We start from the raw sequence: 121,896 nt of genomic DNA on the forward strand, positions 1-121,896 counted from the left end.
TTCAAACTCTGACTCATAACTTTCTTTCATTCCAAAGCAAGATACTGAGGCCAGCACGTTGTTGAATGGATTTTTAATTTTCAGGTATTAAACCCCATTCACCAATAAGCAAAACAGAACACTCCAGGCTATTTTTAAGATTAGTAGTCTTTTTTTTTTTTTTGGTGAGGAAGATTGTCACTGAGCTAACAACTGTGCCAATCTTCCTCTATTTTGTTTTTATGTGGGATGCCGCCACAGCGTGGCTTGACTCATGGTGCTAGGTCTGCACCTGGGATCTGGGCCTGTGAATCCTGGGCAGCTGAAGCAGAGTGTGTAAATGTAACCACTACGTGACCGAGCTTTACTCTTATTGAAACAGATTAGTACAATACTAGTCATTTGCATTGAAAGATATGATTTCCTCAGGAATATTTTTAAAATTGTTTTTAGCATCAACTATTGGGTTAAATTTATAATTTGTTTTCACTGTGCTATTTTAGATTTGGCCTTAGGAAACCTTTGGAACATCACTCTCAAAAAACATTCTCTTGAAGCCAGCAATCAATCACAATTTCAGAGTGCTTGATTACCAAAAAGACCAAGAAAGAATAACCTATCATCACTCTTCATGTTAGCACGTGTCACGGCTGACAGCGGTTGCTGCCTATGCTATGAGGGTGATTGAAAAGATAGATTTGGTAACAACGTTTTTCTCCATGTTTTGGACATGGAAAAACGTCTTTGATTTGTGGCTATAGACCTTATTTGATGGACCTTGTATTGCTTTCAATGAAAAAGGAGGAGTAGTTAGTAATCATCAATGTGATTTTAATCCCCAGTGTTTTTATTTATCCCAGAGATCAATATCTCTCCAGGAGCACTCCTTTCAATAAAAAACACCGTGGAGAAGCTCTGTCCATCATCCTAACCACATCCATCTCTCAAGCCAGTGATCAAATAACTTCAGCATGTATGAGTTTGTTTGGGGTGTCCTTAAAGTAGGCTAATTCTGTTCCAGTTGAATGTCCTTGATTATATGGTTCTCAGACAGAGGAGATTATAAAACACCAGAAACTATTCAAATGTCTTTGTGTTAATTAAATTGCCAGAAATTTTATCATGAGGCTGTAATGATCCCAAGGCCTTGGCAGGATTAGCTCCTTTACAAGGGGTACCACGCGGCTGCAATCAGACTGCAGGCTAGAGCCCCCTGGGATCTGGGCAAAGCAACCCTTTGGTGCTAAGTGGATGGATGAAGGTTTTGCAAGGAGATTTTTTAAATGTGTGCAGTATATCAGACCTTGAAGCCACTCAAATCAGGACAAGGTTTTCTGTCTTATTTATTTCCAAGTCCAGAATGGTTAGAACTTTGGAGTGTGACTTCTCTCTTCACCTTCATAGCCTGCTAGAGCTCAGTTCATGAGCAATATTTAGGGATTTTCTCTTGTTTCTTATCGTTGTACTTTCTTTTCGACCGTTGGAACTTGATAGGAAATGTCTCATGCATTCTCTCTCGTGTGAACTTTGAAAAACACTCTGGGATAGTATTTTGCCCCTAGCTTGGCTTTGAATGTGGGAACCCTATGATACGATGTGATAATGAACAATGTGAAATTGTTGGTGGAGTGATAGTCTCCAGATCCATTGAAAACTCCTGCATGTTCTGAATGAGGCTGGATGGGTTGCTATGCAAGTGTCTCCCTGGAGGTTTGTTTATTTTTTTTCCCCTGAAGGTTTTACTCTCAGTCAGTTGTCTCTTCCAATAAGTTATCCAAAATAAGAAAGAGGAATTTTTCTTGATATTGCAAGGAGCCTTCTTTCTTAGACAGCTGAAACTTTTAACACTGGAAATTTGAAGTCAGGTAAAACTTTCACGTTTCTTTTGAAATCTGACCCCGCTCAGTTTACTAAGAGATTTGCCACGATTTGATGAACCTTTCTATGAACCTCAGGAAATTTCATGCTAGGACTGAAACCGAAAACGAAGCCCATCTCACTAGAGGTCAGATTTCCTCTGACCAGCTAGCCAGGCTCTCCTCTCAGGTCATAGTAGTCATTTTCTGCCTCAAGATGAAGGAGAAAGATTAACAGTCTTTACACTACCAAGTAAAATATTTCCAAGGAAAAGGGAGTCCCATCAAATATTTTCTAAAGAAGTTGACATCACAATATCACAATACATGTAATTTTCCTCTGGACTCATTATTTGACCAGTGGCTTTGTTATAACGCAGATAGTTCTCTGTGAAAATGAAAGCACAGATGGGGATTAAAATTATGACTGTCTAATAATGATAATGACAACAAGATGGACAGTGATAGTTTCAGAGGGAAAAGAAGGAAGAAGTAAAGAGCTTCATGAAATGTTTCTTGGATTAATAAATTTATCAGTGTTTTCACTGACCCAATGGAGCCCTTGATTCAAAGATGGAATTCAAAGGCAAATACACAGCTTATAAAACTGTACAAACTTAGCACATCTCGATAGGCAATTTTGTATAATTCTCTTGAATGAAGTCTTTATGTGCCTAAATAAATGATACCTGCTTCTTAAATGATGTCTAAATCAGGCTTTCTCAACCTCAGCACTATGGACATTTTGGGCTAGATAATTCTTTGTGGTGGGGGCTCTGTCTTGTGCCTGTTTATCGGAAGTCCTGCTCTCTATCCAGTAGACACCAAAAGCATCTCCCCTGCCAAGTCATGGCAATCAAGGCACGTCTCTAGACATGGCCGCATGTCCCCGGTGGGGTGAAATCGTCCCTGGTTGAAAACCATTTACTTAAGTCTTATGTGCTCTATGTCTCCAAATGCCTTCCAATTCAGCCATTTACATGTCAGTTTGTTTCTTTCCATGAGTTCAAACTCCAAGGAACGTCTAGGAACAGTCAGAGAATCTGTGAGTTGGAAGGGCCCTTAGAAAAAAGAGAGGATTATAATAACAGCAGCAGCAATAAAATAAATTCTGAAGTGCAAACCTATGAATGAAGAAATAAAGAATGTCCTAAAAAGAAAACAAAAAGATCAACTCCTTTTTTTTGTTTATTTTGAAAAAGTCAACATGTGAAATGGTTGCTGGCTTGTTCTGCAAAAGACTAGAGTTGTGTTCTCCAATACAGTAGACATGAGCCACAGTGACTATTTAAGTTTAAATTTAAATTCAGTAAAATTAAATAAATTAAAAAATTCAGTTTCTCAAATTGCTAGTGCTCAAAGCCATTTGTGACTAGTGGCTACCATATTGAACAGTGCAGATACAGCAGATAGAGAACATTTTCAGCACAGAAACAGTTCTACTGGACAATGCTGCTTAGACAGCATAGGCAGTGAGTGGAAGTTACTGTGAGATAAGTTTCCATTCAATATTAGAAAAAAATGTTAAATTAGAGCTTTACAACACTTATCCTCTCAAAAGACATGAACAAGATTTGAGCAGATGGCAAGAAAGAATTTTTGCTGGGTACACTGCTACCCTGGATGAACAATCCTCTAAGTCATACTCAAAAGGGCCTATGTATAAATTTTTATAATTTTTTATATAATAAAATTTTCATAATTTCTAAACTCAACCCCATGGAATCAGAAGAAACATTCATATTTCAGAATCAAGACATTACAAATGTTAGACAACTTCTAGACCAAAGCAATAATTACAGAATGAAGACTGCTAATTTTTTCTCTGTGGTGAGGTTTGTTCACATCTTATCTGCCTTCAATTTTTTTTTAAGTTTATATGATTACGTCAACATTTTCAAATGAATTCCAGCCACTTAAAATGTGAAACAATCCAAAATCAAGATTTAGTCCTATATTGTAAGGAGGGAAGGACTAGGCTTAGAAGGCTCAGAACACGAGAGGGTGATCAGAGTGGAGTCAAATGCCAGCCATCCAGCAGGGAAGATACCACTCTCGTGTGCAGCAAAACAGCTTCCAGTCAAAGGAAGGAGCACTCTGGAAGCATTGGAAATTCACGCGATAATTGAGGATAAGTTATCCTCAAAAAAATCCAGAAAATTACATTTACTCCTATCTATGACCATTTTTTTTCCAAAGTAAAAAGTCCACTCATAAATACACACACACAATTTACAAATCCAATTCACTGAATTTCAAAGAATCCACTAGTCCTTCTTGAGAACTTTGTTTTATGATCTTTATTTATTGTGCCTTGCACTATTGCTAAGACAAAAGGAAGACACAATCCCACACCCTAGGAAGCTTAAGAGTCTAGATGGATTCAAGCGACACACAAATACAAAGAGAGAATGATTGTAGGTCATACTGAGCACAGGACAGTTAGTGTAACACAGTAAACAGATCGTTATAGCTAGAGCAGTCAATGAAGACTCCGAGGAGAGCAACAAGACGAGTGAGATTTAGATCAACAGATGAACGAGTTTAAAGTAAACTCTGCACAGAGAGCAGAAAAGGCAAAAGCAAAGCGATATCCTGGTGAAGGCAAAAAAAGAAATCTGCACATCAGAACTCGAGGTATGACGGGAAATGATTGAATAGCAGAGCAGGGTCCCGTTGTGGGTGGGCTTGAGAGCCAGGGAGAGAATCATGGACCTGACGTGTTGGGAAACTGGGAAATAGGAAGTCTTTATGCGCTTTACACAATCAAGTGGCACAATGAAATAGTGCCTTAAGGAAGATCAGTGGGCATAGGTTAGAACGAACTGGGCGAGGTGAGCTGGGAGGAGTGCAGGAGAGGAATTGCCACACCGGTCTAGTCAGAAGCGTTGTCACAAGGATGAGTGCTGGGGTATGGCTGAGGGCACAGCAAAGTCTGAGGAGGAACATTCTAGCAATGAAGAGTGTTAAACATTGGTATGGATTATGGTAAGGAGCTTGACATCTCTATCGGATAAATTCACAGACAGGCTTCCCTACAAAGAGAATAGTAAGCTGCTAGTTTCTCAAAGAATCTTTCAGCCCTATGGTCCTCTGATCCTCAGCAAACGAGAATCACAGAGGAATTAGGTTATTTCTTTTCTTGATCTTTATTCTGCTGTTCCTTGCTGAGCTGCTAAAGTGCTGGAGCAGACTACATACTCTCTCTGTGCCTGTTTTAGTGCCTATAAAACATAAATTGGTTAGTTACTCATCTCACAGTGATGTTGCAAGGCTTGTGAAATGTTGGACTCTAGGAAACCTTGGGCATTTGGAGGAAAAACAAGTGTGACAAATAGGAGACAGAAACCACCTAAAATTAGATATAGACTTTTACCTTTGAAAACTGCATATTTCTTACCCTGCAGGTACCCAGACTCCATCATGGACAAATATATTCACACACACAAACTCTGAACAGTATAGAATGTTAAAGTCCACAAATCTTCTAAAGTTCCAGAAGCTCAATGATGAGTTATGAATGTGAAAGCTTTAAAAAAAATAGTCTCTTCAAGCTAAGGGATTTTTCCAGGCATTTAATACTCTAGAAAGAAATATGTGAAATAAATGTGAAGATAAAATGAAGGATATTCATGAGCAGTTGTTAGGGAGTGAAAAGAAGTAAATCATTCTCTTATAAACAACACCACTGAAAATCAATTACCATCTTCTGATCGTCAAGCGCATCACTCCCAACCAAGGAGACGACTACTGTGCGATACTAAAAGTCACACAGGAAATCCCTTATTCATGGTTGGAATAAGCTAATGTCAAAAATAGGAAAAAAACATCTTGAGGAACAGCTAGTTCAACCCCTTCACTTTAAATAGGCGAAGAATCTGATGCTCAGAAGGGTTAAGTGTCAAGCCCAAGGTCATGCGGCTAATCTGTGGGAGCCAGGATTTGGACTCTCGGTCCAGGGACACACTCTTCACTTTTTGTGGATCACAATTGGTCTTGGTGCCATATAAAGAGTAACCATGGATGTATTATGCCTGAGATTAACTGGTTTTCTTTTTCTCTCTTGGATTTCCAATCTTGCCAGAAGATCAAAATTGAAGAACGGCAGCAAAGGAATAGAAAAATGCAAGTAAAAAAGAGATTTGGAACATTCCAATCACAGATTTCCTTTGAGGGGCCTTGGGTTGTCTCCACTAGTCATCCTTGTTCCACACATCTAGTCTTAGAGGCCAGCATGAAGGCAAGGGAGGAGTTACTTTATAACTTGTATTGTAGATAAAACACTTGCTAGAGAAAAGATAAAGGAGCTTAAGGGGAAAGTTTCCATTTTTGATGTATTAGAAAATATGAAAGATTGCTACTGAAAAAGTAAAAATAAAAACCAAAAAGTGAGCTGAAAGGATTGAACCTAACCTCAAGATTTTGGAGAACAAAATAATGTAACAAACAGAAGAAACACTACGTCATGGAATCCACGTGTGTGGCATGAGGAAGTTTCCAAAGCTCATAAGGTGAATCAAGATCTTCTAAAGAAATAGGTTGCTGGCTTCACAGAATGTTGAGGATGAGTCACATGTTCAAGATCCCCTTGAAATGAGATGAGGCATGTTCATTGTCTAGTAGTGATTAAGAACTCTCAGAAAAGGGATTTAGAGTCGTTCACGTATTGATTTGATGTGACAATAATGTAGAAGAAGTACAATAATGTGTAACATCTGATGGAGAGCTTGCTTATGTTTCCGGAACCCACCAACCCTTACCAATTTTGCTTATTCACATGAACCAAATAATAAGGGAGACAAATAATAAGGCAAAAAATATACAGAGAGAAACAGAGTCTGTATCTGTGATTTTTGACTCCAGAGGGAGAAAGATAAAAATGGGGAGACACATGTACTATTTACAGATTTTCTTCAAATTGAGTCTTATGGCTTAGTAAAATATTTAGATGATATTGAAAACTACTTGCTTTTTCAGAAACATATCACCCAGTATGTAAAAATAGGCAAACGGGTGAAGGTGTTTATTGAATGACAATAGAAAAAAACCATCATGGCATAGTTAAAGTAGCCCTGGGATAGATATAAAAAATTTAGATTTTAGTCATCCATTTCTTCCTCTGTAAGGAAGAGATAATTATATTTCTTCAGGCTTTCTCAAGAGTTGTTGGAACACTCAAATGCAGATATAAAAGCAATTTTGTGATATGTAAAGTATTAAGCAAATGCAATTTTGCATAGCTATTTGTAGACTTGATGACCTGATCTAAAAAATATTAACCTGAAATTTGTAAAAGAGAGACAATTGGGGCCAACTCTGTGGCTGAGTAGTTAAAGCTCAGCACGCTCCACTTTAGCAGCCCAAGGTTCATGGGTTCGGATCCTGGGTGTGGACCTGCTCCACTCATCAGGCATGCTGTGGTGGTGTCCCACATACAAAGTGGAGGAAGACTGGCACAGATGTTAGCTCAGGGACAATCTTCCTCAATCAAAAAAAGAGGAGGATTGGAAACGGATGTTAGCTCAGGGCGAATCTTCCTCAGAACAAAAAAAGAGAGATAATTGTTCAGGTAAATTGATAAAGCTGGGAATAGCCAAAAGCATCAGGTATATATGAAAAGCATTAATTCAAGAGAAAAGTAGCGGGGAATAACACCAAGGTAATATTAAGAGTCTCAGATAATTATATTCTAATGTACAGAGAAGGCTAGAGTCAAGCAAGCTTGAAATTTTTACAGAAAAGAATACAGAAGCCCAATGTGTTAATGAGATTTGAAATAGAGAAATGAACCTTGTGTTTACCAAAAGCACATCAATTGGAAGTGGTTAAAGTCTAGGACAATAGAAAAAGGGTTAAGCAGTTACATAAACTTCGATGAACTAGCAGAGCAAACTAGAGAAGAGGCCATCTGGGTGAGAATTAAAAGAGAGAAAGAGAGAGAGAATGCAACAGAATGGGGGCACTTTTGATCTAAGATGACAACTGGTCCCTGTTAGCTTCAATAATCCCAGTTTATGTCTGTTTTCCAACAGTAATTGCTAATAGCACGTCTTCCACTCTCAAAAGTGTCCTGGTTTGAATAAAAAAACATATGGTGCTCCTAGTGGAAGGTAAATATAGACTGCAAACTTAGATTACATTTACAAATGCACAGCATGACAATTAAAAACAGAAAAGAGACTCATTGTATTTGAGCCGCTCATACAGTACTGAGTTCAAACCTGGTTCCTATACATTAAAAAAAAAGACTAACAAACTAGAGTAACGTAGGCTAGTCAAGGGTTATTTACCATATCATATCATAAGAGAATCAATTTAAGAACTAAAATAAGAGGACTTAAGTCTGACATGATACTGTCTTCATTCTGTCAACAGGTATGTCATGAAACAGTGATGATTCAGCTTCATCTTTAACATTGAAATAGGAAGATGTGGGATTTATGGGTAGAATTGATTGCAAGGCAGCTTTTGGTGGATTGTAAGCAAGTTCTTTCTAATAGTTAGAACTATTCTTAAAACGAATGAGCTGTTTTGATAGCTAATGAGTACCCTGTACCTTGCTGAGTTCAATCAGAGGCTGGATATCTGCCAGTCATGGATGATACGGAAGGAAATCTTGTTTTCCTGGGAGTTTGGACTCTAGGTCTCTTAAGACTCTACGTATCCATCGCTTACGTCTTCAGCAAATGAATCGTGTGCCTCTTCTTTGAGCTCCCTGTATCTCACTCAGCAAAGGCACATGGCCAATATCCACTTAGAGCTATAGATCCGTAAACAAATAATATCTGTTGTTTATAAATGTGTAGGTAATTAATATTTATTAAGCCCCCACTTTATACCAGAGTTTTTCACATGTAATACTATATTTAATCCCCATAATAATCCCACAAAAAAGTCAGTTATCCTTTCCTGAGAGAGAAAGAAAAAGAAGTTTAGGAAGCTTTTGACGGGCCCAAACTTACTCAGTTAAAACTGGTAGAACTGGGATACTAATAAATACTCTGTCAAAACAATATATTCAAGCTCATTTTTATTTTGTGCTCCTAATGCACCAGCAGTGTGCCCTCCTGGCGGGAGTGCTGAAATACTCTCGTTTCCCCTCTTTCTGTATTTTCCATAAAATCAGTACAGCCTATCTCTTTGCTGCAGAAACTTAGATACCAAATGATACCAGAGGAATGTGCTGTAGAGTGTCTTTCTCTCTGCCTCTGTGTATGTGACCTCTTTTGGTGATACACTTCCCTTCTCTCTCTTACGGCTAAAATTAAACCAGTGGAAAATGTTTGCCTCAAAGTACATGTCCTCTTAATGAAACACAACTGTGCTTAAAGGTCAATAGATTAACAAGGGAACACAGATAGATAGTGTTCCTTATCGGGTAGGCAGAGGGTTGGTGCCAGCATAGACGTTTTTGGAAATAAGGGAAATTGGAGTTTTTTGGGGTAATATAGATAGGACAGGAGTATCAGGAGAGATGAGAGGAAAGTGAGGAGATAGATAGATGAAGCAAAGGGTGTGTTTGAAAGTCACATTCAGACTAATAGCAATCCAGGGACCAGCAACGATGTGGTTAAGAGATCATTTGCCCTAGAATCACTGAAAAATAATAAATAATATCAAACTTCAGAATTGTGCAGGATTTTATGCTTTATGGAACATGTTCACTTGCTTTAGCTCACTGGATTGTCATGCCATTTGTGGAAGGTAGACATCATCACCCCCTACTTTACCAAAGAGGGAACTGGGCTCCGGAGATATAAATTGGGAGCCGTCTGGTGATGTTGCTTTTCTACTGTATTCATTTCATAAGTACATTATTTGCTCCTTTGAAGAGCATTTTGTCTGTCTGATAAAAAATTGCATGTAAAAATAGTGTTTTGACTCTTTATATAAATTCTGAGCCAAAAGATGTTAATAAAAGGACCTAGGTGCCATTTCTATTTTTAATAGCATATAAGTTTGATTTTGAGTTGATGTTTCTTTTCTCCATGTATGATTACTTGGAATGAATAATTCCATTTGGTGCTTCCAGATTAAGATCATATGGACTCTATAACAAAAGCAAATTTGAAAGGAGTTGGAGGATTATCTTCTGGTCAAGGCTCTTGACCCACTCATTCCAAGGTGATCTTTCTCTAGGCTGCCAAACCAATCTTTATTCGTTTTAATTTTTGCTATTGAACCAGGTCATCTGAAGTATTTTCCATACCAGGGATCAATGAAAATCTCAGTTTCCTTGTCAAGATCAGTTTTAGGGAGCAAAAAGACAGTTTCACTACTTTTACAACCAGGAGATCATTTGTCTGCTGGCAATGTGATTCGTTGAATTGAACCATTTGATTTCCAGCAATATTTTTTTCAAGATTTTCTTTTATCCTTAAAACATCCTATAAATTCCGATATAAATAGGATTATAAACAGGATAAAGTTGACAGTAATTTCTATGTGTTCCTCTGCAAACGAAAAAGAAAATAGAATCATTGGCTTGCACATTGACTAAGAGGCATGGATGGCATCAAGCTTTGAGAGAGTTCAGTGTCCTTTCAAAATGAGATGAGTGGAGTCAAATTAGAAGGATTTTTGGTGTAATGTGATTTTTCTGAGTTTATTCTGTCACATGCAGCACCTTCTCATGACCTTCACATGGAGTCATGTAAGAATCAGCAGTACTTACCCAGACTGACCTACATTGTTCGTACTGGAGCACTGAAAGTATTGATTTGCTTTCCAAGAGCTTCCAGGGGACACTGGAGCTGGAGACGAGAGATGGAGCTTTATCTTGGCATAATCTTATAATGGCCTTTCCACATGCATGAATGTATTACAAGCAGACACAAAACACTCACTCTTATATTGTATTGATCCAGAGATGATAGAGGAGACAGCAAATTGCCCACCAAAATATATTCTCCCCTTTTTCTATAAAATTAGCCCATGCCTGCATTGCTGCAGTTTCCCAGCCTTCCTTGCAGTTAAATACGGGCATGAGATACATTTCTCACAAATGGATTGTTAGGGGATGTGATGTCTGCCATTTCCAGGTCTGAATTTTAAAACATTGCATGTGACTTTTCCATGCTCTCTTTTTCCTCCCTGCTGGCTGGCACCCAGGACGAGGTGGAGGCTTGGATCTGATTGTGTGGGCGTGGAAAATGCCCAGACAATCTGCAGTTATGCCCCATCAGCCTAAATTGGTCACGTTTTACTTGAAAGCAAGACAGACTTTTATCTTCTTTAAGACATCGAATTTAGGGCCATGCTGGCATGGTAGCATAATCTCTACCCTAGTTAAAACAGAGGCTGTCTGGAAGCTCATCAGCTGTCTAACAACTTTATGAAGGAAAACAGTCCAAGTTACATAAAGGAGAAGGTTAGGAACAGCAATAATGTCACCTTATTGTCAGAATTCAAAGCTAGTATATAAAGAGGCACCATGATTCTTTGCATAATTTGTCTTTCTTTCCTTTCTGTCCACTAGAACTATGCCCATTTTGAAACACAGACCTGATGGCTTATTGCATCCTCCACTTCTGAGTGTGTAGTGACCAACCTCTCTTAGGCTATATGCTGTGTTTTGCTGGTTGCTAGAAATAGCACAGTGACCCAGTTTTCAATGGAGACATTAACTAAATTGAAGGCGATGGCATAGAACATTATTTTCTAATGAGATTTCCTTAAAATGAGTATCTGCCAGGTATCTTTTCAGCAGAAGCAGAGGGATGTCCTTGAGTCAGAAAAGTGCTGAGGTAGTGTTACTTACGTATAAGACCTGACAAATCAGTTCTTGTGTTCTAAACTGCATCAGAAAAGCCAACTGAGCAAACAATTTTCAGCCCCCTACTATGTCTTGGGCACTATACTAGGGGTGTGTAGATGAATAAAATACAAACTCTGTCTTAGAGAATTTACGTATATTATCACTTATCCGCAGAAGAGCCACGTGTCAATCACGGGTGCCCAACTCTGACATCCGCACCTGATCCCTGCCTGCCCTGTTCCACATTTTGGTTTTCCACAGCATTTCTGATCTTTAACACATTGTATAATTTACCTGACACATTTATTGTTTGTCTCCCCCTACTCTACCCTCAGAAGGGCAGAACTCTGTGTTTTCCACTGAGATATCTCAAAAATTAAAACAGTGCTTGGCACATAATAAGTACTCAATAAATATTTGTGAAATGACTGTCTCCCAAAAGGGTGACAGACACAAACCACTAGTGTCACATGGTATAGATACAGGATTTATTTGGATGGGGAGGAAATGCAGGAGGAGAAGTAGCAGAGTGCAAGTTCGTATCTGAACTCCATGGCCCTGCTGCTCAGATCAGTCATAAATGGGCCTTATCTGTGTCCCGTGGCTGACGTTCCAGCAGAGAGTCCTCGGTTCCATAATGCATTTAGCAGCAATGGTTGGAGAAGTGGCATGTTAGAATGTAGTGCCTTTTGGTCCTATGACTTCTATCCCATTTTCTGGTAAGTCTAACTCAAACCTGCTGAGCTAACCCTCAGCCAAACTACCAAAAGTGGGGAGAACGTGAACCTCCAGAGCACCCCAATTTTCCCCTCACTGATGAACGTGCAAATACGGAATAAATTAAAGAATGAACTTGGTCTCTATCATCTGCTGACACTTGGGCAGTGGTTTTTAGCATACTACAGGGTCTGTTTGGGTGAAACAGAGAAAGAGTTAAGAATATTAATTACAGTGTCTATTTCCTGGCCTCGTGGTAATAAAAGATCGGCTCTCATTTCTGCCATCATGGACTATGGTTGTTTTTTGGGAAAAAGTTCCATTTCACTGCCAATATATTGAGTGCCCCATACTTAGTGCTTCTCTGAAAGAACTACCAAAATGTGGGTGCTGATGGTGGTGCTTCATTTCATTTAATTTATAGTCTTCGATGATCTGCCAATATAACAACTAAGGTAGCAGGGACCTTATTTGAAGAAATTACAATGTTAGATCAAAGAAAAATGGTGACTTATGTAAAAATAAGATCAAAAGGAATGCATTTAGTTTTGATGTCCAGAACTCAAGGAATAAAATATATGCTGAAGCCCACTAATAATTTTCAGTGAATTTAGTACCAGCATTGGGTATACAGGTCAAAAGTTGTTTCCACTCTTTTTATTAAAATCAAATCTTAATTTTACCTTTTCTCTCTTTTTTGAGTTTACCATTTCAATCCCCACCGTTAAATTTTCCATTATTACTGTATCAGGGAGGGCAAAGTGGCTATATTACAACAAAGTCTGGAGATAGGTCTCATACTCACAGAGGTAGGAGAGTATAATTTGTGTGAGGAAGGAAGAATTTTTTTTTTGAAAAATAACTCAATGAATCTACTTTGGTCTGAAAAATAAGCCCCCTCCCCGAGACACAATTTGGAAGAAGATTGTAAAACAAAAAGATAATCAAGGAATAAAATTAAGTTCCTGTTGGCATCATGGAGAGAGAACAAGGGGCCCATGAACAATAAGAAGATGTGAGAAGGGGCTATGGAAAGAGATGAGGACCAGCAACATGATGGAGGGGTGTGACCAGGGAGAAAGACACCAGGATGAGAGATTCTCAGTGTGTTTCTACTACGTTAATGTCTCACATCAAATTTGAAATTAATTCTGCTTTGTTGATTAAATAGCTTCATTAACCACAAACCTTTAGTAAAAAATATTCTCTACATCAATAGCAGTAAAATTATTTTCTGTTCTGTGCTATAATTATGCTTCGCTATCTTGAAACCTTCAGAAAAGACTCTCCTATATCCTGCATCTTGGGTATGTGAAGAAACGCAAGAACAGGAGGGGTAAGTGAAGAGAGCAGATGCTGAGAGGTATTAACAAAGTGTGAAACAAACTACAGAGTGGTCTGAGCAGAAGAACACAGAAACAAGTGAGATTTCCCACAGAGATATGCCCCGTCTTGTTGGCTATGAAGCAGGGGGTAAGCCCTGCAGGTTTGAAGGCAGACATGGGTTTTCTGAGTTACACTTGGGCATCTCATCTGCCTTGAGCACTGGGGCGTACTCACCAATGTCCCCAACCAATCAATACCCAAGGGCTGAGCCGGAAGTGCATCCTAACCACAGTCACAAAGCAGTAGCTGAACGGGCTTTGGAGTGCTGCCACACAGCAACTGGAGATGGTGGCAGCGGCTCCCTTCCAGGCCAGTATTGGGATATTGCTTTAGGAGGTGTTTCCTGAAGACCTTGTCTACCTCTTGTAACTCCAGTCTTTCCAGTGATTCCATGAGCAATCCTTCTTACATAACTAGGTACAGTGGATTCTGCTGTTTCCAGCTAGGAAACCTAACAAATACAACAGCCTAAGGTTGAACTGTTTTTTTTCCAATTTTGGTAAAATACACATAGCATACACTTTACCATCTTAGCCATTTTTAAGTGCACAGTTCAGTGGTATTTAATATGTTCATAATGCTGTGCAAGCATCACCACTATCCATCTCCATAACTCTTTCATCTTGCAAAACTGAAACTCTATATCCATTAAACAATAACTCCCCTTATCCTCTCTCCCCAGCTCCTGGCAATCACCACTCTGCTTTTTGTCTCTATGATTTTCACTACTCAAAGTAACTCATATAGATGGACTCATATGGTATTTATCTTTTTGTGACTGACTTATTTCACTGGGCATAGTGTCTTCAAGTTTCACCCATGTTGTAGCAAATGTCAGAATTTTCTTCCTTATTATGGCTTAATAATATTCCATTGTATGTATATACCACATTTTTCTTATCCACCCATCTATCAATGGACATTTGAGTTGCTTCCTTGTTTTAGCTATTGTGAATGATGCTGCTGTGAATACAGATATACAAATATCTCTTAGAGCCCCTGCTTTCAATTTGTTTGAGTATATACCCAGAAGTGGAATTGCTGGATCACGTGGTAATTCTAACCTTAAACTTTTTGCATGAGATAAATCTGTTTGAGTATGGCCTCATCATTAGACCTCTGATATAGATGAAAGGCCTGGATATATGGCTTCTATTATAAACAGATATTGTGGAAATATTAGAATAAGTCCTGTCCCAGGCTTCTTTTCCTCCACCAAGTTCACCATATTTACATAATCCACTTTTAAAAACATGATAAAATATGACCTCCTTTAAGCCTTTTTAACTACATCTGCTACTACCTACATTTTCTTATCCCTCTGCTTCTATTAGTTATAGCATTTCTAAAATTGCAAATTCAGTTCCATAAGCATAATTCCCACAGTTGTGAGCATCAGTTCAATGTTTAAGAGGATTCACTGCTCACCATGACTCCATTTCTCTTGACTTCTAAACTCATATTTTGGTTGGCTGAAGACTTTCCTCTCATAGTTTTTACAAGAATGTTTATGGAAACAATATTTCTTGATTTCTTGTAAGTTTGAAAATATCTTTCCTTAGTTTTGATTATTGCACAGTAGTATAGCTGGACATAAATGTGATGATGTTCATTTTCACTGAAACTTTGTAGACATGTTGCACCGTTGCCAGCACTGGATGTGATTCTGGAGAAGTTTGATCCAGACTTAGCGTTTTTCCTCCTTAAATATCAGACTCTATTTTTCCTTCCCATGCTCAAGGCTCACAGGAGTGTTCTGATATGGTTCCATCCAATAAATTTTCCCACGAAAGGCTTGTGGTTGATCAATCAGCATTTGTTTTGCCTGGGACATGTTCCATTCTCAATTATTAGAATATCTTCTATTATTCTAGGAAATTTTTCTTTGAATGTATTGGTGGAAATTTTATCTTTTTATTGGATATTAGTTTTACATCTGCTGGTGCTTTAGAGTTTTTCATATTTTCCTTCTAATTCTTTAAAACTTCCTTTTTTCTATGTAATTTTGTTCATTTTTCACCAAATCTCTGCTATCTCTGATTGTGTTTTTAGCTATAATTTTATCTGCTTTCAAAATACACTTTTTTTCTAAGGTGGTTCTATTTTTCTCTTCCATTTTTGTTTTGGTGGTAGCTATAATTGTGATTTTTATGTTTACAGCTTGAATAAATAATATATGAATAGTGTTCAAAATTTAGGCAGAGTAAGGTCTATACCCAGTACCCAAATCTAGTCACCCTTCCTACAGACAATGAATTCTCTTCTGTATCTTCTCAGATATACCAGCAATAAAAATATTTATTATTTTCCATTCTTATGAAAAGAGTGGCACACCCTATACATATTAGTCTACATTTTGATTTTTTTTGTATTTTAAATATATCTTGGAGACCTTTCCATATTAATATATAAAGAGCTTCTTTTCTTTTTTCTTCCTTTTTTCCCCTTTTTTCTTTCTTCTTTGGTTCTTTCTTTTCTTTTACAGTTGTGCAGCATTCTTTTGTGTTATAATTTATTCAGGCTCCTGTAGACAGATATTAGAATTGTTTTTATTCTTTTGTTATTGTAAACAACCTTGTACTGAAAAACTTTGAAGATATGTTATTTCACATAAGTTGCACGTATATTTGTTGAACAGAGATTTCTATACCTAAGAATAAATTCAAGAAATATTCAAGGTCTCTATAAAGAAAACTTTAACACACTCCTGAGTCGTATAAGGACTTAAACAAAGAGAACCTCATAATATTTTTGGATAGCAAAAGTCAATATAATATATGTATCGATTTTCTTTAAGTCAATGTATTAACACAATAGCAAACAAAATGCCAACATGATTTTGAGGGATCTAGAGCAATAAAGAATTCAGGAACAACTTGAATCTTGAGTTCATATGGAAAAAATAAAGATGCAGAGAAATTCTGAATGAGAAGAATAACATACAGTTACATAAATCAAAAGAGTGTGGTAATGGCAAACAAATGGGTGGCTAGATCAATGGATCAGAAACAGCTGTCCAGAAACAGTTCAATGCACATCAACATCACCTTAAATCAGTGGAGAAAGGATGCACTACTGAATAATTGTTTTCAAAAGAAAGGATAGCCATATGGAAAGAAATTATAATAACGTTGGAGTGGCAAGAACTTTTAAGTAAGATATAAATTTCAGTAATCATAAAAAGATAAAGATTGAAAGATTATTCTGCATTAACAATCTGCTTAGAAAAAAATCACCATTACAATGTTAGCATGGTACGTTACTGGTGCGAGTGTGAATTAGGACAGGTCTTACTGATCACAACCTGGCAATATTTACACAAATTACTAAAGCAAAAACCTTTTAGTGCAGCAATTATGCCTTCAAGAAAGTACCCAACACATGTACGTGCACGTGCTAGTACAGCGTGTTATGAAATGTTTGTTCTTTGCCAATCTCATAGCTCATAGCTGGTATGCGTGCTTACTCGCATTTCTCTTATGTGAGTTGAGTACCTAGTCAGATGCTTAACAGCCATTGTTATTGCCTTTTTCTTGAACTCTTGCTTATGTCCTTAACTCGTTTTTATTGGGTGATCGGTCTTTTACTTTCTGTATATATTATAGAGATTACAAATGACAAAGTTTTTCTACAAGTTTCTTGCTCATCTTTTATTTTGATTAATGGTGATTTTTTTCTAAGCAGATTTCTTTGGATATAGAGCTTCTGCTTTTGTTTCTCACTCTTTTTATCATTTTTCAATTGATTTTTGAGAAATAGTAGGAGATAATTTATGGTTTCCTTCTCTCACATTCTAACAAATATCAGAAGCCTTTCCCCCCCCTAATATTCTAAAGCATCAGATCTCAATTTTCCTTTTTTTTGTCTCTGGATCCCTTTGTGATCTTAAAAATTATTGAGAACTCCAACGAGCTTTTATGTGTGTTATATGCTATGTACACCACAGCATAAATTAAAACAGAATGTAAAAAAATTTTAATTTATTAACTTGTTTTAAAATAGCTCTAACAAACACATTACCTGTTAATATATTTTGATAAAAATAACCATGCTTTTAAAAACAAAAAATAGTGAGAAAAGTAGCATTGTTTTACATTTCTAAAAATACCTTATGTGTCTTGCATAATAGAAGAAAGCTGGATTCTCGTCTACTTCAGCATTCTGTCTGTTGTAATATGAAGCACTAGAAAACTCCAACAACCATTTATGAGAGAATGAGTGAAAAAAGTAAATAATAGTATTATTATGAAAATAGTTTTGACATTCATGGACTCCCGAAATGGTCTTGAGGAGCCCCAAGGATCCCCAAACCACGCTTATAACTGTTGTTCAAACCTATATGTATTGCACCATATACTTCTTTCCTGGCCTATAAAAATCCCTTCTCAGTCTTCGGGGGGCCTGTATCTCCCCGTCTGATTCTTCACCTCATGTTCTCTTCATTTCCTTGGACACATCAAAAAGCAGGAGAAACACCCCCCAGGAGTGAAATTCTCCTTGTGTGATCAATCCTGCTAGCAGAAGACATTTTTTCATCTGTGCAACCACTATGTCAAAAATAATCTTGGCATAACAGGACCCTGAGGTACCTCAGGGAATCTCCCAAGGGGGAGAGGCATCTTTCACACGGTTGGGCTTAAGCCCTCACGGGCTCCTGGGATAATACGCCAGACTGTCTGATATGTTTCTCAAACACATTATCTGCTCTAATGTTTTGAGTCTTTTCCACCACAATCTACTGCTCTCCATCTTGGAAGCCTCCACTCTCCCCAGAAGAAAAGGAAGCAAACAGCTTCTTCCAAACATTTCTTCTTTCCAGGGCCATTTTGTTCATTTTACCTCTTTCAGGGTGTAAATACATTTGATCCAAAATGCTCTAGGTTCTCAGGCCTTGACAACATCTTTTCAGAAAGCTGTGGTGAGTGAGGGAAGAGAGACTACAGGTGCTGCTATTTCCACTTGGCTATGAGAATGCAAGCTCATAGTTACTGGTGCTGTGTCTCAGCACCTAGGACAGAACCTTGCACACAGCAGGCCTGCATTGAATGTTTGTTGAATGACTAAGGGAATTAATGATGGTCTCCCGGCACCAAAATTGGACCTATCCTTCCAACAAAATAGCACAGCTTCCTGGCTTTTCTCTCTACCTTTCCCCATATTAGTCCAATATGCTCTTCTCCCCTGCTAATTGTTACCAAAAACAATCTGATGATGATTCATATAGAATATAGATTTCTGTAGAGGAAAGAAGGTACTTTTATAGAGTTTCATGGAGGTAATACCTCCACTCTATGAAAATAAAGTCTAATGCTGAGGATAACAGTCACTGCAAATGGCAAAGATAATCTGATCAGGGAAGTTATTTCTTTTTTTTGTTTTTGTTTTTGTTTTTGTTTTTTTTTGGAGGAAGATTAGCCCTCAGCTAACTACTGCCAGTCCTCCTCTTTTTGCTGAGGAAGCCTGGCTCTGAGCTAACATCCGTGCCCATCTTCCTCTAGTTTATACGTGGGATACCTACCACAGCATGGCTGCCAAGCAGTGCCATGTCCGCACCCGGGATCCGAACCAGCGAACCCCGGGCCGCCGAGAAGCGGAACGTGCGAACTTAACCGCTGCGCCACCGGGCCGGCCCCAGGGAAGTTATTTCTTATACCTCATAAATCATGATAAAGAAAAATTATCTAGTCCACCTCTGGATAAAACTAACATAGCTAAATCCTATGCCTGGGGAATCCGATAGTGTCTCCTTTTCAGTCCCATTTTCCACCTCACTCTTTTGTGTGATGCATGTCAATAATTCTGCAGTGACATTTCTTTTTAAACAGTCTCTCTCCCTATTTTAACTTCCCTATTAGGACATATGTGCCAGGTTAAGAGCCAGCTGTTGATCTTCTCTATGCCAGGCCTGGTGTATATAAAGAACTGATTTTCATAACTAAGAGATTTTTTTGTCTTGTCATGGAATATTTTGTATGCCATATAGCCCAAAGTCTACCGGGATTATCTTTTGGTCTATCTATTTACAAGAACGAAATAAACAATGGTAACTTAAGTTTATACTTAGCACACATGGGCACACACATGCTTGATTTTGATAACTATTATGTTTAAATTTGGAAGCAATGAAATATAGTGGAAGTAGTAAGGGGACATTGAGTCAGAGGCCCGAGTTTCATCTTGGGTCTATGTTTTACCAGCTCTGCGAACTTAGGCAATTTATTCAGCAACACTGATTCTCAATTTCTTCATTTGTAAAGTAGACGTAATAATATCACTATCCCACAGTAAAATTGAAAGGTTCAAAGGATATAAAAAAATGTGAATATGCCGTATAAACCATAAAGCAACTTATAGATGTGAGTTGGTGTTATCTATCCCGTACCACAGCACAGCCATTGTTGACCTTATTTCTGCTGTACCACTGGAGATGGATGATGCTCTTACACACAGTATACGCCCACATTCCAGCTTCAAAATTAGGCAGATCCGCATTAGAATCCTTGCTCAGCCATTTATTTAGTGTCTTTAAGTTTTTATTTCCTATGTAAAGCATGAAGAAAATAATAATACTTAATTCATAAGTTTTGGTGGGAAATAAATGAAATAATGCATATAAAACATAACGAAGGGGCTGGCCCCGTGGCCAAGTGGTTAAGTTCGCCCGCTCTGCTGCAGGAGGCCCAGTGTTTCGTCGGTTCGAATCCTGGGCGCGGACATGGCACTGCTCGTCAGACCACGCTGAGGCAGCGTCCCACATGCCACAACTAGAGGAACCCACAACGAAGAATACACAACTATGTACCAGGGGGCTTTGGGGAGAAAAAGGAAAAAATAAAATCTTTAAAAAAAAAAACATAACGATTGGTGCATAATAATGAGCAATACATAATATATTACTACCTTAATTCTAAACACACTACCTGTAATTCCACCTATTCTCTCTTACTCACAAAAAGACACATAACAAAAACGTAGGACTAAAGATTTTTTGATATACAATTGAATCAACCCTGATTTGTTCTTTATTTGGTTAGTCCCAAATTTGACACTTTATTCCTTAAAAATATTACTTCCAATGCAGCTCTTGATCAACTTTTATAAACCAATTTTATACACTGATTGTGAGCAATCAGTGGTCCCCTAGTCCCTGACTGATAAAAGAGCTTTGGAATTATTGAAGTTTTACCTGTAGACTAAATAAACAAGAATAAAACTATCATTAAATGGGAGTTCACCACATATTTTGATACCTAACATGGTTTAACATTAAAATGAGAAAAGGCATGGAAGAAATACTTTTCAGAAAATTTCCAAATGACTGGAACCATAACCAATTAATTTACATCATCAAAATCCTAACACAGCTGTAGGCAGAGGGAATACTTAATCAGTCTTGCTTGATGCTGGTTTGATGGAATAATGTGAGGTGAAAACAAAATTAGGAACCTGAAAATTAGAGGTGATATATGCTGACCTAGATTTCTGTCTCTGGTAAACTTTATGCTTCTCTGAAATTTTGAATTCTTGATTGAAACGGCCTCCACTAACATTCCTCCTGGTTAGAATTATGATTATGTTGTCAAGGTCCTACTAATGGGTCAGTGGACAGATGCTTACTTAGCTGAATACTCATTTTCATGAGGAGAGATTATGATACATACAAGATAGGCAGAAGCCAGTCTGAAGATGCCATAGATGATTGTAGAGTCAGCTACATTTTACTACATCTGCACTAAACATATTTGGGTGAATGTAGTTAAAAGTAAAAAGAAGAAGGTCAAGAAGAAAAGTGTGAAAGGAGAATTTTTTATATGCCTAAATAACTAGTTTAGTTAAATTTTTCTTTCTTTATTTAAAGTCAACTGTATGCCATTGAGTTAGATTAAAACAAATAATCTCTCTCTGTATATATATCTATATCTACTTATACATTATATACTTATGTATATAGTGAGAGAGGTCACATTGGGGATTTGAAGCACGCAGGAGTTTGTGGGACTGAACAAGTGATAAGATCAGCCCAAGAGAAGTTGGAGGAGACTGTGTGGGAAAGAAATAGAACAGACGGACAAAGCTGAGTCAAAAACCTGACTAAGTTATAAACCTACATGAGCTGGCTCTTATTTACAGTGAATTTCTGACGCCTAACCTAGCAGTTGCTTTCAAGAATCAAAAACTTTTGAATGGTGGCCAGAATTAGATCCTACTTTGAATCAAAAGAACTGAATTCTATCTATCTCAGTCAGAAACTTTTCATTTTGCCAAATAACAGCAGATTGAAATGTCGTCAAAACATGACTTTCTCACCATCAGCCCACTTGACACAGAGATTCTCTCCTTTAAGACTCACCACAACTTTGTGAAGTAGGGATTAATATCATCCCCATAATATACAAGAAGAAGCCAAAGAACAAAGTGCCTACAACCACACATTTCACAGCTTCAGAGATGAAGTTTGAACCCAAAGAAGCCCATGAGCACACCTGTACTCTTAACCAAGAAGAAAGTACTCAACAACAGGCTCCTTGGTAGATATACACATATTCATGTCACTACAGTTGCCTGAGAAAGATTTGGAACTCTTTTTGGAATTATAGTCACAGTACTTTACTAGATATATGTCCATATTTAATCTTTATGTATATCTATCTATCATTTATCTAAAAGAAAGTCTCATTACTTTCTTGCTACAAAGAAGTAAAAGTCCCTTTTTCTCCTCCTTTCCTTCTTCCCTATCTCAGTTTGATTCACTTACCTCCATAATAAACAAAGAGTCTAATGACAAAAGGTAGGAAGAAAAGTTAATTCAGCATAAAGAGAGAAATTGTGGGGTTAAGTCACAGCTGGAAGTTGGAAGGTCAGAGCTTGGCCTCTCACCTGCTGTACGTGCTGTTGCAGCATGGATGTGATTGGTTGGGTATAATGAACAGGAGTATCTGGGAGACCACACTAAATCAAGGACTAATACTCTACAGCATCATGTGATGAAATGCTGATGTGCACAGAAAAGAAAAAATCAATCCAGAGCTAGGAGGAAGTTAAATGTTAGAACCTCTCTATCATGAGCAGGAATGAACTGGTTCTTCCAGGGATGGGGGACAAGATCCAAGCAAAGGCATGGAGGCCTGAATTAGTACGACGTGGTCACAAGACCCTGAGGAGAAACCATGTATTAGAATATCCTGAGTGTTTCTTTGGAAGTGGAAGGTAAGGCTAGGAGGGGAAGATAAATTATAAAATGCTAGTTAGAACTGAATTATTCAATGTCAAATATTCCAATGCAAGTATTTTACATTTTATTTTGTAAGCATATCTAGACAATAAATGACACTTTGCACAAGTTGAATTAGTGTGGGGAGAAACTAGAGTGGAGAGGCAATTACAAAATACTCACATATTGAAGACATGAGATAACAAAGATCTTGAACACAGTGGTTGCAATGGGTATAGGGAGAGCAAGACAGATGTGAAATTTTAAAAGAATCTTCAGCATTTTGTCACAGATGACACATGGGCACTGAAGAAGTGTAAGGATTCAAAAATAACGTCAAAACTGAGAACTTGAATATCTGATAAATTTTAATAGTGCCTTTGGTGAACCCTAGGAAAGAGGAAAGAGGTTGTCAATTTTGACAAGAAAGGAGGAAATTCATGTGAAATTGTCCAATGTATAATTGGAAATATAACAATATGCCTGAGTGAGAGGTCACAGATTGAGGTTCATCTTTGGGAGATAGTCTCATAAAGGTAAATAGTATATTTGTGTAAATGATGAGGCCTTCAAGAATAGTTGAGAATTTTGCTTCTGACCATGATGGATGAACAGGGAGCAGATTTACATGCCTATCTTAAACAACTAAAAAACATGAAACAAGAATTTTGAAACACTCAACAGCACACATTTCAAGACTATGATTCCTGAAAGAAAGGAAAGAGATGGGGTGAGTCCTACAATTGCCCCTCACATTTCTTCCTGCAGTTCAAACAGGCCACAGTGGCTGGAATCTATAGGGCAGACTATCAGAGAGGAAGGACACAGAGAGACTGCTCCAGGAACTGCAGAGAGAGCCCCTCAAGGATCTGTCTGAGTACTGATCTGAACATTTGAGGGCAGAAATTACCAAAGGCCGAAGAAAATCTACAGGAAATCAGTAGATAAATGACTCACAGAGATCAGACAAAACTGGGAAGGGTTCACATTCCTACCAGCCAGTATAGAAAGGCACAGAGGACTGGGTAGAGTTCTTGGAAGTTAGTAGTGGCCTTAGACTATTAGAATATTGGTCTTAGACTAAAGGCTGTTCTAGATTTCACCCCACTCACCTCCCAGAAAGTTTCAAATACAGCCTAAAACTATCTGCTTCCAAATAAATGTGCCCCAGGAAAAGTCCAAAACAAACAAACATTCAGCATTCATCAACATATCCACAATATTTTATATCCAATAAAAAATTGCCAGATCTGGGGGCCGGCCCAGTGGTGCAGCCACTAAGAGCACACATTCTGCTTCAGCGGCCCAGGGTTCGCCTATTCAGATCCCAGGTGTGGACATGGCACCGCTTGGCACACCATGATGTGGTAGGCATCACACATATAAAGTAGAGGAAGATGGGCACGGATGTTAGCTCAGGGCCAGTCTTCCTCAGCAAAAAGAGGAGGATTGACAGCAGATGTTAGCTCAGGGCTAATCTTCCCCAAAGAAAAAAAAATTGCCAGATCTGAAAAAAAGTAGGAAAATAATGACTCATAGCCAATAGAAAAAAAAAATTGATAGAAACAGACACAGATATGACACAGATAATAAAATTAATAGACCAGGAATTTAAAATAACTCATATATATATATATTCCATATATTAAAGAAGGTAGAGGAAAGCATGAAAGCGATAAGGTGAAAAATGGAAGAGATTTAAAAAAATAAACCCCTTGTGCATGTGTTGGGGTAGGAAGTATATGGGAAAGCTCTGTCCCTTCTGTTCAATGCTGCTGTGAAACTAAACTACTCTAAAATATAGTCTATGAAAAACAAAAAATCAAAATAAACTCAAAACTTCCAGAGATGAGAAATATAATATTTGAAATAAAAAAGACATAGGATAGAATTAGCAGTATATTAAATACTGTAGAAGAAATGATTAGTAACTCAAAGATGTAGTGATAGAAACTATCTAAAACGAATGAAAGAATGGAAAAGAATTTAAAAAAACAGAGCTTAGCAATTTATGGGACAAAATCAAGTAAGTGAACACATACATTTGGAGTACCAGAAGGATAGGAGGAGATACTGAAAAATATTTTAAGAACTAGTGGCCAAGAAATTTTCAGATTTGATGAAAACTATATACAAGTCCACAAAAGTCAATGAACACCAAGAAGAAGAAATATAAAGAAAGCCACACTAAGTGATTTATAATCAAATTGCTGATAAGCAGTGATAAAGAGAAAAATCCCAAAAGCAGCCATAGAAGGAAAGATGCATTATTAACAGAGGAACAAACATCCTGAATACAGCCAGCTTTTTATCAAAAACAGCCTTAGCACTCACAACCATAACATACAGCTATGTACAGGGGGGCTTTGTGGAGAAGAACAAGGAAAAAACAAGAAGACTGGCAACAGATGTTAGCTCAGGTGCCAATCGGTAAAAAAACAAAACAAAAACAAAAAACCAGCATTAGCCTGGAGACAATGACTTTTTAATAACACTAAAATTCTCAAAGGGAAAAAAAAATCTGTTGGCCTAAAATTCTATACCCAGCAAAAATACTTTTCAAAAGTAAAAATGAAATGCTTTTTCAGATGAACAAAAGTTGAGAGAATTAATGCCAAAGACTTGCAGTAAAGATGATTAAAGAAGCTTCTCCAATCAGTCTGTGGTGGAAAAGAAAATCGCAAAAAATTATTAATCCAATAGAAGGAAGCAAAAAAAAAAGGACGAATCACAAGTAAAACAAACAGCAAGATGATTTTAATCATGTTAATAAGTACATTAAATGAAAATGCTCTAAATGCTCCAGCTAAAAAACAAATACGTCAGATAAGATAAAAAAGCAACACTCAAATATATGCTGTCTATAATAAACCTACTTTAAATATAAAGTCACAGAGAATTTAAAATTAATAGCATAGGAAAAGATACATAATACAAACACTAATCGAAGGAAAATGGAAGGACTATATTAATGTCAGATAAATATTTCAGAACAAAGAAATAACCAAGCGTAAAAAGAGATATTTCATGATAAAGAGAACATGACAATCCTAAGTTCTGAGTTGTTTCTATATAAAATAAAAAATTTTGTTGAATTTAAAGAAGAAATAGAAAAATCCACAAATATAGTTCAAGATATGAACATTCTGATCTTGGTAATTAATAGAAGTAGACAAAAACTCAGTAATGATAGAAAAGATGAGAACAACATTACGAAACCAGACAACTTGGAAGAATTTTATAGAACATGCTGTCCAACAGGAGAATGCATATTCTTTTCAAGTGTAAATTGAACATTCACCATTATAGATTATATTTTGGACCATAAAGCAAGTCTCAATAAAGTTAAGAAAATTGAAATTATACAAAGTACTTCTCTGACTACAATAGAATTATACAAGAAACCAATAATAGAAAGTCATCTGAAAAATTTTCCAAATGTTTGGCAACTAAAAAAAATTTCTAAATAGCCAATGAGTTAAAGAGATATAGGAGAAATGAAAGCACATATTGATCAGAATGAAAAGGAAAATTGCAACATATCAACATTTAGTGGGATTTAGATAAAGCAATGATGAGAAGAAAGTTATAGCATTGAAAGCTTATATTAGAAGTCTCAAATAAGTGTTATTAGTTTACACCTTAAGAAATTAGAAAAAGAATAAATTCCTCCAAAAGTAAGCAGAAGGAAGGGAATGAAGAAGATCAGAGAAAAGAAGAAAAAATAACAGGAAAACAATAGAAAAATATCAATAAAATGAAATGAAACCAAAAACTGGTTCTTTGAAAATATCAATTTAAATTAATAGACATCTAGCAAGGCAATTCAGGAAACAAAGTAGAAGGCACAAGCAATCATTACCCTGAAAGAAGGAAGGGACAGCAGTACAGAGCCAACAAACATGAAAATGGTAATAAAAAATCATTATGAACAGTTTCAAGCCAACCAATTTGACACAGTTGAAAAAGACAAAGTTCTTAAGACACAAAACTACCAAAGCTCACTCAAGGAAGAAGATAATAATAAATAACCTATTTTAACAGCCATGTTATTTTTTAAAGAAATTAAGTTCCTAGATCATGACCTTCCAAAAAATAAAATGCTGGGCTCAAGTGGTTTGACTGTTGATTGTATCAAACATTTAAGGAAGAATTAATACCAATCACGCACAAACTCTTCCAGAAAATAGAATGGGGAGCAGTTTCATTTTATAAAGCCAGTATTATTCTGATAGCAATATGATAATAAGATATTAAGAAGAAAACTTCAGACCAATATCCCTAGTGAACATACATGAAAAATCTTTGACAAAATTTCAGCAAATCGAATCCAAGAACTTATTAAAAGAATGATAAAATTATATAATCATCTCAATGGATGCAGAAAAAAGCATTTGATGAAATTCAACACCCTTTTGTGATTTTTATTCAACCTAATAAAAGGCCTCTATGAAAAACCTGCAGCTAAGTCATAACCAATGGCAAAAAGATGCATGCTTTCCTCCTAATACCAGGAACAAGGCAAAGATGTCTGTTATCACCACTTCTCTTCAATATTCAGTATTGAAAGTCCCAGCCAATGCAACAAGGTAAGAAAATGAAATAAAGGACCTACATATTGGAAAGAAAGATATAAGGCTGTCTTTATTCACAACTGACGTGATTGTTAGTATAGAAAGTTCTAAAGAATAGATTAAAAAAAGCTCCTAGAACTAACAAGAAAATTTAGAAATATTGCATGATACAAAATGAACAAAGAAAAAATTAATTGTATTTATATATATACTAATAACCAGTAATTAGAAATTAAAATTTTAAAAAATACTATCTATAATAGCATCCCAAATCATGAATACTTAGGAATAAATTTCCCAAAATACATACAAGACCTGTACACTGAATCTCGTAATTGCTGAGAGAAAATAAAGAAGTCTAAATAAATGAAGAGGTATAACGTGTTCATGGGTTGAAAACTCAAGATTGTTAAGATATCAATTCTCCCCAAATGGTCCTGTAGAATCAATGCAGGCTGTGTTGTAAAAATTGATGTCAATTCTAAAATTTATATGAAAGAACAAAGTTGGAGAACTCACAGTACCTGACTGCAAGTTTTACTATAAAGCTACAAGAATCAGGAGAGCGATATAAAAATAGACATAAAATGGATAATAAACCTAAATTTAAAAGCTAATACTAACTATAAAACTCTTAGAAAAAATATAGAAGAAAATCTTTGTGACCTTGGGATTGGCAAAATTTCATACAAGATACAAAAAGCCTGAAGCATAAAAAGAAAACAAATTGGCAAAGAAGACGTCATCAATGTTATAAAACATTTTTCTCCTCCAAAGATACTGCAAAGAAAAGAAAAAAATAAGCCACAGAAAATATTTTCAAAACATATACTTCATATATGAGAACTTATATCCAGTATATATAAAGAACTTATACAACTCAGTAATAAGGCAAACAATCCAATTAGAGAATGAACAAAAGATAGGAACAGACACTTCTCCCCTTCATCCCCCAAAAAACAAATTAAAAATAAATACATGAACTGATGCTCAACACTAGTAACTATTAGGAAAAATGCAAACTAAAGTCTCCATGCGACACCACTATAAACCCAGGAGCATGTCTAAAATTAACGACTGACCATACCTGAAGTTGGCAAGGATGTAGAAAAACTAAAACTCATACATTGCTAGTGTGAGTGCAAAAAGGCACACCCACTTTGAAAAAGATTTTGGCAGTTTCTTATGATGAAAATATATACTTATAATATGTACCAACAGTAGCTCTCACAGCTATATACCCAAGAGAAATTAAAATATATTTCTGAGCTGTTCAGAAGAGCTTTATTCATAGAAGGTCAAAACTGCAAATACCACAGCGTCCATCAGTGAGTGAATGGATAAACAAATTTGGTATACCATACAATGGAATGCTATTTATCAACAAATTACTACCCGGCAACAAATTACTGATACATCCACAACGTGGACGAATATCTATAACATTATGCTAAATTAAAAGAGTCACACCTAAAACACTAAATCCTGTATGATTCAATTTATATGACATTCTGTAGCAGGTGAAACCCTAGAAACTGAAAACTGATTAGTGTTTGGCACTTGCTAGGTTTGTGGGGAAGAGATTGAGCATAAATACACAGAAGGAAACTTTTGGAGCGATGGAAATATTCTGTATCATGATTGTGGTGACGGCTATATACACGTAAGTGTGTATTGTACATTTAAAATTGTATTGCATATAAATTATGTCTCAATGAAGCAGAGAGATAGAGAGAGTAATAGATGCCCAAGGACCCTGTCTTGAAGAAAGTCCACAGTTAAATGTGCAAAGGAGAAAAGTGACAATAGCTCACCAAAGGAAAAAGAGCGATCAGAGACGCAGAAAGAAAAAGAAAAATGCCACTTGAGCCAAAGATGAGATAATCTGAATACTGGTTCTTAAGATGTACCACACCAACCACTAATGGGTACTTTAGAAATTTTTGGTTGACAGTAATAGTGGAGGATATTTTTACACTGTGTGTGGTGGTGAAAGTGGGGGGAGGAATGCTAGACACCTTGCAATGTATGAGACGGTCCCACAGAATGAGGAATTGTCTTCACCAAACAAACTTTTAAATGACTCATGGAAATTCATATATGTAAAACAATGTCTAAAACTATTTCAGTCTAGGACCTAACTTATCTCATACAAACACAAAGGTTTTCCATGTTTTTAAATACTCTGAATTCTCTAGAAATATAACTACTACATTGTTCTTTATTTTTTTTAAAGATTTTATTTTTTTCCCTTTTTCTCCCCAAAGACCCCAGTACATAGTTGTATATTCTTCCTTGTGGGTCCTTCTAGTTGTGGCACGTGGGACGCTGCCTCAGCATGGTTTGATGAGCAGTGCCATGTCCGCACCCAGGATTCGAACCAACTAAACACTGGGCGGCCTGCAGCGGAGCGTGAGAACTTAACTACTTGGCCACGGGGCCAGCCCGTTCTATTTTGATTTCTTTGAAGTCTTTATCAAATCTTGTTCATCAGTTCATACATTCCTATTTTTGAGGGCAGTGCTGCTCATGGTATTTGAATTACATTTGTATCAATCTGCATCTGTATCTGTTCTATTAATGGTGATTCCATATATTGATGCATATTGTTTCATTAGAAATGTTTCCTTTAATTCTCATGTATATACAGTTAAGGCATTAAACAGAACTATTAAAATTCTGTGAGTAAAGTTATATTGTCAACGCATTTCATTACAGAATGATAGGGCAGCATCACAAGTATTTGTGCTAAAAGGAATTGAGGGTCTGATAAGATTGCGAATGATTATTCTAGAAGAAGGGATTGTTAGAAGAATTGAATTTCAAAAAGGCATCAAGAAGAGTAAAGACTTAGGATGTTGCCACAAGAAGTTTTGTTGAGTTAAAATTTAATCAAAATTTTAAAGAATGAGCAGGCAGTGAAAGATAGAGGCAGAGGACGTATATAATATACACTTAAAAGTTTGGGCAGTAAAAGAGAGGAGATTGACAGATTTCTTAGAGTATGCAACAGAACCAAATGAAGAATTATCAAGTTGAGTGAACTTGTGTATCCTTGAAAGTGAAGGGGAAGATACCCATGGAACGTGGAGAAGTCAGGATGAAAAAAGCCAGAGAAAGTGTCAGAAGATCCTGAGCACAGCGACCGTCCTGAGTTAATGAGGATGGGAGAAGCTGTTCAGGTGGAAGATTTAGCTGTGAGCTGATAAGCAGGGCAGACTGTCCAGGAATAGACAGAGATGGCCCACTCCAGGAGAAGATGAGATCTGAGCACCGATGCCTCCAAACTTCTTTAGTCACTGTCAGTGGTGCCTGATATCCCACAATTATAAATGTGTTCCTTCGACATGTGGATTCTTTCTCCTATTAAAAAAAAAAAAAAACTTATGTATTAAGAGAAATAGCATATTAAGCCTTAAAGATTTTTACAATTCCATGTTTATTCGGGCTCTTCTCTCAGTTCACATTTTGTTGGAAGAACACATCAGTGGTTTGGGACCTGGGTTTCTGAGACAGAATGGGGGAAACCTTGAAAGCTTAAGAAGGACACAAGCCCTAAAGTCAATCCTCAGTGACCCTACTCAGTTCGAGAAAGCCAGTGAGGGCGGCTCTTCTGGCATTGGGCCGGGCAGTAAGGGCGCTCAGAGCGGGAGTTAGTAGCTATTACTGAGGTGAAATGAGGGATCACAGGTCAGGTGATGTCAATATTCTCATTAAGATATAAAGTGAGATCATCTACCAGTTGCATTGAGGACATGAAAAGAGAGAAGGCCTGGAACAGCCCCTGGGAGTCTCAAAAAGAGAGGACCAGCAGTGTCCTTGAGCAGACGTGACTGCTCACTTGTAACTGGAGTCCCTGACTCTGCAGATGCTGGAGCTGCATAGGTCTCTGACTTCCTTGAGGTTTCTTTTATAAGCAAAAAGAAAAGCATCCAGTAGGGGTATGATAATTTGCTAGGTCTTAGGAGTAAACGTTGAACATCAGCATGGAGGAAGAAAGGCAGCAGAGGCTAGCAGGGAGAACTTTGGGCTGGGCTTCAAGACAAATGTGTCTCGTGTCTACCACTAGTAACCCATTTGACTTTAGACAAGCCAGCAGTATGATCTCCTCTAGAAGTAAAGTTTTATTACCGATTTGACGTGAGGTCTGTCCAAAGAAGGAAATCTAAATACAGAGAAAGGAGCTGGTAATTCAGTTGAAACAGAAACAGACAAGAGCATGGAAGTTTCAGCTGGGATAGATGGAGAATTCACTTAGCCAGGGGGAAAGGGAGAGAGCCCAGGTTGGTCTCTCCTTCAGAGCATCTCGCTTTCATTCCCTTGCCCCACAGGTTGGAGATGCACGGGAGCTTGAATTCCTGCTCTGCCTCTTATCAACTATGTGACTCTGGGTAATTAATTCTCTCTCTGGGCTTCCATTTCCTTGTCTATTAAATAGGTATGATAATAATACAACTATAGGCACACTCTATGTTACATGATGTGGAGCTTGTAAGATACCTAAAAGGGCTTAGTACTCCAAACATAATTGTTCCCTTTCTCTATTCTGTTTTGAAAAAACAATTATTCATAGTTCGCTTTTTCTGAATTGCTATAGCACTTCTTGTTTACGCTCCTTTATTTAGTCCTTTAACAAAATGCTCCTTTGCCTTCGTTCCCGAGAGCATGTGTTTATGGGTACGTCTGTCTATCTGATCTCCTTAATGTGACTGCAAGATTTTGGAGAGTGGAAAGATACGTGTTCAACTCCCTGTGTGTCCCTTTCAGCTTCCAGAATGTGCTACAGCATTCAGCAAATACTTGTTAAATAAATGAGGTTGTGAGTCCTAGATAGAAACTTCTTTGTGCTCAGTATCAATTACACAGCTTAGAAAGAAGCAGGTGTAGAATAATTTAGCTAGGGTTTGGGTGTTTTTGTTTGTTTCCAGTTGGTCTGTGACTATACATAGATTCGATCATAATGAAGCTGACAAAGGAGAGATGACATTTTGGAAACAGAAAAGGAATTTTGGATATTACAGCCCGACATTTGTCACCTCCCCAGCTGACAGCAGCACACGTTCGTTCCTTCCCTTTGGCTAAATTTGGATCAAATGCTGGCTGAGTGCACTGAGCAGCCAGAACTGCATTGTACCTCTATTTTGTGACATACGAGCTCCCTGCTTTAATCTCCCCTCACTGTATAAAAGAGGATCTGAGGCCGTGAAACTTCAATCCGGTGATTCATGCAGCTGCACACAATAGATCCCACCTCTCTTCTCGCTGCTGCACAATCTCAGCTAAACAACGTCTTAGAAAGCTTCAGTGCATGCAGTCAGCCTGTCACAGATTCCCCTCCTCCACACACACACTCCTTTTCTTCCACTGAGCAAAAGAGTCCGAATGCCCAGCACCTGCCTTTTTACTGACATTTCCACAAAGGTAAAGGAATGAACCTTTTGTCAATGCCAACCAAACGATCTATTTTGAAACAATGAGATGAGAAGCCTGGGCCCCTCTCCTTGCAACTGGATTACAGTGAAGAGGCTTAAAATAAAGGACACTTGATTTTATTGATTTAATGAGGGATGGAGGCTTTTCCAGAGCATCCCTCGCAGCCAAGGAACAAGTCTCGTTGGCAGGTACCTTCACTGAGGCACTTCTTTTCCACTTGTTTGGTTTTGCACAGAGCTTGTTTATGGGTTTGGCTGTTAGGATGACCCACAGCGCTCCTTCCTGTGCTGCAGGAAGCAGTCAAATGCCTGCAGTAAAGATTTTGCTGTCTGTCTCTAGACAGGGAGCCAGGGAGGGGAGATGCAGTACTGCAGGATAAAGAGCTGCAGGAAGAGGTGACAGGGAGAGCACATCTCTGAAAAAAGAAGAGTCAAATCAAACAGACTGGAAAAGAAATAGCACTTCTAGCTGCAAAAGAGATTCTGTGCAAAACCTATTATTTCTCAGCAGAATCTATTTCAGCTAGGTTTCTAAACCCCTCTCCAACCGCACCGTTGGCTTTCTCACCCCCATCTTTTCCCCTCCCCCTCCATTACCCAAGTTTGAACAGAGACGAGACTGAGGGGGTTCAGGCAGGACGTTTTATTGCAGACAGGTCCAGACACAGCTAGATAATCTTTTTGCTTTTGTTCTGTTCTTCTTCGGGGTTTCTTGTGATATTATTATTGACATGTTTACATGGAAGTTTTTGCATTATGTGTTTCTTCTTTTATATTTGTCCTAGTTTTTCATATAGTCTGACTTCATTGTCCACTGCCAGGCAAAAGGGACATTGCCAGTCACCTGCTGACCAAATTTAAGCAGTGATCTACTTTCAATACTGAAATGGACAGCGTGGTTGTTAATAGCCATGTGTATAGCCAGGATTCCTGTTAATGTGAGCACATGTCTCTATGCCCTGTGTACATTTATTTCGATGTATTTATGCAGTCCACCCATAGATTAAACACCCCCAATTCCCTCTGGTGTTACTGTCTTCTGATTGCTAGCTTAAAGAGAAACAGTTTCTAAGAGCATATGGTTTCCCAAACACAGCCCTTCTCCCTCCCTTTCAGTTTACACAGAATGAGCAGCACCCCTCCCCCCACCATTTTCTGCTCCCTGCAGTGAGCGAGCCTGAAACCAGGGGGCAAAATCATTAGTTCTCAATTACCTTAAGCCATGCAAGATAACCTCTCTCAAGGGCTGTTGGTAAAACGTGCACATGGTTCCATCGTCCAGACAGTTATGAAATATAGGTGTAAAGCTCAGCCTCTGCAGAACAGCAATGCATCTCAAATGAAGTGCTTTTATTAAAGAAATAGAATCACCAGGATAACTAATTCCATCAATACTACGTAGTTAATTAAACCCATTATAGTCACTATTCCCACGGAGTGGAGGTCAAATAAAGCACCCACCTTCTTGATTCCACTCTGCTAACAGAAGAAAGAGAAATTAAACAAAACACAACACAGACCTCTTCACAGCTCTTAAAAAAATGCTTAATAACTACCTAGTATGTCATCCAAGAAGGTCTTCAAGCATAAGCCATACCCAAAGGCCTCTGGGTTGTTCAAAAGACCACCTTGTAACTTACCTGTACTTCAATTAAGTGATCACCATCTGTTTGCTTGATTGGTGCAACAAGGTAATGACAAGTAAAAGTGAAAAATGGAATGAACAGCCACCGTGTTTTTATTAATATCTTGCAGATAAACATGATGGAGGGCAATGCTTATGCTTCAGTTTAATTTGGCTTCATGACTGATGACAGAGACGGAGCCCACGTACACGTCTCGACCTTAGCCAGGAGCTGCAAGAGTAGCACACTAAAGTTAGGTATTAAAGCCCATTAATCGGCCAAAGGCATAGATTACATATCCTGCAGTATCAACGACAACCAAACCTTCCTGCACTGACAATCAAATATAAAGGACGATTCAGATATGGACACAGAAAAGGAGAGAATTCAAGAACTATTGCATAGTGACATCATTTTCCAGAGGAAGATGTGGACAAAAAGACACACATCTACACACACACGCACACACAGATCTCTCAAGTACTAATCTCTGGAAAATAAAACAGGGATATTTTGATCCTCCTTGTCTGAAAATTCACCAGGTCATTATATCACTGTCACACCTTCTTCTCAAAGCACTTCATTGTACATAGAGAGGATTTGCATTTACTTCTCCTGATTAACAAAGAAAACTTTGTATAAAAGGGCTGTGCACAGAGATGTGCAAATGTGGCCAGCCTGACCCCCTGCAGGAGCAGGCAGACAAGCAGTAGGGAGAAGAGGTGGACGAGGAAGGAGAAAGAATGCTTTGATCGCCGCGCAGCACACACAATGGAGCAGGGGCACCCCCACAAGTTCTGACCCTGAGCGGGCTGAAGTTTGGCATGGAGTCACGAGCGGGAAGCAATCTAATGAGGAGTGTTTCATGTGGTGGTGAGCCACAGAAGGCTACAAAACCCCCACTCTTGCAGGATGTTCCCTTTATGGTTGTTGTGACTGCTGTCAAAGTTATTGCTATTGTTGTTGATGTTGCTTTCCAGCTCAGGAAATTATAATATTGTTACACTGCAAGATAGGCCTGGTTATTTTTCAGTGAGTACATGCTCATAAAATATAGACTATAAGCAAAAGGCAGCACAAACAATCACACCAGCCCTGTGAAAACACAGGGTCAGGTGCCAAGTCCTTTATTTGTCCGGTAGTTTAAGCTGACACATGAGGCGTTTAGTTTAGATGTAAAGCCATCTTTTACTCACCATCCACACCCCTCGCCCCAACCCAAAAGCTCCTCCTCAGACTTCTTTGCTCGTCTTGTGCAGCCACCAAGCACCATGCACCATGCTTCCAGTCAACCAGACACAGACTCTGGGGAGAGGGTCTCTTTTTTCTTTACTTCATCTCCTTTGCCTCTTTTATCAAATCAGCTGGCAAGTCCAAGAAATCTCTTGCCATCATCTCCTTCCCTCCAAATCCCCTTTCTATCAGCACCCTCCTCACAGCTCCTGCTCCACCCTCCCTGCCTCCAGTCACATCCCCTCAGTCCTGTTACACAGCTCAGCATGTCAGTCATGCCAAAGTATTGTTCTCATCTCTTTATTCTTTGGTTTGAAAGCATACATTGATCACCCAGCAATGTCCTAGAGAATAATTTACGAATTCTCACTTTGGAATTAAGATTGATTCCATTCTGTCTCTATTCCCTGTGCAGATTTTCCCTCAGGACTTCCTTACTTGTGACCTATGCCCCCTCCCTGATCAGGTCACATGCCTTAGAGATACAGCCCTTTGCTCCGTACATGTGCTTCACCTCCAGCCCATCCACCTGGCCTCCCTCTTGAACTCCTACACATCCTTCAGTGTTCATCTTGATGCCTTCTCTGGGAAGCATCTCCTGATGTGCCTAACCTACAGATGACCTTATCACTCAGATTTCCCAGAACATGGGTTTTTAATATGTATTTTATGAGCATTACCATAATCTACCTATAAGTATTGATTATTCATTTCTTCAGATTTTAAACTCTCTGGAAAAATTCAGAGACCATATCTTTCTGATCTCTGTAAGAGCTTAATGAAGTATCTGTCTACTGGAATTGAATTAAAAGTTCATTTTAGTAGATTATGGAATACTCTCAAAAACAAGCTAGGTGTTCATCTACTTGGAAAAGTTTTGTACTATCATAGCTCTTCCACTTCCATCATTTTATGATCTAGAGAAAATGAGCTTCATTATTATAGTTAATTCATGAGAGGAATGGGGTGGACAAACCAACCCCATAAGGTCTCCAAAAATCACTTTGACCCAATGAAACATTTTGTAATTTTGTTTGAATATTTGTATTGATAAGTTGTGTTATTGTAAATTCCATGATTTGTACCTTGATGCCCAACCAGACATAAAAGACCACCTTGTGACTACAAAATTTTTAATGCTCTCCACCTGCCCTGTTCTGTGCCTCCATAACTTTCATGCTGGACTAGATTTACAGCCTGGAATTATTTTACTTACTTTCAGAAACCAAGGCGATTGATGGAGGATGTTAATTATATGAAAGGCAGAACAGTGGAGAGAAAAGATATATGCATTAGGACTCGAGATTTGAGTTCTAGTTCTGGTGCTGCCTACTCGCAAGCTGGATGAATCACTTCACACCTACCAGTTGCCGGAAGGTTCTCCCCATACACACACACACACACACACACAAAGCCACACTGCTGGACTTTCTGAACTTTAAAGAAGGAAATAGAAGAATAGCCTTAAAATTATTAAAGGAAGCAAATTGAAAGTAATTAACACATTCACAATTTTAAACTGTATAATATTTTAATTTCATATTATTTTGTAGGAAAATAAAATTTTCTGTTGCTTTGATGTTATAATGCAAACATGATTAATTCAGAGAAAAGAGATGAAGTAATATTAGAAATAAAGAACTGTAATACAAACTTGGAACAACACAAAACAAAAAACAATATAAAATGTAATACAAACTCAGAACAACAACCAAGTCACCACTACCACTTGTAATTAACTACAGAAGCACATGCAGTAACAACAAAACAAACGAAAGGCTGCCGTTCTGGGTGGACACGTGATCACAGCAATGCAAAGGCAAGGGATTTTTAAACCAACATGAAAAATCATTAGTGTTTTAACATTTTACTGCTTATGAAATTTCTCCGGTTTAATGATTGAGAAAAGTAATTATTTGGGTTGAAAATGATTTCATTGTTTGAAAATTGACTTCTCCACCCATTGAATAAATTAGGTATAAGCTACTGAAATACCAAAAAATTCTGAGTCAAGGTGCTGAGAATTTTGACTCTGCCCCAGGCTGGAAGGAGCCTCGGCTAGTTCAGGGCTCACCAGAGAACAATGGATACAGAGGGTGAGCTGCTGGAACCTCATCTTCATCCAAGAAGAACTACTAGAAGGGAAGAAAAATATAGAGTTAGGCCCTGTGTGGAAGGGAGGAAGGAAAGAAAAAAAGAGAAAAGGAAGTGGGCCTGGTGGTGCAGCAGTTAAGTTTGCACACTCTGCTTCTGCAACCGAAGGTTCCCCAGTTCGGATGCCAGGTGCAGACATGGCAACGCTTGGCAAGCCATGCTGTGGCAGGCATCCCACATATAAAATAGAGGAAGACGGGCACAGATGTTAGCTCAGGGCCAGTCTTCCTCAGCAAAAAGAGGAGGCTTGGTGGCCAATCTTCCTCAGCAAAATGATTAGCTCAGGCTTAATCTTCCTCAAAAAAACAAAAAAAAAACGAGAAAAGAGAGAGAGAGGAAAGGAAAGAGGAAAAGCAGGAAGGAGGGAAGAAGGTAGGAAAGAAGGACGGAAATAATGTGGGGTAGAAAGAGAGAAAAAAGAAAGAAGGAGGAAGGAAGGAGCAAGAGAAGAGAAGATAAAGGAAAATTTCTGAAAGAAAGCTGAGAGGTTGACAAGTCTGGAGAACATAAGTGACTCCCCTAAATTTCTCTCAGAGTGTTCACAAAATTTCTCTCCTTTCCTCCATACACGGATTCTTGGCATCTCACTCAAATTTCAGCTTCACCAGGAAAACGGCAGTGCAGGGAAGAGGAACAACCATGAACAAGAAGGAACAGCAACCCCAACGGTATTTCCATACACTTAGCATCACTGCTGCTACACATACATATTTCCTTCCAATGGCTTCCCATTTTCTGCAAGATATATATTCACAGGCTCTCCAAAGACTAAGCACAGCTTAACTCTGAAACCTTATTTTCTGCCACATCTCCACTCCCACGCTATTCTGTAGAAATACCAGGAGACTTGCGATTTCCTGTGGACGTTCGTCAAAGAACAAAGGAGAGAGAGTCGTTTCAAGGAAGGGATGCAGTGTCGACTCAGAGGTGTTGGAGAGCACGCTCTGTCCTCTGTGCAGCCCCCTGGCCTCCTGGGAGAGGTGGCCTCCCTCACTAGAAATCCTCTGATTCCAGCTTTCCTCTCCTTGAGCACCACCTCACTCTACAGAGTTTCTCTTTTACATTTGTGCCTTCTCTACTTAACAGGAAGTCCTGAGAGCTAGGATATTTGATCATTTCTGAGACAGGAAATCTTCACAATGTGTCTGATACATATTAACAGGAATAATAGTTAATGTGTGCATCACGCATTCAGAAGAATTCTGCTATCGTGAAAACTGTACCGAACTATAATAAAATTTCCCTACATTTGCAAAACACTTGATTGCTTAAAATGCACATTCACAAATATCATCATATTTTATCATTAGGTCTGTGAAGATATTTCTGTCCCCAATTCCAAGTTGTGAAAGGTGTTAATAGACCATATTCACTAACTAGATATACTAAATAGAATAATTAGTTGCCGAATTTTAGAAAAGTTACTTCTCTGAGCCTCAGTCTTTCTACTTGTAAAATATTTGACGTGAGTCTCTGTAAAGTCCTCCTCTCTCTCTGCTGCTGTTTATTTGATTTCAGAATGTAAGAATCGTCTAGACAGGACCATCTCTTAACCTAATTTAATTCTAAAAATGTTGGGAGGATGAACTCTAAGAGGTCTCTGTGCCTGACACTGAGGCTGCTCTGAAAACACGTCAGAAGAAGAAGAGACGATTTAAAGAACAGAGACAAGGAACAGAGCCCTCCTGCAGCAAACAGCCAAGCGGAAAAATACAAACAGCCAAAACTGCACTGTGTTAATGAACTGGAAGAGGAAGCCGACGAACTCACAGGATGGAGAACCAGTCCAGTTTGAAACAGTTGCTGGCTCTTTCTGTAAATCCTACAGATGCAACACCAAAAAGTGAGGCTTTCAGATTTTAGGAAGGATAAGGGAACCAAGCAGTTGTAAAAAGTAATCAAGAATAAAGAAGACTTGAGGATGAATAACTTGCCTTATAGCTACCTGGGAATCTTTTTACCCAATAAACAGGGAGGGCACATTTTCTCTCCAGGTACACATGGATTATCCAGAAACTCTACCATGCAGGAGGCCACAAAACAGCTTCAACAAACCCCAGAGAATTCATATCGCATAGCCTTTTTGATCTGACCACAATGCAATACAATTAGTAATTAATAAGTGATAGCTTTCAAAACTCCATGTTACTGGAAACTGTTGAATATATTATTAAAAACATGCTGTGGCTAAAGAGAAAAACATAAGAAAAATTGTGAAATATTTACAGTTAGATAACAATGAAAAGATGTAGACCAAATTCTGGAAGTAAAGTAGTACTGAGAGAAAATTTTTAATTTTTAAATACATTTATCAGAAACCAAGAAAGCTTTAAATAAATGAGTTAAGTGATTGCTGAATGCACCAGTAAAAGAGTGACCAAAGAAACCAAGAAAACCAGAAGGAAACAATAAAGCTAACAGCAGGAAATCCAGGTAAAGATGAGGATGAATGTGTGCCCTTTAATCCACCCCCTCCACAAACCCCAAAACACAATGGTGGAGGGATCTTTGAAGGATAAATCTATAAGGACAGAAAGAACAGAGGATAAAAGACTAGCACCAAAACTTTGGATGATGAAAAACAAAAGAATGAGTATTAAATGACTTTGTGAACTGAGGAAGAGAATCCTAAACTGGTAGCAGAGAACTCTTCGTTTGTCTCAAGAAAGCTCCCTAATGCTTAGATATTGTCAGCACCACGCACCTCTGAAAGTGGGGGTAAATGTGGAACGGAGCCAAAACAGAAGAGGACTGATTAAAACTCTTTATGAATCAGATGTCCAGATACTCTCCTACATTCTGTGTAAGTACTCAACTCTACAAAACAGAAGAACTAAAAAGTCTCTAGAGATAGCAAAACTAAGATTCCCCGACTTTAGGGGACACCAAGTCCAGTGGGAAAATTAAATGGCATACTAAAAATAGTGGAATTAAGCGCAAGTTTACATACTGAATCTGAGAATTCCATTCCTCTTTCTGATTCCGTTACCAGGATGCTAATGGCCAACCTTATGATATTGAGGCTAGAAATTAAAAGATTATTCTCCAGGAAAACTGATACAGAAAGAGGAGAGGCCTTAAGATACTGGTTTTACAGGTTTCTCAACAGGCTAGCCAGTTCAGCTGACAGGGTCCAACTGTGAGCACAGAGCTTCCCATCAACTTCTCCAAGCTCCACTGTTAGATATGACCCAGCCCTGGGGATGGGAGAGACAAGAAGCAAGTCAGGGGAAAATGAGACTTTGCAAGGAGAAGAAAACTAAACAAGAAACAAATAAAGCTATTATTATTTTTAAAGAGATAAGAGAACATATCACATCCTTGAATCAAGAACAAGATGCTGTTACAAAGGAACAATCAGAAAACATGATAGAGATAATGGCTATTAAAATTATAGCAGTCAACATAAAAAATGCAACAGAAGATCTGAAATAATACTGTTGACAAATCTAAAGGACAGTAGAGCAAACAGACTAAGGGATGGAGAATAGGAGAGAAATTATTTAAAAAATAGACAATTGCTAAATATTAGCTAAAATCTATAAAAAACCCATGGGTATCTAAAACAGTATCTAGAGAAGCAGCAAAGCCATCGCATCTTAAGCAGCAAACACCAGCGGAAGAGAAGGTGGAGGGCAAGAAGAGCCCATATGGACACGGATGGGTCCTTCATAAAGGCGGCAGCACCTATTTAGTCAGGAAAGAGATGCACACATACACGTAAAATATTGTACATTTTTCATTCACATACATATAATTAATAACAAATGTGGATTGGAAAGACAGATTAGGTTGAATCGCATGAAATTGCTGATAGTCAACCATTTTTGACCTACCAGAATGTCATTTCTTAAAGTTCAACCTAATACAATAAATGACTAAGGATTATCTATAAAAGGAAGAGAATAGATATAGAAGAATGGATTAAAGAACATAATAAAATGAAAGAAAGTTCTTTTCTCAATGTGTGAGAAGCTATAATTGCACAAATAATAACTCAGTTCTATGCACCAACAGGTGATGGTGGTGGAAGGTATGCAGACAAACTTACAAAATCATAACAGATGGAAAAATTACCAAGATGGAGTCCAAAGTTGTCATGCTAAGAAAATGATCAAAAATGGAAAAGAAAGAAGACAGGTGATACAAGAAATGTTAAAGCTGCCTTGGGAGAGAAAGAAATATTTAAAAGATGGGTAGTCACAGCTGTGAGAAAGGGTAAAATTAGCTAAATATGGTTACAGAGACCAACAACAAAATCAAGGCCTAAGACTTAGAGGACAAAATGAAAGTTAAATAAAAGAATTGTTAATAACACTTCAGGAGGCTTCCTAACCAGAAGAAAAAGACAGACTTCTACACTTTCCGCAGTGGGCTAGTAGTAACAGTGACAGTGCCTCTGCCCCTGCCTCCCTCACCACCGTCACGCTCAGCACTGTGTCTGACATGCTCAGTTCACAAGATGTGCTGAATGAAATCTACTGGGAGGGAGCAATCACAAATGATTTCATTTTTCCCCTTGAAAGGGATTTTCCTTTGGATTGCACAATTTCTTGAACTCCAGATTTAGAAAAAGACATAGGCTTCACATATTTTTCTGGATAAGGGTGATTATTCTTGTCCTCTTCAACAGACACTTATGACAGTGAATTAAGCCTGTAAATTATATATATTAGACTTGACCATGACATGATACATCTTCTACTTATAATTTAGGTGATCTTATATAATGTGCTAGACAGTAATGTTATCATTATTTACAGAACCTTGAATGCAGCAGTAATCATTAATCTAAATGTCTGTGCATTATTTTTAACAGAGAAGCACAGTGATCTATTCCAGGTTAATGCACAGTGAGCAGGACAGAAGGATTAAACTGAGAGAGAATAGTAGCTGCAATGCTGATCTCTGAGCGCTCTCCTCCCCCGACCCCTCCCTGGACCACTCTTCCCCTACTTTGGGATCCATCAAGCCAACTTCCTCACATTTCCATTTACAGTTAATCCTTCACAGTTTTCATGAATAAAGTAAAAGGTGTGGTAAATTACCAAGGACATTAATTATACAAGCAACATAAAATGTTTGCACATCATACTCAATAATCTCTCAAATAAAGACTAACTTGTTGTGCTTGCACTCACCCATACCAAAACTCAAGTTCTTTTACAGTTTTAATAGGCTTTAACATTTAATTTGCTTAAATTATTACTTTGTTGATATAAATAGGATGTTTACGTACTCTAGCCTAGCAATAATTGAAAGAGGAAGCCTCTGGAGACAAAATACTCAACTATGTTCCACACCAGGAATCCATGAATCATAACATAATAATTGAGGCAAGTGTCTTCCATCAATTTCAGAGTTGCTGTCCATTTGCAGCACGAGACCAAAATGAAAAAGCTAGTTGCTACCAGTTCCTCCTGAGTCATTTTAGTATATCAACTGGGTTATCTTGATTGAACTCCCAGAGTATCTGACCTCCCTCAATTTTAATACGTGTTCAAAACCACTCTCCAGCCATGACAGAAAATGCAGGTGCTCCATAAATGCCTGTTGACTGAAAGAAATGAGTCTAACAATTTAAATTCTTCACACCGTTTTTGCTCTCCTTAACCACACAGATTCTTGCTCACCCTTCCTTATCTTTAAGAAGAAGAATAATGATGCCCCAAAATATTGTGAATTCTCTGAATATATTTTAGGAATATATATATATGTATATATATTCAGGCTTTGTTAATTACTAGTTGTATGATCTTTGGCAGTATACTTAATTTCTCCAAACCTCAGTTTCCTGGCCTATAAAATAGAGATAATAACAATTACTTTATGAGGTCGTAGTGAAATTCAAAGGAAAGAGTAGATGTAGAAGTAACTTGTTCATTTTAAAGTCCTATACAAATGAAATTAGTGTTTGTATGTACCACCTACTATGGGCCCAAGACTAATCTCTAAGTTTAGAGAGAATGTAAGAGGAATACAACGTATGGTCTCTTTCCATAACAAACTTAATACCCATTTGGAATCAGGAAATAATTAGAAAAATAGATGAGACTATATAAAACTAAGCTGTATCGTCCAGGTTATTGTGCAGTAACAGTTCTAAGAAAGGAGAGTTTTAAATGGCCTGGAAATTATGACCATTTTCTTTCCAAATGGAACAGGCTAAGCTTTGCCTGAACAAAGAAGCAGAGATATCTAACAGCTGCTTACCACTCTCAGTTTCTTAAAATATCAGAGGAGTATGAGGTTTAGGCAGCTCGGAGGGCTGAGTCATCTTCCTCCTAACTTGGTATTTGTTCAGGACGTGGCTCTAACCCCGATGACAACAGCATTCCTGACCTCTGAGCTGCTCAAGATGCTAAGGCAGTTCTGAAGGCGACATGGACACCTCACCCAGATTCCCATGCACTTACTCTCCCAGTTGTGTTTCTGCTGCCTCCTGGTTTTCTCACACGGCTGTTCTAAATGAGAGAGGTCTTGACAGCTGAAGAAGAACTGAGAGCAAATGAGAAATAGCCTAGATTTTCTTCTCATAACAACGCTCAAGGCTCACAGCTGGGGCAGTTACAGAAAGGGCTGGAGCGGGAGCCTATACCGTGTACCTTTGCAGTTTGCGTAGCTTCAAGTTCAATCACTTCAAGTTCTCTGAGGACCTGTTTTGACCAAAGCTCTGGAAGCATTGGATATGTACAATTTAGAAAGAGAGATAAAAGATAAAAATCGTCTTTTTAGAGAGACCATGTCACGTATACTTTACGTTCTCATCTAACCCAGCAGTATCTGTAAATGAAGCTTTTATCGTTATTTTTCCAGACAAGGAGGCTAAGGCCCAGAGAGGTTCAATAGTTGCCTGAAATCACACAATTTATAACCTGCAGAGAGGAAATTCAAACCCAGAAAATCCTGCCTCTAAAACCTGGGCTCTTTATATTTGAATTGTCAGAGGGAGAAATATGAACAGGTACAGAGAAGCATTTTTTTTTAAAAAAAGGAAGAGGGTTCAGGGAGTAAAATATTTCCACTATTCTAGATGACGGGGTATTTTCACAAGAGGGGCATAGTGAAGAGTAAGCTAAAAAGCGATGAGGCCATATGAAGGAGAACTGTGTTAGGGTCATCACTTTGCACTCAATTCTGTTGACAACGGGGAGCTACCTTTGGTTGTCCAAATACGGGAGTGCTAGTAGTAAACCCCAGTACAAGCAAAAAGGGGGCATCATGTACGTAGAGAACTTTAAATCTGTAATAAAACCTAGTCATTCTGATTTTAATCATCACCTCGTGCCTACAATTCTAAATAATGAAGTGATAGAATACTCCTCCTCGAAAAAAATCTTTTGTAAATTTAACTTTTAAACAATTGCTGCCACTAGTGTTGAGTTTTAAAAATACATTATAAGGTTTCAATTATCACATTTTTATTATTTACTATCCTTTACTAAACATTACGTTCTCTGTGGAAGTTAATTCGGCAAACGCCCTGTTAACGCAGTTTGCCCCGCCACAGCCGCACTTGCCACAGACAGTGCAGAGTGACCTGGGAACCTTCAAGCTCAGCCTGGGCAGACACAGCTATGATTATAAGTCAAAGAATCAGAACTTGAGTTACTTCGCTTCTGTCATTCTATGGGATCACTTGGAATTTTTAATTTTTGTCTAAATGCAAAATGCTAGTGTAGTATTTCTATTTGAAAAGCACAAATTTTAGTTCATGCATAAAATATGCTATGAACTTGAGTAATCTTTAAAATCAAAATCATTCCTTTTATTTGTTGTTTCAAAACAAAAGACTAAAAACTTACGTTGCTTCCCAATTACAACATGAAAATAATTTCATCACATGATGGGGGGGTGGAGAGGTAGGTGCTATAAAAAACGATCCAGTCAAGGTGTCAAATATGCTAGGAATGCCACTGGGAGTCACTGAATGTTTTTAATGGGAGGAGTCACAAAAGAAAGGTCAAGGTGAATCATAAAAGACATCATCATTCTACCTGTATGTGGCTGCATGTAAGTCCAGCTACAAATATGTTGTAACCAGAGGAGGAAAATTTAGGGTACACGTTGTCAAAACAATAAAGCATTGTCAAGGAGAGTACTCTGGCATGGGGTCTGGATGGCTGCTGCATTTCCAGGGTGCAGTATCAATCCACCCCAGCCGGGCCGTCGGCGAAAGCAGACAGTTCTCATTTTTAACTGCCAGCAGAGCACTGTATTTCAAGAAGTCACAGGAAATAATGCGATTTGGAGGGTTTTGTCACCCAATATCTTGGGAAATGTCAGCTGAGGAAAATAAGTCTTCAGAGCGTTTTGCTCAGGATGCACGGCTGTCATGACTTATACTGTTTCCAGTATTCCGTGCACCGCCCTGTGGGAGGACCGCGCATCCCTGTCCTGCGGAGGATCGTGCATCCCCATCCCGGGGAGGATCGTGCATCCCCGTCCTGTGGAGGATCGTGCATCCCCGTCCTGGGGAGGACCGTGCATCCCCGTCCTGGGGAGGACCGCGCATCCCCATCCTGCGGAGGATCGCGCATCCCCATCCTGTGGGAGGACCGCGCATCCCCGTCCTGCAGAGGATCGTGCATCCCCATCCTGCGGAGGATCGTGCATCCCCGTCCTGTGGAGGATCGTGCATCCCCGTCCTGGGGAGGACCGTGCATCCCCGTCCTGTGGAGGATCGTGCATCCCCGTCCTGGGGAGGACCGTGCATCCCCGTCCTGCAGAGGATCGTGCATCCCCATCCTGTGGGAGGACCGTGCATCCCCATCCTGGGGAGGACCGTGCATCCCCGTCCTGCAGAGGATCGTGCATCCCCATCCCTGGGAGGACCGTGCATCCCAGTCCTGCGGAGGACCGTACATTCCCATCCTGTGGGAGGACCGCGCATCCCCGTCCTGTGGGAGGACCGCGCATCCCCGTCCTGCGGAGGACCGTGCATCCCCGTCCTGGGGAGGACCGTGCATCCCCATCCTGCGGAGGACCGTGCATCCCCGTCCTGTGGGAGGACCGCGCATCCCCGTCCTGCGGAGGATCGTGCATCCCCGTCCTGGGGAGGACCGCGCATCCCCATCCTGCGGAGGACCGTGCATCCCCATCCTGGGGAGGACCGTGCATCCCCATCCCTGGGAGGACCGTGCATCCCAGTCCTGCGGAGGACCGTGCATCCCCGTCCTGCGGAGGACCGTGCATCCCCGTCCTGTGGGAGGACTGCGCATCCCCGTCCTGCGGAGGACCGTGCATCCCCATCCTGGGGAGGACCGTGCATCCCCATCCCTGGGAGGACCGCGCATCCCCGTCCTGCGGAGGACCGTACATTCCCATCCTGTGGGAGGACCGCGCATCCCCGTCCTGTGGGAGGACCACGCATCCCCGTCCTGTGGGAGGACCGCGCATCCCCGTCCTGCGGGAGGACCGTGCATCCCCGTCCTGGGGAGGACCGGCCTGGCTGGAGGGCTGCCTGGCCTCGGCGGTGGAACATCCGTGGCCAGCGTTCCGGGCAGACGTGTGCAGAGTCAGCGGGGACTCTGCCAGGCTCCTTGCCCCTGTCTCCGCCGCCCTGCACGCACGGCGCCCCCGCGGCCCGGGTTCCCGATGGCTACGAGGAGCAGGACCCCTCCGTCAACCCACGGGGAACGGACAGCGCGGACGAGAAAGAAACGCTGGAGCTGCAAGCCACTAAGAGTTTCTGGGTACTTGTCATCACAGCACAAACTAGCCCACGTCACCGAGAGCAGTCCTTCCCGGGGCAGACACGCTGGAACCCATCCCGCGTCCAGCCGGACGAGGGGAGATGACACCTGCGGGGCTTGGAGCGCGGATAGCGGAGAATTGCACATCCTGGGCAGCGCTTCGCGTGAAGACCGCCCGCATGGAAGAACGCTGTAGACCCGGCTCGTGAAACCCACCCTGGTCCACGCTTGGGGGCGGTGCCTGCGTGGGGCAGTGCGCGGGTCACCGACGACCTCTTCCGAGCTTGAGGGCTCCGTCCGCGTTGGGAAGGGCCGTGTTTCTGAGCCGAGCTGTCTGCGCGTGCGCAAGCCTTGGAGGGACCCCCCCCCCGTTTTATTTAGTCTTAATTTTGACTCTCTTTTATGCATCTTATCGTGTTTTACTTTCTTTTTCCGTAACAACTTTTAATTGGTGTATTTTACTTAATCTTATTAATCTCTTCAAGTCCTTTAAAGAACAAGATGGGAGTATAAATAGATAAATAAATATTACAGAACAAGATCGTTACCATGTTATTGATTTTTTCTAACCGTGTAAGTGTCATGAATCTGTGTCACGTCACCAAAATTACTCCTAATAAACATCAAAATTTTAGTCCTACTTATTCAGTAATTGGCTTATTAGCAGAGGGCCCCTTGGACCTGAGCTGTGAGCAGCGCACGGCCAAGGCAAAGTGACAAGGGTCTCCCCGAGGAGAACGGGTCTGCTGACGGTATTCGCTTATACGTTTTTTCTTTCCAGAAAGCCCCTGTTCAAGATGGACAATGTAACTCCTTTAATGAATGAATAAATTAGTCTAAAACTTTTACTTAATCGAGCTCCTCTTCTTACCCTGTAAAACGTAGGCCCTGTTAAACTGCGTAAAGAAATGGAAGGCACATCCCTAGACTTCTGGAAGTCTCCATAGTCTAGCTGAGGAGTTCGATTCAGGGAGTAAAGCCACAAACAAAAACAACTCAGGATAGACAGAAGTACTCTGGGCCAGCCGATACCTAGGGGCTGGAGGAACTCGGAACAAAAGGATGGTAGTGTAAGAATAAAATTAATTTGAGGCGGCTTTCTGGAGGAGGAAGACGTTGGGCCAGGTCTATTCATCACTACTCCTTCAAAGCTTCTCTTATCACACTTTCCTCCCCTACTCCTTTAAAAATTAAAAAAAAAATCTCACAATTAAAATGTCTGGCCCAGGAGACTGAGAGCTTACCCTCCGCCCGCAGAAGGGGCTGTCTAAAAGTGGGCCCCAGGACCCCTAAGGCTGCATTCTGGTCTGGGTGCAGATCGGCATTTGTTGACAGAACCTTTCCCAGCACCAAGTATGTTGGGGTCACTGGGAAAGAAGAAACTTATGAATAAATTTGAAAGGGGGTCTGAAAATTTAGATGAATGCCAGAGGAATCCTTTGTGAATAAAATTAAGCAGTCATTGCCATGAGGACAAATGTTTTAACTGGCTCTGCTCCGCAGCCACGGCCCAAGGCTTCCTCGAGGAGGCAGAGGCACGGGTTTGTGTTAAACGGCTTAATTTTCGTAATCAACTATTTCATTGTGAGTTTTTAATTTCATTCCCATGCCTCTTTTTTTTCATTTTGCCATAATACAGCTCTAAGTACCGTGGCAAACATCTGACAGTCTGCTCAGCAGGTGCTGGGCTCTGCCGAGCTTGCGTGGCACTACCTTTTATTAATTGGGTTTCAAAATGTGTTCGTGTGTGAACAGAAGCTAAGATGGGACTATTGTACCTGTCAACATGAAGCTGGGCGAAAGAAAATATTTGGAATGTGTTTTAAAATAACTCATTGTGAGCTTGATCGGATGCGAATTTAAAAGCAGAAATGTTCTTTAATGTTGAAACAAATAATCATGCAATCGAAACAGCAATAAAATTAAAGAAATGATAAGGTTTGTTCAAGTAGTTGATAGCAATGGAACATTTTCTTTGTGCCTAATAGATTACACATTGACGAGACTTTTCTGAACAAGCATTTTAATAAAAACTCTAGAGGCCTGGGGAGGTGGTGACTACTTTGAAAACCAACAGCTAAGGCTCTCTCAATACGTCTGATGTTTCCAAGTTAATTTTTCTCTCACTTTGGAAGGTAATTTTCCTTATCGAGAAAAACTTGTAATCTGAAATTCCAAATTCCAGTCTAAGAGAAGCTCTGCCCAGCACTGGCCCTCTGAGGACCACGTCTCTCTGTTGGTGAAGCAGAAGTAGCTTTGTGGCTCTTTTCTCCCTTTTTCATATATGTATTTCGAATTCAATGAACTTTACTGACACACATTCTGAAACTCCCACTGAGGGCAAAGGATAAAAGGGAGATGAAGAGAGGGCAGTAAAAGCTGATAAAAAAAAAAACCTCAGGGGTGTGCCAGGCCCTCTCCTGTCATTATCCCTGTCATTTCCATCCTTAACTTTGCTCGTCTTTGAAGTAGTGAATGTTATCTGCATCCTCCCTGGGCTCAGGGTCTACCTAGTCAGGTCTCCTCCACAGGGCTGCGTCCTGAAATTTAAGTGTGGGGAAAATAGAGGTGAAGCAACAACAATCATAAGATGAAAACCTAAACAACTAAAAATATATATATTCATGTTTGTTTCTGCTTAAAGAAATATACTGTCGTAAAAAGTCTTGAAGAGTTGTGCCAATGGACAAAGTAAAAACTGAAAATGCTGAAATTCTACTCCCAGAGATAGCCACTGTGGATTCCCTACTGGACTTTTTTACATGCATTTTCACACACACACACACACACACACACACTTTTTAAAAATAAAAATGAAGCCATGTCAAACAGTCTGCTTCAGCTCGCTTTTGTACACTTGGTAATATATCAGAACAATGCTCTTTCCCCACCCCTGCTCCCAGACTATGCTTTTTTTGGTGAGGAAGTTTGGCCCTAAGCTAACATCTGTTGCCAATCTTCCTCTTTTTTTTTTTTGCTCCCCTCCCCAATCCCCCAGTACATAGTTGTATATTCTAGTTGTAAGTCCTGCTAGTTCTTCTATCTGTGACGCCTGCCACAGCGTGGCTTGATGAGCAGTGTATAGGTCTGTGCCCAGGATCCAAACCAGTGAACCCCTGGGCCACCGATCTGGAGAGCACGAACTTCACTGCTATGCTGCCAGACCAGCCCCTCAAGGACAATGTTTTCCTTTGATGTATAGAACTGCCACAATCTTGTACTATCTGTCCAGTATTTCACTCAATGAATGGAAAATAATTTTTTAACCAATTCCTATTGACAACGTTTACAATGTTTCTGCTGTATCAATATCGCAATCACTTGGGTAAATACCTCTGGAGGAGATAGGTTTCTAAAAACAAGACTAAGAAGTTAAAAGTTAAAAACTTGCTACATATTTCCAATTTACCTCCAAAAATGTTGCAGTAATTTACATTCCTATGGACAGTGTTTGAGAAAATATGCCTTTACACATATTTTCAAGCTTTGCTAATCTGAAAGATAAAATTTATCTTGCTTTTGTTTAAATTTGTATTGTTAGCTACACTGAGGTTATTTACACCATTTACTTGGAATCTTCACAATGCTGAGTCATCTCACTAAGGGGCATGCCACGGCTGTGTGTATATCAGGTCTTCTTTCTGTCTTTCAGTCAAGTTATATTATTTTCCTGATAGATATCTTACAAATTTCTTATTAAATTTCTATGCATTATATATTTCTATTGCTGTTGAACTGGGATTTTTTCCACTATATTTCCCAGTGAGTTTACTAATACAAATGAAGCTCATTGATATCTGAATTTGTGTTTTATTTCTAGCCACTTTCCTAAATTCTATTAGTTTTAGTAAAGTTTCAGTTGGTGTCAAGTTGTTGTTTTTGGTTTTGTTCTTGGGTAGACTACCATAATATTATAAGTAATACATTCTGCCTTTTATTTTCCAATGCGTATGCATTAATGCTAATGGCCGTTCTTGCCTTACTTCAGAATTCAATAAGAAAGCCTGTAGTTTTTCACCTTTTACAATAGTGTTGTATAATTTGCTTGGGGCCTTAGACCACTTTGAGAATCTAATAAAAGTTACAGACCCTCTTTCTCCTCCCTGGAAATACATGTGCTGCATAAACAAGCAAATTTTTCATGTATTTTTATTTGAGGCATACACCCTGTGAAGCTGATGAATACACTCACACAAAAACACCCCCTGGACAGGCTCAACTGACATCACTGAAGTTGCTTCAGCAGACTGGCCAAAGGGACAACTTCCAAGTAGGCGAAGGGTGTGAACTTCATGCAACAAGCGTTTGGTGAGCATTCTCATTAGGGGTTTGAGTTACCAACGGAAGGGTTAGCTTTCCAGTGCAATTAAAAACAGACACTCCGCAAGGCACGGGCTCTACATTCCCCTGGGACTACTCCCCGTCAGTCCAGAAGGAGAGACAGATAAGTAAACACCACAACATGAGAAGTGATGTTCGAGATGCGTGCATTCTGGAGGAGAGCACACCTGGACACTATTTTCATCAACTGCAGGAAGTTTTACACAGAATGTGCCTTCTGGAGTGAGATTTTAAAGGGGGTATCAAAAGGGCAAAGACATTCCAATGAGAGAAACAACAAAGAGGGAAATATTTTGGCCTGATATATTTGTAGAACGATGGGTAGTCCCCTGTGCTTGGAACACAGAAAGAGTGCAAAGATTTTCATTGCACTGTTTGAAATGACTCTGTTTTTATGGTAACCTCAGCCAAAATAACATAGTGTTACAAATCTTGCAAAATAAAGATTCCTCAGAAACCTCACACAAATTGCATAACTCTTGAACTATTTTGTTTCAGGGTAGAAACCTCATAGATATTCTCAGTCCTACCATTGGCTTACCAATTTAGTCCTTTTGTTCCTTTCTTAGTTAATTGATCCAGAATATTGTGGCCTGCTGAGAATGCCTGAGGGCTTTCTTTGTCTGGTACCAATTTCAGAGACTTCTGGCTGAATGCATAGTGGAAGTTGTTAGCAGTTGCTGGAAATCTAGTGTGAAAAAGCTGGCTTTGGGGAGGTTAACCCAGAAATACCAATTTTCTACTTTACATCCATACATAGAAAACAATATATCTCTTGGGAATATTCACTTACCTCCTACTCATCTCAATTAAGTTCTTTATACATGTTTGTCCATGAGTGGCAGGCCTCTTTTCCCACTGTTGCTGTCAATTCACTCTCTTTCCTCTCCTGATGCTGTCTATATTATAATTTTCTCAGTGGTTTTTCCCCTCGTCACTGTTCTCAGTGATCTTCAGCGCTAGTCACCAGACCAGAATTTGCAAACTGAAAATCCGTTCTTCCAATCTTGCCCAAAGATGGTATTTTGCTTGTCCTTCACTCTCAGCTGAATCAGAATATGGGGGTGAGGGCGTTCCAGAAGGGGAGAGAGGTTGTGGCAGGCATCAGTATTCCTTAAAAGCTCCTCAGATAATTCTCATGAACAACAAGGATGGAGGACCCCTGGAACCCACGGTGTCCCTCATTAACCCGTCAGTATAGCCCTCCCTACTCTCGTCTCCCCACCTCTGCCGCCCATCCCCACACAGGCTCTAATTAACAGAATCTCGCTTCTCTGGGAAACAATCAAAAGCCACGTTTTACTATGGAAATGACCACTATTACATCAAATTTTCTTAGAATTTGAATACCTATTAATTTTCACAGTTGAGACACTGAATCTATACATGTAAAGGGAAAATATCTTTAATAAAAATGTAGTTGCCTAGGTTTTTTCCCCACCTCTGTCTTCCCAGTGTAAAACCACTGAGTTCTCTTTATGCCTCACCCATTGGTCATTTGTCTTGTTCCTTTAATTTTTGAATTCAAGTGACTGGGAACATATTTATATAGTATGATTACAATCGCACTGATTCTCACAGCAATTTTGGTGTTCGAAGCATATTAAGGAAAGAAAAAAGCAACTACAATGCTGAGGAGCTCCTAAAAAATTCCTCAGTCTTTTAGAAAATGCTTAAATGTAAAATATCACCTAAAGTATTCCATCACGTGAAAGCTAAGTTATTCTGTTGTAGACACAAATTGCACTTGTTTGGGTTTTCTTTCTCTTATTATTTCCTTAGCTTTATTTGCACCCTTTAAATCGATGCTGCTTGGTAAACTCTTCATTAGTATTTGTCAAATTATTGTTAGATTCAGCTACCTTCTGTTATTATTATAGTCACATCCTCAAAGTGTATTTGCAACGCATTCTTCATGGGTGACCCTAAAATGAGCTGTTATTAAGCATATGATTTGAGCATATACAATAGAAATCATTTTCAGAAAATTCCAAATAGCTTGAGACGCCTGTGGAGAATTCTGAGAGATATCACCCAAAAGCCATCATACACTTGTTCTTTTCCTCTCAAGACTGGATCCTCTTGGTTCTAACTCCTTGACCCCTCTTTCTCCAAGCGCCACGCAGCAGGCATCCACCACGCTCGTGGTGCGTATGTGACTACAGGAACACATTGAGTTGTGTTGGCTCCACCAAGTTCTCCCTTTCTCTCAGCCTATTACTAACTTCATTGGATAAATTCCAATTGAGTGACATTGCTTTAAGGGCAAGATGTTTTCCCAAGCCAAAATGTCATATTTAGGCTTTAAAGCATTTTAAAATAATTTAAAATAATGGTAAGTCAAAAACAATTTTCCTAATCTTAATTGATATCATGCCCATAAATAGCAATAATTTATTTCTATGCAAAAGCTCTTCAACCTTGTACTAAGAACTGAAAAACCTGAATTCTATTTTTGGCTCTAGCACTGATTGCCTGCTATAAGTCTTTCAGTTTCCACATTTATGAAACCAGCAAGCTAGAGAAAAATAAGCTGTTGTGTGCTTAGGCACAAGGACCTCAGGAATCAATGAGTTAATAATTTACACACAGCACATTTTCCTTAGAGGGGAACAGCTTTCATAACACACCACGAGTATAAAGTTGAAATAACTAAGGATGATAAACGTAGCCAACTCCAGTTATTTTGTGATGTGTATGGTATTTTAACTTTACAAATTCTGCCCTAACATATGGTAGCATTTAGCCAATACTCCTAATAATATTTATAAGTATATGGAGAATTAGCTCACAAATACAGTTCAGGAAGTTTATTTTGATGATTTGTTTTTCATGTTCTGTGAAATGAATTGCTTTTTGAGCTCAGAAAAAGTGCCTTAAGGGGGCACTTCTTTAATACTTAAAGTGAAGTTGATCCCGTTGAATGTTTTAATAAGACACAAGGAATTGGCATCTCTCCTGGGAGTCAACTCGCTAACTTTCTGCCCCATTAGCCAAACTGTTGCACGATACACAGAAAGATGGCAAAAAGCAGAGCAAATCGTCTCTGTATTTACTGTTGTTGCTTTTTAGCCAGGGGAAAGATATAAACAAGCCACTGTGTGTGAGGATGAAGCAGGAACTGGGGCCTGACTCCATCGCTGGCCCTGCACTGTTCTCACAGAGCATTGCAGCATGAAGGCCATTTTCACCAAGAGCATTTAATTTGATCCTGTGACCCCCCCTTGACTTGTTAGTGATTTTTTTTAGGAAAAAAAAGTAAAGGAAGAAAAATTACTGTTGTCAGTCAAGCCGAAGGCAATCAGATCACAAGGTTAACATGAGCTGCCCGACACATCACCACATATATACCCCCAAATCTCACTCAGTTTCCTCCTCCACAACCTACTCCTCACATCCCACCCATGCTACCCACCAGCACACACACACGGACACGCAAACACACGAAACAGATGGAACCATACAACTATTGCAACAGCGCTGGAACAAGTTCACGACTTAGAACAAATGTAGAAAACTTTAAAGAGGAAAGACTTTGACAAAATAAATTTTTAAAAAAGAATACAAATTCACATATACTTTTCTAGGGCAATTTTCCAAGTAGTAACTTTGCAAAATTTCTATTTGAAAAAATAAACAGTGTATTTCATACGTTACTTTCCAACTTTAGTAACTATGTGAACATGTTCTCAATTTCAAAATGCAATTAAACTTCAAGTTTACTTGTGACCTACTAAAGAAGGTTCCTGGATCAGAAGTAAAAAAGTAGAAATTCTTATTAAGAAGTCTTTAATATGGCTTATACAACAGAATATCCTAGGATTTTAGGATGCTGAGCTCTTTCTTAATGAAAAGGCTAGTTATATTAAGTGTGAATGTTAGAAACATACATTAAATGCTTCATTTGCTCCTTAAGGGGGAAACATGTTAAATCAAGCAATAAATATTTTTTTAAAGACTCAGTAAGAGATTTCATGGAATCCTCTCACATTTTCAAAGATTTCGAGATTTTTAATTGCCTCTATATGGCAATAAGTTGTCCATCTCTAATTTTCATTTAGCTTGTTTTTTTCTCTGCCAATGATTTTTGGCTTAATGCTCCCTTTTAGAATGTGTAAACAGAAACATAAGCAGATGATTTTTATTGGATCCACTCAAACTAAAAATAGCTAAGTTAGTATTAAAACAAAACATATACACCACAATGTTTATGTCAGCCTTTTGAGCATTCATTTTCCTGACATCAAAACATTTTCATCATACTACAGCCACTTGCAAATATGTGCTAGAATGTATATTTTGCATGTCTATAGGAGCCCTTATTATCATCAGTATGTTCATTCTACATTCACCAGCATCTTAAAGCACCTGGAACTTTAGTGGCAGAGTTACACAGACATCACAGAATTTCCCTACAAAGCGAATCTAGTGTCATCTGAAAACAAATAATTCTTGGCCCTCAATTACATAAGCAAATAAGGCCTCTGGGCAACAGAAATAGTTTTCCTGACATCCAGGAGGTAAAACCCCTTCACTTCATAATACATTTTTCTCCTGTTTTCACAAAATTTTAAGAATGTTAACTATGCACTTTCTAGACCATGGTAGATTAGAAGCTATAAATGGAAAAAAGATAGAACTGAGTAATTGAGCAAGCACTCCAACAATGACAAGGACAAATAACTAAAAGAAAAACTACTGGGGTCAGACCTGTGGTGCAGCAGTTAAGTTCACACGTTCCAATTTAGTGGCCCTGGGTTTGCTGGTTCGGATCCCGGGTGCAGACCTATGCAACGCTTGGTGTCCCACGTATAAAGTAGAGGAAGATGGGCACAAATGTTAGCTCACGGCCAGTCTTCCTCAGCAAAAAGAGGAAGATTGGCAGCAGATGTTAGCTCAGGGCTAAACTTCCTCGAAATAAATAAATAAATAAAAGAAAAACTACTAAAAGCAGACAAATAAAATATAGTAATTTGAGAAAATCTAGAGATTTATTAAAAGGCAAAACTTGTCTATACTTTTAATGGGCCCTAAGTGCATTGGTACACATATTTATATTATACCTCGGTCATAAAAGTAGTTATGTTTAATATGCTCTCTAATATGTTTGAGTGTAGTTTCAAATATAATTATAAATGTCTCCAATAAAAATAATCAGATTTTTTTTAAGTTTTGAAGTTAAAAACGTGTGAGTTTTGAATATTTAGGAAATTTATTTTTGCAGAACACCTCTTTTTCCGGCAAACACAGGACTAAGTGAGACACTTGGTATTGATATAATTTTAAAGTTCAAATGATTCTTTTACTGAAGTAAAAAGGCATCAGGACTTCAGATAGAGCGGAACGAGCCCTTGGCCACACTGAAAATACTTTGCTGGTCACTAGGTGAACGCAACCAGTAAGGCAGGATTTTGTTGACTGTCCTGGTTTTATTGTTTTTCAGCCAATTAGCAATGTTTACAGAGAGAGGACAATAGCTGAGTGGCAAATCACAAAGATATGGGGGTTAAGTCAGACCACGGTGCCTTGCTGCTGACTTCATTTCCGGGTTTGGCTAGACCCTGCATTTTTCTGGTCCCTGGAGATTCTTTATTTAAAAAAGAAATGATTCTTTTCAGATGATCCACTCTACATAAACACACACATGCCAATATGAAAGTATAAACTATGCCTGGTCTTATGTTTTTAAAAGGGGCAGGAAAGGAGGAGTTTGGGCAAGATGGTAGTTTTTAGGTTAGGCATTTTAGGAAGCATGCAAAACTGGTTAAATATGAGTTTTCTTGAACATAGCAACAGAAAATAATTTAGTTAGCTGATGAACCAGTCCATGGTAAACATTCACTAGCTAACTGTTTCATTTGGCCATGTTCTATCAGATGAACCACCCAAATTCCTGGTTACCATTATCCCACGCTGTTATAGTGCCTATGTTTTATCCCATCATGCTTTGCGGCATGATGGTAAACTAATATCACAAAATTCCAATAACACAATAACACCTGATGACTATTGCTCAAACAAGGGGAATTCTCAGTGCAGATTGGATCCCACTGGCAGAGCTGCTAACTTATATCTGATCCAGATGTCTCAAGTCATTTATAGCGAATTCTCTAGTCTAGCCAATTAGTCTTAACATTGAAGCAATTGAGTTACCTGCTGACAGGCTGAATCAACAGATAATTTATGACCTGAACTTCTGTAATTATTTTAATAGCCTTTTCATACCCTTTCCATTCTATTTACCATAACAGGAGCATTTAAAATGAGAACTCTTCACTAAAGGAAAGTAATACGAAGTTCTTGAAGAAATATTTTATTAAAGGAATCAAAGAACTGCCTTTTAAGAGGATCCATCTTAGAAAAGCTCCTCTATTTCTCCTTTTAACTTGTCAGTTTTGAAATATATTGGACTCTTTTTCACCATTTTGAGTTATTATTCTCTCTTAAATTCCAACTTGTTTATTGCTTATACTAAGACCTTCAAACACTTCAAGGATCAACTTGCTCTTCTTTATCTTGCTATTGTTAACAATGGAAGCTCAAACAGGACCCGTTCGTTTAAGTCTCATTTCTCCTCACTGATCAGGCCGAGGATTCCGGACTTCAAGAGGCCAGTTGGCCACGGAGATGGTGTCAGCCTGTCTTCACTGTGTTTACTCGCTTTCTGCTCCACACTGCATCCTGGAAAAGGTGTCCCCGACACCCCCAGCACTGATAACAGGGCAAATGTCATGGCCGTCAGAGGCGGGCTAAGGAAGAACATAGAACAATGCAAGTTTCATGAAGAAAAATGAATAAATAAATCATTTTAATCCACTTAGGTGACTAAAGAAACTATGACTCAATATTGACCTGCTATACTTTACAACATACCATAGAGAATACCAAAGAAAGTATCGCCTGGGGAGAGGCATGCTCAAACCTTCCCATCTGCAGCTGCTATCAATTATTCTGCCCTGATGTGACCAGAAAGCTCAGTTTCCAATAGAGAAATATGAGTTGTAAAAGAATCCTTATTGGCCACCCCTGCATACCCCGGCCTCTTCATTCTGTTTTGCTTTTCAAATATTTGAAATGTCCACAAACTTTGTATCCTAGCCCACTGGGAAGCTAGAAAAGCAAACTTAGCCAGTTTCAGGGCAGAGGAGAGGTTTTGTGGCTTTCAGAGAATCTCCATTGGATTACAAAAGCTCATAAAAGGGCACCTTCTCCCTAAGTGTTACATAAACCGAGTTCTGTCTGTACTTGTGATTTATGCTCTTATTGAGGATCTTGTGTCTTCCTTCTCTCCATTCTAGAAGATGAGTGAAGGACAAAAAGCCTATTTGGAATGGTTAACCTGATCATTTTTTAAAAGATGTGTGCAAATCACTGGGGCTGGGATCCCATTTGTCAACCAAATTGTCAGGAAACAATTTATTACTGACAAGAACAAAGTGTGCAGCTGGATATCCCAAACAACGGCATGCTAAATGAGCCAGAGACTTATAAATATCTTCTCGAGGACTGCATTTCCTATAGTCTAAAATTATTCTAGAAGCAGCGTGGTATAATGGGAAAAAGAATTGTACTGGGCATCAGGACGTCGGAGCTTTCTTTTGCCTGTTCTGGTGACTAGCTTTGCTGTTAAGTTATGCCACCTCCTGATTTTTGTAAAAAAAAAAAAGGAAGAAAGAGAGAAACTAAGAAAGAAATAAAGTTTATACTAGATGACTTCTGAATTCCTTTCAAGCTCCAAAATTCTATACTGACAACACTAATATCTTATACAGGGAACACTGCCACCTAAATGCTACACAGATTAACCTAGGCTCGTTCAAAAGATAAGAAAACAGAATTTGAAAGATGGAAAAGAAGGTCTGTTGTAAAACAGACTTTTGATTTCTGTGTGAATTGTAGAATCAATTATATAATTGTTTTTCCGGCACAGTTAGTACAGTAAATTCAAGAGAGGGAATGTTAATAACAAATCAGAAAGAGACAAAGTAATTAGGAATTGGAACTTCACTTTAAAAACAAACTCTTAAAAAGAAGCAGTGAATAAATGACCCCCTCTCCTTTAGAACCCCAGGCTTTTATTTTGTTACACTCCACCTTGTTTTATAAGTCCCTTATAAATCTGGTTTTTTTGCTGGACTCTTCGTTCCTGGATGGCAGGGCCAGCTTTTACCCTTGTTTACATCTTTCACAGGGCTGTGCCCAGAAAGGCACTCAATAAATATTTGTTGAACTGAATTCTATTTTCAACATATTGGACGAGTGTGGCAAATATTACATGGAGTAATTAAACTCAACTGAGGTTTCTGTAAATTTAAATTTTAGTTGAATCCTCAGCCTCTTTGACTTATAAGTGACTCGGGACACTATGATTCTGTGTAGAACCTGTGAAATATCTAACTAACTGGAGAAGACTTCCTACCTTGAAAGAAAGAAAAATATCAAATCGTAAGTATGTAATCTTATCCTTATCTATTACAGTTTCTCTATCGCTCATTCCTCTATTAATCCAGTTTCCATATATTTAATGGGTGTCAGATCCTCTGGTCATACAGCTGTGGTTCCCACTTTCAACAGCATGTTTCTAGTCTATGGAGAGAGAAGGTCAGTTGCAATACCGTGGGATAATTGTGGTGATATTGATATGGATACAATACTTTGATAGCATGGAAAAGTGATGCCTGAATGAATGTCGAGGATCTGAGTTGAAAGCAGTAACTCAACAACTTTATTTGAAGTTTTTCAGAAGAAACCATGGCTAAGTTGAATAATGAAAGGTAATTCTGAATCATTCAGCACAAAGGCCTAAGACTTAGACAAAGACAGTAGCATTTTATATTTATTTAAGGAATTTTATGTAGCCTTTATTATATGCCAGGCATTTTTCCAAGCACTTTATAAACAGTAACTCCTTGAAGACTCATAACAACCATAAGAGGGAACTAGTATCATCCTTCTTTTACAGATAAGGAAACCAAGTCATAGAGAGGATAAATCCCTTCACCAGGTCAAATAGCTAGTAGGTGGTAGAGGTGGGATTTGAACCCAGGCATTTATCTTTTACCTTCTTGGTTACGTGCTGCTGCTCCAAGGCTGCACAGCTGGAGAGCCGGCTGCCCCCACTCACCTCTTCCTCATGTGTGCTCTGCCTCGACACGCGATGCACTCGAGTTTGTCCTGACTGCTTTATCTGCGTCCCTGCGTGCTATCTGTCTTCCCCATCATGCTGCCAGTGTCACATGGGGCTCCCACTGTGGAATATGAGCAGAAGAGTCATGTAGTCGAGTGCTCCGGTTGAAGCAGAGGGAAAGGAGGTTGTCTTGGTTATAATATCTATGGTGTACCTGATATTTCAATGGACTTTTTGGCCCAGGCACATTCGAAGTGGGGAGATAGTCTAAGAAGCAAAAGTGTTTCAAAGTAAGTGGCTAAGATCTACTTCAGATGACTCTTAAATGCCTCAACCACATCAAAGTGAAAAAGGGTCTTCAGCTGGAGATCGGAAGAGAATTTTTAGAGAGGAGACAACTTATCTGAAAAGGACTTTGCTGAGTCACAATCATGCCGTTGCTGGTCCAGGAGAGCAGGTGATAGCCCTAACCTCAAACCTAGTCAGAGAACTTCAAGACAGGACTCAAGGAAGAATTTTCTAGAGAGAGTAGTGGGAGGGGCTGGCCCCTGGAGTCTCGCTTAAGCAAAGCAACTTCACTACGACTCCTCCAACAACTTACTGTTTGTCCTCTGCACTTTAGATGGTATCTGACTCCCACTTGGAAATCTAGAGGACAAGAGATGAGCCAACGAATCTTTTCCACGGGGATGTGAAGGAAGTGGGCTGTGCTGAGATGAGGCAGCAGGCCCAGAGTCCTGGAACAAAGAATATGTGAGTGTGGGTCTAGGACCTGGAGGAGGCCACGCATGAGAAGCCAGCACAGAGCTGAGCGGGCAGAGAGCTGTTGTAAGTCCTGTAAGAGGGGTGTCTAGATGATGACTCACACCTTGGTGGACGCTGACGCTTCTGGTGGATGCACAGGGTCTGAAGGATGAGTAAGTGATCACCCTAAGCAGGGCAGCATTTGCCCTTCTCAAGGGGAAGTGTGGTTGAAAGACTTTCATTGATTTGAGGGGTGGGGGTAGAGATGAGGGTTTTCTAAGAGCCCATGAGAGGGCCCGTGGTAGAATGACCTGGCTTTGCCCACCTGCCAAGTCCAGAGAGGGGGAGCTGGATCACCAGGGGATTGTCGAGTGAATGAGGACTTTCCTGCGCCTTTTTCTCACTCCCTTCCATCATGCCCTGTTTGGAAGGGATTCAGAACCCCAAAGTTAGCCAAATGAGGACAGAGGAACAGAGGAACAGAAATCCTGCAAGAAAAGAGTGGAGAAGCCAGCCTTACACTCCTTCCCTAATAACAGGGAGGGCTTTGATATGGGACGTCTTCATGATTCCAATGTGACAGTGTTTGGTGACATAAAGTAAAAGTCTTCATTATCTAAATGTAACAGAAGATTTCACGGAGGCTGCCAATCACTGTAAAGAGAAGAGCTTGCCCCAGTGAATCAATTTAAAGGGACAGTGAGGGTCAAAAATAAAGATGCTCGACAATTACCTCAACTGTCACAACTGACATTCAGCAGAAACAACAGATACACCCAAAGTATGCTGACCCAACCCAGGCAGGAGCCTGAGTCGCAGCTCAACAGAGCTTCAAGAGGTCCGGTGACCCCCATGCTTCCCAGAGAAGCCCGGAGCCCACTCTAGGTCACCCACAAGCATGTTTAACTCCATGGTTTTCCTGTGGCAGTTTACCCCATGCAACCTGCAGCCTCACAGACTCAGCAGTCTCTCCCAGTCCCAAGCTCAGGGCCTGACGAAGCAGGATGCTCACACTGCAGCCTGGCCCAAGCTCAAGAAGCAGGACTGAAGCCACCCACTGCTGGGTTCCCAATCCCTCGTCATGCCGGCACCTGCAGTCGTCTTCTGCCACGTTTCCTGCTTTGCTCCTGCAGCGCAACTGCTAGTACTACTCACAGGTCCCTCAACACAAGGTGAGTTTCGGTTCCTCTACACCTCATCTTCCTTCGCCCCCAGATATTTACACTGCTGCCCCCACGTCTAGCACCCTCTCTGATCCATTCCTGCCCTTTCTCTGGAAGCCAAGTGTGTGATTAAGAGCATGTCTCTGGAGAAAGATGTGGGTCTAAATTGGACTTCCTCTATGGAGTAACTTTTGACCTTGGATGACGTACTTAGTCATTCTAGCCCCGACTTCCTCATCTATAAAATGAGGATAATAATATTATTTACTTCGTAAAATTGTGGTGAGGATTAAATGACATAATGAAGAAAAAGTATTTAGCCTATGGCCTGGCACATATTAAGTATCAAAAAACATTTGTTGAAAAACTGAATAAATGGGCAAATAGACCCTGACACATCCGGTTTCCTGGTTGTGGAAAGCCACTCCCTCCACCACAAGTCTGGCAAACTCCTACTGACCCTGCTAAACCTGGACTAACTAGAGTCATTCCAGAGAATGAGTAACCTCTCACTATACTGATGTCTCAGGTCTCCAGGATATACCGTTGGGTGAGAAAAGAAAAGTGCTTAATAGCGCGTATTTGTACCTTTTGTGAAAAAAAGTTGTCATGTTAACCTTTACCTAGAAAGAAGAGGAAATAATACATAATGACTATTTGTGTGTATTTTTGCTAAGTGGAAACCCTGAAAAAATAAACCCGAAGCTACTAGTAGTGATGTTTGAATTCAGCCTCATGAACAGTGAGGACTTTGTGCATATAGGTGATGTCGGTTTTTAGGCACTTGGATCAATTTTTGTTTACGACTCTTATTCCATATGAACCAAAACACTAGTGACTCAGTTAAATTAATTCTGAAAACTCATTTTCCAGGCAAGAGGGGAGTAGAAAGAGAAGGAAAAGAGAACTTGCCTTGTGCCAGCTACCAAGTCAAGCACTTTACGTGCATTAGCTCATGCGACCTTCACAGCCCTGCTAGGTGCAGGTCGAGAGCCAGACAGCTCCTGAGAAGTAGAGCTGGAATCCAAACTCCCCTCGGAGTCCAGGCCCTGCACGCTTTAGCCGCAGAGTGGGGTGTCTGTTTATTGCCCATTTTGGTAACTGACGTGGAATTGGTAAGCCTGGCTTACTCCTACTTCATCATTGAACTTGCTAATAAAGACATCCAACAGTGCTGGCTGAGTACTGACTCTTGCTGCACACTAATAGAGACTAATAGAGGCATAAATTATTTTATGGCACTTATGCAGCTCTTCAGCCAGTTATGAATTCCCATAAACGGAGTCTCCTCTGACTTTATTTCCACATATTTCTACATGTTTAACCTAACATTCCATTAAATTCCACTTTGAAGACTGAAGACTATAAAAATGCAATGAGTTTATTTTGGCATGAATTGTTTTTAATAAGTCAGTGCTGATTTCTAATTATCACTGCTTTCTATTCCCGATACTTATAAGTCATGAAAGCAAGCTGATAAGCTTAGCATAATTTTCTAGAAAGTTTTTGGGAAATTATATTAAAGTCACTAGTTTTTCTTTATTTTCGGGAGGCTACTAAAAGAAATGGACAATATTATCCTATATCTATATTTTTCCAGGATAGAGGGAAACATTTTCAGTTTTCCATAGTTTTCCATATTGGACACATTTTGTGACCAAATTTACAAAGATTTCATGTTCTAAACATGCACTTTCTGAGCTTAGATTCTCAACTGATGACTTACAGAATACAGCTGTTTCCTCGCCACCACTTTCCGAAGTGAGGGTTTCAGTTCCACCATAATGGTGACGTTTGCCCGCTCCTTTCCAAAGCGAAGATCCCTGATAGAGAGGATGGAAATAGAACCAGCAGTTCTGCCTTCTCTGTGACATTGTGAAAGTAGCATTATCTGTGCAATGACTGGGTCTCCATACTCTTCTTTCTCTGAATATTGCTAAAAGCAATTTTTCTATTTTTGTATTAAATAGTATTTTTCACAAGCCTCCAATCATTCTCGACTTAGGCTTGTTAACAGTTTTGAGCTACTTTTGTTGTTGTTGTTGTTGGTCAGTGATAATGTGTCCCTCCTCCCATCTTATTTACACACCCTTTTGAACTCTGGCATCAGAGTTGGGTGAAGTCACACCAGTTAAAATATTTCTGTAAGCCAATGTTATTCCAGTGTTAAATTTAAGTGACATGGTCTGATCAGGAGAAGAATTTAGGGTTTGAAAATATTACCAAAACATCATAACATTAGCACATCCTTCACTGCTTTCCTTCCTGCTGTTTTTCATTCCCTGTAATTCATGAATGATGACATTGAGAACTAATCTTCCACACAGAGCCTATCACCACAAACGTTACAGTGGGAAGAGGGTATCTCTGTTTCCATAACCTAGACGCTCGCTCATCAGATGCACACAGACTGGGGCACTTTTGTAATTGCCAATTGGAAAGTTGGTATTCTTTTTTCAGGGGTGGACTAATTTGTTTTGGAAATCAGATTGGGAGAGTCAAACTATAGAGGAGAAGCAAATGATTTGCAGGGCTGGAGAGATTATTTGTTCCCCTGGGACAATTTTCACTTGCCTGTCCTGTGTCTTCCTGTGCATTTGGGACTCAGTTAATCTTTCCTCTCGTGTGCAGAATCAAGGTGTAAATTTCCGTATAAATTGAGATCGGTAGGAACTCAGTAGCTTTAAACCCAGAAAGTCATCATTTTACTCATTTAATCTCTTTCAGGTCACTTTACTTTTCGAAAAGAAAAAAAGAAGAGTTTCAAAAGGGCGTATTTCCTAGGCCAGATCTAAATAAAAAATTACTTTATTATTATTATTAAAAGACAGTTCTCTTTGCTCTCCTTTACTTTATCCAAGCAGCCACAATTTCTTTCTCAGCAAGGACATCATCAACTCTGCTTTGACTTATCTTACAACCAAGCAAGTATTTACAAAAGGATTAAGAGTGTTCAAGACATTGCAAGAAGCAGGGCAGCCCCCTGACACAGGCACTGACTTTGACACCCAGTTTTCTGGACTGTGCCATTGTAACTACTGCCTTTTTCCTAAACTCTTTCCCATGTCCATGCACAGATGGAGAGGGAAGTACAGTCCATGGTCATTTCCATTTCACCCTCACTACAAAGTTTGCCTTCTTTCTTTTAGTCTCAGATTTAAACAGAAGATTCCCAAGGAGTACAAAGCTCATTAGCAGAGAAAATATCTGCTTATTTCACATGAGAAGAAATTGACAGCAGTTAATGTCTAAGGGAGGAAACTGCTCTTGGACAGTGCTACAGCCAGACCACTGTGGGAAAGAGTCATAAATAGAACTCCTCTTTTTTATGTGTGTATATATCTTTACAATGTGTTGTCTTTTCCTGACTAAGCAGCTTGCTGAATATCAATAATGTGAAGGAAAGAAAAAGAAATCTATTCAAGGGTGGCAAGTATCTTGTAGCAAATTTATATGATCAATGCCCAACACTGGGCAGTTCCTGGCTGTCAGTGTGTTTGTGAAATTAATTTCTTTTTAGATCCGTTTTCTTTCTACAGACAAGAAACGAGAGGGCATTGACAAGGCTTTCTAAAACTAAGACATTACGGAAATAAGATTACCTTTTGTCATGTAAACTCAAAAATAAGCAAAACAGGTCAGAACAGAGAGACTTGAATTCCCCAACGGCTCACAGCCTTGTGAATCTGGTTCCAGCTCTCTCCTAAACTATACAATTTTGAAGAATTCACATAACTTCTTTGAGACTTACTTTTCCCATCTATAAAATTAAGAGGTTAGCCTTAACTATCTCAGAGCTCCTTCCCAATTCAAACATACCACTCGTCCTAAACAACTCCCATAAATGCCTTGACTAGCATGGTCCAGAGCTAACTTTTATGAGAAGTCTGTCCTTTTGAGGGGAATGGATGTAGAAAGCCAGGAATTGCAGGAAGCCATACATTTCAGAGCCCTGTACTTCCCACCTCACGGGCTCGATAATCTGTCCTATTGTTCGAATTACATGCCTTCCCTCCTTTGTTAGAATTTGGTTCTTTTTATGAATTAATTAAAGAGCTGAAAGTGGTAAAGTGACCCATCCTAAGTCACACAAATTACCTAGGAATGAAGTCTATGTTTTTGTTTTGTTTCCTTTCCCAGGTTTCTCTCAGTGTAAAAAGTGGCCTTATTGAATGGTGTCGTATTTATCACCGTCACAAGACTGTTGGGGTCCTGCTGGGCACATAGCAAGTTACCAGACCCCACGGGAATTTGTATGGCTCACAAAAGGCATGACTCCTACACATGCACTTTCAATCTAAAATAATCCCATCTGTTTGACCTTTTGAGTGTAGTACATAAACATCTCTTTGTCCTTCAGTAAGCAAATAATACCACCATAGCTCAATTTGAATGGTATTTACAGATGAAGAAACAGAGATTCAAAAGAAGTTAATTAATTGGTCCAAGACCATATGGCTAGAAATTAGTAAGACTGGAACTAGAATACAGGGTCTTCTTTCTTCTTGTTCAATTTATCTTAATCTAAACCATTTCACTTCTGAGCTGCGTGGTACAGAAAAAAAAATTCAAATCCTGCACAACTGAAAATCCTTTCCCTCACACATTAAAAATGACCTTCCCAAGTCTCAGAGATCATAGCAAGCCATTTTAGACCTAGCACGGTAACTCTTCAACCTGTCCTGGGTGAAACAGTGAACTTTAGTTATTAACTGAGCATCTCCTGTGGCTTGTCAAGATCCTGGAATCTCTGAGAGCCACAAGGAAAGATAAGCCATGAGCCCGGCCCTACCATTTGGAAAGGCAAGGCAAATGACCTCTCAGAAAGATACCTTGTAGTCTAAGGTAGTAAATGAATGGAAAGTGGCAATCTTTTATGTTCATTTATTCACATATTTAGTATTGTCTATATTTAAGTTACTGAGTGTACAAGAGACTGCTGCACATCTTTTAACAGTGTTAAATAATCCTCAAGAGAAAACTAAAGAAATAACCAAACCAATTTTTGACAAAGGAGCATTATATAAAGGTTCACTGGCCTTTGTATGCACCTGTGTGCATCTGTTCCCTCCTCTCATTCTTGCTGTTCCTACGCATCTTGCTTTCCTGTCCGAGATACTAACATAGTGGCAGAATTGCCCAGAGAGCCATAGAACATTATCGATGAGAAGGACCTTATTGGACACTTAGCCCACACTTCTGCTCTTCCTCCATATAGAATTATTTCCTTCACCTCCTTCACATGTCATTGAGCCCCTGTTTGCCTACTTCCATTGGAAGGACGTTATTGTTTCCTGAGCTACCTCATTCCACTCAAGAGACTAAGTGTAACTATTAAAACATTTTCTTCATGTAACAGGTTTCTGTGCTTGAAAATTTGAGCTATGGTAATTCAGATTCGCTTGTCAGGCCAGTGGAAGTAGTGAAGCCAGGCTAACCAATGTGACAGTGATTCAAAATTTGACCCAAAGGCAATAGCTGGTGTCAGATGGTATGACCATCTTGAATAGACCACATTGTCAGTCTTCCATATTTCCGTCTAGCCCCAGTGGGCTCAATAGACTGAGTCTTTTGAAGCAGTAAGTACACTGAAGAAAAGAAAAATAAAACAAATCTCTGCATAAGACATTAGGATCACAGGGTAGCATGGACTAAATCCAGCTTGCACGGAGGGTAAGATACAAGTTGATTATGGGAAGTATATCAGGACTGGGATTTTTTCTGGAGAATGGACAGGACCAGACTACAGCTGGGATGGAAAAGAAGGATGTATGATCCTCAAGCTCCTTTAGGTTTTTGACCAACCAGTGGCTTCCACAGTAGATATTGCCATAGTGAATCAGAACCAGACAGGAGAAGTACGGTGGAGAGTAAGTAGTGGAACCCAGAGAGTAGCTGAGAAGCCTCTTCCAGAGGTGATATTCTTTTCAGAGGATTCTCAGAACTACCTGAGAGGAATTTGAGAAGACCAGATATCCTCAAAGCAGGGGGAAACTGAAGTAGAACAAATGTTTCACTAATGCCACTGTGGTCCTATTTTTCAATGAGGCTGAATGAAAATAACAACAGTAGCCACACAAAGACAAGCATTTATGACAACTATACTAGGCCTTTTTATGTGTTCTCACCCTTAATGCCGATCATAACACTATGAAGTTGGTATTAGTGTTGTTAGTTTACAGCTGAGCAAACTAAGTCTCGGAGGGCCCAAGTAACATGCCCCAAATTCATGGCTGTTGAGATGTAAACCAGGATTTGAAAATAGGTCTGACTCTTCACTACATCATGCTGTGTCCTGAAGTAACGTGGAAAAACATGGGTTATATAAATATTAAATCAAAATCTGCCTCCCTAAATTTTCCACCCACTCATCTGAGTTCTGTCTTTTGAAAAAGTACTGTCTTTGTGAGCTACTCCTTCTACTATATGACAGCTCCTCAGAGGTTGGAAAATACCTATCAAGGACACCACTGAATCTTTGTCATGTTGAGCCCAGGTAGTGCCCTGTCTAGTCTGTTCATCAACATGGTCTTCCTCCACTGGGAAGTCTAGTTTGTCAATATCCCCAGTACTCTAGATGTTCTCTGATTTCCCCTAAAAACAATTCCCACTATACCATGGGGCTCTCCTGAGCTCTCAGGACTCCTGCATGCTACAGCAGCTCCCCATTTTCCCAAAGTTTGACAAGAGACATCATCTCAGCATCACTCTCAAGAGCCACTGAGATAGTGAACAAGGTACCCCATAGCTCACTGCACCATGTGAATTAATTCCCTGGACCCCAGCTTCCTGCCATCCTAATGTAAATGCTATGATAAAATATTAAACTGTATGTATAATTGATGATTACTTCATAGTAACTCAGGGTCTTGCTTGTTTGAGTAAAATTCATTATTTACAGTTTTCTACTAGAAACGATTTCTCTTTGTTGATATCTCTCCCTAATTGTTTGAACCATATGACACATTTTCCTAGGCAATATTGAAATAATTTTTATATTCCTCTTAGTTTAGAGTTAGCCTCTAAATTTCTGATAGATAGTATTATAAATATCCTTTTTGCATAATGAAAAATGTCTGCAGCTATATTACCCAGGGATATTTATAGACAGACATAGTCAGCCCAAGTCATGCCCTATGCATCCTAGGAACAAGCCCATGTTATAGACGCCACACAGCTGAACTCCAATACCATTTGTTTACGGCTTTAAGAGGCTATGGTCTATGTTTATGGACTAAAGGGTATGTGTAAGTAGAATACGTTTTTCTATAGAATAAAAAATTTTTAACATAATCTAAAATTTTAACATCATTTACACTGAAGAGCAATATACAGGTTGTAAAGTTATGCTTAGCATCCCTGCCTGTGTGGTGAAAAAAGAAAGGAAGGTCTGTTGACATAATCTAGAACATTTGCCAAGTCATCCACTCAATGAAGAGAAAAGTGCACGAGAGGATCCTCTTTGTTCCTCTCTGCAAGACTGTAGAAACCCCTGCACAGAGAAGAGGTGGACGGGAAGCCCATTTCCCCCCATCCAGGAGTGCACGCAATTCTCAGATTTGAAAAAGGAGACTCACGCTTCCTAATCTGAGTAGAGTTCTTTTCTACCAGCTATAAGCCATCTGAAGAGTGGACCTTAATTTATGTGGTAGATAGCTCAATGAATAGTAAAGACTAACAGCCACACAATCCCACCAAAAAGAAACGTGTATTTTAAGGAAGACATGACATTTTCTTACCCTTGTTCAGCTATAAATCAGCTGGGAGATTAGTCATGACAAAAAAGTAAAAAAGTTTCTTGATAATTTCTTATATTTGTGTGTTTAGAAGATGTATCTATTAACTAGTTTATTGTTTTACTGATTAAAAAAATTATGAAATAAAACTCCATAATTTAATCACATGAAATAGTACATTTGAGCCATTTGACATCTTATTTTCCCAGTATCTTTTGATTTCCAGTGAAAGAAGCATCCCCTCAAGCATTGATAGCATGCTACCCTTTATTTAACAAGCGCAGTGAACCACCTGACATCCATTGCTGTGTTTTTTAGTTTTTAAATATGCACTGTTAATTAGCTTTTTACATTACAACTATTCATAAAATCTTTAAGGGAAAATACCATTTCTCATACTACTTTCTGTCTTTCCAAAGCACCTAAAATAATGCCTTCAATAATTATTCATCCATTTGTCCATCCAACACTCTACCTGTTCACCACGTGCCAGTGGCTGGTGATGCCCTGTCCTCAAACAGCTCTCAGAAAATAATCCCCGAAAGAGACAGAAGGGGCCCCAGCGGGCATTGCTAGGAGCAGGAGAGGGGAGGACTGATGGGAGTGGAGGAAATCTATGGAAAGGAGGTGATGCTTGACTCCTCTCGACAAATGAATAGGAATTTGCCAGTGGAAATCAGATAGGCAATTGATGCAAAGGGGGTTTTACACACAGCAGGCGCTTAATAGGTAATTGCCTACTTGTTTTGGAAAAAGTGGTATAGTTTGAAGTTAGTGACCTCTCAACCCTAAGATTCTGTGTATCTCTGACTTTTTTAAGCCATGAGAGGCCTATTTGTTAAGTCAATGCTTCAGCCTTTCTTTTCATCTAGGAAAACAGAACAGAAAAACAGGACTGCTTTTTAAGAACAGGAAAAGGAAAAAGAAAACTTACTCAGGCTTCATGTCCATATGTACCTTCCAAAAGTAATATACACTAATTTTGGCATCTTTGGAAAATGAAGAAAAATGAAAAGGAGAAAATAATCACACATCCCACCACTGAGAGTCGACCATTGTTAATACAATGGTGCATTTCTTTCCAGTCTTTTTTTTTATTTTGCAAAGCTTTTGGTTTATTATTTTGTTTGACATAATTGCAATCCTATTCATTAACGGTGCATATTTAAAAACTAAAACCCACAGTACTAGCCATCACATGGCACAATGTGCTGACTTGTTAAATAAATGTACCACATCATTAATGCTTTAGGAGTCGCTTCTTTCATTGGAAACCAAAAGTAAGCTTTTATATTAACATTATAACAAAGCATCATCATAACTATCGGTCTTATTGGTTCCATTTCCCATGGAGATTGCCTAAGATGCACATCATTTAATAAAGCGTACTGTTGTTAGACATTTAGGTAATTTCCAAGATTTCAGTGTTCTAAATAATTCTGCAATAAGCATGTTTGTATACAATGATCTTTTCCCTTATATTTTGGATTCTTTTTTAGGATCAAGTCAGAATTAGAGTAAATGGATCAAATGGTCTGAAGTTTTTAAGGCTCTTAATACGTATTGGCAAATGGCTTTTCAAAAAGATTATACCAATTTTCACCTTATCAGCCAGAAGAGTGTCTTTTGACTGCTACCAGCACTGAATAGCATCATTTAAATCTTTGATTTGATAGTTTTTAAAAAGTGACTCACAATTGCATCTATTCCATTACTAGTGGAGTTAAATATTTTCCCCTTTGTCACTTGTTCACGTATTTTGATGATCTAAGGCTGAGTCGACAAGGGGTCAAAATCGATAGCTCAGGTTATCTATGTATACAACTGCATCGGGGTTCTGCTAATTGCCACATCACTCTGTGTGAAAACTAAAACTAAAATAGTCTCTTTGACCACAAATTTACAATAAGAATACTTCCCAGAGCTCACGTCACATTCCAAAAGCTCTCCAGGCCGGTGCCCCAGGCTTGGGCCCATTTGCACTAAAACCTCTCATAGTTTGCTACATTTCCATAAAAGTCATCTCTTTGTGCTTATTTTTTAATAGATGTATTTCCTGCTAGACTCCATTCTCCACAAAGCCCAGAACTTGGCAGTCTTTTTTGCTCCTGTGTCCCCAGTACACATCGCACAGCCTGGGAGACAGCACCAACTTCCTCTATTGGTCAGACTTGGCGTGACGTGGAAGAAGCCTGGAACGGGGCAGAGGAACATCTCCAGAGAGGCTAACCTCCTGAGTTCCACTCCCCTGCAGTCATACCCCACACTAACTTCTGTGAAGTGGTCACTGCTTCGGAGAACTTTTGTCCTTCCTTAAAGAGGTATTTTGACATACTAAATGCTTGCCTCTATTTATCTGTACGTTTAACGTGACCTTCCTAATCATCAGGCACAGAGCAATCGTCCCTGGGCTGCTGATCAGGACATGAGATAATTAGCAAAGAGAAAGTCCTCCTGCCAGTGTGTGCTATGAATAGAAAACTTTCATTTGACTTCCTGAGTCTTGTCCAATTGTGATAGATCATAGTTTGTATCCTAACTTCCTGAAAATTCATAGACAATACATGGTTTCATCTCAGATTTATGTAGGATATACTGGTTGGGGAAAATGCATTGGTTGTAGCAAAGGAGTCTTTTTCGAGCTTCAGTAAACGCTGTCTCTGTCTGTGCTTTTCTGCTGGGTTGCCCATGAAATTACTTCTTGGGAAGATCTATTCTAGTTGGATCATATGTCTCAACGATTCAACTAACATTTAGTCAGCTTTTGTGCATGCCTTTCACAATGCTAATTGTTCTCACATACTGTTCTATTCAATTTGTACAAAAACCATATTAGGCAAATATTATTTTTCCCATTTATTTTAGATGTGGTTAAATGATTTACCCAACTTCATCCAACCAGATAGTATCCAGGACCGAACACAAACCTAGATCCTCCAGTCCTCAGTCCAGTGACTGCTTTTGTGTAACTGGGAACGACTTGTCCTCATGCACCTTAGTGTGGAGAGTCCTCCCCACTGCTCAGCATTGCCTGCTGTGGAACATTGACCATGCAGCTCGTTACACAGAAATTATTGAACTGCTTGCCTGTCTCCCCTGCAGGCTGTAAGTCCATCGAGGGCAGAAATCATGTTCTATTTGATGTTGTATCGCCAAAGCCCAGCAGGCTGTGTATGCGTAGAATTAGTGAGTGTTTGATAACATTTTTAATTACTGCATAATTAAATGAGTAAACCGCTAAGTAAATGATGGAGATGGTAATATTTGGGTTATGTGCTGCTTTTTTTTGAACACAAAAAGTCTAAGAACAACTAATAGTTCACTTTTTTTCATCTGTATATAATTTATTTTAAAAGGAATGTTTATTAATTAAAACACAATTCCAACCTTTGTTATCCTAACTCAGCCTTTGCTAATTCCAGTCTCCAACAAGTTGTAGAAAATTGCTTACAAGGACTCCACTGTTGTTTTTACTTTTTCTTTTTTGTTGCTTTATGTCAGCTATCACCAAAACCAACTGATTCATCTATATATAGAACAGAGTGCAGGCAACAGAATTACTCAACATTCCTCCCTCTTTCTTTCCCTCTACCCCTGTTCTTAAATTGGAAAGGAATTCTAAAACTTCACTGACCCTTCAAATACTCAACTAGATTTCCCTGGATAATATCCCATCCAAGTGACTTGCCAGCACCTACTAAAATGCCTCCAGTGACATGGAACTCTCTTCCTCCTAATGGAGTTTGTTCCCTATTTAGATTCTTTAAACTAGAAACTGGGAAGAAATGTAACATGTTAATCGGCAAAGTGTGAATTGGCACAAACTTTAGCAATGTAAATCATGAGCCTTTAAAATGTGCATACATTTTGACCAGGTAATCATAAAACTCTATCTAAAGAAAATTACCAATATATATACACCATGAAGCAGGGTGTTCTTTGCCATGTTAGTTATAATAATAAAAAAGAATGAAAACTGAAAATCATCTGATTGCTAAACTATCCAAAATGGTTGTAATAAATGATGGTTCATGTGTATAACAATACAATGAAATCATTTTAAAATTATGCTTTATATAGTATTTCGTGAAATGAAATATTCATGGTATATTGATAAGTGGAAAAACTAAGTTATAGAATAGTATAACAATATCTGTATAACAGAAATAATTTTTTAAAGTTATATTTGCAGGCACAAAAAAAGTCTGGAAACTTATAGAAAATGTTAATAGTTCTTTCTTAGCACTGGGATTATGAGTAGTATATTTTATTTATACTTTACTGTTTCCTTACAGACTTTCAGAGAATAAATTGTTACTTCTGTAATCAGAGGAAAAGTAAGTTTAGTGTAGGTCCTTCTTTAATTGAACTGAAATTTCTCTCTTTTTTTTAAATAATGTCAGCGCATTTTACTTGAGGATATACAAAAGAAAAAAATCTTTCCCACTCATAAAAGTTCTTTAAACATTTGAAGCCACCACAAGGCCCCTCTCCCTGCCCCTCACTTTCTTTTTCCAGTTGAACATCTATGATGTCTCCACATTGGAAACACCATACATTCCATATATTCTCTGAACAGCAGCTAGAGTGATCCTATGAAACAGAGCAGTCATTTCCCTGTTCAAAACAATCCTGCAGCTTCCCATCACACTTGGAACAAGGGCAATGGCCATATCAGGGCCCACTGACTCTCTCTCCAATCCTACCTCCTGCTACTGTTAATTTCTCCCTCCACTTTAGCCTCAAAGTTTTCTTGCTCCCATGTTCTCACCTGTCTTAGTCTATTTGTGCTGCTATAACAAAACGCCATAGACTGAAGGGCTTATAAACAACAGAAATGTATTTCTCATAGTTCTGGAGACTGGAAATCTAAAACCAAGACACACTCGGTGTCTGCTGAGAGCCTGCTTCCTAGTTCATAGACAGACACCTTCTCACTGTGTTGTCACATGTTGGAAGGTGCAAGGGAGCTCCCCAGGGTCTCTTTATAAGGGCACTAAACCCTTTTGTGAAGGCTCCACCCTCATGACACAATCACCTCCCAAAGGCCCCACCTCCTAATACCATCACACTGGGGATTAGGTTTCAACATATAAATTTGGGGGGGACACAAACATTTAGTCCATAGTACCATCTCAGGACATTTTCATTTGCTCTTCTCTTTGCCTGTAATACCCTGCCCCAGATATTCCATGGCTCATTCTGTCAGTCCACTTGGGTGTCTATTCAGTGCCACCGCCTCAGAATGGTCTTCCCTGAACACTCTCCCAAAACCAGCACCCCTATCGCTCCATCCCCTCACTGTATCTATTGCTTTTCCTATCACTTATCACTACGTAATAGTGTCTTGTTGATTTGTCTGCTTGTTCATGGTCTGCCACCACAACCAGAAAGTATACTACACAAAGGTCAGGACTTTTCCAGTTTTTTCTCACTACTATAATCCCCGTTGTCTAGAGAAGACACAGCTTAGGAGTTCAATACATATGGTTAAATTAAGGAAAGAAGTGGTTTCAGTTTCCCCACCCAGCAGCTACAATTCTAAGCCCTCCCATCTGAAATCAAAGTGATACTCAGGAAAGACCACCATGTTCCAGGTACGGTCTGGATGTGAGAGAAGCGTGCCCCTCCTCTCCTCTTTCTTTCCCCATGCAGCTCTCTAATATGCCTCCTAAATTCAAATGACATCCCAGGCAGCCACATCACACTTCTCACTCACACGGAGCATCTAATGAGCACACTGCTGTGAAGCAGGTATGAACCACAGCTCCAATTAATATTTATTCGCTTTAGCAGTGAATGAAGGGATCTGAAACTACATATATTATTTTAAGGGGAAATTTACACAGAGAGGTTTTTTTCCTTTTGGAAAATTATGTGAAAGACATTCTCTCCGAGGTCAAAAACACTTAAAAAGAAAGGGTGAGAAAGAAAGAGTAGAATTGAATAATACCTGAAGCTTGTAGAAGCTTCAAGTCCTGGCCCCACTGACAGATTAAACAATGAACTACTTGTTTGTGCACCGTCTTGGCAAAAACACACAGTTGGGGAAGGCATGACTCAGAGAACAGGGAACAGGACATGCAATAGTTATTCAGGCTGATCCACCCCAAGCAGGCAGACGAGTACGCAAGTTGCTAGTACTTTGTCAATAATATGGAACAAACAGGTACATGAGGACAAGGCCACTATATAAAAGAAAATAGGCATTTATTACTTGACAAGCTGAAATAAGTTTTCTCCTCCGTATTGAGTTATTATAAGGGTCCCTGAGTGAGTTGTCATAGAAGGGGAAAACCCCAGGGATGATATCTGTGGCTCTGTTTTTCATATGATCTGAAAATGTCTCCTTTTAGGAAAAGTGAATCAGACACCAAAGTAATGTGATCCTGAAAACAAATTCGTTTTGCAATAACTTGTGAGATTACACCATAAAAAAATGGAACTGTTAACCACTATTACTAATGAGATTCTTTGTGGAGAAGTTTTGTTTTGATCAGAATGGGGGATGTCTTTCTCCCCAAGTTTATAACTACATTCAAGGTTACAGTGCTGAGCTGGCTCTCCTGAAGACTACGTGAAAGATTCAGCAGGCTTGGGGAGGAACACAGGACTGAAACGTGGATAAAGAGGAGACTTTTCTTTTACTCCATTAACTTTTTTAAAAATTTTAAATTTCTAATTTTGATAGAGTATACATTAAAAATGTTACCATTGTAATCATACAGCTGGGTAGTATTAAGTACATTCATGTTGTGCAACCAACCTGCAGAACTCTTTTCATCTTGGAAAACTGAAACTACACCCATTAAACAACAGCTAGTCCACTAGTTCTTATAAGGCTAGAGTTTTTACCAATTAGAGTACATAAAAAATACAAAAGGGAAATCTTGCATTCGCAAGGTGAAAGATGATAACATTTAATTCATACCTGCATGGAAAACTCAATCCTGAAATAAATACCTTAAAAAGACTGGTCGAAAATTTTAGAAGACAAAAAATTAACAACAACAAAATATTGGTTTCATAAATATATTTACCAAGGAGAAGTTATCTGGATGACTAACCAATGTTTGAACTACAGATTCATAGGCAGAATAAATGCTAAGCAGTTGTTCCATTCTTCAAAACGCGATGCTAAATCCATCTCCCTGTTACTCGCCAGCAATTTCCATTGACTATGATTACTCACAGACAGATATTTGAATAAAAGCCTATTACTAGTAGAAACTTGAGCTCTCCAGCCAAATGCAGCAGAATCGTGGTCAAAGTCTCCTCTAGGCCATGCACACATTGCCTCTGAAAGGACATCTGCACCTCAGAGGGTACCCTTCCTAGGAACGTGAACTGGGAGCCTAAGGACCTGCAGTGGGCTTGGATTCAAATACCCATCTATGGGGTTTCCCTTAATATCAATTTTCCTGGAATTTCCCCAAACGCTGAACAGTCATTTTCTCATTGCATCATCTCTGTCAAACTCTCTCTATTCAAAGTGACATGACTTTGTTAGGGTTGAGGAAGGAGTAGAATGTTTAAATATATCCCTAGAATTCAGCCATTTTCTTACCTAGTCCAATGGCATTTGCTACTTAAATCCATGGTTAGGTCCACATTATGGATGAAAATTCGTGTTTCACTACCCCCTTTCCCATCACTTGAAAAGAACACTTGCATTATAAAAGTCCATTTCCTCTGTGACTAACTGGGAGAAGGGGGAGTGGGAGGGGATGAAACTACAATCCATTAACAGCTGCCTAAGCTTCTACACCTATCCCAATCTCATTAATAATTTCCCTTTGCCAAAATCAAAAGATAAAATTTTTCTTTATACTTCATGAGAACTTCCCATTCAGTTAATCCCAGGAACTCTCGGTTTAACTTGCAGTTAGCAAAAATAGAATAAAAATGATGCTTTGAATTCATCCAGGGCTGTAGAGTTTTCTCAGTGCTTTCATGGACATTGTCTCATTCTGATGTTCAGAACAATTCAGGATGGTGGATATTGTTATTTCCTTCTTATAGATGAAGCTATTAGGATGAGGACTATATTAGTAAATTGCCCCTAAATTACATGGTAAGCATGTGGGAAGCCAGGACTTAAGCCAAGGTCTTCCCGAAACAATCTATCTCTTATCACAAAATTAGTCTTTCTTGTAGGTCCATGCATTAAATGTTCATTTTTAGAAAATTCTAACACAGTTTTCAATCAATAGGAAAAAATATGTAGACTTCCTTTTCTGCTTTCACAAATACAGGTTGTCCATACAGCTGATTCATGCAGATGTTATGATTTTATAATCTCTGTACATTTGAAGTTAGCTTGAAATGTCAAAGAGTTTTGATATTTCAGGTTTTACACTTCATGTATTTCTCCCTGTGTATTATAGTTTCTGCCAAGCACCAAATTTAGCAGCTTCTCAGAGCTTTTTCTAGCCTGCCCCAAACAAGAAGTGCTAGAAATTACTGAAGACAAGTTGGCCTTGTGAGATTTCCAAACTAGTTCCTAAACCAAAGAAATTGAGTGAGATAAATTTAGAACACGTGGGAGCTTCAAAAGTCTATTTGGATAAATTTCAGTTACTGCCAATGTAAGAGCATGTTCCAGAAACAGAAAGGATGGTCAGACTCATCTCTGGGCAACACTCCTCCCTCATAAAACACACTAGGGCAAACTTTGCTTTGTTGGGAAATGACAACACATTCTTTATACAGAAACCAAAACACATTTAATTGGGTGAAGAAAAGGGATTTTTGTTGTCATTGTTACAGTTTTTATTATCATTATTTTTTTTTACAATTTATATTTCCTGGGGTTTTACCTATACTGGAAATCAGATCAATTTTTAAAATTATTTTTAATATGACAAATAACTGTTTTGTGGGTTACAGGTTGAATAAAGAATGTACTACACTGGATCACTCATGGTAGTGAGTTCCTTGTAAGGTGATCAATAAAGCATTGTATGTCTGGCCCGTCAATCAAGGTAGGAGATCTTTTCATTGAAGTAAACTGTTTACAGAACACCAGAAATGCCATGGATTTTTCTGGAAAGCAAAATGTCAATATGCTGAGAGTTCATGCTTTTTGACCCAATAATGAATTCTAGGAATCTCTTGTAATACATTAGCCTTAAACACAGGAAATGACACAGACTCTGAAGATGTTCACTACTGGCATTATTTATAATAGTGACAAGTTTCAAATAGCCAAATTATCCAACAGTAGAGGAATATTTAAGTAAACTATGCAATATTCACAACAATGAAATGTTATTATGTAGCAGTTAAATACTATTACGACAGTCTCAAAAGTTGTAAGAATGTACTTTAGAGTCAGACAGACTGAAGTTGGAATCTGGATTTAAACACTTTATTTCGCTCTATAAAACTAATCTCAGTTTTCTCATTTGCAGTGATACTTAAAAACACATAGTCATTTAGAAATAATATACATCACAAATAGTGCAAAGTCTGACACATTGAAAGCACTCAGCAAAGTGTATTTACAACAGATTATTAAAGTGGAAAAAAAGAATGGAAAGCCATTTACATATTACAATCTACTCACGTAAAAATGCATATAGATATAGGAAAAAAACTAGAAGGAAACATAAAAATACCAAAAGAACAATAGAGATTGCCTCCAGAAAGAACATGTCTAAATTATAGTGCATATATATATATATATATATATGTATACATATATATGCTTTTCTGTATTTTTTTGGATTTTCCCTACATAGTATTAATTTCTTTTATAATAAGAATAAAGACATGCTATAACAATTTAAAGAATAATGTCTATTCAACTACTTAGACTTTAAAATTAGCAGAAAATAATATATTTTTAAAATTTCCAACTTCAGATAAAGTCCCTTCCCATTATAACCACATTTCCCTTACAGAATATTTTCTGAGCACGCTCATTTAGTCTTCTGTACTTTTCCCTCTATTCTTTTCATGGCAACCCTTGCTCATTCTTTAAGGCCAGACGAAACTTTGTCTCCGCTGTGAAGCATTTTCAACTTGTCCCTTCCCCTTCTGTGCTCCAAGCGCTCTGCTTGGTTACACACAGTGCAGAGCATCAGCATCAGCCTCATCACATATCGCACATTTATTAAGGCTTTGTTCTCTAATATGTATCATATTATTAAATCCTCACAGGAACACTATGAATCAGATACTGTCATTGTCCCTCATTTAAAAGATGAAGAACTGACACTTACAGAGACTTTGAACATTCTGATTCCAAAGCCCATGCTTTTAACCAAATTGCTAAAGACTCTTAATTCTTCTTACACCCTTAAGCTTGATATTTTGGCACCTACAAGAGACTAGTGGCAACTCCAAAACCAGACATAGACTATTTCAGGTAAATGTTGATGGTTGGCTTTAATAGGATTTGAGTTGTATACATTCCTGCATCTCTCTCTCTTATAACCTTTATACCTATTTATTATTTCCTTAAATGCCTCTTTTTGATCTCCTTCATGCTTTGTGCTAGGTGCTGCCGAGACAGTGAAGAGAAACACTAGCCAAAGTGTTGCTTCTTAAGGAGACGACAGTCGATCGGTGAGACAGACATTAATCAGAGTCACACAAAATCAGAATTACATATATGATGAATGCTATAACGAATAGGGACGTGGTGCAATGCAAGCACATTATGGAGAAATTTTCCCTTGAGGAAGTGAAGATGACATGGAGGTCTAGTGGGGAGAAGAGAGTGAGACAACCAGGAGTTGAGTTTTGCACATGTAAACGACAGAACAATATTGTTTGTCATCGAGAAGGCAAATGGATATACAAGTCTGGAGTTCAGTAAAAATGGTCTGGCCTAGAGATATAAATTGGGGAATGATCAGAATTTAAAAGTAATTAAAGCATTAGACTTCCTGAGACCTCCAGAGAAATGAGTGTAAGAAGGAAGAGAGGCTATCCCAGATCAGAAGCCTGCAGCAGTTCAATATTTCCATGTCACTGAGATGAAGCAGAACCAGCAAGACAGACTAAGGAGAGACTGCGATGTCAAGTGAAAGCAGGAGAGAGGAATCTACTAGCAACTGAGAGAAGCCAGTTTTTCAAGAAGAATGAGTGATCAAGTAGGTCCAACACAGCTGATAAGTCCAATGAGGGGGGATTCAGTGACCTTTATATTTCACAACATGACAATCATTGATGATTTTCACCATTTCAATGGAATGGTAGGGTCAAAGTCCTGAGTGAATTGAACCCAAGAGTGAATGAAAGGAGATGAACTGGTGTTGTGAATGTAGGAAATACTTTTGAGTAATTTGGCTGTAAAAGGAAGAAGAAAAACAGAGAAGTGGCCTGAGGAAAATACAGGAGGGGAAGAAAAGATATTTCTTCTAAAGACGGGAGAAATAATAGCATTTTTTTTATGCTGAGAGGAATAATCCAATAGATTGCTTATCACTGACGATGTGAGACAGAGAAGGAAGAGATGCTGGAGAAATGTCTTTGACTGGGTAAGAGGGGATGGGATGAATCAAGTAGAGGAGGAAAATGAGCGACCTTTGATTGGAGCACAGAGGAGTAATCCACAGCAACAGAAGGGAAGGAAAAGGAAATAGGCACAAATGCACTAAGTGGGTAGATGGAATGGTAGAGCTTGTGGAAATTATCTTCTGATTGCTATTTTCTCAGTAAAATAGGATGCAGAATCAACAAATGAGAGTGAAGCCTTTAGGATAGAAGAGAATGCATGAAGCAGTCGTCCGTGAGCGAGAAAATGGAGGCATTAAAGAAATGTAGCCTGATGGCCTGGCAGGCCTGAGGGACTGCTTGAAGTTCTTAGACGTGAATTTAAGACGAGATGATTAGGGGCTTTTTCAAGCCTGTCAAGGAGCCAGTGCAGAGTTGGATGGTAAAGAGTTGGTTTTACCAGAAAAGTATACAGAAGGGAGAAAGAAGCAAGAGGAGCTGATGAAAGGTGAGAAGTGAGAGTATGAGGGAGTAAGAGATGGTGAAAAATGGGCATTATAGGTCCTAGAAGTTCTGTTGAAGTAAGAATATTAGAGAAAGAGAAGTAAGATAGGCAGCAATAGTTGGAGAAGAGTATGCTTGAAATGACGATTATGGAAGGGTTAAAAGTATTAGTATGACCTTGTCATGGTCTCAGGTATGACTATGAGAGTCAGTTCTTGAAGTTGAAAGGTGGACAAGGAACTGAGAGGCGAGGAATTGAAGGATGATCTATGTGGTATTGAAATCACGAGAAATTATGATGGAAGCAGTGCTAGAGAGAACACAGGAGAGAGCTAAAACTTCTCACATCAAAGAGCATCAAAGAAAGGTGAGTGTGAACAGGGTTCTGTGGATGATTGCAACATGAAGGGCAGTGGATAGTCCTGCCCAACACCTTGGGATTAAAGATGTGATTTTAGGGTGGATGAGGAGGAACAATGGCTTGGAAGTTAAAGTGAGGAGACGGAGAACATCCATCCCACCTACCAAGCCCCATGGTGCAAGCAAGTGATAAAGAAAAGAGCTTCCCCCTGAGAGGGTTACAGAGGAATCGCTGTCCCCCGGAATCATGGTCCTTGCTGTCAAGCGCTAGCTCCATTGTGTATCTCAAGCTGAACTGAGAACTGATAATCAACTGAGCTAATAAGGCACCCTCTTCTCAATTTTGAAAAAGTAAAAAGAAATTGCAACAGAATGGCAGTTGAAAAGCACTCTAAAATTGTGAGTGTCCTGATAAGCCACAATATATCACAGATAGAAAACATAATGATAAGGCAGAGAATGCTAACAATCACTCACTAAATGTCAGAGACTACAAGCAAAGTCTCTTCAGGAAAGAACTCAGGAAGGAAAATGGGGGAAAAAACTATGAATATTTCCATTATTAATAAACTATTGACAGTGGGAGCCAGATTAATGGTTCAGGGTCAGGCTAACAGAATCATAGGCTCCCAAGAAGTCAAGATAATACTCTGAATTAAGACAATGCTTTGGCTATAGTATTTCCTTTATTTTTCCCAATTCTAATCACTTGTTTCTATGTCAAGGAGAAGAAGCTATGTAAAATTATAAAGCAGGGTAATACAACAGAAATTTCAGTGATGGCAGAAATTTTTCTGTACCTGCAACTGTACAATATAATAACCACTAGCCACATGTGGATATCGAGCTCTTGAAATGTGGTTAATGTGACTGAGGAATTGAATTTTAAATTTTATTTTATTTAATTAATTTAAATTTAAATACCCAGATGACTTCCTGTTTCTGGTCCTATATGTAAGAATCTTGGAAAACACCACTCTTTCCTAACCACAATTAAAAAGCTGAACAAACTGAAAAATCAACAGATCTTCTTAGATCCATAAGAAAAGTAAGATTCTAGGGCAAATTGCTGCCCTCCAAACTGGAGAAACTGACAGACGGACACAAAGAATCACAATTTACTGGAGCAGAAACCCAGGAGCTGAAATCTCTGCAGAAATCGCTACCAGAGTAGGAAAATCTAAACTATAATTGATAAATTGCAGGAGACTCAGTGTGGACAAGTCTGAGAGAGAAAATCTCCAGAGGGACCCAGTCATTGAGGGGGTAGGGCAGGTACTCTCATAAGTTTTACCTCCCAGAGCTCTACCAAGTTCTCACAGTGAATATGGAGAAAAATCCCCTCATGCTCCCAACAGCAGGGGAGGAAAAGTAACCGTTTTGAATTATGCCAGAGCAATCTGTTCTTCTTATCAAAGTCTGCCATCAGGAGAAACTATTTAACCAGAGCCTAACCTAATCTGCTAAGGCCTTGTCAGAGCCTACCTAACTATCTAGAGGAAGGCAAATACCCAACTACGGCTGTCTCTAGTCTTCCACATGGAGGAAGAGAAACAGCCAACTCTAGTCACCCTGTTGAGAAGCACTTGTGAAGCTCACAGTCCAGAGACATAGGCTCACTGAAATACCAAGACCTAAACATAGGTCTACAGAACACTTCTGCTTCCCACACACCTTACCATCACATTACTAAAGGCCTGTTTAGAGCAGCTCCTCTTGCTCAGTATACCACGTTCAGCTATCTAGAAAAAATTACAAACATACCAAGTGGCAAAAAGTACAATTTGAAGAGATATAGAAAGCATCAAAGCCAGACTTATATATGGCAGAGATGTTGGAATATCACACTGTGAATTCCAAACAACTATGATTGATCTGCTAAGAGCTCTAATGGAGAAAGTAGATAGCATGCAAGAACAGATGGGCAATGTAAACAGAGAGATGGAAAACCTAAAAAAGGACCAAAAAGAAATGCTAGAGATTAAAAATACTGTAACAGAAATTAAGAATGAAGAATTCCTTTAATGGACTTATTAGTAGACTGGATGTGGTTGAGGAAAAAATCTTTTAGCTTGAGGATATCTCAATAGAAACCTCCAAAACTGAAAATCAAAAAGAAAAAAGACTAAAAGAACAGAATGTCTAAGGACTACGATACAATTATCAAAGGTATAACATATGGATAATGGAAATACCAAAAGGACAAGAAAGAGAGAAAGAAATAGAAGATATATCTGAAATGATAATGACTAAGAATTTCACCAAATTAATGTCAGACACCAAACTACAGAACTGGGAAATGTATTCAGTTATATAGGCTTATGCATAAGTGTATATATATTCATGTGTAAGTGAAATAAATTATAGCAATGATACAAGGGATCAGAGGGCAGAATCAGGATTATTTTGGCATTATAAGGTACTCACCTTACCCATGTAGGGTATAGTGTTATTGGAAAGTAGACTTGGATTAGTTAGGAATGCATATTGCAAAATCTAGGACCATCACTACAAAAAGGGGGAAAAAAGAAGTGCAACTAACATCCTAAGAAAGGAGAGAAAATGGACTCATATAATGCTCACTTAGAACCACAAATGGCAGGGAAAGACTGGAAGACAAAAATAGGAACAAAAAATAAGGACAAGAAATAGATGACAGTAACAAATATCGTAGATATTAATCCAACTATATCAATAATCACTGTGAACATTAATGATCTAAATGCACCAATTAAAAGACTGAGGTTGTTAGAGTGGATCACAAAACATGACCCAACTATGTTGTCTACAAGAAATCCATTTTAAATATAAAGACACATATAGGGGCTGGCCCCGTGGCCGAGTGGTTAAGTTCACGCGCTCCGCTGCAGGCGGCCCAGTGTTTCGTTGGTTCGAATCCTGGGCGCGGACATGGCACTGCTCATCAGACCACGCTGAGGCAGCGTCCCACATGCCACAACTAGAAGGACCCACAACGAAGAATACACAACTATGTACCGGGGGGCTTTGAGGAGAAAAAGGAAAAAATAAAATCTTTAAAAAAAAAAAAAAAAAAAAAAAAAAAAAAAGACACATATAGATTAAAAGTAAATGGATGGATCTTTTTGGACACCATGTCTTCTCAGGCAAGGGAAACAATAGAAAGAATAAACAAATGGGACTTCATCAAACTGAAGAACTTCTTCAAGGCAAGGGAAAACACGATTGAAACAAAAAAACAACCCACTAATTGGGAAAAAATATTTGCAAGTCATATATCTGACAAAGGGTTACTCTCCATCCTATATAAAGAACTCACACAACTCAACAAAAAATCAAACAACTCGATCAAAAAATGGGCAGGGGAGATGAACAGACATTTCTCCAAAGAAGATATACGGATGGCCAATAGGCACATGAGAAGATGCTCATCATCGCTGATCATCAGGGAAATGCAAATCAAAACTACACTAAGATATGACCTTACACCCATTAGGATGGCAAAAATAACCAAAACAAAAAGTAACAAGTGTTGGAGAGGTTGTGGAGAAAAAGGATCCCTCATACACTGCTGGTGGGAATGCAAACTGGTGCAGCCACTATGGAAAACAGTATGGAGATTTCACAAAAAATTAAAAATAGAAATACCATATGACCCAGCCATCCTACTACTGGGTATCTATCCAAAGAGCTTGAAGTCAGCAATTCCAAAAGTCCCATGCACCCCTATGTTCATTGCAGCATCATTTACAATAGCCAAGACATGGAAGCAACCTAAGTGCTCATCAACTGATGATTGGATAAAGAAGATATGGTATATATATATATACAATGGAATACTACTCAGCCATAAAAAAGAATAAAACCATCCCATTCACAACAACATGAATGGACCTTCAGGGAATTATGTTAAGTGAAATAAGCCAGGGAAAGAAGGACAATCTCTGTATGACTCCACTCATATAAGGAATTTAAATACATGGACGAAGAGAACAGATTAGCGGCTACCAGGGGAAAGGCAGGGTCGGGGGTGGGCACAAGTGGTGAAGTGGTGCACCTACAACACGACTGACAAACAATAATGTACAACTGAAATTTCACAAGACTGTAAACTGTCATAGACTCAATAAAAATTAACTTTAAAAAAATAAAGTAAATGGATGGAGAAAGATATACCATGCTAACACTAATCAAAAATAAATAAGAGTAGCTACATTAATTTTGGACAAAGCAGACTTCACAGCAAGGAATGTTTTCAGGGATAAAGAAGGGCATTACATAATAATAAGCGATCCATTCTCCAAGAAGATATAACAATCTTTAACATGTATACATCTAACAGAGTGTCAAAATACGTGAGGCAGAAACTTATAAAACTGAAGGGAGAAACAGATGAATCCACTATTATAGTTGGAGACTTCAACTTACTTGTATCAGAAAAGGACAGATCCAGTAGGAAGAAAATCAGTAAGGTCATAGCTGAACTCTACAATGTCACCAATCAATTGGAAGTAATGGACATATATAAACTACTTCATTTAAAAACAGCAGAATACACATTCTTCTCAGTTCATCTGGAACAAAAATCAAGATAGACCACATTCCAGAAAATAAAACATACCCGAACAAATTTAAAAGAATAGAAATCATAATAGTCTGTTCTCAGACTACAATGGAATTAAACTAGAAATCAATAACAGAAAGATAGCTGGAAAACCCCAAAATACTTGGAGAGTAAACAGCACACTTCTAAATAACACATAGGTCAAAGAAGAAATCTCAACAGAAGTTTAAAAATATTTTTTAACTAAATGGAAACAAAATATCAAAAATGTTGGGATGCAGTGAAAGCAGTGTATAGAGGGAAATTTATAACATTAAATGCATATATTTGCAACAAAGAAAGACATAACATAAATCATTTAAGCTTCCACCTGAGGAAACTGGAAAAATGAAGAGCAAATTAAATCCAAAATAAGTAGAAGAAAAGAAATAATAGGGACCAGCCCTGTGGCGCAGCAGTTAAGTTCGCACATTCCACTTTGGTGGCCCAGGGTTCACCAGTTCGGATCCTGGGTGTGGACCTACACACCGTTTATCAAGCTATGCTGTGGCAGACGTCCCACATATAAAATAGAGGAAGATGGGCACGGATTTTTAGCTCAGGGCTAATCTTCCTCAGCAAAAAGAGGAGGATTAGCGGCAGATGTTAGCTCAGGGCTGATCTTTCTTGAAAGAAAAAGAAAGAAAGAAAGAAAATAAAAATTTGAGCAGAAATGAAAGTGAAAATAGGAGATCAATAAAGAAAATCAATGAAACCAAAATCTTGTCCTTTAAAAAGATCAATAAAATTGATAAGCTCCTAGCCAGGCTAAGGAAAAAAGAGAGTACAAAAATTATTAATTTCAGAAATGAAGGAGAGGATATCACCAAAAATTCCATAAGCATTAAAAGCATGATAAAGAAATACTGTAAAAAGCTCTATGCCTATAAATTTTATAACCTAGATGAAATGGACCAATTCTTTGAAAGACAAAATCTGCTAAAACTCACACAAGAGGTAGACAATTTGAATAGAATTATATCTTTCAAAGTAATTTAATCAATATTCTTCACCAAAGTTAGAAATTTCTGCTCTGTGAAAGAAAGACACTGTCAGGAGAATAAAAAGACAAGCCATAGACTGGGAAAAACATTTGCAGAAGACATATCTGATAAGGACTGTTACCAAAACCACACGAAAATATTCAAAACTCAACAATAAAAAAAAATCCAAGTCAAAAAATGGGTCAAAGACTTGAACAGACACCACACCCAAGAAGATATATAGATGACAAATAAACATGTGAAAAAATGCTCCACATCGTGACATCAGGGAAATGTAAGTTACAACAACGAGATTCCACCACACACCTATTAGAATGGCCAAAATATAGAACCCTGAGAACACCAAATGCTGGTGCAAATGTGGAGAAACTGGAACTCTCGTTCATTGCTGGTGGGAATGCAAAATGGTGCAGTCACTTTGGAAGACAGTTTGGCAGTTTCTTACAAAACTAAACACCTTCTTATCTTACTATCAAGCAATTGGATCCCTTGGTATTTACCCAAAGGAGCTGCAAACTTATGTACATATAATAGCCTTCACACGGATGTTTATAGTAGCTTTATTCAAAACTGCCAAATCCTGGAATTAACTAAGATGTCCTTCAATTGACGATTGGATAAATAAAATGTGGTACGTCCAGACAATGGAATGTATTCAATGCTAAAAGGAAATAATAATCCATGAAAAGACGTGGAGAAAACTTAAATACATATTAGTAAGTGAAGGAAGCCAATCTGAAGAGGCAGCATATTGTATGATTCCAAGTACATAACATTCTAGAAAATGCAAGCTGTGGAGATAGTAAAAAAGAGCAGTGGTTACGAGGGGTTAGGAGAGAGGGTGGGATGCATAGGCAAGTACAGAGGATTGTTAGAAGACTGGAACTATTCTGTATGATAGTATAATGGTATGCACATGTCATTATAAATTTGTCCAAACCTATAGAATGTATCAAGAATGGATCTTATTGTAAATATGGGCTTTGGGTGAGAATGACATGTCAATCACAGTACGTACATCAATTGTAACAAATGTCCCACTCTGGTGGGGGATGTTGATAAAGGCGAGGCTGTGCATGTGCAGGGGCAGCGAGTATATGGGAAATCTCTGTACATTCCTCTCAGTTTTGCTGTGAATTTAAAAGCGCTATAAAAACTAAATTCTATTTAAAAAATAGCCACAGATTGGCTACTATATTGGATAGTACACTTCTAGAGCTATTTAGCAAGACAGGTTAAAAAGCAGGTTGGAGGTAGAGGGAGTCAGAAAATTCTAACAGACAAAGGTGACCGCCCTCCAGTCTTCCTCCTTCTTCAGGAGATGCACTGGCCCTTTGAGCCGTAGAGCTCCAGGACTGCAGAGCACGCAGCTCTCAGGAAACTGTCTTTATCCCCTCTCATCTCCTACAAGAGCTCTACTGAACATCTTTATTAAATAGATATGTTTAAAATCTCAACCCAGTTAAGAAAGCTACAGTATGACCTTGTTTTAAACTAAGTTTCTATGAAACTAGAAGTCCAAAATGAATGGAGAAAGTAAATAGTCAAACATAGAAAGATTATTTACTTTACAAACTGATAGATTACTCATATAAGTTATTAGAAAAATATTATAATTTCACTGGCAGAGGTAGAAAATCATTTTTTAATGATGGAAATAGAAAAAACTATGAATTTTTTAATGAGAGTTTATTTGATTTTCCTTTTGCATAAATGGATTTTATGTACTGAAAAAGTAGCTAATTTTGATAGATATAGCTGGAGTTGGTTTTACAACCAATGGCTGCTGGGGCCAGCTTTCTCATTCTAATTTCTCTTCTGAAACTTCCAATTGAAGATGGCATCAATATTTATGTGAACTGGGCAAAAGAACCAAGGCACAAGGTTCGTAAAACTGATTAACATAAACAGAAGAGGAAAACCCTGAAACCAAATCTAATGATCCATCAAACGACAGTCACTCTTTTCACCAATACTGTGAATGCTGCCAATTTAGAATAACTTGAATCACATAGATAGTAGAGGATAGCAAATATGTTTCTCTCAAGAAGTAAAGTATAAAAGCTTATTAAAATCAAAAAGCGAAAGAATGAGAGTGAACTCAGAACAAAACTGGCATCATTCTCCAATTAACTGAATACCTTAGTGAGGACTGTGTGCCTGTGTGCCATATTTAATTTAGTCTTACTCGTAAAATTGCTGCATGCCACTATTTAAAATGCAGCTGAGAAATCACCCTGTTTGACGTACAGATGATAACCTAATTCCAACTATTTTTATCTACTTTGTAATTCAAGTGATGCACGCTGTATATTATTTCCCTAAGAGTCAAAACTATATTTAGACTTAAAATTGGTTTTATGTAGTTCAAGCTATTGCACCCAAAAGCAATGAGTCATGCTCCAGAAGCACACAGATTTGGGAGGCAAATACGGACCCATGAACTGCTCAGCAAGAGCTCATTCAGCCCCTCTGTGCTAAGAATAAGCTGTAAAAATATGAGATAGTTAATGTGGGTTGTAACAGCACGGTCACCTCTGCTCCTATCAAAGTTGCCACGGGCTCTTTGTTTTCTCCCTTAAGGCCATTGGACAGAATCAGGTGGAAGAAAGTTTCCACCAGCCTTGCATTCTGTCCTATACTACACCCCATACGTGAAGGTAATGAAACCTACCCACCTTCCAGGCACAGTTTTAAGTTAGTTTTCTTGCAGTGGAGGTGAATACTCAATGGTCCTTGAACACATTTTTTTCTCTGTTACCTCATAACCACCAAGTAGAGACCATTTCAAAAGACAGAGAGAGAGAGAGAGATACTGTCTGGCTCATAAAGATTTCTAACACATGACCCAGGCCTCATTGGCACAGTTCAGACCAAATGGGCAACCAGACCTCTAACAGCTGGCAGTGATAGATGCACCTTTCACAAGGTTCACTCCCCACCCTCACAGTGACATGTACGGAATGAAGACGGGGGGGTCAACATGCATCAGGCACCTACTCTGTGCTCTCCATTGTGAGCATTCCTTTTTATAGATCTCTCATCTTATCCTCACAAAAGTCTTGGGCAGGATGGCCACTTCACAAATGTGAAAACAGAAGCCTGAACAAGTAAGTATTTTTCACAAGTTCACATAACTGTTAGGAAAAGGGGCGAGGATTGGAACACAGGTTAGGATGACCATAAAGAGCCTGATCTCTCACCTGCAGCTCCTGGTGTGTCTCCTAACCACTCATGTTTGTTTTGCTCTCTGCATCACTTGTGTAAGAAGGAAAATGTATTACCAAGAGTGAGATGTCTGGCACTCTTTTATGGACACAAATTGCTATGAAAACTGTATCAAGAGTTTTTAAAACCAAAAGGGTCCCATAAAATCACATAGTATTTGGGGAATTCAAAAAGTACTAATTTCTTACTATAGTTACAAAATGTCTTTATATTCAGATATGTCACAACCCTAGATAAGATGCCCCAGTGTTTGATCATTAAAATGAAAAAAACAATAAGGTATGCTTAATTATGGCCAATTGATAAGAACTGAGAAAAAATTAGAAAAGCACCCTTAAGCAGAGTCATATTTGAGATGGTGAAAGAATGAGTCAAAAAGGAGATTTATCTCTGAAAAGCAGCACTCAAAAGTGGTCAATTTGAAAAATTCTACTTCCAGCTGTGACACAGCTACTTGTCAGAATAATTCTCCTCTCCAGACCAATTCTCTTATCCAAAAAATTAATGGATAACATTACAAGCAAAAACATTTGAAGACAGCAGAGATTCACCAAGACATCAGGGCTTGAGAGACCAATATTCCAGAGAGAAAGGCCATGCACAGAGGTGAGCATGAACTTCTCTACCATTTTTCTTCTTAAAATTTTTGCCTCTTAGTAAGTGGTATAGGGTGAGAAACCAAGCAAAAAATGGTAGCCCAGAGGTTTGAGCAAATTTACAAGTCTATAGAGACCAAAATGAATTTCAAGGCTACCAAGCCAGTGAAAAATAAGGGACCAAGGTTCTACAGAAAAGAGAACCACATAGAAGGGAGTTTGACATTTTGGCATTCTACACCAGATTTTTTTCTCTTAGCATTTAAAAATACCAAGCTGCATTAGGTGAAAGCCAGAGAAGCCAAGCAAAATTCCAGAGAGAAGAGATTAAAAAACTAACTGGAGATTCCTGCAATAGTATCTTGTTAGAGAGTCAAAAATTGAAGAATAGTGTATAACTAGGAAAATTCCCCAAATTTTCAGTTGATACCTATGAAGGAATAGATCTAGCTGTAAGGCAAGCCAGAAATAGTTCATCACCAAAGGACTCAAACATGACCTAGATTCATCTCAATCCTTGATTGAATCAAGATGATCTTCCATTCCTCTAACTACCTGGCAAAAGTAAAATCAATTCTCTCTGGAAGAAAATAAAATAATCTGAATACAGAATGTCTAGCATCCAATCTAAAATTACCAGGCATACCAGAAGACAGATCCAAATAGCGAAAATCTAAAATAAAAATATAGACAGTAGAAACAATCACTCTGCAAATAAACATGAAATTGCAGTTAATCAGACATTAATTTTAAAATAATTGCAGTTACTGTATTTAAGAAAATAGATGAGAAGATGGAGAATGAACCAAGGAACTGGAATCCATAAAAATGTATCACATTAAATTTTTAGAAGTAAATAATAAAATAATTGAAAATAATAATTCATTAAATAGGTTCCATAGCATATTAGATACAATGTCAATGAGCAATAGAAAACTGGAAGATAGAACAGTAAAATATATTCAGTAAGAAAAAGAAGGGAAAATATTAAAAAAGCATATGGAACACGATGAAATGACCTAACATGTCTATAATTGGAATCCCAGAGGAGACGACAGACAGAATGGGACAGAAGCAATGTTTGAAGAAATAGTTGCCAAAATTACATGACTTAGGACCCAGTCTTAGGTCTATGAAGCCCCAAGTGGGACATAGGCAAAGAAAAAATAATATAATTGTTATTTCAACATACTATTCATGCTACTAAACACTGAAGACAAAGAACATCTTAAAAGCAGCGACAGAAAAAGGCACATTACTTGAAAACTGAAATAATAAAACTGACAGTTGAATTTTCAACAAATTGAAGTAAACTAGAGGAAAAACAGAAGAATTAACAACTTTAAAATGTTGAAAGAAGATTACTGAAAACCCGGAATTCTATACCAGAAAAAATGGAGGTCATATTTTCATACAAAAAGAAAAATCTGAAAAAATTCATTTCCAAGGGACAAATATGCAAAGAACATTTTCCTAGCAAAAAAATTATAATCTCAGAAGTAGGAAAAAATAGGCAGAAATGAAGATCAATGAGAAAAGTAAACAAGTGGGTAAGTATAAATGAATATTGATTATATAAAACAATATTAATGTTTTGTGGAGTTTAAAAATATATAGAATTGCATATTTGAATAAAGTAAAACAAAGGTAGGAGGAAAGAAAGACATGAAAATGATGAGGGACCTCATATTTTCTGTGAAGTTGTAAAAGTACTAAATTATAGTAAATTGCAAAAAATAAAGCAAGCATGATGTACTCTCTAAAACCACTGAAATAATTCTTTAAAAAGAACAACTAAAAATAAATATAACTAACTAGTAGAGAGGAAAGTGTAATCATAAAAAATTTTGATTAATACAAAGAAGGACAAGAAAAGTTGAAAAAAAAGAGCTAACACAAATGGGACAAATAAATATGAAATAGTAAGATGGTCCATTTAAGCCCAAATATATCAAATTGCATGAAGTATAAATAAACTAAAAACTCCAATTAAATATAAAGATTATCAGACTAAATTTTCTTTAAAAACCCAACTTTACATTATTTACAAGAGACACCTTTACTTATAAGGATACAAAATACGGCATATAAAAAGATGAAAAAAATATCTACCATTAACACGTTGACCAAAATAAAATTGAAATAACTTTACTACAGTCATGTGCCACATAATATTTTGGTCAATGACAGGCCACGTATGAAATGGTGGTCCCATAAGATTAGCACCATATAGCCTAATTATGTAGTAGGCTATACCATCTAGGTTTGTGAAAAGACACTCTATGATGTTCACACAATGACAAAATTGCCTCATGGTGCATTTCTCAGAATGTGTTCCTGTCATTAAGAAACACACGACTATGTTAACAACCAAAGTATACTTTAAGGCAAGAACTGCAGGAGACAGAGGGATGTGTTGTAAAAATAAAGGTTTAAATCCACCAAAAAGATAGTACAATTCTAAAATCATATGCACACAGATTCAAAATCTATAAAGTAAATATTAATAGTTAGTACAAAAATAGAAAACTTTACAAAAATATTTGAACAATTTAGTATATCTCTTTTATTACATGACAGAGCAAGAAGACCAAAAAAAAAAAAAAAAAAGTAGATGTACAGAAGATTTGAATAACAAACTTGGCCCAATTTACCTATTTGGAACACCATTCCCAACAACTCTGGAATACATGTTTCTTTTTTTTAATCCTCATGTACATTTGCCAAGGTGGACCATATGCTGGAAAATTCAAAAATTCTCCAAACATTTCAGAAGATATAAATTATAGAGAGTATGTTTACTGATGGGAGTAAAATTAAGCTAGAAGTCAATAGCAAAAAGAGAATTAAAACATTCCTAAATGTTTGCAAGTTCACCAATACTTCTCTAAAATAATTTAAAATAAAGAAAAATTTAAAGGGAAATTAGAAAATAACTTTGAATTGAATAATTGTCAAAAAAGCAACATATCAAAACCTGCAGGATGCAGCTAACATAGTACTTACAGGGAGATTTCTAATAATAAATGCACATGTTGGAAAAGAAGAAAGGCAAAAATTAATGATCTAAGTGCCCACTTCAAGAGGTATAAGAAGAACAGCAAATTAACTCTAAAGAAAGTATAGCAAAGAAATACTAAAGATAAGAGCAAAACTTAATAGAATAGAAAGCAAATGTGCAACAGAGAAAATCAATAAAACCAAAAGTTACGTTTTGAAAAGATAAACCTTACAACTGAACAAGAAAAAAAAGAGATGATACAAATTACTGGATCATAGGAATAGAAAGAGAAACATCACTACATACTGTAAAGACATTGAAAATAATAAGAAGGATATTATGAACAATTATGCCAATACATTTGAATAATCAAGTAAAAGGAAAAAAGAAAATCCTTTAGAAAACACAATTTATCAAGTCTGATGCAGAAAAGAAAAAGAAAATCTGGATAGTCCATTAAATAAAATAAATCCGCAATAAAAAAAAATTCAAAGTGAAGCTCTCTTCTATATTGAATTTTTCTAGCATTTAAGAAAGAAAAAACACAATCTTATACAAACTCATGAAGAGAACAGAAAAGGGGAGAACATTTCTTGGTTTGTTTTCTTAGGCTGGCATGACCTTGACATTAAAACCTGACAAAGATACTTAAAGAAAGGAAAATCATAGGCCAATTTCCCTCATGAACATGGGTGAAAAATTCCTAAACAAAATATCAGCAAAACAAATCCAGCTATATAAAAAGAGAATCATAAATCATCACTTTTTTAAATTCTAAAATGCAATATTTTCTAATATTAAAAAATGAGTGTCATTCACATTAACAGTATAAAGGAGAAAAAAATACTGACAGCTCAGGTGATGCAACTAAATGGATAAAATTCAACATGTAAATGCCAAAGATGTATAGCAAATCAGGAACAGAAAGAAAATCTCTTAACCTGGTAAAACATATCTCTGAAATTCCTATTGCAAAAATCATACTTAGCTAAATATTGAAAGCTTTATTTTTCCTTTCACTTACAAAAATAAAGGCGCCTGCTACCAACTTCTGCAAATTATGTTACTGTGGTTCCTAACCAATGTGATAAGGCAAGAAAAAGGAATAAAATATATAAACATGGAAAAGGAAGAAACAAAACTATCACTATTCATGATGATAGGATTGTGTGTTTAGAAAATCCAAAAGAATCTGTAGTAAACCACTAAAATTACTATGTGAATTTAGCAAGGCTGCTGGATGTTAAAAACATACAAAAATATTATTTATAAAAAGACTAACAACCCAATTAAAAAATGGGCAAAAGATCTGAACAGAGATTTCTCCAAAAAAGATAGATGGATGGCCAACAGGCACATGAAAAGATGTTCAACATCATTAACTATCAGGGAAAAGCAGATCAAAACTACAATGATATATCACCTCAGTCCAGTCAGAATGGCTATAGTTAACAAGACAGGAAACAACAAGTGTTGGAGAGGATGTGGAGAGAAGGGAACCCTCATACACTGCTGATGGGAGTGTAAACTGGTGCAGCCACTATGGAGAATAGTATGGAGATTCCTCAAAAAATTAAGAATAGATCTACCATATGATCCAGCTATTCCACCGCTGGGTATTTATCCAAAGAATTCAAAAACACAAATGCATAAAGATACATGCACCCCTGTGTTCATCGCAGCATTATTCACAATAGGCAAGACTTGGAAGCAACCTAGGAGTCCATCAAGGGACAAATGGATAAAGAAGATGTGGTATATATACACAATGTGATACTACTCAGCCATAGAAATGATGGATTCCAGCCATTTTTGACAGCAAACGATGGATGGATGGACCTTGAGGGTATTATGCTAAGTGAAATAAGTCAGAGAGAGAAAGTCAAATACCATATGATCTCACTCATAAGTAGAAGATAAAACTATGACAAACAAACACATAGCAACAGAGATTGTGTTGGTGAGTACCAGGGGGGAAGTGGGGAGGGAGGAGGGTGAAAGTGGTGATTAGGCACACGTGTGGTGATGGATTGTAATTAGTCTTTGGGCTGTGAACATGATGTAATCTACACAGAATTCAAAATATTTAACGATGTACACCTGAAATTTAAAAAAACAAAAATATTATTGTAAATACAAATAATATATAAAAATAAAATGAAGTTTTAAATTGACACTATTTATAATAGCATTAAAAATATCAAATACTTAGATGAATCTATTCTAATATGTGAAAGTCTTTATGTTAAAAGTAACAAAACATGACTGAGGGAAACTAAGAAGTCAAATAAATGGAGGGGTAAACCATGTTTGAGATACCATTCAATATTATAATAATTTTCAATTTTCCCTAAGTTAACCTATACACTTAAAAAAACAATTCAACCAAAATCCCAGTAGGATTTGTGTGTGTGTATGTAAATCAACAAGCTAATTCTAAAATTTATATGAAAATGCAAAGAACGACGAATGACCAAGACAATATTGAAGAAGAGAAAATTGAGAGAATTTAAGCTACTAGACATCAAGACTTATTCTAAAGCTCTTGTAATTAAGACAGTAAACAGTAAGATACTGGGACAAAGACAGGTATTAGATCTATTAATCAGAATAGAAAGTCTAAAACTAGACTTGCTGAGTTAGTATGGAGAAAGGGTAATCCTTTCAAAAACTGGTGCTGCATTAATTATCTGTTCATATAGGACAAAAGTAATAACCTCTACAATGCTCTATAGACAAAGTTCAATTCCAGGGGATTGTAGATCTAAGTTTCACCTTTTCAGGCAAAATAATAACCGTTTTAGAAGAAAACCTAGAAGGATATTTCCATAATCTTGGACTAGACAATGATTTCTTAAACATGACACAAATAGCACTAACTATAAAAGAAAAGATTGAAAAAGTAGAGTTTATTAAAATTAAGAATTTGTATTCATTAAAAGTTATCATTAGATTTATAAAAAGGCAAGCTGTAGAGAGGGGAAAGATATTTGTAATACATATATTCAACAAGAAATTTTTGTCCATATATTTGCAAATATAATACATACCCAGATATACGTACATATGTATGTATGCATAGGTATGTGTATGTTTATTTCTTCAGAACAGCAAGGGAAAACAGAAAATCTAATTATCTTACTCTATGACTTAGAAATTCCTCTCCTATGTACACACCCAATAAGTGAATACATATGTGTGCCAAAAGATAAGTACAAGAATGTACTTAGCTGCATATAGCTGCATTATTCATAGTAGCCAAAAATTGGAAACAACCCAAATATCAATAAAAATGAAATATATAAATAATAGAATACAGTGATGAAAATAAATGAAATACTGTTGTATGCAACAACATGGATGCATCTCATAAAAGTAATATGGAACCAAAAGAAAAGGCAGGCACAAAAGAATATATAGTGTATGACTCCATGTATATAAAATTGACAAACAGGCCAAAAGAAATATGTGGTGGTGGAAGCATGGAGAGTAAATACCCTAGATGAACTATGACTGATACAAGGACAAAGGAAGCTTCTGGGCTGCAGATCTACGTGGTGTTTATATAGGTCTGTTCACTGCAAAAATTCATTGAGTTGCTCACTTATGATTTGGGTATTTTGCTAAACATATATTATACTTTGCTAAAAAGTATACTTCTATAAAACCACTTACACATCAACACATACAGGCATACCTATATAGACAAATAAAGCTCATAAGGCTGCCTTGTAATAATTTAACTGTTAATCCACATTAATAGTTGGTTGACAAACCCTAAAGTCAATGGCTATTGTAAGAATGGCAATATCTTTAAACAGAGAGGGTTTTACTGTTCAATCTCATTACATCTCATTATCGAAGAACTTTATTTCATTTGATCCTTACACCAAACCTCTGGCTGTTTTCTCCACATCAGAGATGAGTAACAGTAAACAGAAGTATGGAGAGTTTAGGTAATTTGCTCAAGGTGACATAGTCATGAAATAGTGAAACTAGGATTCAAGTAACAATGAAAAATCAGTCAGTCAACTTTCGTGAGGCACATCCCTTGTCTTGTACAAAGAACGTCTTGCTGAAAAAGTGTCTCTAGATCAATACCCTGTAATATCCAATAATTGAAGGATTATAGCTCTTGACATTTAGATAAGTTAAAAGCAACAAGTACTTACTGGGTTTCTGTTAAGTAGCAGGACTTGTCTGAGGTCCTGAAAGCTCAAAACTAAATAAGACACAACTTTTATCCTCAAATAGCTTATAGCTCCAGTAGAGAATATGTATATAAATCAAAGTTCAAACCAGTGTGGCAGTTTTACAACATGGCCCCCAATTTTTTTGATACTTCTCCCACTGAGAGGTGGGGTCTATACCACCACATCTTGAATCTGGATGGACTTGCAACTACCTCAGCCATGCAAGTATGAGGAAAGAGAAACTGTGTCATAGAAGACGGTGCAGCTTCTGCCAAGTTCTTTTGGAATGCTTGCTGGAATGCTTGCTCTCCTGGAAGGCTCCCTCTCAGGACCCAGCTGCCACGCTGTGAGAAGTCCAAGCCACAGGTAGGTGCTCTCGTTAATAGACTCAGCTGAACCCAACCTTACCTTCCAGTCATCCTGGCCCAGGAGCCAGGAAGGTCAGTGAGAAAACCACAATGCAAAAATCCTGCAGGCTATCTATTCCAGCCCTCAGCCATTCAAGTTATCCCCTGACATCTGTGTCTTCCTTGCTTGAGACCCCAGACATCACAGAGCAGAGCCAAGTCATTCCTGCTGTGTCTTGTACAAATTTTTGACCTTCAGAATCCATGGGCATAATCAAATAGTTGTTTCTTATTCCTCTAAGTGGTTTGTTTATGCCACTCGGGACAGCTGGTTATGCAACAATAGATACTGGGGGGGGTCAGTTTCCTTGGGTTGCTCATCATACACCTGCATCAAAAGTAACCTGGAGTGTCTGTAGAAATGGCAAATTTATGGATCCTCCTCATTACTTTTGAATCAGGAATTTGATTTACTTTTGGGTTTCATGAATTTGAATGTTATCCAACACCTGGGCAGTACAATAAGGTGAGCACCACTGCCCTAAACCAAACTTGTGATCAGCCACAATGAGAGCAACACAGATATTTACTGATCTCGGAGACGTTCAGTGATTCTCAAACATTAGCCTGCATAAAAAGAGAGAACACCCGATTCACGTGTTAAATATGAAGAGTTAAATCTGTAGAGCATCTGTAGACTTGTAAACAATTTATTCCATAATGTGTTACAGGGCACACAAAAGACGTGTGCGCAAGACAAAGAAGAGTGTGGTTATGTCTTCCCAGGGGGTCAGGAAGCCTTCAGAGAACATGTGACATCATATTGAGTCCTAAAAGATGTGTTCTTATTGGTTATTCAAGAGAGTAAGGCCCAGGAAGTCCCCAAACAGAGGAAGCAGATTCAGTAGAATTGAGTGTGAAGTGGCCTGTGCTACCTGAGTGTGTGGACCCCCAGACAAGAGACCAGCTGCAGAAGTGACATCATGGAGAGCTTTCTTTGTCAGGGAATTTGTACTTCCACTTGAGGACAATAAGAAACCTCTGAAGGGTTTTAAATTCGGGGAAACTGTGACCCAATTCGCATTTTCCAAATGCATTGTGGTGACTGTGTGAAAGAAGGAATTAGACAAAATAATTAGAATCTTATTGGGATTACTCAGGCAAGGAAAACTAAAGGAAGATACTGGGAGTGGAGGTAGAGAGGAAATAGTGAAATGATACTTGTCAAAGAGGAGATGCCACACACACACACACACACACACACACACACACACAAGGGAACATATTAGTTTCCTTCTTCCAGGGACCACAGCCCATAAGTAAAGAAACCTGGTTAAATCACTCTTCTTCCAAAAATAAAAAAAAGTAGGAAATTTTTATTAGTATTAAGTGAAGTTCTTATTCCACAACCTACCCTTAAACACTTTTTTTGGAGAATTTTCAACATAACTGAAAGCGAGCTATGGCTTTTTGGAGATTCTTTACCACTAAGTCTAATGGACCTCATTTACTCAGCAGAAAGAATTTGAAATCAGAAAAAGTAAATATTCTAACTTTAGATGGCTCCATTTAAGTGTTCATCCAGCTGCTGCATTCTGCTTGTGCAAAGTGGGCTGCTACTGAAGCTGGTATTAAAATCGCACAACAAGGAAGAGATGATGAAATACATATCATCCTTGATTGGGCTGTCCACTCACATAGCTAAAGACAGGATATGTGTGATAATAAAATCTTAAATCTGTGAAAGTAATTGCTTCTGACATCTCCAACTAGGCAGCAGGCTGCCCAGGCAGTGCTGTTCAGTCACAAATTCTAAGCCTAATGAAGTGAGAAGAACACAGTGTAGATACAAATTAAAATGTACTTACAAAGAGCAGTCAGTATTCTTTTCTCTTTTTTGTATACTTCTTTGTTTTATGTGAAGGAGAAAATATCTGTTAGGAATAATCGCACTTTTATGTTTTGAGTCAACAGTAAACTTGTTGTTAACAGAAATGGCCGTCCAGTAATTCTAATATGTTATTGAAACCTTTGGCTCCTATAGAACTATTTTTAGATTCTTTTAATCATTATTTTCAAGCAGGTGAAATACAGCTCTGAGAGAAAAAGGACCTGCTTAAAATAACAGCTAACCAATCACGCTATTGCTCTGATTTTTTTCAATCTTTTTCTCCAGCACATTCAAAATTTTTGAAGGCACAATTTTCCTATAACCACGTTGAACTGATATTGTGCAACTAAAAGGAGCTGAAACTTTAGAATGAGGATTTCATATAACTGAATTGCAATGAAGTATGAAGTAAATAACCAAAGATTGTGAGCAGTCCCAGAAATTCACTTTCCAATGATCATTTGTTTTGTTTCTGATGTGAATTGTTGGTGAGTAACCTTGTTAACTTAGAAAAAAAATAGACAGAAAAGCTCCTACAATATATGACTCAACCCAAAACCTTGCTCACATTCGTTTATATCACCTCTGAGTAAAATCGAAGTGGAAATGCATCTTCTGTGACAAGAACCTTCAATAAGGAAACAAGGCATTATTAAACATATTCCAGCAATAAGTCATCTATCACTCAAAGGCCAATTATACTTTTCCAGCTCTAACTTAGACTTCTGTGGCTCAAAGAAGTCTCTCTGGTTTTGAGAAATCAGATGAAAATTCATACAAACAATTCTACTTTTGTTAGTGCCGGTAAGGGAGTTCTTTTATAACTATTTTCCAAAATGTGGATGCATTTTGGATCCACAGTGTGGATGTGGATGCGCTATATGTACAGTACATTTTTCAAATATAAATGTGATTATTGTATTGCAAGTGGGAAAGATAGCATGGTATGAGAAGGGGAAAATGGGATGGAGCCAGATGGCTCGGGCTTGAATCATCGCTTCATTACTTGTTTGGTTACTCTAAGAGAGCCAGCTACCCTCTCTGATATCAGTGTCTCATCTTTAAAATCAGAAAATAGTGCCTACCTAAATGCTACATATGAAAATTAAATGAAATAATGACACATGCATCTGGCACTGAGTTGGCTCTTTAAAAATGCTAATATCAATTTAATAGCCTGGATGGGATCCTGGAACAGAAAAAGGAAATTAGGTAAAATCTAAGGAAATTTGAAAAAAGTATGGAATTTAGTTAATAATAATGTATCAATATTGGTTCATTAATTATGACAAACTTACACACTTGTTAGATGTTTTGTCATTGTCAAATGTTAATGATGGGGGAAACTGGATGCAGAAATTATGGGAATTCTCTACACTGTCTTTGTAAGTTTTCTGTAAATCTAAATTTGTTCTAAAACAAAAAAGTTTACCTAAAAAGTAAAAAATACAAAAATAAAATAAAAAACCTAACATCCATCTCCTTTCTTTTCCTTTCAATGTTAACCCCTTAAAAGCTAGATTTTCTTCCAAGTCACTAGCAGTGTTCTACATGTAGATTTTACAGGAAAAATATGTCACATGTTTTCCCTTAATCAAGACTGAAGGGTCTCTGGCATTTCTCTTCATATGGTAAGAAACTTAGGGGAATTGAAAAATTCACCAGTCATAACCATTTATTTAACTAAGGAGGCTTCTTTTGTCCCTTAGAACAGCCTACAGTTGGACGTGGAATCTCAAACAGTCCTTCCTATCTGGTTAGAGTGATAACAAAAAGGGTCACCAGCTTCGTGGCAACTACAGAGCTGCTGTAGATCATTTGCCCTGGAGGTTACCCTCTCTTCAATCCCCTTCCTTGCTCCCACTCCACACCATGAATGTTGCTGCCAAACGTTGACTGTAAACTCATGGCTCCATTTCAGTGGGGATTTTGTTGATAACTATGAAGTTAGAAAGACAGAGCTAGCCTAAAAATGCACATTGTCCCTCAGGCAAATTATTAAGACATGAAGTGCCCCTGCTAACTAGGAAGATGCAAAGAGCACCAGTTAGAGAACGCTAGGTCTCGTGCACTTGAGATCTTCGTGTTTTTTTAATGATTACTGTCAAAGTTCTTATGATACTTAGAAGACAATTTTTAAGAAAACCTACCAGAGGTAGAGACTTAAAAATAAAAAAATTACCTCTAGCATTATTTTACATTCTATGAGCTTCCTCCAAATATAAAGAAAAGGGAGGTCTTCAAATAAGAAGTAATCAGTGTAACTGGGCAGAGAGTGAGATAATTCCAAAAGAAAGAGCAAGAATTAACAGGTATTTATTGACTACCTGCTATGTCCTTGGCATTCTTCTTGGTGTGGGAAATGTAAAGCAAGATGAGCTATGAATTCCACTTTCAATAAATTTGCAGTTCCATTGGACAGATAGAATAAACAGGATCAATAATACCAAGAGAACAGCAGGCATTATCTCTTTTAACATAATGTGCAACAATCTGGAAGGTAAGTATTATTCTACCTGAATAATAGGAAACCGAGGCTCAAAGAGGTGAAGATAATGACTCCAGACCCACACAGCTAGTAGGTGACAAGCCTGGATTCAAACCCAAGACTGTGTCACCAAAGCCCATACCCTTAACCTATAAAATATGGCCACCTATTTTTAAAAGTCAAATTTAAGCACTTCTTTGCAAACAACTTGCAATAGCTTCCCTGAAACCAAAATGAGAAAATAAGCATCTTCTGTGGCATGTCTCAGTAGCAGTAAGAGAGTATACTCTAAGAGGAAAATATCAGCTAACCAGAGCCTTGTGAGCCAACACCTTGAGCGGCCCTTGAAAGTGACTTGGTCCTGAACACCAGTTCTCCTGCAGCATACGTGGTGCAACAGTCTTCTAACAACTGGCCCGGGAGCTAGTTACAAGAGCCCAGCAAACTTGAAACTGCCATGGCATTCAAGCTCCTCAACCATTCTGCACATTCCTGAAGCATTACCATGATAAAGTGCTCACTGAAGCACAGATAACGTCAAAGCCTGCAAGGGGAAAACAACGTTTCAAGGTCGAATGTTACCCAACTGTGCAGGACCATGTTCAATCTTGGACTATAAAAGTGCAGATCCAGTTTCTCAAGGGCTCTGGGATAAAGTTCAAATTAGATTGTTTAAGAGAGGGATCTTATCAGTTTTATGAGCAGCTTTCTCCAAAATTTAGCCAGCTCACTTGACAATATTGGGCAAGAGGAATTTTCCAGCAACAGACGGAGGGACAAAGCAGCGACAAGTTAAGAGCTGTGCTCTTCTGATGCAGATTTAGCATTTATCCCAGGACACTCTTCTCCAGGAAGGTTAGAGTATACAATTTCTCTCGGGACTTACTCCAAACCCTTTGAGAATCCCTTGAAGTGCCACCAATCCTCATCCTCCCTGACTCTTGATATAGAGTAAAGACGGCACTGGTTGGTCCTCCCTAAAGGAAATTTGCTTTGAGTAAGAGGTGTGGTCAAATAGTATTTACTAAGAATTTATGCATGCTCTTTACCAACTGAACTTCTCCTGGACTGGAGCCAATCTGAATATGGCTAGTGAGCTGTTACTCATCGAGATCTCCTCGCCAGCAGTCTTTACTCTCCAGTGAGGTCAGTTAATATATTGAGATAGTAATTTAGGTTTTATTTATCCCTGCATTTTTTTTGTTCACCTTCCCTTCGTTCCAAAGAGGCAGCTACACCCTCTGTGCTGCCAGCCTCAGGAAATTTTTGTTTCACAAGTTGCCTGAAAGCATTCTGACTTTTGTACTCAGAAAGCCTGGATTCCTTAAGCAGACGAAGCTAAGGGTCATGGAGAGGGAGGGAGAGAGGCGAGTGCTTTCGATGAGAAAGGTGTGAAGCAACAGGAGGAAGCTGGACATTGACCTGGGGAGGAAATAGAGTAGATGGTCCCTTTGGTGGTGAGGGTGCATGCCTCCCCCTGGCAGTACTTTGAAAGGTAATAAAACTTTCCAAAGAAATAGCTGCCTTGTGGATCTAGAAGCCTGGGTCTTAGGAAAAGGGACTGCCACCTCAAGCAAACACCTTCCTGGCCTACTTGGCATTAGGACAGCAGAGCCATCTGCATTCAAGACCAGCGGGGCAGGAACGGTGAGGATCTCAGTAGAAGCCATGCGGCTCTTGCCTGTTTTTTTAGGCACCATTTTAGCTTTTTGATGATCCTTGAGTCTCGATATGATTGAGCTAGAATCTCCGGCCAAATTGAAGAGAGATTGAATTTGATTTAGAGACATGTGACTCTTCCCCACCTGAGTTCCTTCCAGCTGTAACAGTAATTTGAGCTTCAGCACTCTTCAGCTTCTACTCCATGCCCCTTCCTCTCCCTGCCTGACCCCATCTCTATCCCTCCACGTCCCCAGCCTCCACACAGAGTCATGCATAGATACACCTACACCATTTTTCCTTGTGGATGATAGAGGGATTTTTAATTTCCAATAAAAGGGAATAGTCACCCATAACTTCTCAATATGAAAACCATAAAGATTTATCTTCACTTAAACATGCAACTAGACATGGCAAATAATTTGCCAATTCATTACCTTTTGAAGAATATCCTGGAAAATTTGAGCTGAAATTAAGTGAAACTTTTGCTAAAAGGAACATTTGAATTTTGCTTTATTGAGCTATTAAGCTAATATATTCTTTTCTTTAAATTTTCTGCTGTGGAATGTTTGATTCAAAGCAATCTTCCAATTGTTTTACCATTAGCTTGAAGCAAAAGAAAATGAAAAGCATGACAAGGCATAAAATTGGCCTTAGCAATATCTAAGCTTGTTTCAGCCGTGACTATTATCCTCAATGCTCTTACAGTCTGAACCAAACAGCCATAAAATTGGGTTATTGTTTTTAATTTTACAACCCATGATTGATTTTGTTTAACTTCAGTGACAGCCTGCGATCCCAGTAAGTGTCTTCAGTGAGGAAATGCAAGCAGGAAATCAAGGCTCAGAAGTCATTAGTTGTAGCATGTAGTTGTCTCATTTGTCTTCCTGTGTAACTACCAGAGTGTGATCCATGTGATTCCTATTATGTAAACTAACGTCGGAAATTCTGCAATAAGAATAGCTCGTAGAATGAAACAGATTTTACATGGTCAGCTTCAGCTTCCCTGGAGGTTCACTCTGACTCTAGAGGCTGGACAGCTAGAACCTGTGTTCCATAGTTTAGATTCAAGGGCTGCCCCAGGAGAATTCTCAAATATCGAGACACCACAGCTTTCTGGTTAGGAAGACAAGTTGTGGAGTCAGGAAGACCTGACCTTTAACAGCTGTGTGACCTTGGGTCACTCTGTTTAACTCTTTGAACTTAATGTTCTCATCCAAAAAATGGGAATAATAATATTATCTGCATCATTGGGTTGTTATGAGAAATAAATAACATAATACCTGCAAAGTGTTTAGCAAATTACCTGATATGACAAGCCCTCAGTAAATGTTTGTCATTATTACTATTCACTGTGTTGTGATGATGATGATGAATGGGTGAATTCCTAATCCTTTGGTAAATGTGAACCAGTTCTTTAATCAATGGACATTCCCTGTCCACGTTACAGTAGTGGTGATTCTTTGCATCATGTAAGACTGTGATCCAAATTTTCCAGGGTATTGTTCTCAATGAATTTTAAGTAAATGAAGAAGAAATGTATAGATATCATTTGTTCATCTTTATACCACGTATCACTTATCTACCAGTGTGTAATGAATCACCCCAGTACTTAGTGACTTAAAACAACAATATTCATCTATTCACCTTTCCTGGTTTCTCTGGATCGTGAGCTCAGGAGTGGTTCAGTCAAGTAGTTATGGATCAAGATTTCTCAAGGTCACTCAGTGCTGCAGTCACCCAAAGGAAATGGAGGAATCATTTTCAGTGTGGCTCACTCACATGGTTGGAGGGTGGTGCTGGAAGTCAAGTCCTCTCCATGTGGGCTTCTTCACAGGGCTGCTTCAATGCCCTTACCCATAATGCCAGTTGGCTTCCCACAGAGCTGCAATGCCTCTCGTGATCTAACCTCAGAAGATACACGCCATCATTTCTGCCATAATCTATTGGCCACACAGGCCAACCATGATTCCGTTTAGGAGGGTGTCATAGACTGAATGTTTGTGTCCGCCTAAATTCGTATGTTGAAATCTAACCCCCAATGTGATGGTGCTTGGAGGTAGAACATTTGAGAAGTGATTAGGTCATGAGGTGGAGTCCTCATGAATAGAATTAGTGCCCTTCCAAATGGGGCCCCACAGAGCTCTCTCTCCCCTTCTACCGTATGAAGACATAGTGAAAAGACATCTGCCTGTGAACCGGGAAATAGGCCCTTACCAGGCATTGAATCTGCCAGCGCATTGAACTCGGACTTCTCAGGCTCCAGAATTGTAAGAAATAAATTTCTCCTGTTCATAAACCATCAGTCTATGGTATTCTTATACAAAAGCTCACATGGTCTAAGACAGAGAGGACTGAGAAGGGTGTGAATACCAGGAGAGGAGAATCGTTAGGCAAGCTACCACAGCCCACTCTCTGACTCTCCGTGACTCACACACACACACAGCCACACTACACTCACCCACCCCACAGTCACTAAAATTCTCATCCCTTCACAGCCTTAGCTCAGGCTCAAGGCCCAGGATCTCATTATCTAGACAAGGTCCAGGTATAGATAAGTATCCTCAGGTGTAGTCCTTCAAATAAAGCTCCTCAAGTGGGGTTCCTCTTAATCTCAAGACCTGTGAACTAAAAAGACACATTATCTGCTCCAAACACATCAAACGTGAAATGGTAAAACAAGAGTAGTGTAGCACCTGTAGACATTCTTGTTCAGGAGGCTTAGAGCAGGAGGCAGACAGGAGTCACTGATCCATAGTAGTTTGAAATACAGCTGAGCACATGCTGCCAACTCCTTGATTTGAGCTCAGTCCTACTTCTGCCTGGGAGTGTTTTCCTGTGGTTGTTGGCTCTTCTATCTGTGCTCTAAGTTTTTCAATAGCATCACCCTACTTTAAGGTACCCAATTCTGTAATAGTTATTTCTTGCTGCACAATAAATCACCTCAAAACTTAGTGGCTTAAAACAAAAATAATCATTTACTATCTCTCATAGTTTCTGTAGATTATGAATTCCAGAGCAGCTCGACTGGGCAGTTCTAACACTCAGAGGCCCTCATAAGGCTGTAGTCTGATGTTGGCTGGGGTTACAGGCACCTGAAAGCTTGACCAGGACTGGAAGATCTATTTGTAAAGTGGTTCAATCACGTGGCTAGCAAGCTGTTTCTTCTCCATGTGGGCCTCCGCACAGGACTGCTTGGGTATCCTCACAATATAGCAGCCGGCTGTCGCCAGACTGAGGGACCCAAGAGAGCAAGATGAAAGCTGCAGTGCATTTTATGAGTCTGTCTTAAAAATCACACATGATCATTTCCACCATATTTTATTTGTCACACCAGCCAGCCTTCATCCACTTGAAAGGAACTATAGAAAGGCATAAATACTGATGATCTCTGGAAGCTGGCTACCACATATCCCAATTCAAGAGAAAATTTAGTGGGCCTTTTCCCTAAATTGAACTATAACTATACATTTATATTCTATAAACAGGCCTATTAACAAATCAAATTTTTGTATACAACCCCTAGGAACCTTATATCTGGAAAGGGACATTTTGTCCATAACCACATTGAAGCAGCTTGAAGAAACGTAGGCCTCAAGGTCACATGTCATAGGGCAAGCTGGCCACTCAGTGAGGAGTCACAAGGCTGGCATCAGCTTGGGAATTCATTAGAGTCTGGGGTCTGACCATTAGCCTTTAAGACACAGAAATTAAATTTGCCAGCCCATTAAGAAATAAATCACCTTTCTAGGGTTGCTATAGATTGAATGTGTCCTCCCAAAATTCATATGCTGAAACCTAACTCCCAGTGTGACAGTATTTGGAGATGGGGCCTTTGGGAAGTGATTAGGTCATGAAGGTAGAGCCTTTATGAATGGGAATAGTGCTCTTGGAGAGACAGCTCACTTGCCTTTCCACCATGTGAAGTTATAGCAAAAAGATATCAGTCTAGGAACAAGGAAGTCAGCCCTTACCAGATATTGAAACCTGATCTTGGATTTCCCAGCATCCCGAACTGTGAGAAATAAATTGCTGTTGTTTATAAGCTGCTCGGTCTATGGTATTTTGTTACGGCGGCTTGAATGGACTAAGACAAGGGTAGATTTACATTAACCAACCTCCCAAAGACTAATGTGTAGAAAACCACAATGCCAATTTGTCTGTATAAAATGATGTCCCAAACCGTAACAGACTGTGTGTGCTGATGATGGTCCATCCCATAGGTGTATCTGCATGGGAAGTAAAAATATTACTAGAAGAAATATTATCATTGTTGAGCATGGAGTCACATACAGCAGGGGATTTAGTTGGACTGTCTGTCATCAAGCTCTCAGAGCTACGTGCTTTCATTTCCACTCACAGGAACAGACCTGCCACACTGGCAAGCATCCCCACCCCAGGTCAGGTTGCCCTAAACCGTGTTTGGATGGAGCACCACTGGTGCTTGCCTCTGCCCCTCAATCTTTTCAATGTTTCCATGGCTGATCAACTTCCATTACTTTCTTTCTTTACATCTATTACCTTTCATCATATTACAGACAATTTTGCAGCCCTTCAGTCACTTGAAGACAGGAGAATTCACATTTTTTTTTCCACCCCAGCATACCTGAGAGGAATAACACATCCCCGCTGATAACTGTTGCTAAATGATAGTGTGAACTGCAATGGGAGTGGGGCCGGGGTGATTAAAAAGCAAGATGATTTTGTCGTGATCATGCTACAGTGAAAAGCCCACTGCCACCACCATTTTAAGACTTAGATGGTAAGGTAAATTTGCATATTTCTAATGTGATTCATTAAATTTGTTTACAGTTTAACTTTCAAAGTTAGTTCCCTATCTTCAAGTTTTAACAGGGTATCTCATTTTTGCCTCCAAATCTTGCGTACATGCCCCAATTTTTGGCTTGATCTTGGAAATAGGCACATATTTTCTTCCATGGAACTGGATTACATAACGGTTGGGTGTACTTGCTTTTAGAGGCAAAAGTCAGCCAGTTGATTTTGTCTCAGGAGCTTCTGATTACTCATTTCACTGACTAACTTACACGTAACCGTTTATATGCAGCTTTTGTGAGCACATTCCTATAACTCACTTACTTATGGGCCGGGGAACTACTGCATTTTCTGCTGTGCTTTCCGCTAGAAAGCAAACCAGCCACTCTCCCTCCTCCGGTTTCTAACCAGAGTTTGAAGCCATCCAACTCTCTGTGTTTTCTGGAGTTTCCATTCATCACACTTGGCATCCTTTTCTGCTTCCCAATAGAAAAGTCGAGTATAAGCTCTCCCTGGTCTTACACATTCATGAGAGTTCTGGTATCTTTCAAACATTCAATTTAATTGGTGTTAAAATTGTGAAATTGCAGTAAATTTATGTTAATGCTCTCCCCTCTCTCTTCTCTTTTTTAAAAAAAATTTAAATGTGTGATCTTTAAAATAAATGAGTATAGTGCTCTGTCATCAGTTGACCACTTCGTCTCTCTAATTACATTATTTTTTTGTCAGGAATAATACACTCCTATTTTGAATAGCAACATAAATAATTTACAATTATGTAACTTAGCTATGAAATTTATATACATTGACCTAACAGCCATTAATAGGAAACTCAAAATTTCAGCCTACTAGGCGTTATTTCATTAGGAAATGACCATTGTGGTTACTTATTTATATATCAGTTTTTATTCTTCCTGGATTTAAGGCATATTTCAAGACACATCTACAGAAGTGCTAAATTCTCCTCCTTGTTGCCAGTACAGGGTGAGGTACTTAACTCCAGGAACTGCTCAGGGATTCCGTCTGCACATTGCAAAGTAGAATAATAAGATCATTAGATATTAATACCGTTTTACGTAAATGTATAGCATTCACACTGAATCTCTGTCCAGTCCTCATCCTCACATTGTGAAACTCAGCAAGAGTCAGCTGTGTACACATCTTGCCTGCTCAGAGGGACTCAGCATGCTCTAACGTAGCAGCCTCTCACTGGCATCACAAACAGCAAGGTCAGTTCCAGTTGTTCAAAACCAGATTTGACGTAGGACCTGCTGTACACTGGCTCAGTGGAAATTTCTCAAGGACTGGAAAAGAAGTCCACAACATCACCAGTTGTCAAGAATGGTGACGCCCTTTAAGTTGAATGACTGACATAAAACGTCCATAAAGCAGTAAAAAGTTAAAATTCAGCTAGCCCATTTTGTAGCTCTCCCAGTTCAGTCCTATGAGAATGTCTGTTTTGGCAATCCAAGGCTGAAGTTTCATGATGAGCCTTGTCTAAATGCTGGATTTCACTTATTCTTAGTCTCATTCAAATGTCCAGCTTTTACAAATGAAGTTTGAATTACAATAGCACTCAACCCCCATTTATTAATGCAAGATCTCAGCTCATGACTTTCCCTTCAACATCATCACCAAATTCTTTTGGATTTTTTGATGGAATTTCCAGGGGATCAGGGGCTAATCAGTGTTCAGAATGACTGTGGTGCTGTTTTGCTCTGAGAAAGCACTACCAGCCCTTGGCAATGGCTTTCAGACCCTTGTGGGTGTGGGCCGGGGGCGGGGGGGTGGGGGAGGGGGCAAAGCTCTGTCTTTGGTGGTGGTGGAGGTAGAAGCCTTGTGTGTGTGTGTTGTATGAGTGGTGTGTGTGTGGTATGTGTGTGTGGAGTGTGTGCGTGATGTGGGGGAGAAGGTGGTAGGATGTATGTAGTTCCCTGTTCCCAAACCCCTCCAGCTGCATCACAGCTGCCCCTTGAACCTCTGTGACTTGGATGAAACTGCCACTATCCCTTTCTCTACTGATACTCCAGACCAGTCCCTCAGGTCCAGCTAGAGAAAAAAGCAATGACATTTCTTTAACCCTTTAAGTTCTCATTCCCTTGCCTCCCTCTCAGGTGGCCCTGCACTCCTCCCACAACCAAGTCTCTCCATCCTTTAGCCAAAGAACAAAAGCCCCCATATCTATTGAGGAGGGCTGGGGCAGGGGGTACCTCAACACCAGGTGTGTCTAAATCTCAGTTTTAGTCCAGCTAGGACTTGGTGTTACATCAATCTATCCAATAATAAAGTAATTTTAATTCCTCAATAAACAACCTTGAGTGCTTAACATGTGCTCAACAATGAGGATACAATCATAAATAAGATAAATGAGACATGTCTGTGGGCACTGAACTTAGTTTAAAGGGAGATTCACGCAAGGAAGAGGCAATTACAATACCAAGCTGTACACACTTGGTGGGGGGAGGCAGGGTCCTCATGGAGGGACGAGAGACACGTCAACCCTAACAGGCGCTGCAGCAGAGGCTTCTCAGGGAAGCAAATGCCTGGGCAGAAATCTGATTGGCCAACAAAGATGTAGGAGAGGGCTTCAGAGAGAAGGGCTGGAACATGAAAAGTCTAAATGAATTATAGTAAGCTCAGAGAATAAAGAGTAAAGGAAGAGTATACAAGATAAATCTGGCAAAGAAAATAGGAATTAAGTTAGTTTTCCTCAAAATGTGGTCCAAGGACCCTCTGAAAGAGAATCATCCACTGTAATTGTTAAAAAAAAAGATAATAATAATGCTTTTAGCTATTCTGCAATTCATTTGTTTTGAACCAGGAGCACAAGAATGTACATTTTTAACAAATTTTCTAGATGAATCCTGCCAGAGTAAAGTTGGAGAACCACTGGACTAAATCAAGCAATGCCAGATGAGTCACTTTCAAGAGTGTGGACTTATCCTAAAATAAGCGGGAAGCCTGTTGCGCAATTCAGTGACATGATTAAGATGTGTGTTTTTGACAGCTTGCTATACAAGCAACTTAGAAAATGGACAAGTTGAGCAACAGAGAGACCTCTCTGCTCATTTTTAGCTGTGATCATTAGTTTACAGTCCAAGATTTCAGCATATTTAAATATAGGGATTACCACATTATACACCCAGCTGCAACTCTCTCCAGCCACATTCTCAGTTGATGTCAGCCTGCTTTATGGTGATGGGCTGTCTCATTTGCCCAGAGCTGCGGGATTCCCAGGATGTGAGACTTCAGTGATAAAAACTGAAAAGTCCCAGGAGAGAACTGGGATGAATTGTTCACCCTACAGTTACCAAGAATAATCCCCACAATAATACATCAGGTCGCATAGAGTTCTCAATATAGTACTTTAAAAAAAATACTGAGATTGAAAGAATTTTTTTGAAAGTGAAACAAAGAGGATATTAAAGAAACAGAATTAAAACAATCTTTTGTAGTTTAAAAAAATAATCCTAAGCACACTGTTGCTTGAACGCAAATTTAAAACAGAAACAAAAATTCTGGCAGCGCCTTTTAATTTGTAAGAACAGAGGCTCTCAAGCATGGCGTTGCAATCAGGGGAGGGGCGTGTTGCCAGGAAATTGTTTTTTACCACTCATAATTAAAAGACTGAGCTTGTAAATGATTTACTCTTAAAAATACAGAAAATCAAGGTTACCTCGCCTGCATTCTGTTATACCTTCTTCAGCGGGAGAGAAGGTGGTGGCGTTATGGCATACCTGCCCAGAATAACCAACGACCTGAGGCGGTTCAAGAATTCGCTCTGGACAGAGGCATATGTATCATCCACCCTTTCCATACTGAAGAAAACAGATTCAGAGGTACCACTACGGCGGTTACTTTACAAGTCAGCTCACCGTTTCCAGACTTTCAAAAGGAAAGACAGAAGACGAAAAGAGACAGAGAAAAATTTAAAATACATTTACTTTAAATGCACAGTTGTTTTGCCTGTCCTGTTGTACCCGAATATTAATACCACAGTTGATCTTAGGTGGTACAAGAATAAAACATTTTAAATTTGAATACTTCAGTAGTGATTTTACTAAGTAATGGGAAAATAAAATCTATACATCAAATGTGTCATTTCATGGATATTGGTGCTTGAGATAAGGTTAAATACAAAAATAAGTCAATTAAAAAGATATTTAGGGTGTTGGGCCCATGGCACAGTGGTTAAGTTCACACGTTCCGTTTCAGCGGCCTGGGGTTCGCCTGTTCACATCCCAGGTGTGGACCTACACATCGCTTGTCAAGCCATGCTGCGGCAGGCGTCCACACATAAAGTAGAGGAAGATGGGCATGGATGTTAGCTCAGGGTTAATCTTCCTCAAAAGAAAAGATATTTAGTAAATAATAGTATAGGTGGTAGACAGAAAAATATGTGAAAGTGGTATAGGAATGACTCAAGTATGGGAAGTATTATACTTGTGTAAGTAAAAGCAGAGAAAAATGGTACATCTTTATCTTACAAAGGTGAATAGCCACAAAAATTCTACATTCCAAAGCTGAATCGCTCAACCTATTGAACACTAGAAACTTCAGGTCATGTATTGCCATGAGTTTCAGTTTTTATCCAAGTTGGATATTTCCAAACAATTGTACAATTTAAGAAAAGAACAGATCAAAACAAAGAAAGCAAAATATTTAAACAATAGAAATTTCTAATTATGATTTTAACATCAATCAAATTACAAAGAATCTAATTTTCTTGCAACTGTATCATGATCAAAATATGTTAGCAGTTCAAATTTTCAACTTGATTACCTAATGGATATTATCCACCCAAATAGGTCAGAAAACAAAATCTTTTAAATCAAAGACAAACAAAACCAGAAAGTCACTTAAAAAATTAAAGCGCTTTGACTATTGTATATACAGCTCATCTCTTCCAAGGACAGTAAGATACAAGAATTTGCTTGGACAATAAAATCCATTGCATTTGTTAACAACTATAATTCAACAACAATAATATCATTCTTGATATTTCTCCAAGTACCTTATGTTTTACCAAAACTCTGTTGCAAAGTCCCATATTTTAAAAATAATCTTTAAAATGCCTGCTATCAGATTATATTTTCTCTCCTTTACAATCTAATTACTTATCCTGAGACCACATTTTCAGTTGAACTCTCTGCTTCATGATTTTATGGTTGAATAAGCGCAGTGCTCCTGGATTTGAGCAAAATATATCAGACCGGACTTTTATGCTCCAAAATGCATTTTCGTAAGTTAACAGGATTTCTCTTCCTGAAGAAGGTACCATTTCTTAAAAAATAAAATAAAAAACATAATGCATCACAATTCAACCTAGAGTTTATTCTCTAACTGGTCCTGTGTGTTATTATTCAGTCCCAGAAATTATGTTTTCATGGTCTGTAAGAAGTCAGCAGTTAAACTATGATTCTGAATCCCTTATTTGTCAACTTATTTCTAACTAAATAAACTTCAAAGTTCCTGTGGGGTTAGAAAGCTTCTGATACTGGATAATCACATAGAAAGCTCTGAAAGTATCCTTGAGAGGGTCACACACATATCTTCACCATAAATAAAGTCTCCAAGAAACATTCTTATTTCCACTAACTACAACAATCTCTCTTCTAGAAAACAACAGTATGACGTAATAGTGAAGATGCCAAGTGTTGGGAGCAGATGCTTTGATTCGAATTCCATCTCTTCCAATTACTAGCTGCTGACCTCGGGCTATTTACTTAGCTTCTCCTCTCTTTTCCTCATCTATAGAACAAGGATTATAATAATATCTGCCTCATAAGGTTGTTATTGAGGATTAAAGAGTTAATGAATATAAAGTACCTGGAAGGGTGGCTACTGAATTGTTTACTCAGTAAATTAACTTTTACCCTAATCAGTAGCTCATCGCTCACCACCCTTGTGCAAGCTGCAAAGGACTGAGCTGGAACCACTATTCTCAAAGACCCATTTCCTTGAAAATAGACTGGGAAATACTAACAGGAGACTTTATTTAAGGCAGCAAATGTGCACCAACTGCCTGATGATTAGACCAGATGACCCTGGAGTCTTTCTCAACTTTGAAATTAAATTGCTATGGGGTGTTGTTCAAGGAGGGTGAGAGGGCCATCGTTTAATCCCCACCCCTAACCATTCTTGGTCCCACATCAGCAGTATTGTGCTTGTTAGCAGGATCTGGATCGCAGGACTAGTTATCTTTTGGGGGTGGGAGGAGGAGATACTCAGGAAGGTCCCCAGAAACCAGATTGAAGATTACAGAAACTAAGACTGCACCCATTTCTCAGGAACAAGCAGATCCACATTAGCCAAAATGTGAAAACCAGGAGGACTAAACGGATTGAAATACTAGAGAATTTATTAATATAATTCGTGACATCAATAAGCTGAAGATAATGTGTAGAAATAACGGAACAACTCTTGGTGAGTCATTATTCTTTCATAAACGGGGATAAAAATAGCTAATTTTGAAGATAACTCTGTTCAAGAGCAAGCAACCTCCATCATTTCATATTTCTGTACTGAATTTAGAGAAGACACATGGGGGTTGTTATTTAAATAAAAATAGTAGTTAAAATAAAATTTCAGATGATATTACTAGATTTGTATTAAAGTATCATCAGTACCAAGTACATATTTAGCACTTTGTGCTCTGAAGTGAATTGTTCCCACAAATTTTCATTTCCTCTATTTTTTTACTCTCCAGTCAAATATTACCATACTTCTCAGAACCTTACAATTATAATAACAAGGATCTCCTAATGTTTTCACCATAGACAGGGTCCAAGACAAAGCTAGCCTATGCTGTACTCTAAGGACAGTGGGACATATATTATAGCAAATTCTCATGACTTTTTGACCTTTATTGGAATATAGAGTAAAGAAGCAAAATACTGTCTTCATACTAGTGCCATTGGAAATGAGAACTGTGGCTCCATGTAGCTTTTCCTAGTACGTAAAAATCTTAAACAAAGAAAACAATGTTCTTATACATTCCACGCTGACACAACAATAGATAAAAATACTTTTATCCTACAGAGCATTTCAGAGTCTCCAGCCTTTGATTCCGCTGAAACCTAGTCTTGGTATCGAGAGATTTCAGGCTCCTGTGGAAGGGGAGAGAATCAGGTCCATCACTGATTCTGGGTAATCTGGATAATCTTGGATGAGTTTCAAACTATTCGATTTGATATAGGATTGGAATATAGAATTACGCTGCCATTGTTTTTTTTAAAAGCAGCTTTTTAAAAATTAATTGTATGAATTCCCTTCTTATATTTCAGGAAAACTCCAGATCATGCAGCATAAGTGAAAGCTGACTACAGACTGAAGTTCTCATCATGAAATCGTGCTGCATTTTCCTCAGAAAATGAAGTATGGAAGCTGCAATGATACCTGTAAACTATCGAGAGAAAACAGACAAAAACAGGGCTTTGTCCTTGATCGGCTAAATAATTCAAAATAAAGACTCCTTTTCACCTGAAGTAGTGGGGCTAATTAGAGCCTAAAATAGGTTTGGCTTCAGTTATCTAGATAATCTACTTGTTTGTTTATTTAGTCTGAAATTAGAAGCTTAAAAATGAATCAACTTTCAAGTGAAAACAAAAAGACTTTGAAAACTAACTTCCAAAAGAGTTTGAATTTAAAATGACCTCTTTGGGTGGCCTATTTGTAAATATACTAAATAAATATTGGTCTTATTTACTTTAGATTTGCACATCAAAACTTAGAAATATTAGTAAATTCAAGAGCACCTTCCTAACCTACCTATCGCAAATTCACTTTCTTGACCAATTTCACACAAACGCACATACACATGTGCCCCATCCTTCTGCACCTTGGTCCCGTTCTCAGGCAAGTACTAAGAACAACCCGTGCTATGTAGGACTATGAGTCTCCATTTTGTCTGGACATTAGGATCACATGGGGAGCCAACACTCAGGATACACTAAACACCAATTAAATCCAAGTCTCTACAACTGGGACCCAAGCAGCATGTTTGTAAAACTCCCCAGGTGAATCCAATCTACAGTCAAGGTTGAGAGCCACTGTTTTAAGAGTTGGATAATTTTCCTACAAAGCAGCCTGGAAAAGACAGATCAAAAGCACCCAACTCTTGGGGCCAGCTCCAATGAACATATTCAGTATTTCAAGAGATGGGCAGCAATACATATAGTTAAGTAGAAATTGCTAGGCAAAAATTGTCATATATAGAAGGCACTTGAACTGAGATGAAATATACAAATGATGAGAGGAGACGGCAGCCTTTGTCTCTGGACATAGACGTACTTTAAGTGAAGATACGCACAGCTGTGTACCTGGACTCAGAGGTTCTGAGAGGAGGGCGCAATGGTTCCTTGAGAGAAGAAAAGTCGAAAGAAAAGTGAGAGAGAGGATGAGAGAGCTAATAAACGTGTTGGAGAAACAGCAACTCTAGTCTACAGGATAAGTTGTTGTGTTCCTTCTGCTGGGAATCGTAGCCCCTTCCTCTTTTAGATTTGTTTTACATCATGTTTGTACAGCAAATTTAATTTATAACATGACTAACACTAGTTTGTGGGGATGAGCTCTAAAATCCTCTAACTAATGGCTTCTTTTCTTGATAAGATTTAGCATCTGCTTATCTAACTAACCCGAAGATTGTTGCCCATTTAAAGTAATATAAAGTGGTGCATGGACTTTAGCCAATGAGCAAATTCATCACCAGCAACCTTCTAAAGCTTCGTGTATCCCCTTTCTAGCTCAGTACTAACAATGGGAAATTCTGGATTGAATATTGGTATAAAATACAGATCATGTGTGCTATTTCAAAATGGCTTATTGGGGCCGGCCCTGTAGCCTACTGGTTAAGATCAGTGCACTCTGCTTCCATGGCCCAGGTTTGGTTCCCAGGCACAGCCCTACACCACTCATGGGCGGCCATGCTGTGGTGGCGTCCCACATACAAAAGAGAGGGAGATTGGCACAGATGTTAGCTCAAGGTGACTCTTCCTCAGCAAAAAAAAAAAAAAAAGAAATTACCTGATTCTTCCTCCTCACTCCCAGTTTTTCCCTTTGATTGGTTGGTCCTTCAGAGTAACTGAACTCAATCACTCTGGGTGTAGAAAATTCAGGAAAGACAAAAGATCTCATATTGTTTCAATTCTTTTTTATTCATTTATTCAATCAATAAATATTGTCTACATATCGACTACGCAAGTCGAGGCTTCACAAGAATTTATTGAAGCATAAGCCTTTCCAGGAGGGCTTTCACAGCATAAAGGAAGGATGGTCAGTTAGGAAGTGCAGAGTGGTATTGGGTGATAAGTACTGAAACTCAGGTACTAGGGGCATGGAGAACTGGTTTCCTTGCAGGCATCAGGGACAGGTTTACAGAACAATCACGTTGAGTTCGTCAGGAAGGCGGGGTAGGTGCTCCGAGCAAGAAGCGGGGGTTGGAGTAGCATTCCGAGCAGAGAGAAACTCTGTGGGGCGCGGACACGTGAACAAGGCAGAGAGCCAGGATCCCTAACTAGTTTAGTGTGGCTGGAGGGCAGCACTCAGGGAGTGGGGGGAGGTGAGTGTGCGTGCATGTGTGTGTGCATGTGTGTGTGTTGGGGAGTTGAGGTGGGTTGTGGCATATGAAGTTGGAGAAGAAAGCAGGAGGAAGAGGACCCCATGCATCTAAGATGAACTGGACCTGGAATTAACCAGTGAGGTTACTATATAAACTTAGTACGTTTGACAAACTCCAATGACCTTTAAGAAACTAGATTATTGTTAAACATATATCATCTTGACGAATACTTTTGGAATACCTTTCATTTTTAAACAATTTGTTTGTGTCTGTGTGAAATTGTGGCACTAGCGTGGAAAACAAAGACAGAATACTTGACAATTAGAAATTGGGTAATTCTTTTGGTTTTAAATTTGCGATTGAGTTAAAAGGTAGAAATTTGAGTCCTTTTAGATTGTGAATATTGGGTAAACTGACTGTGGTCTCACATCAAAAGTTATTGTCTTAAGTCATGTGGCACACTTTGAGAAGACATAGATAGCAGCACATTTTAACATCCTCCTCAACATAGAGGACACGTCCGTATGGTGGATAAACGATTTGTAGTCTCTGTATTTGCTACATGTGCTGTCACCTCGCTCATGACCTTGCTTCTATTTAGACCATCCTTGTCCATTTCCTCCTCCATCCTCCAGCCAGTTTCCTCAATCACTGCCCCGTCACATGTCGCTGGACTCCACCAGCATGTATCATCTGGATCTCTCCCTGCCTCTTGCAAGAGGGACACATGCACATGTTTGACTCTTCCTTTAAGGCAGGACCTGAATCTATGTTTTAAAAATAGGCATTTATTAAGAGCCTGGTATTATTCACATATATCATCTCATTTAATCCTAACAACAGCCAGTACCATAACTTAGAAGCTGTTATCCAAATATTCAGATGAGGAAATTGAAGCTCAAAAGGTTAAATGACTTCCCAAGATTTTACACCTGAGTCTAGCAAGCATGTGAAGCATCCAAGTCAAATTTGGAAGCAGGCTCTCTTATCCCCACGACTACACACCCATTACTCTTACTGAAAGAAAGAGTCCAGCACCATGTTTTGTAGAAAATAACTGCACATTAAACATGTGTTTAATAAACAGCTTCTACCTTTTTTGCTATATTTATGTGAATGCATGACTAAATATGCATGAATGCACCTATACTCATTTTCCATGTAGATTTATACAGATGCGGGGACAATTTCCAACTTACAAACTGGATATGTCCCAAATGTTCAATTGTAAGTCAGTTGTCTGAGATGCAAAACACTTTTTTGTACAGAAACAATGTCATACAAAGAAGATAAGACACCACATGAACCCACTAAACACCTTCTGAACACACAAAGTATCACAAGGCAAGTAGTCACCATCTATGCAGTGTTGCGTTTGAAACTATATGCCTAGTTTTGTTTTCTCCTGAGCCAGGAGCAGGGACATTCCATCATCTGATCTCCCCAGCTTGTGAGGAGGTGAGAAGGAGAAACTTTCCAGATGTGTAGATGCTGCAGATATAATACAGACCATAAATACATGCCACACCATGCATA

General features: G+C 38.6%; 2 long non-coding RNA genes across 3 annotated transcripts; both read right to left on the minus strand.

Moving 5' to 3' along the window:
• Positions 1 to 28,769: 28,769 nt before the first annotated feature.
• Positions 28,770 to 53,065, minus strand: LOC138921666 (uncharacterized). Of its 2 annotated transcripts, none has more exons than XR_011434437.1 (4): positions 52,754 to 53,065; positions 34,553 to 34,768; positions 34,127 to 34,227; positions 28,770 to 30,843 (listed from the first exon to the last, which is right to left on the minus strand). It is a non-coding gene; the product is annotated as an uncharacterized lncRNA (long non-coding RNA). The 2 variants fall into 2 exon arrangements; XR_011434436.1 differs by lacking the exon at positions 52,754 to 53,065 and adding an exon at positions 44,341 to 44,802.
• A 2,483-nt stretch (positions 53,066 to 55,548) lies between these two features.
• LOC138921664 (uncharacterized) lies at positions 55,549 to 100,046 on the minus strand. Its single transcript, XR_011434423.1, has 3 exons — positions 99,623 to 100,046; positions 61,085 to 61,208; positions 55,549 to 58,709 (listed from the first exon to the last, which is right to left on the minus strand). It is a non-coding gene; the product is annotated as an uncharacterized lncRNA (long non-coding RNA).
• Between the last annotated feature and the right edge of the window lie 21,850 nt (positions 100,047 to 121,896).

Source organism: Equus caballus, chromosome 31 (assembly GCF_041296265.1).
Source record: "Equus caballus isolate H_3958 breed thoroughbred chromosome 31, TB-T2T, whole genome shotgun sequence".
In the NCBI taxonomy this organism is placed as follows: domain Eukaryota; kingdom Metazoa; phylum Chordata; class Mammalia; order Perissodactyla; family Equidae; genus Equus; species Equus caballus.